Below are 144,179 nucleotides of genomic sequence, written 5' to 3' on the forward strand. Positions count from 1 at the left end.
GTGTGAGTGGCTCTATGGATCAGTGATTGGGTGTATGAGTGCTTGTATTGGTCTGTTGATGGGTATGTAAGGTGTTGTGTGGGAGTGGGTGTATGAGAGGCTGTTTGAAGGTATGACCGGGTATATGAGTGGTTCTGTGGATGATATAATCAGTGATATAATTTGAGATGTCATCAGTGATATCAGTGACCATGTAATGAATGATGTAACATGAGAGGTCATAAGCAGTGCATTGAGTGGGCGTAAGGTATAGTTAGCTGGGGTAACTATAACTGCTGAATTTCTATGGTTTGGTACCAGTGAGATCTGCGCCTATCTATAACGTGTCTACAACCTTTGTTTTTTACAGTAAATTTCCAAGGTTTTTAAAAAACCTTAATTTCCTACCCATAATGTCCCTTTAACCTTTGTTTTTTCAGTGAATTTCTATGGTTTTGTTTATTATATCTTGCAACTATTGCGTCCCTGTAGCCTTTGGGTTTTTTTCAGTGATTTTCTGAGGTTTTTAAAAATTGTTTTTCATGACTGTAATCTGTAAAAGTGGGACTGAGAGCATCTGTTTGGGTCTGTTAGTGGTGTATGAGTGTGTATGTGGGTCTATTAGCATGAATGTCTCAGTGGATGTGTGAGGTGGTCTATGAGTACTTGTGTGGGTTTGGGACTTGGGGGCACATTACCAACAAGTAGCGATAATTATCGCTAAATAGGCTTAGCGACGATTTGTTTATCGCTGCCTATAGCTGGATATGTTAGCGGAGAAAACATGCTATTAGCAACGTTTTTCTCCATTGTGCTCAAATATCCAGCGATAGCAGCGAAATGCGTGAATATCGCTGAGAATACAGCGATATTCACGCATTAGCGGCGAAATGCTCTTAGCCATGTTATCCACCTCCCATTCGATAACATGGCTAAGAACTGGTCTGAGCAGGCGTTACTTTTTGGCGATAGCTGGAATATTTCCATCGCTACGCCTGCCTTGCTAATAGGCGATAGCGACGTTGGCGACTGCTTTCAGTCGCTAACAGGTTGGGTATGCCCACTTTAAATGTAATTAGCGATAAATATCGCAGACATGCAAAGCGGGCCCCAAACCGCTCGCCATCGCCTAAAAGCTGTTGCTAACATCAGTTAGCGACAGCTTGCTAATAGAGCGATAGAATTATCGCCGCTTAGCGGCCGAAAACGGACGCTAAACCGGCGATAATTGCCTATCACCACCCTTGGTAATATGCCCCTTAGTTTTGTCAGTGCCTGTGTGTGTCTGTGGGTGGGTGTGTGTGTGAGTGGGTGCATAGGTCTGCGTATGAGTGTGTGAGTGGGTGCCTAGGTCTACACGTGGGTATGTGAGTGGTGCCATGGATCTTGGGAACTTACATACTTAGTGTATTTAAAGGGGAGGCCAATGCACTTCACTCTTACAAGGCGACATTATTAAATAATTCACTTGTCACAGTCACCAAAGTTCATATGGCACTCCAATAGATTTACGATGCATTCACTTCTATTAGGTATTTCACATAATTTTTCAATGTAGAATACTAGATGAAATGTATTTGCTTTGCATTCGCTAAGCCCAAGAAGTAAGGATCATTTCCATTTTTCTCAAGTGGAGCTTTACCTGGGGCACCTGCTATGTTTATATTTGTAAGTGATTTCTGTAGAGGTTTAATTATTCTGAAATAAGCGTCAGGGCCATTATAGAACCTCATTTTATACAAGAAAAGTCCACAGTTTTGTGAAAAATGTCTACACAACTGCATTACTTTCTACTAGCAAATGAGCACATTGTTTCTCATTGTGTAAATGTCTACTGCAAATTGCACAGTGCAGCTGCATAATGGACCACCCATTTACGTATTTCTACGTGTCACTCCTTGCCATTTGTTTCAGTGGGTAAATAACGGTGTATTTTTTTCCAAAGGTTTTTTTATAGACACAAATTCATCGCAAATCAATTGCAAAATTGTGCAGCATATATGCTCCGGTTTTGCAGAAAGTCACGAAGATTGATTCTTTTTGTAAAAGTGTAAAACACATGTACACACATAATAAAAATAATGTTTGTGAACAGTAGTTGCCAATATAGTTTTTAAACTTCTATTTATCTAATAATTTTCAATGTAAAGCACTTTTTAATTGTATTTCATGTCTTTGCGACAGCGCCGGTCTTTGTGATGACATCAGCATTCGAGAAGATCATGTGACTATGTGAAAAAGAGACTGGATTGGAGAAGACAGTTTTCATTAGTTTCAAAGTAAGTTTCCACCCATTTCTCTCATCTTGAATCTTCCAATTGGTATTTGGATAATTCTTTAGAGCTGTCCTGTTACTACTAGTGCAGAACTTAAGGCATTTTCTGCCATTTTTTAACATCTAAAATGGCAACAACAGGAAGAGAGGAGTAGGAGCTGCCACAACAATCAGAAGAGCACAACTCATACATCCAGTCACTCATTCATTTGACCACGCAAAAACACTCTCACTCGTTGACACAGTAAGTAACACACCATCTCACTTATAAAAACATCTACTACTACCTAATATTACTCACCATACATATATTCACCCACTTAGTTACTTCCTAATACAGTTACAAATATATGAACTTAGATACCTACACAGTACCTTATGTAACCAGTCAGCCATATATACAATAACAAACAGACTCAGTCCCTATCCAATGTAAGTACTGATACACCCAAACCTTCACCCATAAAGCTAGAAATGCATCCACTAACTCATGTAAAGACTGACACATATACATACTTTCTTGAGTAAACAGCTGCTAACACAGCCAGTCAGTTACTTATAGAGCTACTGCCATACATATTTAATATTAAATGCAGCCACTAAGTCGTTTCAATATCTATACAGACACTCACACAGAGAATTTGTCTTTGATTTAGACACTCATACACCCACTTATTCATCCATAAACATACTCACACACCCATTTACACACACCTGACTGTGACACACAATGCTTTATGCAGTACTACACCCAGATAGACACTGATGCAGCCACTAACATCCCTAGAAACACATGAATGCATAGTGTATGTATGAATGTGTCAGTGAGTGTAAAACACTCTACCTTGGTGGATAGTTTTACAATGTCAATTTGCTGAACTACACTGCAAGTTATAATTACTAAATGACTTAAACAACGTAGTGGCAAGCTATACCAAGTGCTCTTCATGTATAAAACCCTTTCTACAGATATGTCTAAGGAATATTTCAGTGGTAGAACAAGTCTTTGGAGACATCTAAATATGTACAACCCCAGCAACTATAGAAAAAGAGAAAGAACATAAATATATGTTAATATTTCATTTTCAGAATTGTAGAAACATAACAATACACATTGGTTATTCTGTAACACTATATCACAAAAAGTAAAATGTTTCATTTTTCCTTTTTTACTGTTCTCATCTTTCATACTTCTTCACCACAAACAAAGGTCTGGATGAAGCATCACCCTTGAACGGGAGTAAAACAATCAATAGCTTGAAAAAAACAAATGGCCAGTATTTCCCTATAAATAAGTGACACTATGCTCATTACAATTCATGAATCAGTTGTTTCATCTGGAGTTACTACACTAATCTAAAGAAACCTATGTGAGAAATAGGTTTTAAATTATTATATCTGGTACAATACCACAATTAAATTTTAACCACTCTTTAATTTTGGAGATCCTCTTGAAACATCACCCCTGGTAGACCAAATGATGTGTAAACTGCTGATGATCCATGTAGGCAAAATCCCATAGTTTTTTTCCACAAATAGTACATAGAAGTTTGGTTGAGGAAACAAAAATGTACACTTTTTTAGATTTGAAGACAGTTTTTACTTTCACCTTAACTCAACAACTTTCGGGAAGATAAAGGGACTCTTGAATTTAGAAAAACTTTTTAAAGACATAACCCCCAGTAGGCCGCCAAATAATGTCTAAAACACGGATGAACCATGTAGAAGAAACACAGTACACCACTTTTTTTTATCCAGAATTACTCATTAGAACTTCGGTTGAAAAACAAAAATATGGGGGTTTGGTAGTTTGAAAGGAAGTTTTGGCCTGAATTTTAGATTGATGTCATTACAATCCTTCCATTCAGTTTTGTTCTTTAAATACATAGTGTAGTGTCCAGAGGTTGTATTAACTCCTTCATGAAAGATGATAGCCAAAGTAGGGGGCGGAGCTAGCCGGCGAACGAGATGGCCGCCTGATCCGTTAGCTCCTCCGCACTGATCACGATCCGTTCATTTATCCTGTAATAAGCGGTGCCCTCCGCTCACTAAAGGTCCACTTTGCTGCATCGGAACTCCGGGGGAGACCTTTGGCGAAATCCTACCTGCGGACGACTGCAGGAAGCTCGCTACGGCACATCTGCTTGAGCAGCTAGGGAGACGGTGACGCTACCTTTGAGGCACCGCTTCGCACATCATAGCGGCCCCGGAGGTGTCGACCACTTGACAGCGCTCAGAGGGGTCGAGGAAGAGCAGCGAGGAGGGCGCAGTGGCGGGGAGCGCTGGCAGATCGGAAGCGGTGAGCCGAGGTGAGCGAGGAAGCGCAGAGGGAAGGTTGCGCAGCCCAGATGAGCTACGGCGGCCGCTACCCCTAAATCTAGTCCCCTGTCTCGCCTGGGCCTACTAGGCCCCAAGACACTCCCACGTGGAATTCCTCTGCGGACTAAGAGGCGCTCCAGGGCACATTTCAGCATTACTGAGGGACCTGGTTCACCCTCCCTTACCTTACGCTGTGGGGCACTAATAATACAATTCGGCTGGGGCCACCGCTAAAGTGCTTTCCAGGCTCCCGATAGTGGCACGTTGCAGAGGCCCAGAGACTGTGTCAACAGAGAGTGTGCACCCCTTAATAAGGCCGGCCTGTTCTCCTTCTCACCAATAACTTGGAGAGCTGACGAGGCCCATATCAGAACTTTGCTGGGGACTATATCTGGGGCTCTGGAGAATTTGGGAGCCTGGGAGAAGACCTGACGCACGTGGACTGCGCCTAGGAAAGTGCGCATTGGCGCGGGGCCTACTCCTCCTGACATGTGAGCCACGCACCAGAAAAGACACCATATCTAAGCGGAGCAGGAAGTAAGCGGAGCGGGAAGTGGAGAGGTGCGATTCTGCTACCCTTGAGCCCCACTCCTCACTGTAGGCATATTGACAAGGGCAGATATACGCAAAGGGGGAACAGCTCTACAGCACGAGAGAGGCCAACGATAGGCTTAAGCTCCGGATCGGAAGACATTGGCAACACAGCTCGAAGATCCTGTCACAGGCTCCTGACGAACACCGCTCTCATCCCGGCTACACAGTTTGTGGTGTCTCCACATGCCATACACGCCCCGCTTCTTGCGCTGGCGGCCCGAAGACCCACTGGATCGGCAGCTTTTACTGCGGAGTACACCGATTGCACCACAATGGACCGCCCGGATCGCTCGCAGCCCAAACTGTCATTCGATTCCAACAAGAAGACCAAAACCACTGATCCCACGCCAAGTGAATCGAACGAAGGAGTTGGAAATGCATCAGATGGAGAAGCGACGGACTCGGTCATTCGCTGTATATTGTTAGCGATAGAAAAGAACCTGCAGGGCGGAATCACCTCCTTAGACACCAAAATGGATGCACTCACATATCGTATGGACCGGATGGCGGAACGACTAGACAAACACGCCGAATGCCTAGACACGTCGGAACGCCGAATAGGAGAGGTGGAAGAGGCGCAGACAACTCTAGACTCGGAGCACAAGCAGCTGGGTAAAGTGATCCAACTCTTGCAAGACAAGGCGGAGGATTTGGAAGCGCGATCGCGCCGATGCAATATACGTATTACGGGCCTGCCGGAAAATACACAGGCGGGGAACATGGAACTTTTTCCGGAATCCCTCTTGAAGAAACTGCTGGGAGAGAATTCTTTTCGGGAATGTTCATCATTGAAAGAGCGCACTGCACCATGGGCCCAAGACCTAAGCCGGGGGCCCCTCCACGCCCCATCGTTGCCAAGCTGCTCAATTACAGGGCCCGGGACACTGCGTTGAAACTGGCCTGGGAGAAACAGCCACTGACATACGAGGGCAGCACCCTCTCTCTGTTCCTGTATTTGACAGTCAGGGTCCAGGAGGCGAGACGGCAGTTTATCCCGATGAAGCGACAGCTACGAGAACTTGGTGCGGATTACACCATGTTATATCCTGCTAAATTGAGGGTCAACAGGCAGGGGAGATCGACGATCTTCACAGACCCTAGAGCGCTGCAGAAAGCCATGAAGAACTGGTGTAGAGCCACACCGCATGAGATTGACGTAGAACGACCGGACAAGGATTCTGGAGGCTCCATGGAGGATCAGGACTGAGGGCATGATCAGCTCTTGGGTGAGGTACTACTTTTACACATCAATGTGACACTGGGATGCTCAAAGGCATGGTTTCTGGTGACGCTAATTGGGGTGGGGGATAATGCCTATGTAGAGACTTTGGACACACTATGCTCGGCTGTGATATCACGAGAAAATAGTGACTTATGTTGTGTGGTGGTTGGGGGGAATTTTCTTCTGCAGTGACTACCCTTCTTCTATTATGCCCTTAATCCTTCACCTGCTGCGAAGTAGTCCCTACGGCGACTGAAAATTTGCTGACTTTGTGCAGGGAGGTGACTCAGTTGGGTGAAATGTAAAGTTATTGATCTTCCGTGACTAAAGTGATTTATACCACATGACTGAAGATGAGGAGGGGGAATAGTAAGATTGAAAGTTGAGGCTCATTGTCCTCCATGGATATGGTAGAACTATTCACGCATAGGTGGGCACTGGTTGTTATTTGATCTTTTCTTTCAGAGGCGGGGGGGCGGGACGGTAAGGTGGGAATATTGCTCAAACATTCTAACTGACTTATTGTGAGTGGGCTACCTCCGTCCCTGTGTGTATAACACCCCCCACTTTTTCCCATCTAAAACCCATTCTCTGGAGTTACGTTCTCTATTGGTTTGTTAGATTGCTTGCAATTGCTAATGGGGTTGAGAATGACTGGAGGAGGGAGGGGGCCGAAGGGGGGGTGTAAGATTTTCAGGTGCAGCTATTTTGGGGAGGGGGTAGGACTGGGGGTGGCGGGGAACTGGGGCGTGGCCATGTTGGGGTTGGGCAAGCGTGGGTGGGGGGTTGGGTGACTGTGCGTGTTTTTCTCTTGTTGTTGTTAAAGCGAATGGCAGGATGCATAATATTCAAAGATGTGCTAGTTAATTTTGTTGGCATGGACGTTGGCAGATGTGTGCGTTGCTTCTTGACATATGGGGACACACTGGCTGACACTCATGTACATTACCTCAGTCATGACTCAACATTCGCAGGGTTGTGACGCATCCCCCATGCGCTCTACATCCCCTCACCTGACGCAACAGCCACGAGACCATGACACTATCACTCTGATGACCTGGAACGTTAGGGGATTAAATTACCATAGGAAAGTCAGACGCATACTCCAATACCTATCGCGCCATGCGGTTGACATTGCGTTGTTACAAGAGACCCATCTGAGACCAGACAGTTCGACAATACGTTACAGAGGTATTCATGGTCGAGTACATGCGGCCGGCTTTACCTCCTGCACCAGCGGGGTGCTGACTTGGGTGAACCCGCGGTCCCCTCTGACATTCACGTCAATTGCGACAGATACTGAGGGGCGATATGTCATCACTAGGTGCACTGGGAAGGGAATGACATTTCATGTGATCAACGCATATGGCCCTAACTTTGACTGCCCCTCGTTCTAATTGACCCTTGCCAATAAGGTCAGGGATTTAGGGGAAGGACATGTCCTATGGGGGGGTGACTTCAACTTGACACTACGGCCAGCACTAGATCGTTCTGACGGGCCTAGTAGAAGACCTTCGGCTGCATCTCGTGTCCTTGATGCAGAGATGACCCGATTGGGCTTACAGGATGTTTGGAGGACTAAACACCCAACACAAGTGGGGTACACACATTACTCTTCACAATATGACATACACACTCGCATTGATTACTGGCTCCTCTCCTTGCATCTCCTCTCAAGTGTACGGGCCTGCGTTACACTTCCGCGCACTTACTCTGACCATTCCCCGGTGCTGATTACCCTACGCGACCTGGCTCGTCGACCCCCCCCTTTTTCTTGGCGCCTGCCACCCTACGCGTTACTCGATGACGCTTTTCGCGAAGAACTGGCGACCGCTATAGAAGACTTTTTTAGCAGGAATGAGGGTACAGTGGAGTCCTTCTTCACGGTGTGGGAGTCCTTTAAGGCGTATATTGGAGGAGTCATTATTTCTAAACACACTGGAGTCCTCAGATCTATCCGGGATCGGTTGGCACTACTAGAAAACAGACTGAAGGGTATAGAGGCGCGGCTCTTGCGGGATCGGTGCGTGGACCTGACACAGGAGCTGGCGCAGACGCTCAGGGAATATCATGAAGAGGCGGACGCTGAGGTTAAATATCTCAGGAAGTACACCATCGCCCGATCGTATGGTGAGGGTGAGCGACCAGCTGCGGTGTTGGCAAGAATGGCTAAGCAACGCCGGCAAAACATGGCTATGCCAGCTCTGCGATCGCCACTCACTGGAGTGGAATTGACAGATGATCAGGTTGTGGACCATTTTCGTGATTATTATACCGCTCTCTATGCCTCCAGAGCAGGGGGTCTCCAAACCGGTCCTGGAGGGCCGGATCCATGCCAGATTTTTAAAATAACTACATGTATCTCAATGGGGATATCCCAAAAATCTGGCATGGATCCAGCCCTCCAGGACCGGTTTGGAGACCCCTTCTCTAGAGGGCCGGTGTCGGAGGATCATGGATTATCTCACGTATATCCAACTGCCTTGGCTCACGAACACGCACCGAGAGTTCCTTGTGAGGCCGTTTGAAAGGGAGCAGATTGTTTTGGCATTGTCATCTATGAGGGCAGGCAGCGCTCCGGGTAGTGACGGGTTCCCTGCCACGTTTTATAACACGTTTTCGGAGTTACTGATCCCTAAGTTATTGATGCTTGTTGAGCAGATGGCGGAGAGTGGAGAAATGCCCCCTACGATGCGTGAAGCTATTATCGTAACTTTATTGAAGCCGGGTAAACCTCCGGAGGACTGTGCCTCACACCGTCCGCTGTCTCTTATTAATGTGGATGCAAAGATCTTCACAAAGATTCATGCTAATTGCATTAATCCCGATGCTTGTTGCCCCCGAACAGGGGGGATTTGTCCCCAACCGCACTTTGACCTATAATTTACGCACGGTGTTCGCAGCATTCCAGCACACCAGACAGGAAGTACCAGCTGTAGCGGTCTTCCTGGATATAGAAAAGGCGTTTGATTCCGTTGAATGGCCCTTCCTCCGTGCGTTGTTGCGGCGTATGGGAGTTGGGATCCCTTTATCCAGTTGATAAACACGCTTTATGCATCTCCCACGGCTAGGGTCCGTATAGGAGCGCTTACGACTGCACCCTTCCCTACAGCATGCGGTGCTAGACAGGGCTGCCCCTCTCCCCCCTCCTCTATGCCCTTGTCGCAGAGCCCCTGGCCTGTGCATTACGGGAGTATCATGGCTATCGCGGTATCCGTTTCCCTGGGTGCAACTTAATAGTGTCTACGTATGCGGACGACACCTTGCTTTACGTGCGGAACCCGGAGGCCAACCTCTCGAGAGTGCTGAGAGAAGTGGTCCTGTTCAGCTCACTCTCTGGTATCCACGTCAACTGTGATGTTCCCACTCACCCCGGCCACGAACAGGGTTGACTCGGACTACCCCATTCAATGGACCACTGACTCGGTCCGATACCTAGGCATACGACTTCATACAGACGCGGAGGTGGTTCTTAGAGAAAATTATGGGGTGGCTGTCTCCAAACTGGAGGATGATGTGGAAAAGTGGATTGGCCTCCCCCTCTCCCGCATGGGCCGCATATCGCTGTTAAAGATGGTCGTGCTCCCCCGTTTCTTATTTTTGTTTAGTAATATTCCAATGGTATTATCTAGCGTGTTTTTTAAACAACTACATTCCCTGGTGCTCTGACTGGTTTGGGCTGGTAAGCAGCCGAGAGTGGCTTGGGATATCCTCATACGTCCTTATAAGGATGGGGGCCTACAGGCTCCTGATCTGGAATTATATTATCGTGCTGTCCAGGGCGCTCATGCAAATGGCTGGATGCACGGCCCGATTGCTGCCCCGCACATACGCATCGAACAGATAGTGGCAGATCCTACACCGTTGCCAGCACTACTGGCCGTCCCCAAAATCGACGAACGGATCTGTTGGATTCACTAAATGCTGTTACACACGCCTGGCACCATCTTATGGATGCACAAGCCTGCTCGCTGTTGTATGCCCCGGAGGCCAGGTTGGAGTGGTGTTCGTGGCTAGGTCCATGCAGGGACCGAGGGGTTCAGTTGGCCCTCGCTAAATTGGATTTACATACAATGGGAGATCTATTCCTTAATGGCACTGTTCACCAGTGGGATGACGTGGACACAGGGGACGGACCGGGTGCTCCCCCCCTAGCTCGCTTTCAATTTTCACAGGGTGAGACTCGCTCTCAGAGATTTACTGGGCGAGGACATGGCGGAACCCCCAACAGTGTCCTTGTACGACTATGTAGTAACTGCTAAATCCCCGGCACTTCTAATCTCGCGACTTTATCATGACACACTGGCGGAAAAAACAACGCATTATGCCAAACCCAGATTGGCGTGGCAGACTAATTTAGAGCTTGATCTTCCCGAGGATAAATGGAGATATTGCTACACCAACATCAAGAGGGTATCCCTTAATGGCCGGCATCGGCTCTTGCACTTTAAATTTCTCAATCGGGTGTACTATTCCCCTGAGCGTCTGTGCAGATACGGTCTGAGAGAGTCTCCTCAATGCGAAAGGTGCTCGGCGCAAACAGCAGATTTTTTACACCTCGCCTGGCTTTGCCCTCGGATCGCAGATTTCTGGCGTGAGGTGTTCGCCAAGGTGAACAGGGTCACTGATTTATCGCTATCCCCCTCCCCGCTACTTGCGTTGCTGGGGTATTCCAAGGATATTGTGCCCGACCATCGCAGGTTGGTTGACATGGCTTTTCTAGTGGCCAAACGCTGCGTAGCGCTTACTTGGATGAGAGGACCAACCCCAACACTATCCAGATGGTCTCGTGATATGTTGTACTGCTGTACGCAGACAGGACTATACAGCGAGATCTTGCCCCCTCATAATCGGCCAAAGAACTATTGGTCACTGTAGATGGAGAGGAGATCTGTGGCGGATGACAGAGACACTGGGGACGATGGGTCGGACTTGGAGACGGCACATGCACCACAGAATACTGGTGTGGAGACATAGTTTGTGTACTACTTTGAATGTTCTTCATGATGACAGTGAATGTTTTGGGTCAACCCTCATCTGCAACAATTATCCTCCGTAGTTGGGCCTCTATGTTTTTTTTGTACTTGTATAGTGCACAGCTACCCGCAGTGGGTTTCCCGGCGCTTGTACGAATACCGCAAGGGAACACTTCCTGGCTTTCCCTGTGAAGTGTCCACTCCTGGGCACCCCCATGGTGCAGACCAGGCATCCCTTGCGTTGTGGGGGACGTTGTGGAGACTAAGCAAGCTATTGCCCAGAGTTGCAGCGTGGCCGTGGGACCCATGATCAGAATAGGCACTGAGGCGAGAATATCCGGTCAGGGGAATTAATGAGCCCGAGACCGGCCGAGGCGGGAATCGAACCCTGGTCTCTGGCCAGAGCTCTGCATCGAGGTCTGCCTGCTCTAACCATTGAGCCCTATGCAGGTTACAGATTGCGTTCTTTTTTATTGGATTGATGTCTCTCTTCATGACGTGGGCAGTGGTTTGGGAGGGGCGTCTATTGATTGTGTATATGATGTTCTTGCTGCAGGGAGCCGATGCGTGGGGAAATGTAGCGACTGCCGGAAAGTTGATATTGATGTTGATGTGAGTACTGCGCACATGCTGACATGGTTTAGTACTATTCTGCTGAAGCTGATGTTAGCGTCTTTGCCATTTGATTGTAACTTTTGTTTTGATATGCCAATAAACAAAATTATAAAAAAAATAAAAAATAAAAAATTAAGCATTATATTTGTCTCCAATCCAAGCATTGAAATGTACCATCGTGCTAGTTGGCGTTTGATGGTGTGGGGCCCATGGCTGCAGCTCTTCCTGTGCTGCTGCTGTCTTTTAACCTTTGCAGCGAAATCTTTTTTTTTTAAGGTTGGAGGCCAGCGGCAGTGGCAGGGGGGCTGCGGCCGTGGGCCCCACACAATGGGACGTGATTTTGCATAATGAGCAATTTGGCTGCTTTGTAGACAAATATGGCGCTGGACCCTGGTACGCGGCTGGTGGCGGAGGGGCAGGACTATCTGAACGTAATACTAGACGAAAAATTGCCTCGAGTTGCAGGTTTGGGTGGTCTTGTTTTTCTGCGGTCGGTTGTGTGCCATTGTTCAGTGTTGTGATATACAAAGCATTCAAATAAGTGGAGTGGAGAAGTTAGCTCAGTTGATTAATGCAACCGGAAGATCACAGGGTTGGATTTCAACAGATGCACTCAGCCTTTCATCCTTACTTCTGTTATTTAAGCTTTGAGACTGGACTACTAATGTTCGCCATATAAATAGATAATTTATTGTTGCTGCTGTCGTTTCCAAGTGAGCTTCCCAAGGTGAACGTTCTCCTGGATAAGATAAAACATTGATTTATTATGGCTGCACAGGAAGAAGAAATAGCACTATATAGCTTTGGGGGCCTGTAATACTATGAATTGTCACACTTCTAAGAGTGTAATGGTTAGTAGCTGTGTTTCTACTGTCATTGGCAGGTGGGAGGGGCACTGTGTGGTGCAAGCTGCAGTGGTCTCCCAATGGGAGCCCCAGCACTTATTTTTTTACAAATTAAGCACTGAAGCCTCTGCTATATTGGATTAGACTTTGGTCCACCAGGTAATTAGTAACCTATGGGGACGGTTTGAAAGAGCTAGTGTCTCTTGATAGGGATCAAAGCACACCCTGGCTGAAGGCGGTAAAAGATATATCACAGAGAATAGGCATGGTCAAATTATGGAACACCCTAGCGCTGATTATGAAAAGTGATGCCCTGGAAGCAAAAAAACGGTTCTAGGAGGAAATTCTACTACAAATTCTACTGCAAACTTGGAAAGTATACCACGAAAACTGTACAACTGGCCAGTTCCTTAACCACAAATGCACACCTAGCCTAGAGCCTTACATAGATCGAATGTATCCACGCCGTTCTAAATGTCTATTTGTCCAATTTTGGTGTGGCATACTGCCTCTGAGAATTTACACTATGAAATGGGATGTCTCCCTGAAATTCCAAGTTCTGCCCGAACTGGCCCAACATTGTGAAATCTGTTGAACATTTTATGTTCTTCTGCCCTCAGTACAGAAATGCGTGCAAAAAAGGCTAATAGCGGCTCTAAATTTCATAGGAGTGAGACATTTTAGGGAAGCAATAAGGCAAGCAATAAGGCTCCATAAGAGCGACACCATGGAACTACTAGCCTTGGCAGTCTTGCACTACTTGCTCTGTGCTTGAAATCAGAGGAAGAAGACCATAGATAATTTGTCTTTTATAATAGCCAGCCCGCAGCGAAAGGTATAGAAGGATTATGCAGCGTCTTACCCTCCTCATGTCCTATATCTTTAACGATGAGAATAGGGAGTATGCCATTTTTATGGCTTGTTTGTTAAATTGTTTTATCTACATATGAATTTCTTTTATCCCTATGATGAACACCTCTACAATAGGCTAATCCAGTTGTTATTGGGAATAGTATAGAACTGTTTTCCTTTTGTTAACAATTAGTAATTATTCATTTTAACGATCGTTGATCTTAACTTAATTTAAAAAGAACGCTTGTTGATGCTCTTATTGAAACTGAATGTTATGTCTTTTAATTGTAACTTTTTATGGCTATTAGCCAAAATAAAAGGTTTTGATGATGATGAACATGATGTAGCATATGAGCCAAAAAAAAAAAAGATAGCCAAAGTTATACAAGTTATTCCCAATATTGATATTTATCCAGCTTTGAAGTTGTAATTTGAGTTTCCAATTTGGAACCATCTGCTGTACATCGTTGTAGCATTATTATAAGGTATTATCCAGTTGTTCCTAGAAACAACATAGACATTACATCTGATCTGCAGTTTGAACAGGTCCTATTTTGATTAGCCTTTTTCAACAATTTGTCAAAAGGCACAGTTTTTGAATATGGTAATGTTAAATACAGAAAACCTCAGAATTTATTTCAGAGTTAACTGTAAATGAGTAGTCTTCACAGTCATGGTTCCATATGTAATCAGTCCAAATAAATCATCAATATTTACTTCTTCTTGTTCTAAAACTCCAAGGATGAGCATAATAAATTAGTGTGCATCTTGTTGAATGTTGAGAGTAAAAATTAGCGATCCACTATGTATATATCTAGAAGATTTCGAATCCCTGAATCATAATATATTACAGTTTTGTCATTCAGCAAATGTTGGAGCAAATGATAGAGAGCAGGACACATTCTCTTATCTGATTTTTGTTGAATTAGGTTTACTAGATGTGGTAAATGGAACAGTACATTTAGAACAACATTTGCATAGCAGTTGACACCTGAGCTGTTTTCCAATGAGTTACCTACAATATCTCTGTCATTTTCCATTTTTCTCTTAACACCCTCTAAATTGTCCTTGTGTCCTTTATTTTCTTGAGCATCTGTAGACATTTTATTAAGCTTCACCTTTGGACAGGTCTTCCATTTCTCATAAACATGGTACAGGCTTAAATGAGGAGCGTATAGACTTCTTAACCGATTGTACTCTCTTACACAACTTACATCAGCACTAAAGTTCTTGTAATCAAAATCAATTAACAAACCGGATAATGTTCTAACTCATGACAATGCTGCATATGACGCTCCTTCTTTGGGTACAGTACTTCCAATATTAACAAAAGCTGCATCTATACTTAAACCTTGTGATTTTTGCACAGTTACAGTATATGCTAGAGAGAGTGGGAACTGCTGACTTCGCACATATGAATTTCACTAGTAAACAGCTTGGTCAATATCATTCATGCCATCAATCTGATCAAATTTTATGGGCAAATATTCGACCTCTTCTCTATTTGGAAAACTAATGAAATCAATACCTTTACCCATTGTACCATTTACTAATCCTTCATCAACATTTAAATTATGGCGTGAAAGTACTCACGTGTAAATGCTTTTCTAATCCTGCTGTTTTGGATCCAGACTACACCAAATAATCCATCTACACTTAAACCTTGTAATTTATGGATAGTTACAGCATGCACAAGAGATTTTTTCACTTGCAAAAAACATACAGCGCATTGCCCATTTTATAAATAGCTCTAATTTCCAAAATATCTTTTTTTCTCCAGTTGTAGTAATTCTTCGTTAAAGTTGGAGCACTCTCAGTGTAGGCATTAAACAAACAATAGATTTCTGTTCTGTTCTTCAATGAAATGTTACATTAGTACTGGTGCTGTAATGTTACATGGAAATAGCTTCTTGAGAAGGCAACTTTCCAAAGCCTGTTTCCCCTCTTTTGTCAGAACTACTTTTCTAATGTCCTTCAGTTTATCTCCATATTCCTCATCAGATGCTTGACACATATTTTTCAACAGTGCCTTGTATGTGAAGTTTAAGCAAAAATGTTATATTGTCAATACTCCCCATGGAATTTCTTGTTTCATTATTCACAAGTGTTTTGAAAACAGGTTGGCCTTTTACAGGAGTAAGTTACAGTAGGTCACCAAACACAATTAAATGCTTTCCTCCAAAGAGTACATCATAGTTTGTTTTTAAAATCTGCTGCATTCATAAGTGTATGAAGGAAAGCATTTGGGGCGGATGTATGACCCTTTTTAGTGGTGGCAAATGGGAAATCGTCTGGTTTGTGACTGCTTACAAGGGTTTGCGGTATGTACAAACCCTATTTTGTAAGTCAATAACTTATTAAAACTCGCAAAATAGGGTTTGCAAGTCACTATTAGCAAGTCACACTGGTATGTACAATTGATTTGCAACCGGAAAAGGAGTCACAAAATAATCACAGTTACCACCTCAATCAATCAAAACAAGCTTTATTCGTTAGTATACAACCATAAAAGCATTCTACAAAACATTAAATATAAAAACATTAAAACATCATAAATCATCACAATGGGATCAAAATAATTTATCACTGTAGAAATAATAAAAATTCATGTAAGGTTCAATTACAAGCTAGGTTATCATCATACATAAAGTGCTAAGTGCATTTTGAGGAGAAGATCATATTTATCTTTGAAGCCAAGAAAAAAGAAAAACTTCGCCTGGGAATTTAAAACACTAGTTATGCTAAAAACGTTATAATTTCCGTAGACTAAAATCATTTTGTTTCCCTGCCCGATTCAATTACTACATTCCATATCATCTCCTAATACCCAGTGCTAATTTAATGAATCTCATCATTGCAGAACAAACAGTAGAATTTAACAATAGTTGCAAACACTCATATCCCTCTAGGTTACCTCTAGGTTACTACCTACTTCAAGTAGGTGGTAAGCCAGTTGCAAACTTGAAGGGGTCCCCACCCCTTTATGAATGTATGCACAAATATTTTTTAAGAGCAGCCAGTGGTCCCACGGACCTCTGCCTGCCCTTATAAAATGAAAAGAAAACTTTTCATTTTTTTCTTTTAAACACACCTTTAACTCGTTGGCTGCTGCTGTCGGCCAAAGGCCGTTTATTTATTTATTTATTTATTGGTTTGTTACGCGCCGGCATCACACCCGAAGGTGTATCTCCGCGCGGTGCTGTGATGTGGACAGAAAGAGGAGCCTCCACCTAAAATAGTACCGTTTTTAGGCGCTTCCTGAAAGCTGGGTGACTGGGGCACTCTCTGAGGGAGAGGGGGAGGCAGTTCCATAGACGTGGACCCATGATGGAGAGGGCACGACCTCCTTGTCTGGTCTTATAATGTCTGGGAACCTGCAACAGCTGTTGGTTGGTAGACCTAAGGGTGCGAGACGGACGATGAAAGACAAATTTGTCCGCCAAGTACTGGGGTCCCAGATTGTAAAGACTTTTGTGTATCACACAGCAGATTTTAAATTCTACCCGTTTCCGGATAGGAAGCCAGTGAAGGGATTTGAGGAGGGGGAGGGAAGGCGTTCTAGGGGGGGAGTTGGTCACCAGCCGTGCTGCGGTGTTCTGCACCACTTGCAGTTTGTTAAGCACTCCCTCACTGGCCGCTAGGAGTAGGCCATTACAGTAGTCCAGGCGGCTCAAAACGAGGGCCTGGACCAAGGTCTTCCGGGTGTCATCGGGCAGAAGGGGGAACACCTTCCGAAGGAGGCTAATGACGTGGAAGCATGAACCCACAGTAGTGCCGGCATGGTGAGAAAGGGTGAGGTCCTGGTCTAGACGAACCCCCAGGTTTTTGACCACCTGTTTAGGGAGCGGGGCTTGTCCCTACCTCGGTAGTGCTGCGCACGTCCGTTGGCCGACGCGGCCCCACCCGTTTCTTAGAACACTTCACACTGGCGCGGCCAACGGGTTAAGGAAAATGGGCTGCATTTGAAAGAAAAAAGTTGCTTTATTTAAAAAGCAGTCAATAACTACCACCAAGCTAGAGGGAGAGTAAACAGGCAGAGAGCAGTCAGATTCAACAGATTACATATAGAGTGCCACAGAAAGAACCCTCAGGCACCAACAAGACAGTTGGTTGCCAATTGTCTTCATTGGGTTCTGTATTGAAAATAGTGATTGGAAATTAAAAGAAGTATGGACTACTCCCCGAAATAATTTATTAGGGGGTAGTTCTAACCTCATTAAAAGTTTTAGTGAAAATAGTAAAGGACGAGAAAGTGGTTATGTTAGTTTGAACCATCCAGTCCTAAACAAAAAACAAATATAGGTCGACATGTTTCTGCTAAAAAGAGCCTATACTCAGCTCAGCGTTTATCAGGACCATATATACCTGCAACAAGTGAGTGAAGCACGCTAAGGCTTCATCACCACTTGAAGTAGAAACATTTGTAAAAAAGAGGATTACGACCTTATGTGTAATCGAGACACTGGGACTTCCTGGTCTCCTCTCCTCCTACGAGTGAGAGGTTTATGTGTGTGTGATGATTTCACAGCACCGCATAGGCACGCGGCTGGAGGAAATCTTCACGCTCGGGTACCTGACTCCCGGCGACTCCCTGCTTCTGAACCTGCTTGTTGGCCAGGACCTGGTTCTTTCAGGCCACGGTCCTGGCCAACAAGCAGGTTCAGAAGCGGGGAGTCGCCGGGAGTCAGGTACCCGAGCGTGAAGGGAGGACCAATAAACTCTTTAGAATGTAGAGAATGGGCACTGTAGTAGGAAGAAACCCTTGATGAGTAACTACTCAGAGTACAATTGGCAGAGCGCCTTGCTCGCTCGGCGCTGGGAGAGACACACAGAGGGGCCGCAGCTCACCTTGACGAACGTATAACTATAGGGAACTACCCTTGCTCCCACCCAGTACAAGTTTAGACTTTAAATAAACTCGGTTCCTATTGGAGAGCAAGGCGCTCTACCATATGTACTCTGAGTAGTTACACTTCTTGTTTCGGTGGGGATCCACCTGTAGATCTTGTGGAGCATGCGGAGGGTGTTGAAGCAGGAGGACGAGACGGCGTTGACCTGCTTCGTCATGGAGAGAGTAGATTTGAGGATGAACCCTAGGTTGCGTGCGTGGTCGGTGGGTGTTGAAGCTGTTCCAAGTGCGGTCAGCCACCAGGAGTCGTCCCAGGCTGAGGGGGTGGAGCAGAGAATGAGGACTTCCGTCTTGTCCGAGTTTAGCTTCAGTTGGCTGTTCTTCATCCATTCGGCGATGGCTTTATTCCGTGGAGGTTGATTTTGGCATTGAGGGGGTCCTTGGTGAGGGAGAGGATCAGCTGGTTGTTGTCGGCATAGGAGATGATGTTCAGGTCGTGCATTCGGGCGACGTGGGGTGAGCGGTGCCATGTAGATGTTGAACAAAGTTGGGCTGAGGGATGAGCCCTGGGGTACGCCGTAGATGATCTTGGTGGCTTGGTAGCGGAAAGGAGGGAGGCGGAAGTTCTGGGTTCTGCCGGAGAGGAAGGAGTTGGTCCAGGTCAGAGCCTTGTCTTGGATTCCAGCGTCATGGAGGCGTGTGCGCAGGGTGCGGTGGCATACCGTGTCGAAGGTGGATGACAGGTCCAGGAGGATGAGGGCCGCGATTTCTCCGTTGTCCAGCAGGGCCCTTATGTCATCGGAGGCGGCAATGAGGGTAGTTTCGGTGCTGTGGTTGTTGCAGAACCCGGACTGAGACGGGTCCAGGATGCTGTTCTCCTTGAGGTAGTGGGTGAGTTGTCTGTTGATGGTCTTCTCAATGACTTTCGCCGGGAACGGGAGCAGGGAGATTGGCCAGAAGTTCTTGAGGTCCTTGGAGTCGGCATTGGGTTTTTTGAGTAAAGCGTTGATCTCAGCTTGCTTTCAGCTCTCTGGGAAGGTTTCTGTCTCGAAGGAGATGTTGATGGCTTTCCGGAGATGGGGTGCGATGGTTGAGATGTCTTTGTTGAAGATGGGGTGTGGGCATGGGTCTGACAGTGACCGGAGTGGATGTTGTTCATGATTTTGATGGTGTCGCCATCATTTATGTTGGTCCAGGAGAGCAGGGGGTCAGTGCGGATGGTGGCCATGGGGATGGGGGTCTCAGTGGATGTCGGGGTGGTCGTGGCGTTGAAGCTGTCATGGATGTCTGTGATCTTGCGAATGAAGAAGGTGGCAAGGGAGTCGCACAGGTCTTGCGAAGGTGAAATGTTGTTGGTGTTGGAGCTGGGGTTGGAGAGTTCTTTCACGATGTTGAAGAGCTCTTTGCTGTTGTGTGCATTGTTGTCTAGGCGGTCTTTGAAGGAGGCCCTTTGGCAGATCTGATGAGATGATGGTGTCTGCAGGAGGCGTTTTTGTGGGCTGCGTAGCTGTCCGGTGTCTGTTCACTGTGCCATTTCTTCTTTAGCTTTCGGCAGGTTTGCTTGGAGTCCTGGAGATCTTCAGTGAACCAGCTGGCTTTCTTGCTGGTGTATCTTTCGGAGGGTTTCTTGAGTGGGGCGAGGGAGTTGGTGCAGTTGTCGATACATTCTCTGAGGTTGCAGGTGGCGGAGTCAGGGTCGGTGGGTGGGCTCCGGGCGAGGGTGGTAGTTAGCTGGTCTTCGGTGACTTTGCTCCAGCAGCGGCTGGGGATCTGTTGGGTGTAGTGGTGTGTGGTGGGTTTCTGGAAGGGGAAGTGGATGCTGTGATGGTTGGTCCAGTGGAGTTCGATGGTGTGGTTGAATGAGACGAGGGGGCTTGCAGAGAAGATGGTGTCAAGCGTGTGGCCGGCGGAGTGGGTGGGTGTTGTTATAAGTTGTCTGAGTCCAAGGTTGCTGAGGTTGTCAATCAGGGTGGTGGAGTTGGTGTCGTTGTTGTTCTCGAGGTGAAAGTTCAGGTCCCCGAGAAGAATGTAGTCTGTGGAGGCGAGGGCGTGTTTGCTGACGAAGTAGGCGATGGAGTCACTGAACTGTGGTCACGGTCCGGGGGGGGTCTGTAGACAAGTGTTCCTCTGAGGGTGGTGCTGGGGTTGGTGAGGATCTGGAAGTTCAAGTGTTCGGCGGTGCTGAGGGTGTCGTCGATGTTGGTTGAGACTCTGAGAGTGTTCCTGTGGACGATGGTGATTCCTATTCCTACTCTGTTGGTGCGGTCCCTGCGGGTGATCTTGTAGCTGTCCGGGATGGCTATAGCGATGTTGGGTGCTGCAGAGGGGTTCAGCCAGGTCTCCGTCAGGAAGGCAACGACAGGAGAGTCTGAGTCGAGAAGGTCCCAGAGTTCAACGGTGTGTTTGCAGGCGGAGCAGGTGTTGAGAAGGATGCATCTGAGGTAGTTAGGTTCTGTCCTGGTCGGTGGGTTTTCGGGTCTGATGCTGGTGAGGAGAAGGGTCCTTGGGTGCGCTTTGGGGTGGCCCCACAGCATGTGTGTGTTCGTCCGGAGTTGAGTGCGTGGAGGGTGTTGGCGTCGTAGCGGCGTTGGGTCTCTCGGGGCCAGGGGTTCTGGCACTGGGGGCGATCCAGGCGCAGACGGGCTTGCCTTCGGCGCGCCTGTGGCACACCCGCTCCGCGCGTCCGCTCATTTATGAAAAATGAATTCTGAGAATCTGCCCCTTTGCGAGCGGATTTTTGTTTGATGCCTCTAGCTGTAAGTGCTGATAAAGAGTGCCAGCTGGGAGCGCTGTGTCAACAGTCCAACAGATACTCCACAAGGATGTTAATGGGGAGATAAACTGCAACAGATATCAGGCGAGAGTGCATGGACTGCTGTTCAGTGTCAGCTGCACGAAGGCATGCTGCAGTGCTCTGACCCCTCCATGGAACTTGGGTGTTTCAAGTTTGTTCTGTGGGCGTAGGTGAATTGGTGCTACATACACAGTGTACTGACCACTAATCTCAATGAACTGAATAAGTCTCCGAACTATGGAAGAAACATCAAACTCTAATGAAAAAATCACCCACGGAGTTTGACAAACCATTGCAACACCATAATAACATCAGATTGCACAATGAACACATTCCAAAAATATGGTCAATGAAGAGCTTTCAGGAAGAGCTGGAAACATCCTCCCTTTGCATTCATTTAATGGGGACTTGAGACATGCCAACTGAGCCCTCTATTTTGAAAAACAAATTAGAGATAATCAGAATCTCCTGCTTATTACTTTACATTGAGGATTTGGCCAGGTCCAATGATAAAGATTTCCCAAACTGTGTTGTAGTGGAACCTGCAAATTTTGCCCAAAGCATTTAAATGACAGCAAGCACCTCCCAATGTTTTCAAACTGCTAAGTGAACTCTGCCCATGGCCATTTTAAAGAGGGGCTGAGCCTAAACCAACTATTTCAAATGTCTTCCCAACTGGTGTTGCACAGCTCTCAAACGATCCACTAGAACGATGCTCCTGGGCATTAAAATGCTTTGATGACTTGAATCTTTCATTGAAATACATTGATTTGGAAGGTTATTGAGGCATGTTCTCATTTTCTGTGTACTATATATGAACGTTGGAAATTTAAACAGGCTGTCACGAGAGAAAGGACAGAGGGTTTTCTGCAGTCCTCGGGCTTTAATGCAAGGGTGCGCTTAGGTGGAGTCAGCTGTACTGTATCATGTTTTCATGGGTAGGACAACTATCGAAAATGCTTGTTAATGGACTGAGCGAAAATATGCTCTTTACCATTTAGGCATGGGCAGCTCCCTGTACATTTTGGTGACGGTTTCAGAAGGCCCACCCGTACCCTGTCTCAATGTAAGTGGGGAGCTGTCACCTCTCTCTCACCTGAGAGCATGTCTTCTTGCACATCCACCCTTCTTACAGCACATGTGAGCCTATGCAGACCCACAAACTGTGGGTCTCCTCTTGCTGGTTCTTTAGGTGAATTGTAAGTTTTGAAACTCACTGAAGTTAGTTTAAAAGCCCCTGCTTCCTCATCTTCTGGAAGCTCTGGCTAAAGGGGCGGGGATTTGGGCTGTGTTTACTGTCTACTGAGCTGAAGCCACCATCTTCAGGGGAGGATCTCAGAAGATGTGTGTATTTTCAATGTAACTTGATCCCTGGGTCAATTGCACAAACAGCCCCCTTAGGACTTGTTTTCTCCTGGATTGTGCAAGCTGGTCATCTGGGACTTTAACCTATAGTGCATAACTGTACATCTGTAGGTCCTGTCATGTTGAAGATGTCTACTGTATTATCCCTACCTTAGCTGGAGCTGTGCAAGCATGGTTTCCATGACCTGTTACGACATCACCTCGCACCCGTGTGCTGACAGGCAGAAACAGTGTGAGTGAGACTGAGAGCACTCGGTGAACAGGCTGCATGAAGTAGGATGTCTCTCACGGCAAACCAGACACAGCAGATCCATGCCAGCCAAAAGGACGAGCTTTACCTCGGCAGCTTACAACAGATCACACACCAGGCATTTATTTCAGGCTGTCAGACAGACATGAGTGACAGAAGGCCCCACGTTGGAGTTCGTCCTCCTCCTCCATGTCCCAGAAAAAAATGTCCACCTCTCGTGGTGGTCCCTGCAGAAGGAGGGAAAGGGAGCAGTGGACAACACAGCCTGCAAAGCAAAGTATCTTCTGCAAGCAGCTGAGCCTTCCTGCATACGTGGCATGCTGGACTTAAGGTAAGGGATAGCGCTATGCTTTACATGCATGTGAGCACTCACTGCAGCTAGCGGTACCCACAGCTCAAGGGATGCTGTGAGGGCGTAAGGTGGGGTCCTCTCTCCCAATGTTCATTGTAAACTGTGGTATCCTTGTGCGACCGCATTTTGTATATTCCACACACACCTACGCATGGCCAATTAGGGGTGGCCATACTGGTGGATCCCTTCTTCGTCTGCCTGCAGAATTTCGCGCAATTCCACAGAGTTTTCCATTGACCGTGAAGCTCCGCAAGCTCGGCCCAGGCCTAATGTATACTAAAGCATCGGTTCAAAACGTTAAAAGTGTTTTACATGCCATGTTGAGCTGGCAGTGTGAGTGCAGAGACTCACTCGTAGGCCTGACCTATGTTTAAACTAAAGGACTATTTGTCTGAATGCATGACTAGGTTGTATCAGTACTTGGCTACATAGCAGAGTGAGTGTAGCAGTGTCATGAGATGTTTAAGTAAGTGTACTAGTATAGGACTGTCTGTTTTAGTTAGTCTATGGCTCTCTAAATGTGTATGTAGCTAAACAAATATCTCAGTGCCTGTGTTGGTGACTAGAAGGGTATGTACGTGTGTCTGTAAGTGCCTTTGATACTGAATGTGTAAGTGCCTCTGGCTCTCTGACTGGGTGTGTGAGTGGCTCTATGTTTATCTTAATGGATTAATGAGTTGAAGCATGGGTTAGATATTGCATGTATAACTGCACATTAGGTCTATAACTACACATATGACCTAGTGAACTTAAAACTACATGCAAGTAGAAACCACTCTGTCCTTTACCCTACCAACGGGCTACTATTGGAATCAGTTATATGTAATTACTGCTGCATACATAAGTTCTGTATAGGTGTTTCACTGAATATCTGCATACCTCTGACTCTCTCCCACATACTACATGAGTAATAATTGTTTCATAGATATGTACCATACTTGCACTGCATGTGTTACACTGCATATTTAACTATGCCTAGAAGTCTCAAACTGCACATGTGACTCACTATTACATAAAAGGGCATATCTTACCTTCTAAACGCATACCAGTCTCTGAGTGGGTCTGTGAGTGTATGTGTCAGAGTCTGAGTTGGGGTGTGAGTGGGTATATGAGTGTCTGACTAAGTCTATGACTAGGTGCATGAGTATCTGAGTGGGTCTCTTAATGGTTGGGTAAGTGTCTGTGTGGGTCTGTCAGTGGATGTACAGTATCTGAGAAAGTCTGTGAATGACTGCCTAAGTGTCTTAGAGGATCTGTGCATGGATGCATGAGTGTCTAAGGATGTACGTGAGTGCATGAATGCCTCTTTGGGGGTATGAGTGAGTATGTTAGGGACTTACTGGATCAGTAAGTGAGTGCATAAGTGTCTGAGTGGGTATGTGAGTGGGTGAGTGAGTCTTTTAGTGTGTCTATGAGTATGTGCATGAGTGTTTCAGTTGGTGTGTGAGTGGGTGCATGAGTGTCTTGTGAGTCTGTGACAGGGTACATAGGTCTCTGAGTGGGTCCCAAAGTAGATGATGAGTGTCTGAGTGGGGTCTGTGAGTCGGTACCTGAGTGTCTCTATAGGTGTGTAAGTGGGTACATAGATGTATGAGTGAGTCTGTGACTGCCCTACCCTTTTTCTTGATCCCCACTTGACGAATCACCCTAAAACTTTCCATGCACAACAAGAATCACTGGGGCACTGTTTTGTAAAGTTTTGTGGCGATTCGTCAAACAATGCCAGACATATAGGCAAATGGTGCTTTTCCTGTGGAAACATGGTCCTAACTATAATTTCCTACTGCAACCACTTGTAGGTTTTATATAAATATATATCTATATGAAGGAAAATTGCGGTGACTAATTTTATTGAAAACGTGACATCGGTGTGAAATGCTGCACAGCGGTGGAAAAGAAGTGCCACATTCAAGGCAACCTGAACTCTTGACAGACAGCGCAATAAATATTACGGCACACCCACCTGAGGAGCTTTACAGTAATCCAAGTAAATGAGGATAACACTAAGAACTACCAAGGCTCTAGCAGAAGGGAGCATCACCGGCAGTATCCTCAGCAGTGCTCTCAGAAACTAAAAACAGGTACCCTGTGCTTTTTTTCACGTGTCTCTCCATGCTAAGTTTATTATTAAAGATAACTCCCAGATTCCAGACTAAATCAGCTGGGACAATAGTCTCGTTGGATGACATTTGCCAAAACTTTGTGTGAAGTATGACTGGAGTTTTATTTGCTCAACTGCATAAAAACTCACTCTTATCCCCCTTAAACTTCAGGGATTTAAAGTTAAGCCATTGGATAATGTCCTTCATACAATAATGAAAGGTGGAGAGCTGCTGGTTACTTGCCAGTGAACAAATAAGTTGGAAGTCATCAGCATAACTGACCAAATTCACCTTATGATATTTAATACGTGTGATCAAGGGGGCCATTTAGATATAAAACAGGATTGGGCTGATATATGAGCCCTGTACAACTACACCCTGTTTGAGGGAAGGGCAATTGCCTGACATCTGTCTGATAAATATGAGCAGAACCAATCCAAAACTGTTCCACCCACGCCAATCATCTACCAGGCCAAAAGTGTAGCATGACAGATCGTATCGAATGCTGAAGTGCTATACTCTAAAAGGAACATATATACTACTCCCAGTCCAGACTAAACCACATTGGGGAAAATGTTGGATTCTGAATGGGACACATTAGTATTCCCACTCTAAATGTAACCACATTTAGCAAATTATTGGGCTCTGGAAAGTGACATTTACTATTTACTATTTCCACAACAACTTGAACCACATTTGTGATACTGTTGGACTCTAAAGGGCTCAGATTTACTATCCACATTTGAAACTAAAATACACCGGGGGATGTGTTGGACTCTAAAGAGGACAGATGTATTTTTCCCACACCAAACATAATTCTAAAGGGGTTAGATTTACTATTCCTACTACAGACTAAGTCACATTGCATAAAGTGTTGGTCTCTAAGCGGCCCACAGTTATTATTCCCACTCCAAACATAAGTAAATTCGGGATGGGGCGCTAGAGGGCGCACTGCGGAATGGCTGGCTACTGTGTCAGCTCCGCCGGACGGGCGCGGAACTAGCGGCCTTTGACCCTCAAAAGTCACCGCCATTGACGCGAAGCGGCGGAAAACGGACGTCGGAATAAGCAGCCCGCACAGTCCTGGCAGTAAAATGCTGAAATAGAGCCCACTGTGGGATATATTGGCAAAAATCCCTGCGGAGACGAGCGGAGCTCCAAAATGGCCGCGCCCGCCGATCGAAGCTGAAGGTGTCCTGGACAGCCACAAGACCGAAGCTGTACTATCCCTGGCCAGCTGAGCGCGACGCCGAGGTACTGTCCACACACTAACGCGGCAAGACAGCAGTGATCACATGCAGGCGAGGAGAACGCCGACACACGGGATGCGTTCCAGCGGCCACAAAATGGCGGCGGCGCTGGAACGCAAGTGAATCGTAGCGGCGTCTACCCTGGGACAAGACGCTGGGAGACACAAGTGCGGGGAGTCCTGGCGCCGCGACCGGCTGGAGCGGAAGGCAAGTGGCGAGAAGAGGAACATCCTCACTCTGACAGCGGGAAACGGAGTGTAGTCCCCGGCGACTCGCTACTACACGAACGGACAGCCACGGAGGGAGGTAGGACGCGCTGCCCAGGGTGCCTGCGGTGCGGCTGTAAACGCTGCCGGCAACGGGAAACGATTACCGGCAACAAGATGTAAACTGGCGCTCCTGCCCTGAACAATAAAAAGCGTGATGTGAGCGGAGTAACAGGCTTCGGTTTCTCGGCGCTATATATCTACACCGAGGACTGTGAGGGGGCTGTATTATTGGAATGCGCAGCACGTGGAGGCCTGTGACAGTGCAACTGTAGGGGCGCCCTGGCGCCTGGACTTTATTGGGCAATCAAAAAGGGACATGCTCACCCAGAAAGCGTCAGATGAATAAAAATACTTCACAGTGGGGGTCTAGGATACAAGCACGCCGCAACCTATCTACTGCAAGCACTCCGACAGCAGTGAGCCCGGGGGCGCCGAGGCGGAGTCCACCAACGTCCACCGGTAATATGGGAAAGCTGGATAAACAACAGACAAAACTCCCATTTGAGACCAGAAAACAGGTCAAAAACAACACGCCTGTCTCGGATGCGGAGGGGGAGCAAGAGATGACTGAAGGGACTGGCATGGAGACAGTATTGCACGCAATTCAGCAAAGTCTGCAGGAGATGAATAACAAATTAGACAACGTGATGCTACGCGTGGACAATATGGCGGCGAAGATTGAAAAACATGACGAGCGAATTGTGGAAGCAGAGCAGAGAATCTCTAAAGTTGAAGACGACTCCAGGACCACATCGAAAGTGTGTGGCGGATTAGAAAAAACGGTGGAGAGTCTACGTGCAAAGGTGGAGGATCAGGAAGCGAGGTCTAGGCGAAATAATGTCCGCTTATCAGGCCTGCCGGAATCTACCAACACTGGCAAAATGGAGACTTTCATCGAGAAGTTACTGACAGAGATCTTTGGCGCTGACAAGTTGTCATCGGTATTCCTGGTTGAACAGGCGCACCGCTCACTGGCACCCGTACCAAAACCAGGTGCTGCCCCGCGCATGATCATTGCTCGCATGCTCAATTATAGGGACCGGGACACGATCCTCAGACTTGCCAGAGAGATGGGTAAAATCGCATATCAGGGAAATACCCTGGAATTCTATCCGGACCATACCATGGCAGTGCAATTGGCGCGCAAAGAATTTGCTCCGGTGAAAAAGAAACTGCGTGATCTTGGACTGGAATATGCCATGCTCTACCCGGCAAAGCTTAAAATCACAAATGCGGGTAAGCCGGTTATTCTTCCCACGGTTCCAGCAGCACAGGAATATCTCAAAAAGCTGGGTAAACGGCGGAAGGCGCAGGAACGAGACGAACCGACGAGTGATATCGACTGAACAGACATAGGAATGGGAAACCACTTTGCATTACGGGTCGACATGGAACTAGAGACATTTTGCTGCTGACACGGATTAGCGACTGAGATGGCGGAAATTGCATCGGCAGGAGTGCAAGACACTGCACACGGAATGACTTGGGATATGGCGGCGAGAGCACAATTGAGCTATGTACATGGACCGCGCTGACAATCTGGCGCAAGATGGTATCATACGCAGTGAGTAAACTGGGGATATATTGGGATCCTGGGGTGCAGGAACGTCCCTAAGGCCAGAGCTGTGTTATGCAGCGCCCAATTGAGAACTATACTCTGGACACATCAATCATGAATGTGGGAGACACATGGGCCCAGTGTGCACAAACAGGGAATTGGACCCTCCTGCACTGTCTAATTGGACTACACGGCTGTGATAGTCTTGCACAAGAGGGCTTTGTAGTATTGCACCATAATATCACGGCGGGCATATAAGATTGTGGCTGTGTCGCGTAATACTGCTGATTCTTGATGGCGGGAGGACGAGAGAGTAAAAGGAAATTGATGTGACGTTTTGAACGACGCGCATGCGTCTGTCCACGTCCACTATGTGGATGGAGATGTGTGTACCTGGCGACACCCCCGAGTGGGTGCGCCCCAATTCAGGTTCTACTATGAGGTTCATTGTTGTGAGGGGAAGGCTTTGGCAAAGTTTGGGCGCTAAAGTGGGTGGAGGGTGGGAAGGGGAACTGGGAGTTGTTCGACTTAAATCACTGTGTCTGAGAAGCATGGCGACCTCCTTATTCATAGAATGCATTGTAGCGGATGTTATATCCCATTTCAAGTTCATGACTCCTCGCCATGAGGCAGAGCAACATATAGGACTGCCGCACACAAAGGGGACACCTAGCAAGATACGACAGACTATGCGCATAATGCCGTTAGTAGACCTAGCACATTGAAATTTATTACATGGAATGTAAGAGGCCTAGGCAACCCAAGAAAAATTCGGCAGATGTTTGCCTATTTTGATCGCATGCACATTGACGTTGCCTTCCTGCAGGAAACGCACATAGCAGCCAACAACACATCTTCGTTAGGCGCCAAATGGGCGGAAACAGTCACCAGCTCGAATTACTCATCTTATTCTAGAGGTGTCAGCATTTTGGTGCGGAAGGGAGTACACTTTGCGATCTCAAGCATACACAGAGACACTGACGGTAGAAGCGTCATTGTGGTGGGTACGGTGAGACAACGACAGGTAGTATTAGTAAACACTTATGGCCCTAACATAGACGACCCTGGGTTTTTCAGGAATGTGTGGCACGACATAGCAGATATCCAGGCAGACCATATAATTTGGGGTGGTGATTTCAATGTAGCGTTGCGGTACGGGTTAGACAGGACGATACATACGTTGGAACCGCATGTTAAAGCGAGAGAAATGCTCCAAGATGCTATGGAAGACTTACGGATGGCAGATTTGTGGAGGGATCGTCACCCAGGGGAGATGATAGCGACACACATTAATGCTGCACACAACAGCTGGTCCAGACTGGACTACTGGCTAGGCACGCAAGAAGTGATATCTTGGGTTACGCATATAAAACATCTCCCACGAACGCTTTCAGATCATAGTCCTGTACTCTTGGAGGTCAATATCCCAAACTACGAGCCACCGCCTTTCGCTTGGCGTTTCAATGCGGCGGCATTGAGTGACCCATTATACGTAGACACCATTCAGAAGGCATTGGTGGATTACTTTGACCTGAACTGCCCCACGACTGACGACCCCTGTCTACTGTGGGAAGCCTTTAAAGCCACAATGCTGGGGTATGCATAAGTACGTCCACGGGTATACTGAGGGACATAAGGCAACAACTACAAATTCGTGAGAGTGCCCTACACGCCTTAGAGCAGAGGTATACACAAACAGGAGACACTAAAATATTGGGAGAAAAACAGGCCCTACTGGTAGAACATCGGCAGTTTGCAGCTGACGAACCTAAATATGTGTCCAAACGTAGAACTGCTAGGCTGTACGGGGAGGGAGGCAGACCAGGTAGAGCTCTAGCCGAAAAAATTTGCTCGGGACGTGCGCCCCAACACATAGCGTCTATACGAACCCAAACAGGAGGTGTAGCAAGGGACATCAAGGGGATAACACGAGAATTCATGGCTTCCTATAGTAAACAATATGAGGCACGTCCATCGCTGCCACGGGAGGTCCTAATGTCCTACATGGCAGATGTGGAAATTGCGTGGCTAGCTGATGGTCACAGGGAGTACCTGGCTCGTCCTATCACCGTGGAAGAAGTCACGGATACTATTAAACGGTTACCAAACGGCAAAGCGCCGGGGCCTGATGGTTTTGTGACGGAATTCTACAAACTGTTCGCAGACTTGCTAGCCCCACACTTGGTGAGACTGTATGGTGCCGCGCATGAGGCCCAGACTCTACCACTGTCTATGAGAGAGGCTATGCTTATTGCGTTATTAAAGCCGGGTAAAGAAGAGGATAAATGCGACTCATATCGCCCCCTCTCACTAATGAACGTAGATACTAAAATAATAGCAAGTTTATTGGCGGACAAGCTTAAACCACTAATGCCCTTATTGATACGGCCGGACCAGTCTGGCTTCATACCAGATAGATCTACTACACATAACACGCGTACGTTATTTGCATTAGCTCATTACCTGGCACCAGAAATAAAAGCTGTGGCAGTATTGTTGGATGCTGCTAAAGCATTTGACACGATCGACTGGTCCTTTCTTCACGCAGTTCTGATACGTATGGGGTTTCCGCCTATATTCATGGGATGGATCACGATGCTATATACAAATTTAACAGCGCGCATAAGGATAAATAAATATGTATCAGAGCCAATTCAAATCTGTCGAGGCACCAGACAGGGGTGTCCACTCTCACCGATGCTTTTTGCTCTCATACTAGAACCCCTGGCTTGCAAAATCCGACAACACCACCACTATTCGGCCATACAACTTCCGACACGCCCCATACACATCTCGCTATACGCAGATGACATGGTATTATATGTAAAAAATCCGGACCAGCACCTCAACCCCTTATTAAGAGAATACATAAAATTTGGTCAGCATTCAGGCTTACAGATAAATTGGGCTAAATCTCTTATTTTGGCACTGACAGATAGTACACACCCGATACCCTTGGACTATCCGCTAGAGTGGCAGGATGAACCGACAAAGTATTTGGGAGTGTGGTTCCATAGGGATCCTGAAATAGTCATCCGGACTAACTATGGCAGAGCAATAGCGTTCTTAGAAGATAAAGTTAAGCGATGGAATAAACCGCCATTGTCCCTGGCGGACAGAGCGGCGATAATTAAAATGGTGCTTTTGCCGAAGTTTCTTTATTTATTCAATAATATCCCAATTAAAGCCACCGGCGGAGGTATTCCGTAACATTAAGACACTGGTTGCTTAATCTGCTCTGGGCGGGAAAACAAGCAAGGTTGGAACTGCACACTATGACACTGCCGTATGCTAAAGGGGGTTTCAAGGTCCCAGACATCTATCTTTATTACTTATGCGCTCAGGCGCAATTTGCGCACTACTGGTACCACGATATACCTTTCCTGACACACGTGGCTGTGGAAACAGGAGATGCAGACCCGATCCCACTGGCCAACATATTACCACACAAACGACCTAGATTACATGACCATGACATCAATCCGGTTAACGCTACTACGGAAGCGTGGAAACTGATGGGAAAAGCAGCAGACAGCCTACCACTATATGCACCTGCACTTCCGCTAGCACATCACCCGGCACTTTCGGTCACGCAGGAAAAGGTTGGAATGGACTTGTTAAGGTGTGCAGGAATAGACAGGCTAGGCGACTTATACAAAGATTGAGTCTTCCAGACACTGGACACATTGGAGTATATTAGTAACCCAACACTCCTATTTAGGTTTAATTATTATAGGCTGCAAAGGGCGATGAAAGAACACTTTCCAACTTACCCAGAGGAGCCTAAGACATTGACACCCTTGCAGTTGGTGCTCACCACGCCCGTGGCTGCCCACTTGGTATCGAAGCTATACACAAGCATACAGCACGACATAGGAGGGAACACTGAGGGGGTGAGAGATAGGTGGAGCGCAGTATTAGAGGATCCACTTTCCGACGACGAATGGGCAACCACTTGCCTGCTCACTGGCATACTGACGCCGAATGGAAACTTAAGGATCATACACTATAAATATCTACACCAAATGTACTATACACCACAGAGGCTACACAGATACGGGCTAAGGGATGACTCCAATTGTGTCAGATGTCAACAGGAGAATGCGGACTTCATGCATTTAGCGTGGCACTGTCGCGGGGTGGCGGGTTACTGGGAGCAGGTGATACAAGTTCTGAACGATATGCTTGGGACAACACTGGAGTGTAGGGCTAAGGTTTGTCTATTGGGTATTGTACCGCAACTGAGAGCGCAAAGGCGTAAATTCTGTGTGGTGGCACTGCTACTGGCCAAATGGAGAGTGTCTCTACATTGGAATAGTAGAAGGGGACTGAGGGTCACAAACTGGCTGGAGGATTTAACATATTGCCGAGACACACTAGCCACGTATGAGGAAGAATTGCCGACCGGGTCACGTCCTAGAGATTATTGGGTGTACCTACGTACCTACTTACTGGAACATGAAACGGCACAGAATGATGCAGATTCACTGCCGGGACTTTGACAAATACATGGAATGGAGTATTGGATTGTCAAACTGTGATGGGGGGGAGGATGCTGTGACACAGTGATCTTGATTCTAGAAGTTACCTTTATTTGTTTATACTTGTTTTGCTGTTCTAATAAAAATATACAAAAAGTAAGATGACCAGCAGGATTGAATGCATGTATGGCACTGATATATGTCTCAAAAGCTACTTCCTACGACGACGACGGTCCTATGGATGTCGGCTGATGGGCCGTGTACACCGAATCATAATTTGTGGACTGTACGATTGAGTAGCCGGCCTGTTAAGGTTGTAGGCGCGAACATGTGTATTATTTCTCTACAAAGTGCATAACTCTCTTACGCCAATAAAAAAAATAAGTAAAAAAATAAGTAAATTCGGGAAAGTGTTGGGCTCTCAAGGGGTCAGATTTACTATCTGACTCCTAACTAAAGCACACTGGACTTTAAAGGGGTCAGGTCTCCGATCAGCACTTCAAACTTAACCACACTGTTCAAAGTGCTGGACTCTAAAAATGTCACATTGTCAATTTGAATGTTTAGGTACACACACTAGGTAAAGTGTTTGATTACCAAATGTTTAGTGCAGGAAATTACCATCTGTTGCGTGGTGCACCCCCAGATTTTTGCCTTAACTTTTTGATGGATGTAGAACTCTTTGTACTTTATGCCTGCTATCCAGTGGTAAAATGCATGTGCTCCTCCTGTCAATAGGATAAAATTGGTATTCACTTAACTGTATGTTCAACATACCTATAAGTCTCTAGTAACTGGTGCAAAGAGTTCCAAGAGCCGGTAAGGTAAATGTCAGTAGAGGACTGCAGCACACATTTTGCTATCTGGTACAGTGACAGTGGAAAACATGGCTTCGGGCATACCACTGCAGTCTGTCTTAAGCAGTTGTTAAACAGCAATTCTGCCTGTCAAAATAAACTCTTTTGACAGGCCTAAATCTTTATTTTAAATATTAGTAAGTCATACCTTAGTAGAGATTACTACCTATAAAGCAGGGTGCTTTTTATTTAAAAGTAGGACATGCAGAAATCCCAGAAATGCAGACAGGCTGTTCCATACAAAAGCACTGGAATATAGTATTACATTTAATCATGTTATCTCTGTCTATGAAACAGCTGGAAATGTGATTCTTGGACTTTTTGATAATATTTATTGTAAGCCCAATTCACTGGTGCAGTCAGATTTGTTATAATGTCTTGGGAAAAGTACTTTTAGAAAGTTTCCTCTTTACTGCATAAAGCCTCTAGAGGCCTATTTGCATGCACTCCAATTTTCACCCAGCAGGTAAAAAGCTTCCTTGATGAGGTGTGAAAACTGCCGCCAGCAGGACAAAGGGCTACGTATAGAAAGGTGTGATAGTTTCGATGTCAGAGTGACCATATGTCTGTGCCCAGGAACTTTATTAACTTCATAGAGGCCTACCCTGTCACAGGCAAATGTTAGCTGACATCTGAGCAGGGCCCTTCTTTATTCCCCCAGTCAAGCAGGGACAATACTAAGGGGAGTGGAGATGCTCCAAAACTGGTTTATAGTAACCACAGAGGAAGGGCTGCTTAATGTTCTGGCCACCTCCCTGGGATGGACACAGGAGCTCTGCACAGGGGGAGAAAGTACCTGTTGTGATTTTAGTTAGTGGGGGCACTGTGGGATTGTGTGCAGTAGGGCACACCGGAAATGTTGTTAACATGGGTAGGGCTTCCCCTGGGAATGTTTACCCCATTGGTTAGTGAGTGGCCAGGAGTTTGCTTACTCATTGGCTGGTACCAGGCATAAATGTGGCATCCAAAGTACCCTTCTCAGAACACTTTATGGATATGTGGAAGAACAGAAGAGCCCTAAAGACTGGACCTGCTCTCCCTCTTTTACTCAGGACAAGGAAGTATACTCCAAGGGTCATAAGACTGACTTCATGTTCAAGGTACATGGACACAACAAGTTACAAGAGTCCTTTTCTTCAACTGCCCATCGGACCAGTTCCCACTAGACTGGCCCTGGGTCCTACTATTGGTCTCTGCTGGAGTGAGTCTGGATCCCAAGGTTCTCGCCCCACATTCCTAAACATTGGCTTTTGTCAAAGTATAGTCCTCCTATCATTTCCTGAACCCTAGGACTAAGTAAAGTTTTGGCTTCAATGACTTTCAGAGCACCGGGACTAACCTGCAAAGCCTATTCAAAGAAGGGCCAAAGATTCAGGTTGCTTCCACTCATACCCACCGTGGTCACAACATTCACATGTTTCCTGCTCTGAGCTATCCTACCAAGTCAATAGATTTACTGGGACCATGTCCACTGGCTATCTGACATTGTGGAGCTCTTTCTGGCCACAGCCTGCAGCTTTGCCCTGCTGATGGTTTTTGACTTCCATTTCAGAGGCTGAGTCTGAAGGTAAAGCTTCTGATGGGGTTGAACCTAGTTTCTGTATCTGAACCACAATCCATCACATTCAGCCTTAAATAGTGCTTACTTACTGGTCCAGGCAAACCAGAATACAACAGTTGGTGCTTTTCCCTTTGTGGTGCCATTTGTATATTTAAATTTTAAAAACTTATAAATCCAGTTACCTCATTGGATTTCTGTCATTTTTATGTAATTTCATTTATTAAAATTGGCTCTTTTGGACTAAATTAATCTGAGATTCACCTTACATTGTGTGTTGACTTTATTACTGTTTTGGTACTGCATAAATACTTTGCACATTTCTTCCAAGTTAAGGTTTTCTGCGCTGTACCAAAGCTACCTGGGTTTGAGCGCAGGTTTATTTAGTGACTTTAGTGGTTCTCCCTGACAAGGGTTGCGGTTATTATTTGAGGTGGGTTCTCACATCCCTCCCTCAACTCATACCCCAGTTTCCTACAGCTTGCATCACCAAAGCCCAGCTGTTCTCATACAATTTTAGTGATAAATGAATATCATTCTTTACCAATAAAACAACACTACAGTCAAGGTAATATTGATACATACTACTAGCCTACCTCAATCAGTACTCAAAATCCCAATTTACTAATGCCTTTTGTCAGGGTTTCTTGTTTTTGGAGTTTGGCATCTGTAAGCACTTAACACACTTGAAAGAATCAGCTCCTTTCACCGACATCTATAACACCGATGTTGTAAATTTGGGGCTCCCAGCTCTAGCACTCATTATGACTAAACTCATTAATGCTTGACTTGGCACTTGTGGAATCCTTTAAAAACTAAAACACAGGTTTATAGCTCCTCAAAAACAAATCCAGAACCAGAGGTTGTGTCAAACTACTAATCAATCTCTGATCGTTTCTGTATCAGAAAAACGTATATATCTGTGGTCAAGACCTATTTCTCTTCAGATCTTGAGTTTAATTGCTTACTGAATGATTGTTAGTTTGGCTTCCAACCTGGATGTGAAGCACAGCAATTATGCTCTTTAATATCTTTTCTTTCTTTCATAAACTTTTATTCGATTACCACTTGTTTGTAATCATAAAAAGTACACATTAAATACAATAAACGTAAACAATTTCAATGTCAATGTACTAAGTAGATAATAATTATTACTACTATAAAGTGGAGGAAGTTTTAGAAGAAAGAAATTAAAAATATTAAAATATAAAAGAATTGGAAAGAAAAGATACAACAGTTTTAAAACAAAAAAAATTTGTATTCATCACAAACTTTGCCGTATTTTAATACTGGATTTTAAAAAAGTGGCTATGTTCTTCGCGACACATGGTGAGTCCAGAAGATGCAGGAAAAAAAATGCAGGATGACATAATCTATGGCCTGAGGATTGAAGAAGTGGGAGAATCCAGGTTTTTCGTAATGATTTATAATATTTACAAAAAAAAGTAATATGGATTGTAGATTGTAGCGATACTCCATCACATGGACAATTCATGAGCATGCAAGACCAGTTTTGAACTTCGGGGAAGGAAACTAAACGGAAAAAGGTGTTAAAACGGAATCTAGTCAGGAGGTATTTCTCATAGTTAGACAGATAGTAAGTCAGGTAAGGTTGGATGCCTTTGGTAATTTGAATTGCGCAGATTTGAGTGTTCGTAGTTTTTGCAATCTCCGCCTGATTGCGCAATTCTCTCAGATGGACCATGCACATCTTCTTTAGCTCTTTACTGGAGATGTCTTCGACACTGGGCGGTTCGTCAAAATAAGACCTACGACCAAGGTCATTGAAAAAGTTCCGCACGTAAACCAACCAGGGAATCTTGTGCCAGTTGGTTAAGGCTATACAGTCTGCGATCGAAAAAACGTGTCATAGAAGGGATAATCACTGCAGAGGTTAAGCATGTGTCTTGATCCTTTTAGACCTCTCTGCAGCATAGTGTTTCTTAACCGCATGCGTGCGGGCGGAATTCCGCTCGTACGCTGACTTTTCCGCAACCGCAAGTTATGTGACGAGCTGGGCTCGTCATCAGCGTAGCAGGAGGCTACCTCATGACGAGCCCAGCTCGTCATCAGTGTGCAAGGGGTTAAGGTGGTGAGTCTTTGACTCTTTCCTAAATTGGGGCAGCGTTGGGGTGATCCTGATGGATGTTGGGATATTATTCTGGGTACAAAAATGGAAAAAGCTTGTTATTTTTGTTTTCCTTTTGAAACTTCCTTTTGTGAAATCTGATGGTGTTCTGGCTGCAGGTGTGCTGAGACTAACCACAGATGATGTACTTTCTGCAAGATACATGGGGGTGCTGATTGTGATGGCTCTGTAAATAATGCAGCTGGTATTGAAGATGGTGTGGGTCGGCAAGGGAAACTAATAGAATTCCATCAGGATGGGGCAATGTGATCATATTTCTTCAGTTCCTGTATGAGACATGCTGTGGCTTGTAGAATGCTCTTAAAGGGGTCCTTGTGTGAGTATGGGAAGCCGTGGAGTAGGGCTTTACCACCATCCAGACGCATGAGTATATATCTGTGGTCAAGACCTATTTCTCTTCAGATCTTGAGTTTAATTTCTTACTGAATGATTGTTAGTTTGGCTTCCAACCTGGATGTGAAGCACAGCAATTATGCTCTTTAATATCATAGAAGGGATAATCACTACAGAGGTTAAGCATGTGTCTTGATCCTTTTAGACCTCTCTGCAGCATAGTGTTTCTTAAGGTGGTGAGTCTTTGACTCTTTCCTAAATTGGGGCAGCGTTGGGGTGATCCTGATGGATGTTGGGATATTATTCTGGGTACAAAAATGGAAAAAGCTTGTTATTTTTGTTTTCCTTTTGAAACTTCCTTTTGTGAAATCTGATGGTGTTCTGGCTGCAGGTGTGCTGAGACTAACCACAGATGGTGTACTTTCTGCAAGATACATGGGGGTGCTGATTGTGATGGCTCTGTAAATAATGCAGCTGGTATTGAAGATGGTGTGGGTCGGCAAGGGAAACTAATAGAATTCCATCAGGATGGGGCAATGTGATCATATTTCTTCAGTTCCTGTATGAGACATGCTGTGGCTTGTAGAATGCTCTTAAAGGGGTCCCTGTGTGAGTATGGGAAGCCGTGGAGTAGGGCTTTACCACCATCCGGACGCATGAGTGTTCAATGTTTGAACTCGTGTTCAGAAGTCAATTTCTAAAAGAAATGGTTTGAATTTCTTTAGAAGAGAGAGCTGGTACCAGGCTGTCTTTTATTTTGGCAATGTGTTTCTTGAGGGAGAGATTGGTGTCCAAGGTGAATCCAAGTGGTTTGGCATTTGGTGAGAGTTGGTTTCAAAGCTGTCAAGATTCATGTCATTGAGCCAGGTTTTCACTGTATCTTGTTTGGAGATTGTGGCAAATAATAGAAATTCTGTCTTGTTTGGGTTGTGCTTTAGGTAGACCCTGGAAATTCACATCTAGATTCTGTGCGCTTAGTGTTTGAGGCGTTGGATGTCTGAAGGTAAGGAGACTTTCAAGTAGAGTTGGTGGAACTCCATTGACTCCCTTTGCCAGTCAGCACCATCTTCAAAACAAGTTGCATCATTTACTGTTACAGCTAGCATCCCCACTTATTTTGCTGACAAGGTCACCATCGCGGTCTGCATATCCATCAGGAGTACTCCAATGCCACTCCAAGTTAGTCAAGAATTGAAGACTCACCTACTTAAAGAACACTACATCATTAGCCACCCTTAACCCAGCTTACTCTCCTTTAACTTGTTTAATTTATGCTTGTCTTTGAATATGCACAGTGCTTTGCTGCCTTTTGGCTACGTTTGTACTATAGAAATACTATATTCACATATATAGTAGAAAATAAGGAAGCAGAGAGGTGGAGACAAGGCAGTAATTCTGTTCTTTTAGTATGTCAAACCCTCATGCTAATGCAGTGTACAGGCTCCAGCACTCAGCTTCCTGCAGCTGCAAGGTTTAACTTCAACTGTAAAAAAAAACAAGAAAGGGGGCGTGAAGAGGTAATGCTCGTAGGAGCAATGGAGGTTGACGTGTCCTCCTCTAGTCAATATATAGAAAACATAAGGATCCACCCTCAGACAGATGTTTAACTGTATCCTCCCAGAACACGTTTGTTTCCTACAGTGGTGGAAAACACACAGTTTTGTTGAAATACCCCTCACACACCAATAGTGCCCTTGGTGTCATGCTTCATCATAGGGGTCTTCCTGCCCGCTGCGGGACGGGGTATGCTATGATCTACGACTACGTGGGAGCACTACTTTTGAAAAAACAAGACTATGGGGCCCATTAGGATGGCGGGCGGATCGTCCCCGCCAGGCTGGCGGCAGCCACCGCCGGCCTAGCGGGGCGATCCGCCCGCCATCCATGCTCTGAAAACCCCCGCCATATTAGGATGGGGGGGCCGCGGTGGACGGTAAGACCGTCCGCTGCTTTTCCGCCCCGGTTGCAAGGCGACCGAGGCTGAAAAGGTATAATATGGTGGCGGTGTCTATGAGACACCACCAGCCATATTATGATGGGCCAATTTTAATGCCTTTCCGTGGCGGCAATGCCGCCACGGAAAGGCATGCAGAGAATCCCTGCGGGGGCCCGTTGTGGGCCCCCGGGGACTCCGGGGGGATGGGGGGTGCACATGGGGGTACCTATGGTACCCCCCGCATTTCAAAGTGCCACATGGCAGGCACCGCAAGGTGCCTGTCATATTGTGCTTTGAAATGCACGACATACATTTTTACCATTGCGGCGGGCGGCGCTTTCAGCCCCTGCCCGCCGCAATGGTAAAAATACAGGATGCGCCCGCCACTGTGGCGGCCGCATCCTAATGCCACCATCGGGACCCCCGCCCTTATGGCAGGCGGTCCCTTTTTCCGATGGGATGGCAGGCGGACAAAGTCCGCCCGTCATCCTAATGGGGCCTATGTGTCATGTAGGAGTATGAGTGGAAGGGTCGGGAGCGAATGAGAGAGTGAATTAAAAAAATACTTGGCTCTTTGGACTAGAAAACTTTAATATTCCTTTGAGCTGGTATTATTAAATAGTGCTCCCACGTAGTCGTAGGTCGTAGCAGGCCCCGCCCCACAGCAGGGTGGGAAGACCCCTATGATGAAGCATGACACCAAGGGCCCGTTTGGTGTGTGAGGGGTATTTTAACTTCAACTGTTTTTTTTCCAATTCTTCACACAGTGGGATGGGGTCAGTGAGGCTCTCTGGTCCCATCTCTCCCTGACACAACTTGCAAAATGGTGGTTTCTGAAGTGGTGGCTTCCCTAATTGACATGTAGCCTAGGCACTGCAGCTCTGAAGTCTAAGGTACTCCATGCTGCCATTAAAGGCAAAGCTGAAATGTGACATGTGGGAGAGGTCTTTCACCATAGAAGGTCCTAACTTTTCCTCACTAATGTCTTCACAGGACTTAGGGCTGTAAGACCATAATTCCAGCAAATGTTGGCTAGGTGGCACATGCATATCAGCGTATGAAATGAACCTGCATTTGTGCATTGTTGTGAGTGCTGTCTGATCCGTGCTCCAAGAAAGAGTCAGGATGAATTTCATGCATTCTATAGGTTATAGGTGGGGGCTTTTTACTGATACTACTAACTAATATAAAAAAATATGGAGCAAAAATATAAGGAGGGCACAGCCATATTAACATGTTGCCACAGTGGTGGTGGTATCTGGATTCGCAGCAGCTGTTTTTTTAAAAACTTCAGTATCTCCATGACAAAGTAAATCGCCTTTATTTTTTAGATTTAAATCACATATCTTGGACAAGAGGCACATGCTGCCTGCTGTACGTTTGCTCTGCATACCTTCTCAATGTCATCTGCATAGAGAAACTAATTCAGCTATAAATTATTTAAATTTAGCAAAGTAATCATAGCTGTGATGCTTTGTTCAACAGAATCTGCTTTATAGCTACCTACAAAGCACCCTTCCATCAACTCCCAGTTCATGTTAATCAGAATTGGAGCACTCACACTCTAACTGCACCTAACTCTCCTTAGGTGTTTTTGTAAGCTGAAATAATAAATGATAATTTGATAATTGTTAGCACAATCATGCCATGGTTTTGTAACAATTCCTATTAATTGAATCAAGTAAATGTATTCATTCATTATTGAATGATAGAAAATGCTAAACCTCCCTAGTGCTACCTAACAGGCTTCTCCAACGCACTGGCCTATTTTCAGAATTAAAGGCCTTTGTCAACGGAAGGGTGTTAGACTTGGCATCTTTTGACATGTTTCCCCTCTCTTTTTGCTTTCTGACCTATAAACCAAATGCTACTAGTATGCCTGCAGCACTACTTGTGCCACCCACATGAGTAGCCCTGAAAAGTGATCTCAGACCAGTCACTGCAGAGTCTGCGGGCAGTTTGTAACTGCTTTGTCAACTTGGCAAGTGCACCCACTTTCCATGCCCTAACCTTCCCTTTTCTTACATATAAGTCACCCCTAAGGTAGGTGGTGGAAAACACACAGTACCCCTGTGGACACGGTGCTTTGTATGTTAAAGGTAGGACATGTACTGGTGTGTGTGACATACCCTGGTGGTAAATTATAGTGTGTTTCATTTTTCACCACTGCAAGCTATTTGTCCTATAGGAAATAATGGGAGTTTTACTTTAAACATCTTATAAGCATAACTTCCCATTGGGACAAGATAGGGAAATGGAGTTTAGCATGCCTGAACTCAGAATGTTAAAATTCATTTTTAGTGAGGGTGATTTTTACATTCTGCGGTTGAAAATGCCACTTTTAGAAAGTTGGTATTTTCTTACTTAGCCATCCAGTGTCCCTCTAATAGGATGTGTTTTGACTGTCTGGCTTTGGAATGACCGGGGCTGGGGATGTGCAGTGGCTCAAGAGAGTATGGATGAGTCAGGGCTGGGCTGAATAGATTTGAGCTGCATTTAGTGTAGTGGGAGGAGATTTCCTTGCACCTGAATGGGCCTGGTCTGCCTTGAACAATGCTGTCTCCACCTCCTGCCAGGAAGCTGGGCCAGAGCGGACAGAAATGGTTTGGATTAAGCACAGACACACTCTGCCTGAGAGAACAAAGGAATTTTGAGTATAAATATTGGGTCCCAGATCCCAGTTCTTTAGAACTTGCTGGAATCAAGGAACCTGCCAAGAAGAAGAGCTGGAAGAGCTACCAGGAGGAGTACTGCCCCGTTGCTGTGTTGTTGCTTTGTTGGGTTGGCCCGCAGTTGCTGCTTCTGCCTTGGGAAGTTAAAGGACTGGACTGAACTTTCTTTTGCTTGTGCTGAGTATCTTGAAGGACTTGACGTAGAGCTAGCCTCCTGTTCTGAAGTTTCAGGGGCGGCAAAGACTTCACCAACCTCTGGGTACTGCTTCTGGAACCGATGTTTCTGTTGCCACAGAGAAGGGAAACGCAACTGACTCCGTCACTGACTCAGTCGCTAGCTCTGTGTCCTGATGGCACTGCAGAAGGCACCATCCGCATCTGGCACCGCAACCCTGGTCTCACCAACAACAACGACGATGACGCCACCAAGCCGCTGCTTGCACCATGACCTGTGGGCTCGCACTCCGCTCCGCCTTGCTTCACTTCGCCATTCTGGTCTCACCGACGCTGTCACTGCTGCTGACTTCGACACCAGTGACCGCATCGTAGCTGGGGGCACCGCTCGTAAGTCTCACGATGCACTGCCTTGTCCCATACAGCAGTCTGGCCCAACCGATGCCAGCTCCCGCTAACCGAGAGAGAGAGAGATTATAGAAAACAGGGTTAAACCCACTACTGTCATTAGGACCTGGGTAATTGTCAGAATGAAGAAAAAGGGGGTCCAAGACAAATAACATGTAAACTGCAAAATATTATTCACAAAAAATTCGGACAGCAACGCTAGTAAATACAACAAAAGATTTAATCAATTCTGTATATTCCCTGTATATGGGATAATGTTCATCATATATATTTCATTGCATGTAAGACAGATTATTGATAAGCATAGGTGCCCACATTCACAACGGGGAGGGGGTGGTGAAGGTAAAGTGAGGGAAAATGATGGGATCACGTAATAGTGAGATTCATTCAGTGACACAAAATATTACAGGTTTGGGAGTCGATTCATATGGTCCCTCTGGAAACCAAAAGGGCCAAATCAAAGGCGCTCAAAAGAGTCCAACCAAAATTGTTACACCACAGATCCAAAATCCCCTGCAACCATTAATGTTCTGCTTGGGGTAGGAGATTTGGTCGTGTTTTTATAGTCGACGTTTCGACCCGTAAACAAGGTAGGTGAATATTCCTTACGCGGTGGGTCTTCTTCAGGACAATACAAGTTGTGGGTGAGCAACCTCCTATAGGGTAAAGAAATGTATTCATTATATAGTAATCACCATTCTTGTTAATTAATAAACAAAGACGGCGGATCAGTGAGAGAGCAAACTTGAACTATTAAAAACGTGTTGTCAAAGAGGTAATCCGATTGATATTCATAGATGGGTTGATAAATATAATATGTTAACTCAAAGGGCATATTCATGATTTATCGTCCAAGAGTTGAGGCAGAAATTCTACCTCCTGAATACTCCGTACGTGAGATAAGGGAAAAAAAGAAAATATTATTCCCATGGACACAACCAGGGGCTTCACCCCCTTCTATAAATAAATAAACATGATCCTGCTTACCACTGTTATATTGTGGCAGTGGGTATTCTCCAAAGTACATGAAAAACGTCTCATCCAGACTCACACTCGGATTATTCTATCTAGGTGTGGAGGTAGAGAAAGGCAGTAATTGGCAAGTGTATTACAGAATAAGATCACAGGTTGACAAATAACCAAGGGGAAGAGCTTACCAGTAGTCCTCAATAGGAAAGTGGAAAGATTGGAGACGGATGAATCATTATTGGTAGGGTCAGATTCGTGATTGAAGACAAATAGTATCTCGTATATAAAGCCTGAGGACATGTAATTTAAAGAGTCAGCGTACCCCCTAACGGGGTTCAATGCACATGTCATTAAAATCACGTTAACGGTCAGATTCTTGATTGAAGACAAATAGTATCTCGTATATTATGCCTGAAGACATGCAATTTTAAAAAAAGTCAGCGTACCCCCTAACGGGGTTCAAAGCACATGTCAATAAAGTCACGTTAACGGTCACATTATTACAAATGTGGTGTATACAGAACCATGTGGTGTGATTTGAACCCACAGACCGACACAGACCAACGTGAAAGATTATTGGAAAAAAACAAAGTTTACCAGAAGTCATCAATGTGAAGGTAGTCAGAAACGAGACCGATGGATTCATTAAATAAATTTCTTATTTGAATTGTAGACAGAGAGTATACCGTTTGTTATAGCCTGGGGACATAAAACAATAAAGGATCAGCATTCCCGCCTGATGGAGTGCATCCATAGATCAAGAGGTGGATTAAGTAGCTAAGCACGTTAGTGAGTTAAGTATCACATACCTCAGAAAAAACAAATTGAAGAGTTTGCCAAGCAGCCGCCGTCGGGCAAAACATGCACCGTTCTTAAGTCATCGTCCCACTTCCTTCAAAGAGTCAAAGGGTCGATAGAGCGATTGTAAATAGAAGCCCCTATGGAATATTAAAGCGCGTCTCAGTTCGCATAATAGCGATATATCACGTATTCCTACTATTATTATGAAAGGGAAAGGAAAAAACCAGCACGGTTTTTACCTGTGGATGAATCCAAACGGCTCGTGTTTCCCCGGTCTCAACGTAGAACAGCGCCGGTATGTTCACTTCCTAGTTTGTTAAAACAATGGGCGGAGTCACGTCCCAAGGTTCCATAGAGATAGCGAACAGACTCCCCGTGCGGTAAAAAACAATGTAGACAGCATATAAATGCTGCACATTGACAAATATATACCGCAATAACGGATAAAATCGCATTCAATAAGGAATATATTTAAATATTCACCAGGATAAGTTCCACATAGTTCTGACGTCCATCAGTGTGACAGACCATCTAGGTAAAGTCATATCGATAATTGGGTCTGTGGATGCATCACATTAAATGCATCATCACATGGGTTTAGTATTCTGAGCAACAAGAAATTGCGGGGGTGACATGTTTGGTACAAAGGTTATAGTAATATTCCCACCATTGGCCAAATTAATTATAAGCGCAGACGCTGTACATATATCAAGCTTTCCTTCTAAAGAACATTAATACATTCCTTCTTCTCAAGATATGTACCATTTTCGTACCAAGGTGATCATAGCACATCTTACATCATATAGGGTTAGTACACATGCCATTCTATACCATATAGCAGATAATGAGTGCACCTGTCTCATAGGATAGTGTAAACTCATGTGTTTAAACAGTATGAAGATCAAGATAAACACGAATCCAACATCATAAAGGGTTAGTAAACAGGCCCTTTCGTTTCATATATCATGTTGTGAGTGTACCTGTCCTGATGGCACTGCAGAAGGCACCATCCGCATCTGGCACCGCAACCCTGGTCTCACCAACAACAACGACGATGACGCCACCAAGCCGCTGCTTGCACCATGACCTGTGGGCCCGCACTCCGCTCCGCCTTGCTTCACTTCGCCATTCTGGTCTCACCGACGCTGTCACTGCTGCTGACTTCGACACCAGTGACCGCATCGTAGCTGGGGGCACCGCTCGTAAGTCTCACGATGCACTGCCTTGTCCCATACAGCAGTCTGGCCCAACCGACGCCAGCTCCCGCTAACCGGCACTGTCACTTGCACTGCAACCTGCCAGCACCGCCTCACACTCCACCGTGAGCCTTGGTCTCACCGCCGCCTTCTGGAAAATCGTCACCAAACCGTTGCCTACACTGCATCAAGAGGGCATCGCACCCTGCAAAGCTTTCATTTTGCAACGCAATCGCAACGGTTACCACAACCGGCTCGCACCAACATGCCAGCCGCAACAAGAAAGGTACTGTTACAGAGTCTGTCCATGCCTTCAATGGCTCATATTGACATGGTCGGCTTGAACTGTTAGACTCTGTTCTTTTCAGCATTGAGGCAGCACCAGACGGAGCTACAGCCTTTTACAAACTGTGTTTTGAGGTATTTCTGCAATTTTAAGGACATCTTGCAAATTACATATATATTTTAACCACTGTATGTTGGATTTTTATCGTTTTGGTCTTGTTTTGAATATATACAGATATTGGATATTTTTCTACACTGGTGTGGTGTCCTTTTATAGTGCTTTCACTGTTTTACTGTTGGTTATGTGTGAATGCTTCACACACTGCTTTTGAGATAAGCCTGACTGCTCGTGCCAAGCTACCAAGGGGATGAGAAGGGGTTATCTTAGGAGTGTACCTCCCTTACCCTGACTATGAAGAAGGCCCCCTACTTGGACAGTGGTGCAAACCCTTGTCAACTAGAGACCCCCATTTCTAGCACGGGGCCTTGGTAAACAAATTGTATGTTCTCTCTGTTTAGAAACATTATCTCAGCAAATAAATAACAAAGGTGTTAATTTCATGAAACTCTGTTTATATCTTCGTTATGTCATGAACCTATTTGCTACAAACATGAAGAAAGTTGATTATACTTTATTTAATCAAATGTTTTGTGTGGCCGATTAGTATGTAGTCATCCTGTTTTCCTTGAGCTGATCGGTACAATGCAATGTCAGAAAACATAAAAGTTTTGTATGCATGAATATTTCTTTACAGTTTCTATTAAAAATAGTATTCTACTGAGCAGAAGATGTTATCGTTCATGTACCAGACAATAAAGACTTGTGTGTAGTTATTGAAGTCTTTAAATACATACCAGCAGACATGGTTTGTTTTAACCCTCACTCCTGTTGTCTGTGTGATATACACATTAGGAAACATTCTGTCTCTTTTAACAGAGGCACATGAGAGCTGGAGTAGATCTAATGCCCTCGAGCCTCGGTAACTTTCAAAATCAAGGTACAGAAGAGCAAATTAGTAAGGAATTCCTTACAAGACAATCAGAATATTTATAGTGACAAAGTACCTCATTGTAATAAGCAAACCCTCTCTGGCAATTGTGGATCGGCTTAACTTTTGTCAGGCCAGCCTTTGCAAGCTCAATATAGGAACGTGCACCCATTTCGTAGAATAGCATGAAAATTCATTGAGGTCCATGTTATTGATTGGGTCCGGCATAGGGTGTGACTCCATCACTGAGTGAATCAGAGGTTCAGATATGTTCTCAGGATTAAATAGTAGTGCAATTTTTTCAGTTGTTTAGCTCTGGTATTTCTGGATAGTTGTGGTGAGGTATGCTTTGAATAACTATCTCGGATTTATGCACACATTATGTATTTTAGGGCTGGCTTGGCAGCACATTATTCTCACAGAATATTTGTCACTTCTCTTCTACAAAATAAACACACAGTTGCCTTCAGAGAGGTAATAATCTGTTACCTGTTTTAGCAGATGTTTGGTTGTTATTCTACTTCCTAAGGAGTGCTCTGTTGCAATGCAATAGTGGCTATTTAACATCGAAACTGACAATCAATCAATGCAATAGACTGTAATACAAAAATGCACAAGTAATATGCTCACAAACAACACAACCACATCAACATAACACCGGGGCATAAACAACACCACATCATTTCAACAGAACACAGCACCAACACAACAACTCAATAAAATTATAAGGTTCTTATCGGGCAAGTCGATTCAGTTGCTATGCCAATTGATAACATTTTTAGATGCAGCCAAAAAATGTTTAGTACTGACTGTTTGGGGTGTATTATATTTATATCCCTTGGCCTCAAGTGAATTTTTGAAAGTATTTCCTTTCATGCCCATTTGTACTGTTTGGTATTCTGAGGAACTTAGGGGCACATGCATCAACATTGCAGTTTGCGATTCCTTAATTGCGAAAAATAAGGAATCGCAATTAAGGAATTGCAAATTGCAATGCAACAAGAAATCGCTAAATAAATTGCGATTTCTTAAAATTCCTTAATTGCGATTCTCAATTTGAGAATCGCAATTAAGGAATCCCTTCCCATGAATGGGAAGGCATTCTCATTTGCGATTCGCAATTAAGGAATCGCAAAATGAGAATGCAATTTCAAGGGTGCAGGGGGGTCCAAAGGACACCCTGTTGCACCCCTGGTGCAGGGGGGTCCAAAGGACACCCTGTTGCACCCCTGAAATTTGCCAGTAAGTACATTTTTCACACACACATGCCCCAAGGGCATGAGTGTGTGTAAAATTGAACTTTGAAAAATGCACTTTTGTGCATTTTTCAAAGTTTTCGCAAATTACCATGAAGGTCAATTTCATGGTAAGTTGCACCCCTTATTTGCGAATTTGCAAATTTTAAAAGTTTGTTGCATTGCATTTAAGGAATCTCAATTTGAGATTCCTTAAATGCAATCGCAATTTAAGAAATCGCAATTTTGTGATTTCTTAAATTGCGAAAACATAAAAATGCATAATGCATCCCAAAAATGGAAATTGCATTCGCAAACGGCCGAATTTTGCGATTCCCACCGTTTGCGAATGCAATTTCCTTTGATGCATGTGCCCAATAGTGTTCATGCTGCAATGGTAATAATCAGTACTGTAATAACTGAAGTTATCCTGTTATAGAAACTACTGCTGCAGTTTATAATCAGTTTCCACAATGGAATTACTATTTATTGCACAATGGCAGTTTAATATGCAATGATCTAGCCCATGTCTGATAGATTTTTTAGTTTCTTTTTTCTGTTTCTATGATGTTCGCTGAACTTGATTGGTTTTATGATATAATTATGAATATTTTTGTAAATTGTTAATAATATCAGTGGTACAGTTTTTAAATTTTGTGCGATTGTGCAGATATTTTAATTGCAATCATTTTTGTTAATCAATCAATAAAGATATTATTATTATTATTATTATTATTATTATTATTATTATTGTCATTATTATTATTAAAAACTAAATAATAAGGAAAACACAGCACAAAGGTCCAGAGCAGCACAGTGCAACACGAGAAAAATACATCAACACATAGGAGAAAACAATACAGGACACTATTCAATTCCACAAAACAGCACAACATAATGCAAAATCAACACAACTACAAACAACAAAACAGACAATCCCACAGTAGCAAAGCTCTTGTTCTAAAAAACAGAAGGGGAACCATCTGTCACCAGTGTTGGCAGATATTTGATTTTTATCCTCATTCCTAAGGAGTGCTCCACTGCAATAAATGAGTGACTATTTCATATCTAAACAGACAATAAATCAATGCAAACCACTTTTTTACAAAAATGCACCAGCAATGCACTGTCAAACAACACAAGTAAATCAAGACAAGGCAATAACAGGGCCAAAAGAAAACCATCTCACAGCAACAGAAAACAGCACAACACATCTCCATAATAGCACAAACACAGCACAATGACCCACACCAAGACAGGGCAACAAGAGAAAAACATAGCAACACAAAGGAATAGACAGCACAACACACCATTCAATGCCAAACAACACAACAGTACACTGCAAAATCAACACAATTACTAACAATAAAACAGACAATCCCCCAGTAACAAAGCAAAACAACACGGCCACAACACACACAACACAGCAATAATAAAACACAACACATCAAAACACCACACCACAAACACTCAAGTAAGAAAATGAGTTGTTGGTTGAGGGGAGTGAAACCCTACTCAAGCAGAAACCACAATCCTTATCAGAGTGAAGTCACAAGCAAAGCCCAAATTAGCTTCTGCTCAAGCCTCTGGTAGCTTAGCATAGCGTAGTCAGACTTAATTTAGAGGCAATTTGTAAAGTATTTATGCAGCAATTCACACTAATAAAGTGACACACAACCCAAGACATAATAAATATTTAAGATCAAGACAACAAACATCCAAACAGTAGAACTGGAGATATGCAATTTTAAAAATCTTAATGAAAATAGTGCCAAAAAGCACCAAGCGCAATCTCATCACGCTGGACCAGCCTAAAGACACAAGTTCAGGCTAACCATGATGGAGCTCAGGCTGGCTACAATGACCAAGTTTGGTCAACTGAACAAGAGTACCTTAAATTCTGGTTGCGGAGCATTGCAAGGTCTGGCGTCAAGGATGCGTCAAGCAGCCAAAGCGATGTGAGGTCCTGGAGAGGAGATGTGTCACGCAGCAGCAGTTCCGGGAATCTGCAAGGCTGAGATTTAAGGTCCTGCTCTGGCATCTGTGATGCAAAGACCTGAATCAAGGGTGCATCAAGGATGCGTTATACAGAAATGGTTCCAAGGGGGCCACGGATTGCAATCTAAAGCCCTGCATCAGGGATGCATCGCACAGTGGTTCTGACACAGAGTTTGGTGAGGCAATGGGCCACACAGAAGGCTCCAATGTGGAGATTCTGGGAGGCAATGCATCAGTTCAGCTGGTACCACAGTTGAGCTGGCAGATGACCTTCAGCTCCACTTCCATGGGTCCAGGACTAGGATAACACCACTTGGGGGTAGCATTTACAGCAGGCAGAGTTCAGGTGCTTGGTTCAACGTGGTTGGAGCCTCCTGTCCCTGATGCTCTGGTCTGGAGGTCAGCCAGCTAGCCCTCGGAGTCACTGTGTGGTCCTGGGTTCAAGATGCAGTTTCAGTCATTCTTACTCAAGCAAGAAGGCAGCACAGCAGTACAGCAGAATGGCAGTTCATCTGCAGCAAAGCAGCATAGCTATTCCTCTTCTGAGTCTTCCAAAGGTACAGATGTGTACCAGCCGCGGCCGGTAGTAGGTGTAACTGCAGGGCGGTGACGTGGGGCGGGGGAGGGGCAGGGTAGGGGGTAGTAATGTATGGATTACGGACTTTAACAGGTAAGTAAACATATAAATAAATAAAACAAATTTCGTTGTGTGCACTGCATCACCAAATGCGATGCAGTGCGCGCAACAAAATTCGTTTTATTTATTTATATGTTTACTTACCTGTTAAAGTGTGTAAGCCATACTGTGTACTGAAAAAAATACCAACTTTCTAAAAGAGGCATTTTCAGAGTTTTGACTAATAATCCAACTTTTCTACTAAAGAGGGCTTTAAATTTCATTTTTATAGACACCAAACTTGAGCTCAGTATCTGCTCCCAATTGTAAGTTATTGCATATTAAATATAATAAGGTAACCCAATGTTATCCTATGGGAGAGGTAGGCCTTGCAATAGTAAAAAACAAGTGTAAGTGTTTTTCCTACCAGGACATGTAAAACTTAAATGTACACGTCCAAAATTTTAAATACACTGCACGCTGGCCTCTGGACTGTTCAGGGCCTCCCCAAAGTGACGTATATGTTGAAACGGCTTCAAGTTAGCACTTATTAAATCTAAAAAAGTTACCCAATCTCATCCAGTTCTAGATAGGGGGCTTACAGTAGTGAAACCAAATTTAGGAGTCTTTCACTACTAGGACATGTAAAACATTAAAAAACACATGTCCTACTTTTTAAATACACTGCAAGCTTCCCCTATGGATTGTTTAGGGCCTACCATAGGGGGACATATATATTAAAATGGAAGGTTTAAGCCTGGCAAAAGGTTTTTTTGCTTGGTCAAATTGGCAATTTAAAACTACACTACAAACTTCAATGATAGGTCGTCTGAAACATGTTTTACAGGGCTACTTAAGTGGGTGGCACAATCAGTGCTGCAAGCCCACTAGTAGCATTTAATTTATAGGACCTCTGTTCCCTAGTTACCACTTTGCTAGGGACTTCCAAGTAAATTGAATGTGCCAGTTGTACCATGTTTAGAGGGGAGAGTGCAAGTACTTTAGCACTGGTTAGAAGTTGTAAAGTGCACAAATCCCTAAGGCCGATAAGAACAAATCCAGCTAAAATAGGAGGTGCAAATTCAAAACATTTGGGGTGACCCTGCTGAGAGGGCCAGGTCCAAAAACTCACAACTACAATAACTCTGCAATATACACCACACAACAAAAATACAACACAGAAATTCTCAGAATTAATCTCAAATTACTTTAATAGCTTGCATCACACTAGGTACTAAATCTAGGCCTTTCCAGGTCCCTGAAAAACCAACTCTGTACATCCGGAGAGGAGAGAAACAATGGTCTTCTTTACTAGAAATCCCAAAAATAAAAATGCAATATTGTAAGATAAGCCTTCTGCTGACATTTGCCTAGACTATGAAACAACTGCTTGAAAACCTCAGACTTAATCCAAACAGCATGACATTCCAGAGATACCTAAACTAATACAAAAGAAAGACAATGCAACACTAACATATACCAACACATCAGTAACTGCATAACAATATTTTTAAAAATGACAATAATAACACAACACAAAACACTCATTAATGATCAATCGATCACTCAACACAAACATATAGCACAACAAACAAAACAACCACACAGCAACAGTACAACAGTCAAAATCAATCAATCAATCAGAGTACTTGTTAAGCGCGCTACTTACCCGTGATGGTCCCAAGGCGCTGAGGGGAGAGGGGGGTGCTGCTACTGCTCGAAGAGCCAGGTCTTGAGGAGTCTTCTGAAGGCGAGTAGGTCTTGGGTCTGCCGTATGTGGGTAGGGAGGGTGTTACAGGTCTTGGTGGCGAGGTAGGAGAAGGATCTGCTGCCGGAGGTTGTTCGTTGGATGCGGGGGACAGCAGCGAGGGCGAGGCTGGAGGAGCAGAGCTGGTGGGTGGGGGTGTGGAAGCTGAGTCTGCTGTTCAGGTAGGCTGGTCCGGTGTTGTGGAGTGCTTTGTGTGCGTGGGTGAGGAGCTTGAAGGTGACGGGGAGCCAGTGTAGGTCTCTCAGGTGGGGGTCATGTTGCTGCGGCGGGGGATGATGACGATCAGTCGGGCGGAGGCGTTTTGGATGCGTTGTAGTCGTCGTAGGTGTTTCGCTCGGACTCCTGCGTAGAATGCGTTGCCGTAGTCCAGTCTGCTGCTGACGAGGGCCTGTGTCACCGTTCTTCTTGTTTCGGTCGGGATCCACTTGTAGATCCTGCGGAGCATGCGGATGGTGTTGTAGCAGGAGGAGGAGACGGTGTTGACCTGCTTAGACATGGAGAAGGAGGAGTCGAGGATGAATCCTATATTGCGTGCATGGTCAGTAGGTGTTGGTGCTGGTCCCAGTGTGGTCGGCCACCAGGAGTCATCCCAGGCTGAGGGGGTGGGTCCGAGGATGAGGACCTCCGTCTTGTCCGAGTTCAGCTTCAGACGGCTGCTCCTCATCCAGTAGGCGACGGCCTTCATTCCCTCGTGGAGGTTGGTTTTGGCTGTGTGTTGGTCCTTGGTGAGGGAGAGGATGAGCTGGGTGTCGTCAGCGCTGGAGATGATGTTAAGGTCGTGATGGCGGGCCGCTTATGCGAGGGGGGCCACGTAGACATTGAACAGCGTTGGGCTGAGGGATGAGCCCTGGGGACGCCGCAGATGATGTCGGTGGCTTCGGATCGGAAGGGTGGGAGACGGACGCTCTGGGTTCTGCCGTAGAGGAAGGACGTGGTCCAGTCAAGAGCCTTCTCTTGGATTCCAGCTTCTAGGAGGCGTGCCTTTAGAGTCCGATGGCCGACCATGTCGAAGGTGGCTGACAGGTCCAGGAGGATGAGGGCTGATGTTTCGCCGTTGTCTAGTCACACAACATGGAAACAACATATCAACACAACATCTTGACAAAACACACTACTACAAAAGTGACACAAAAGAAAATCCATACAAACACAAGAGCGACACAACACCACCTCACTCAAACAAAAATAATCACAGCAATACAACATAATACTGTAAAACATCAACAGAACAATGCAACCACATTATAAATCGTGGTGTGTTCAACAGTTTTTGTTTTATAGTGTGTTTTATGTAGCATGTTTTTGCTTTGCATTATTGAGTTACTGTTCAGTGTTTGCGGTGCTGTCCATGGTGTGCTGATAGTGTGATGTGCTGTTGTATTGGTGTATTTTATTGTGTTGGTATTAATGTTGTGTTGTGTGGGGTTCTATTTTGGTGTATAACTGTATTGTTTTGGGCTTCATTTGGCATTTCTTGTCCATGTTGTAAGGCACAATAAATTAGGGCTTCTGCCTAAAGGAAAAATATCAGTTTCTAGGCGTTTTAGAGTGTTGTAGAAATGGCTAATTGCATGTTTAAGTTTTCTTTAGAAAGTGATACTGTGGTTGTTAGCGTCCAATGTATGTTTTCTTGAGCTACACATAATTCTTGATATTCTTCGGCAGTTGATTGTGCCAAGTAGGATGGGCTATCCATTACTGAAATAATGTGATCATCCATGTCATGATGGTGGCAAAACAAAGCATAACGCAAGCCTTGGCATAAAGATTGTAGTTTTTAGTATACCGCAGACCCCATGACTTGATTGCATCCATTGTTTTAGATAATGCTGTCAGTGCATTATGATGGACATTCTTATAAAAGGTGGTAATCATGATATACTGTAGGAGTCCATGGCATAATCATTCCCTCCATGAGCACAATGCTTTCCGAGGAATAGCTGAAGCTATTCTTTATATACTGTTGACACCCATGGCATGATGGTACCCACACTTACATAATGCCTGCACTGGCATTATGGTGGTAATTTTTAATATATCGAACGCACAGCAAAATTCAAAGTTAAACTAAAGAATCACATTAATCTTTGGATTATGAATCAACCGTAAGCCAACAAAGAAATCATTTTAAAACCATGAAGTATCAACATGTGTATTCATTGTCATTTTTGTGAATTGCATGAATAATACAATCAGCTACAAAGTCAATCTTGTGCTGCAGCGTGATTTAACAATGTAGTTATTATGAGACAATGCAATCATTGCTGACAAATTGCAAAGCTTATTTATAGTAGAAGTATTGAAGTTAATTCCACAACCAAAAAAAATTCTTTGGAAAAAGCCCAATGCATTTCGGGTAGATCCCTTCATCAGGGGCACTGTGGAGAGAAAAAACAACGAAAAAACAAATAAACAACAATGAGCAATGAACGAGAGTTCATGTTTACGTACTGTTACGAATGACACAGTCTTAATGTAATGCATACTTATTCAACATCCAGAGGGCATGCCAAAATATAAGGCATGCCTATGAAATTTTTTAACAGTGCAATATTCGAGAAGGCCCAGATTGTACATGTTACCGAAAGTACACAAATGCCTTGTCAATCCTCCGTTCCGGCCAATAGTATCTGGTTGTGAGTCAATTTTTGCACCGGCAGGACAACTTATTGATCATTTTCTTCAACAGTTTGTCCAATCATGGCGGAGCTATGTCAAAGACACCACACATTTTTTAAACTTGTTACAACAGGTACACAATGACTACAATCCGGATTGGTTGATGTGCACCATCGATGTTACATCATTATACACATCCATTCCACTAAAGGAGGGAGTTGAGGCCTGTGAATGGGCTCTATTACAACTACCAGAACTCGCAGTCTACAAGGTTTTATTATTTGAACTATTGATTTTCTGTTTGCAACACAGCTACCTGAAATGGCAAGAAGACTTCTATTTGCAATTAAGCAGTACCTCTATGGATTTTTCAGGTGCCCCATCTTACGCTAATACGTTCATGGCACAATTTGAAAATGATCATATTTTCAGTCAAGAAATATGGAGTAACAACCTTGCATTTTACGTAAGATTTATTGACGACATCTTCATTATATGGAAAAATTCGAAAGAGCTATTGGAACAGGTCATCTTGGAACTGAACAATAAACACAAGGGAATCAAATTCACACACGCCATCAGTCAACAAAGCATCAATTATCTAGATGTTCTAATTACTAAACAGGACAACATACTTGAGACGTCGGTTTACACAAAACCTACAGATAGAAACAACCTTTTATTACATTCGAGTTTCCATCCACCGACGTTAATTACAAATCTTCCTTACTCTCAGATGTTGAGAGTTAAGCGCATAACCTCCAACAATGTCACCCTGTCAGAGGCTCTACAAAATCAGCAGGCCAAATTCAGTAAGCGAGGTTATCCCCAAGAAACCTTGACCAAAGCATTGAACAAAACGCAAACGAAGGATCGGGATACTTTACTTATTTCTAAGACTAAAAGCCAGTCTCAAAGACACGTCTTTGTATCTAAGTATTCCACTAGATCACACGCGATTAAAGGTATCATCAAATCAAGATGGGAACTACTGAGACAGGAACCTGACTTTAAAGGTTTATTTGATGAGGAACCTTTGTTTGCATACACTCGCAGTAAAAACCTCAAGGAAATGTTGTCAACTAAATCGGAATCTGAACAACAATTCCATGGAATGCGCAAGTGTTTCAATTGTGTGCACTGCAATAACGTGACTATTGGAAATACCTTACACCATCCACACTCAGGAAAGGCAATTTCACTGAAATACAATGGGGATTGTAATTCCTCAAATGTCATTTATGCGATAAAATGTCTGTGTGGACTACTCTACGTAGGCAAAACCTCTAGAAAACTTAAAATTCGCATTACTGACCACAAAAGTACATTTCGTACCAAGTCAATCAAATCGTACTTTTCGTCACACTGGTTAGAACATCAGCATACCAAAGCACAAATGAGATTCACTATTTTGGAGTCTTTAACACCACATCCTGATCAGAATGGTACTACACTTCTTGCACAAAGAGAAGCGTGGTGGATAAAGCACTTGCAAACTTTGGTACCGGGTGGGCTCAATGACAGGATTGAACTTCAATGTTTCTTGTGATATTTTTATATTATGCACGTAGCGTTGTAAATGTGTGTGTCTTTTGGTCAAAATGAACACTACACAGATACTCTTTGTATTTTTTCCACACATTTTTTCTGACTATTTATTCACTAGATCTTTTCTACTTTTTGTTCTTTTTTTCCTGTTGATGTTTTCCTTCTTGTTTCATTGTCTGTCACATTCTCGTCAGATCACCACTCTTCAGTTGTTTCTTTCTATACATATACACTGTCCTACCCATGTCACACAAACACTAGCAGTTTCAATTCTACAGTTTCTTCACTCAACATTTCCACTTTTTTTATTGTTCTACTTATCTCCCTCATGCTGGTTTACATTGCGCGGCATTTCATTATCTTCACGCGGTTCTATTAACTTAGGATCTTCCATCTAGTTCAGTACAGTTTTTCACTACCAGGTATTCCAGCTTTCTCCTTTCTATACTCGTCATTTTCACCACTACAAGATGGCCGATCACGCTAGTCCTGTGTCTATGTCGACCCATGTTACGCACGGTTATTAGTCTGTGTACGTTCGGGACACGCACGACTTCGGATTTTCGGGAAGCTGAACGGTGTTCTAAGACCCCGTTTCTTAGTTACTCGGTGAGCCTGCATTACTTGTCCCCTCTCACGCTTAGTTAGACCTAGTGTCAGTTTATTTTTGTACGTGAGTAGACGCAAGTTAAAGGTTTTTCACCTTTTGTTTTGCAGCCTGCTATCGCATTGAGTCACTCGCATTTCGTCCGGCTGGACTTCATTTCTTTTCTTTACACGTTGCACGCTTACAAACACGGTGAGTTCTTTATCACCAGTCGCACTTTATTGCGACGACACCGACTTTTTTGTACACATCACACTGAACTAAGGCATGTTTGTGTTTTTTGTCTGTTTTTTCGTTATTTCAGGATCGTTGTTGAATTGGCAGGAGTTTAGAATTTGGGCACACAGCTCCTTATGTATCGAACACCACACAAGGTATTTACAGATTCATTTGTTCTCACAGTGCAGCGCACTAGCAAATATCTATTTGCGGGGTGTGCTGGTTATCGTTAGTGGCCTCGACCACTCATTACCCCCTTTTTTGTTGTACACAGAGTGACGCGATTTCACACTTTCGTTGAAGCTTCTCTTGAACATTTATTCTGAACACAGCCAAATCACACAGTGAGTTATCTTTCGTAATGATGATGTTGGTTATAGCCTTATGTTTCATTTGTCGATGTTTTAACTTTTAGCATGGCACATTGACATACAGTCTTTAAGCACTAGCGTGTATAGACATATTTGGTGGCAGCTTTTCTGTAGACACTTCCTTCAATCTTTTTGACCCTTAGACAACACATAAGGCATTTTTGTCTTATAGTTTGGCATGCCCTCTGGATGTTGAATAAGTATGCATTACATTAATACTGTGTCATTCGTAACAGTACGTAAACATGAACTCTCGTTCATTGCTCATTGCTGTTCATTTGTTTTTTCGTTGTTTTTTCTCTCCACAGTGCCCCTGATGAAGGGATCTACCGGAAATGCATTGGGCTTTTTCAAAATAATTTTTGGGGGTTGTGTAATTAACTTCAATACTTCTACTATAAATAAGCTTTGCAATTTGTCAGCAATGATTTCATTGTCTCATAATAACTACATTGTTAAATCACGCAGCAGCACAAGATTGACTTTGTAGCTGATTGTATTATTCATGCAATTCACAAAAATGACAATGAATACACATGTTGATACTTCATGGTTTTAAAGTGATTTCTTTGTTGGCTTACGGTTGATTCATAATCCAAAGATTAATGTGATTCTTTAGTTTAACTTTGAATTTTGCTGTGCGTTCGGTATACTAGTGGCTTTCCACTAGCTGTTGTTCACTGTACTGGGCCGGCCGCCCCACAACCAAACAGCACGCACACTTTGTCTAACAGAAGCAAACAGAGCTTACTACGGTATCTAATAGGGTGTGCACAGGGTAACATACTTCCAATTTTTAATATATGTCAGCATTTTTGGCATGATACTAAGGAGTGTGGTCCAATGCTGCACTGAATAATATTGGTAATCCTTGACTTTCAAACATTTAGATACTCATTCATTCAGCCGATCATTTACACACTCTCACATTCTCCCACACACCAAACACAATCTTGACAGTCGGTAAAATCACTTTTATTTATTGATTTATTTAAAGAGTTTTGTATAGCGCGAACAAGACCCTCGGGTATCAGAGCGCTTTACATTACATGAGGTACATTAGAGACAAGTCTTGTATAGTATAACTACACACAGTGATATGACGTAGGTAAGTATACATCCATAACGGTAATATCAAAATACACGGTTAACACAGTATATACAGTGACTTGAGGTTGATTTAAGCCTACTCTAGAAAAGGAGTGTCTCGCTCCTAAAACGGGACCTTGACTAATTGGGAGTTAGCAATAAAGACTTAAGGATTAAAGGTTGCAGACACTGGAGGGTTCTGAAGCCACACACTGACTAAGACAGTGGACAAGTCTACCATGGACTGGACACCAATCTCTCTCACCCCCCCCCCCACCTTTGAGCCCCCGCCCTCTAACACTCCCAGGCAACGACAATGCCTGTGCTTCACAAAGCCCTAACATACATTGTAAGTCTCCGTGTTAGATTCCTTAAGGATTTCATTGTTTTTATTCCTCATTCTGTTACCATGAGCCTTTGATCACCAGTATTATTGTTCTTAGTGCCATTTCTATGTCTTCTTCCGATGCTCTTCAACCTACACTGCGTCATGTGTGTTACATTCTGCCACCATGACTTGCAAAAGGAACGAGTGTTAATGAGTCATGTGGCTCATTGAGCCACAAAATTAAAATCAAGGACTACGATGTACCACGCAGAGGGTGAAATGCAGTCTGTAATGTCTAAAAAACGGAGCATACTGATACTCTTATCACCTGATATTAGCGTTTGTATATTTGTGCTGCTGTTTCTTGGTGTTGTTTCTAAATAAATTATGTTGCATTCATCCAATTTGGCTGTATAGCTAATTTAATCAAACTAAGCTAAGTAATATAATCCGTTATGATTATTGTGTATGCATAGCCCTTAAAAGACAAATGTGCTTTGGTTTTTGCAAATAAAAAAAGCACATCGTCCAAGACCTTCATTTTTCCATGTTGGTTGTGACATTTTAGGTATTGCATATTCAACAAAGGTCATTTCTGAGCCAGAAACAGTTTAAATAATGATGATCTGGTAGGAAATATAATCAAACAGCAAGAGCAATTTGAGGAATGTGTAATATATTTTCTGTGCACGGTATGCATTGTCAAGTGTTTGATTTGATGAACAGAGTTTCATAGATTTTTTATAAATATTTAAAGCTCTGCTTTGCTCTGAGGAAATCAAACTTATTTGATCAAACTGCCATCTGCTGGTCGCTTATTGTATCGACAGCTCTTTGTCAGTTCGAGCTATTTTATGAACACGGTGATCAAAGTACCAGGCGCACATTAAGAAGTATCGTGCATTAACAATATACTGCGGGCAATAATTGACACGATCATCTTGTTTACTTTGTTCTGGAATATACGTCCGATAGCTAGCTACTGATCTAAAACCCTTTGCACAGTTTATGCATGGTTGACTTAACAACTCATTTCCCAAATAGGAAGAGGAATCTAGCACTGAGAGTATTTCATATTTATATAACATATCCCGGGAACTGAATCGAAAAACACGACGTGTACAGGCTTTCCCCTGACTCGGGTTTTTAGGTACATCACCCTAAGGTTAAATATGTAGCATAAAGCGCACCTATGACCTATGGCCTTTGATGATTGGTAATATTAATAGAAACCCCACTATTCCCTCCAGTCATTTATTTTTTTCTCTGCAATGTATTCAAGGCGCACACACAATTGTGCAAAAGATACCCTGCATGAAATGTTCTGCCGGAAATCGGGGGTGAACACTGAAAACAAACGATAGATATCTGTTACAGTGCAGTACTTAATTTATGCCAGTTGTTGCAGATCACACAGACACTCACTTGTTGGCACCGGGTTTGCAAGCAAGCCAGAGGAAGGTAAAAAAAGAGATAAGTGATAAGGTGGGGGCGGGGGACAGTGACAATGGGATGAAAACGTTCAAGCATCGGGTATGGAAACAGGGAGTGCATAGATAGTGCTGGAAGAAAGAGGCATGAGGTGAAATTAAGTCTGTGGTCGTCATTTTACCGAGGGTGTTATTTACTGCTCCCGATCATTACCAGGCACATTAAATACCTCACCCTTTGCTAAATTTGAACAGGTCAAGCCTGCCAGTGTTAGGGAGCGGTAAACAATACGGTATTTACCACTATGCACCAACATCTTCAGTATTCCCCACAACTCTGAATAGGTGCTGTTTGTCACACAATACATTCCGAATCTCAAATTGTCGGCTTTTATCGTTTATGATAAATAGCAGCTACACCCCCAACACACTCCGAGTCATGGCCTAGGCAGCCTTGGTAATCTGCAACCCCGGCATTTACCTGCACTCGCGACGGGCTCCTAAGGAAAACACATTGGACCCCCTTGACTTATGTTTTTAAAAAAAACACAAATTAAGCACTGCTGTCTTAAACATTCACGGCAAAAGCCAGTGTAGAATGGTTTGATCCTGGGCAGCAACATTCTATAGCTCTGTGATTCTATTTTGTTAAATGTATTTAGTGAAATATTTCGGTCTATCGGCAAGCGTCTTCCTTCCACACGCGTCCGTTCAGTTGTGGGTTTGAGATTGAATGTGGCAGTTTGCGACCCCCTGGTTGGCGTTGCTCTGGTGAAAAGGGCGCATTATGCTCAGAACAATGTATGCAAAGCAAACGAGCCAGTGGCGTCGTTGCGATTACTATGGTATGGCTCACTCTAATTCGCTACTGTCGCCAGCATTTTCATGGATTGCAGTCCAGTGGTTTCAATGGTCTTACTGATGTAATGCCGCATTGACCCTGGGTTGTGTTTACCAATACTTTACAAGTGAAATGAACCGCCATTTTCTATTCTTTGTTTGCACTAACGACGTTGAACTGCTACAAAAGATTGCAGGATCATAGGGCATACCACACAGAACAATAGCACCAGTCCTGTCGAACTTGCCTAATCGGCCCAAGCTGTACTTTGTAATGTGCATGTGTTTCTTCGCTTCACTGTTAGGGTGTTTCTTTGCTAAGCAGCGTTTCCGCCAGGATACCCATTACAGAGGCTTTGAAGAGGCTGTATGACCCATCAGCATTATCAGACAATACATTTGCATGTGTCATTCGCCATTATGGCCCCAATCTGTCATCCTATTGGCCATCCCTGCCTTTCAGTCTGCTCGGCAATGTTAATACCATCTGCTCACCCATGTTTCCTGTGTTCTCAGATCAGAACAAATGATATTTTGTTCAGCTCCACTACTTAATAGTGTACTCTCTCAGCACAGTAGACACACTAATGGCTCCTTTCATATAGAAATAATGGCAGAGGGCTGCTAACAGGCTTTTCTTTCAAAGGAACAGGCTACTAACCGCTTTAATTAATTTAGAAGGGACTTGGGCAGACAAAGGCACCATCTTCTTCTAGCCTTTGTCTCTTCCGTTGCATGAGAAGTTTCTAGGGACTGGGGAAGCTCAGTTACAGGACTTCTCAAATCCCCAAATAAACGTGGATCTTATACTTAGAAATATGTCTTGACTGTTTTTTATCATTGAGCATGGGTACAAACAACAGAGCTCTAATGCACCCTAAAGAAGAGACCCTTGAACATATAAGAGAGATTTTGAATATAAATTAATAATACCGTTATTATTATTATTATTATTATTATTATTATTATTATTATTATTATTATTATTATTATTATTATTATTATCATTATCATTATTATTATTATTATTATTATTATTATTATTATTGTTATTGTCATTATTATTATTATTATTATTAGTCCTATTATTATTATTAGTATTATTATTATTATTATTATTATTATTATTATTATTATTTTTATCATCATTGTTATTATTATTATTATTATTATTATTAATATTATCATCATTATTATGGTTGATGCTGTTATTATTGATTATTATTACTATTATGATTATTGTTAGTCCGATTATTATTATTATTATTATTATTATTATTATTATTATTATCGTTATTATTATTATTATTATTACTGTTATTATTGTTGTTGTTGCTGTTGTTAATATTATTGATTATTATTTTTGAAAACATAAGAATAATAACAACTTAAAGCAGTCACGTTCAAAAAGACAACGCTAGTGGTTACATTACCTGCCCAGGTGGAAATACCGTACAATAAGGTGCTTGTTATCATCATGTTATAGTGTAACGTGCTGTTGTTTAGCTCAATTTCTTTAGCAACGGCCAGCACCGTCTTTCCCCTGTAAACAAAAGACCAGCACATATCCCTGCTGCTGCAAACCAATAAAACGGTGCTGCGAACAGTAGTGAGTGCTACAAAAAGAAACGGAGCAAACTAACACCTCCTTCCAATAAGAACAGTACCTTATGTCAAACTAGCACAAGCTGGGAAAGTGACGTAATCGTTGTTGTTGTAGTTGCTTTATTTCAAAATATTTGTCATTTCATAAAAGCGTTACAGTACAAAAACAGATACAAATAAAAACATTAAGTAGCTCAACCTTCTAAACATTATGTACAACGAACAATAAGAAACAGTCATTGGTAGAATGATAAGAAAAGGAAGCAAAACAAAGAGATACAGTCACTGATAAAATTATAAGGGTGGGGAAACAAAATATCAAATGTTGAAACAAGTTGAGTCTGTGGGGATAACCTTACTGGAGGAGAAGTTTCCTCGCAGATCTTATCCTCCATACCCAGCCCAAAAATGTTGCCAGGCAGCAAGCAAACAGAGAACGGGCATCCGATCTTAAGATCCGTAGGGCCTCCAAGTGTGACCGAGTGCCCAAGCTCAAACAAAGAGGTTTCAGCCATCTACGGCGAGGTGCTGCATACGCTGGGCATTCAAACATTAAATGGGCAATAGACTCTACCCTATTATCACAAATAAGGCAGGACGGTATAGTTTGCCAAGGTGGTTCCCAACTTGCTGTCCACTGGCCTAAGGGCAAAACTCCCACCCTAAATTTGAAATATAGTGACCGATCCATCGGGTTGGAGATCAAGTCCAGATAGGGTTCTCTAAGAGGGAGTTCTTTAATTAGCAAGAACTCCACGGCCGATCTGCATATTTTGGGATTGCTTGCTCTCTCCTTTGCCACCCAAGACCAGAAGATTTTCTTTAGCAGTTGTTTGGGTGGAGATGTTCTGTTGGCCCAAGCGTCTGCCAGGCCCAGTTCGCAAAGGAGCCGCTTTACCTCTTTAAGCCAACCGACCTTATGCCAGCCCGGGGTAGAAAGAAGTTCACGCAGCGCTTCTGCGTAACTGGAGAGTTCTGGAACATTCCATATGCGAGCCCACAGTAAAAGAGGACGTATCATTGCTTGCTCGGATATGGGACGTGTACCTGTGTCGAATAAAAGAGGGAGCGTGGGAGTGCTGTAAGGGAGCCTCATGAGATCTTTATGGAATTTATTCTCGAGGTGGGTCAGGGTATCAAATTTCTGCGTGCCCCACAGTTCAGCCCCATACAGCGACACAGTCACCACCTTTGCCCTATAAATATCTAGTATCGCCCCAATGGGTTTAAGGGGTGAGGCGCGATGCTCTTTTAACAATGCCCCTGTGACCCTCCTATGCGTCAGAATGATTTTTTGATGATGAGCCTTCCAACTCATAGAGTCACTGAGTCGAATGCCTAGGTAGTCAAATTCCCTTACCCTTTCAAGTGGGACTGAGTCTAGGGTTGGAGGGTGGACAGACTTCCTAGGTGGATTCAGGACCAGGAATTTGGTTTTACCTATATTGATGGCTAAGCCCCTGGAGACACAAAAGTCCTCAAACCTAGAAAGCAACATTTGAAGGCCTACCGGGGTTTTTGAAATCAGCAGGGTATCATCTGCAAATAGGAGAGTTGGTATCTTCCTGCCCGCCAGGGAGGGTGCGTCTGATGGTTGATTAAGAAGATGCTCCACCACTCCGTTTAGGTAGAGTGAAAACAGAGTGGGGGCTAGCACACACCCCTGGCGGACGCCCCTATCTACAGAGATGCGAGATGTTTTTTGGCCCTGATCGCCCCATCTGATTTGTGCAAAGTTGCTTTCGTGGAACTTGATAAGTAAAGCCAACAAATACGGGGGAATACCCAAACCCTCTAAGATGTCCCACAATTGGTCCCGTGGGACTAGGTCAAAGGCAGTCCGCAGATCTATAAAAGCGAGATACAGACTTCCTTTGCCCAGTACGACCACTTTCCAATAGAGCATTAATAATCGGAAGGTCTGTTCTATAGTGCCAGTTCCTGTCCGAAAACCGGCCTGGAAGTCAGACAGAACCTGGTTTTCTTCCGCCCACTGCAAAATCCTTCCTAAAACTACTTTGCCTGCTACCTTCTGGGTGGAATCGAGGAGGCTAATGGGACGATAGTTAGCAGGGTCGTCCCTACAGCCTTTCTTAAAAATCGTGACGACTTCCGCACCCCTCCAAGAGTCCGGAAGGCCTCCACCAAACATGGCCTCATTCAAAAGTAGGGCAATAAGTGCACTCCACACCTCTGGGTAGAGCCGTAGCAAATCACCCGGGACGCCATCTGGACCTGCAGCCTTGTTAACAACAAGGCACCTGATTGCTCCTTCAACTTCCATGGCCGTAAAGATGTGGCCATTATCTGAATGTGTGGCTAGCATTCTATGCCTGAGGTCCCTGTTCAGTCCTAAAGCCCCTGGTGGAATGGAATACAGGCTGGAAAAATGTGCAAACCAGGCCTCCCCTGTAATGTTACAAGTCAGTTGTGAATCAACAGGCCTATCCCTACCTCTGAGCAAATCCCAGAAACCCTTTGAGTCCTTTTTGGAACTGGCGTCCATTAGGTCTCTCCAAAAATTGGTTTCGTGTTCTTCCCTTGCCACAGCTTGGATTTTATTGTAACCTCGCCTAGCGAGTCTAATTTGGGCTGGATCTTTGATTTCAACCGCCCGGATAAGTTCACTTTTAGCAGCACGGCAAGCAGAAGAGTACCATTTGTCTCTACCCCTGGATGCCGTTCTCCCAAAAGCCCTAGCCCTACCCTGTGGAACTATAAACAAATTACTTACGGCTGAAACAGTCTCAGTAAATGCCGTAAGAACATCGTTAGAGAGATCCGAAGTGCCTAGGTGTTGCTTTACATTTGTCATTATGATCTCAACTTGAGCCATTCTCCCCTCGTCTGCAACAACCTTAGCCCATTTTAACCGCCTACCACAATAAGATGGAACAACATCGTGGGACGATTTCCAGATGTGTCGAGACAAAGATGGATTCCCAACTTCCCACGGAAGGGTAAGGGTTAGGGCCAAGGGATTATGGTCGCTATCGAATGTTTGCAGGACTTCCATATCACGGAAGTACTGCCATAGGTTATGGTTTAACAATATGTAATCGATTCTAGAGGTATGGTCCACCCTGTTAAAGGTGTGCGCTCCCCTAGAGTCTGACTTCGATCGACCATTGGTGGCTCTAAGGTCATGTTCTAAACAAAGTGAGTTGAGATCAATGACATTCTGGGTCCATATTTTAATCGGATCCAGAGCGAGCAAAGGGATGCCTCTCTTAGCGTCATCTTCCCAGATGCCCAGGATGTCCTCACTGGCCAACGGTTCAAAGCAACAGTTGAGGTCACCAGCCAAGATAACAAGGGAGTCAATGTTGCAGGCTCTGAGCTCCTCTTCTACACCAGTTGAGGATAGCAACGAATTCCCCCCCTAGCCCCCCTTAAATACAGGTTAAACACTTCCAACTTCCTGCCCCCGGGACACTGTATAGTGAGTCTCAAGAGGTCAGGAGATTGGGTGTTGATGTGCCTTATGGATAATCCTAGTGCAATACTGACCCAAATAAGAAGGCCACCCGATGGGCGGCCTTTACTGCCCTGTGGTTTGGATGCTGGTACATAGTAGGTCGTGAAACCTACCCTGTGGAGGGGCTCCAAGCACCAAGTTTCTTGTAGGAGGCAGATCCCAAACGGGTCAACAAAAGAATTCCAATCAGGCTTAACGATGTTACGTGCGAGCCCTGCCACATTCCAGCTTAAGATGTTCAACAAGAAATTATCTATGGAACTCTGACAGGTCGAAGGGGCCAGGACAGGTAGGTCAAGGTTAGAGCCGACAGGCAGGGACCGCTGGGAAGGAAGTGTGGGAGACGTCGAGACAGGGACTGTCTCGCACACAATTGCATTAATAGTATTGGTGTTGAGAGAGTGAAGCACACCCTCTACTGACAGGGCCTGTTCCCAAGGTTCGGTAGAAGTGGGAGGGTTGTCACAACATCTGTAGTCCATAAGGGAAGGAAGCAGACTTCCACATGGGGTGCAGAAATCGATATCAAAGGAGGTAATGCCGGAACAGGGGGCTTGGGCAGTCAATCCACATCCTCGAGACAGTTGAACCTGTTCGAGGTTGGTATCCCAAACCAACTTCTAGTTTGGTTGTGCTCTTTAGTATGATACCCCCTTCTGTGCTGATGGTGAACCATGGTCCAATTTCCCCCGTGGGCATGAACATCTCGAGGTGGATAGAAAAAGGACAGAGGCCTCGGGGCAACAGACAAACCCTCATCCTCAGTGACCCATGAACAGATATAATTAGCCGTGTGAGCGTCTTCAAACGTCACGACTATGCAGTCACCGGAAATACATTTTCGTGAGGAACCCACCCAGGGAACTCTACGCACCATTTTAACTCTACTTATCCGGCCATTAGGAATCGGTCTGTGCGTGTTAAGCCAATGCATGACCTTATTCCTTAAGGACCAATGATTTTCCTGGTGGCCATTCGTTGCCTCCGGCACACCTGTCAATACCACCACGTAGTCATTGGCTTCTGGAGGGAGATCAATGTACCCCCCTCGAAAGTTGCTCTTGTTATGTGAGCCCAAAATAGGACGGAAGGTAGAATTATTCTGTGGGCCCTGAGTAGGACGGTGAGAAGTGCTGCTAGTGTTCTGCTTCCTAGGGGCTATCATATTGGTACGGGTATGAGTTTGTAAGGTGGGTGCCTTTGGGTTGTTAGCTCCAGACGGGTGTACAGGGTTTTTAATATCGACTCCCTTAGTGCGCGGTTTAGGGATAGGCTGAGTGGAGTTTGACACAGTGAGGTGAGGGGTAAGGCTCTGCTGGGCTGTGGGAGAAGGGTTTAAAGTCTGGGGGACTATATTATTCTCTAACAAACCTTGGTTTTCAAGCCCTCGTAAGCCAAGAGTAGCCAAGGCTATAATACTTTTTTCCATCTCTAATAGATGGTTCTCAATTCGAGAGAGTCTTAAATCAAAGGGAGAGAGGAGTCTTTTTAAAGTTTCCCAGACTACTCCTATAAATTCCCCTTCCCTCCCCTCCTGGTCCTTTAAATATGAATCTATTTTCTCCTCGGGGGTGTTACCATTAGTGGCTGTAGGTGCTGTGCCATCTTTATCAGTGCACCAAGAAGCCTGTAACGAGGAGACATGCCCTCCTGAAGCGTCCTTCACAATGATGTTGGCAACATTAGATAGGTGTGCCCCGACATTTTTAGCCTTCTTACATGAGGAAGCCGACCATGGGGTACGCTTTCTTTTAAGCGGGTTGTCAGTAATACTATTGAGAGTGCCATAACAGGTGGACGCATCAGAGATATCTGGAGAAGGAGGAGTGGGGGCATGTTGGTGAGAGGGGCTAGCCCCAGATGGAAACGGGCTTCTGGAGAAAGGCAGGGGACACAAGGATGGTGGGGGGATGGGCAAAACCGGGGAGTCATGAACATCCGCCAGCGTTGTTACACAGTGTGGAGTATCCAAACGCTTCGGAGTAATGGCTGATGCTATGTGCCCTAGAGACGATTTCTTAGAGTTGGCAAATTCTAGCGACAATTTCCTAGCAGCCGCCAAGTCAAGGGAAACTCGAGTTTGCAATTTGGTAATCTCTTGGTCTATGGCAATATTTGTGCGTGTGATAAAATCATCCATAGGACCATTGCAAACCAACCCCCCCTTAGCAGCCCTGCTTCGAGTGGCTCGTGTACACATATTTAAGGATGTAGACATCTTGCATGAGCAATGGGATAAAACAATACAACATTGTATTAGGCAGAGCTAGGGCGAAAGAGAAGGGGCCCAGACCAGACCACTCAGACCTCGAACGGCCTCAAACGGCCCGCTCTTAGCCCGGTCTTCGCCCCGCGCTGCGGGAGGTACGTGGGAGGTATGTGGGAGAATATAGGGGCGTAGAGGGCGGGGTGCGGGCCAGCAGGGAGAGCGGACCGGAAGCTGGACGTCGGTCTCGCAGGGACTCCTGGTTCCTGGAGTCCCTGCACGCTCGCAGCCCCGCTAGCACCTTTCACCCAGTACCGCCCTGCAGCAAGTTCTTCCAAAATTGCCCCCTGAGCCTCACCTGGCGATGCGGCACCCGCGAAGCGGGTGCGGCGAGATGTGGGCGGGAAGGGAGAAGCCGCTGAAGTCCTAGACAAGGAAAGTGCCTCGGTGCGTTATACTCGTGTCCCACAGAGAAAGTGGCAAAGGACCTTTTTAAAACCACAGCAGGGCGGGGGGCGGGCCAGCAGGGAGAGCGGACTGGAAGCTGGACGTCGGTCTCGCAGGGACTCCTGGTTCCTGGAGTCCCTGCACGCTCGCAGCCCCGCTAGCACCTTTCACCCGGTACCGCCCTGCAGCAAGTTCTTCCAAAATTGCCCCCTGAGCCTCACCCGGCGATGCGGCACCCGCAAAGCGGGTGCGGCGAGATGTGGGCGGGAAGGGAGAAGCCGCTGAAGTCCTGGACCAGGAAAGTGCCTCGGTGCGTTATACTCGTGTCCCACAGAGAAAGTGGCAAAGGACCTTTTTAAAACCACAGCAGGGCGGGGGGTGGGACAGCAGGGAGAGCGGACCGGAAGCTGGACGTCGGTCTCGCAGGGACTCCTGGTTCCTGGAGTCCCTGCACGCTCGCAGCCCCGCTAGCACCTCTCACCCGGTACCGCCCTGCAGCAAGTTCTTCCAAAATTGCCCCCTGAGCCTCACCCGGCGATGCGGCACCCGCGAAGCGGGTGCGGCGAGATGTGGGCGGGAAGGGAGAAGCCGCTGAAGTCCTGGACAAGGAAAGTGCCTCGGTGCGTTATTCTCGTGTCCCACAGAGAAAGTGGCAAAGGACCTTTTTAAAACCACAGCAGGGCGGGGGGCGGGCCAGCAGGGAGAGCGGACCGGAAGCTGGACGTCGGTCTCGCAGGGACTCCTGGTTCCTGGAGTCCCTGCACGCTCGCAGCCCCGCTAGCACCTCTCACCCGGTACCGCCCTGCAGCAAGTTCTTCCAAAATTGCCCCCTGAGCCTCACCCGGCGATGCGGCACCCGCGAAGCGGGTGCGGCGAGATGTGGGCGGGAAGGGAGAAGCCGCTGAAGTCCTGGACAAGGAAAGTGCCTCGGTGCGTTATACTCGTGTCCCACAGAGAAAGTGGCAAAGGACCTTTTTAAAACCACAGCAGGGCGGGGGGCGGGCCAGCAGGGAGAGCGGACCGGAAGCTGGACGTCGGTCTCGCAGGGACTCCTGGTTCCTGGAGTCCCTGCACGCTCGCAGCCCCGCTAGCACCTCTCACCCGGTACCGCCCTGCAGCAAGTTCTTCCAAAATTGCCCCCTGAGCCTCACCCGGCGATGCGGCACCCGCGTAGCGGTTGCGGCGAGATGTGGGCGGGAAGGGAGAAGCCGCTGAAGTCCTGGACAAGGAAAGTGCCTCGGTGCGTTATACTCGTGTCCCACAGAGAAAGTGGCAAAGGACCTTTTTAAAACCACAGCAGGGCGGGGGGCGGGCCAGCAGGGAGAGCGGACCGGAAGCTGGACATCGGTCTCGCAGGGACTCCTGGTTCCTGGAGTCCCTGCACGCTCGCAGCCCCGCTAGCACCTCTCACCCGGTACCGCCCTGCAGCAAGTTCTTCCAAAATTGCCCCCTGAGCCTCACCCGGCGATGCGGCACCCGCGAAGCGGGTGCGGCGAGATGTGGGCGGGAAGGGAGAATCCGCTGAAGTCCTGGACAAGGAAAGTGCCTCGGTGCGTTATACTCGTGTCCCACATCTGGCAGTGTATGTAACCCATCCCGAGACGGGTATCCCAAGAAACACAAACTTTGCAAGTGGAAAATCTAAAGCACGTGTTGCGTTTGAGGTGGCCGTGCAGTGTATGTCTTAGAAGAGTTTTTTCGTCCCAGTTTCCCCATTTAATGTGAACACCTGGTCAGGCGCAACTTTGCATTAAAACGAAGATGCTGGTTTCATATTCCGTTTGCCTTCTTTCCTGCCCCACTGGTCAATGCAGTCAACTCCCTCACGTGACATCGGTTCAGAAAGAGCAGCATACGGTTAAGTGTCTGACAGGAGCGAGTTGACAACAGTGGGCAGCGGGAGGAGAAGTGGTGCCAGCCAAGGTCAAGGGGGGTCAAGCTCTTCATGTTTTTGAAAAGATGCAAGAAAAACAAATGCTACCAGTCGCGTGAAAATCCACCACTTGCATTGTTTGTCAACAGCTGGGGTTAATAATATCCAACTGAAGAGAGAAACAAATCACACACCATGGGTTTATTACCTTTCCAGGGAATGCTGTTAGATTTGCATTTGTCATTTAATATTACATCTCCTCTAATGTTTATATTTCACAGATGATGGCCTTCTTTTGCATTGCTTAGTTTTACAAATAGGCAAACAGCTTTTTCGCGCTGCACTTGAGGTACTTGTTACAGCTTTGTTTGTTGTTGCGCTGCTACTGTCTATTTTTCTATCTCAAGGTCAACACATTGGAAAAAAGGTCCTTTTCTTTGTTTTTCTTCTGCTGCATGGAATCAATTTTTGAGTGTAAAATGACTTATACTGCGACATCAATCTGGAGAGAAAATAATGTAATGTGAAGTTGTGCGCAAGAAAGGCACAATGCCTCAGAGTGTTCTGTGAGGAGTGTCAACTATACCTTTAAGGTGGAAATCTGTAAATCGCTTTCCAAGCTGAAATTGGGAGGGACCGAAGTTTTCTGTGTGCCCCGTCACTATATTTCCATAAAACCCATATACTGCATACTGGAGACCACACAAAACAGCTGTAACTGGCCTGAAAAAGAAAAAAAGATTTGCACTGTTGAAAATTGCATTATACTGAAATACAGGTAGAACATAGAGCTTGAATTGGATGTAAAACATAAAATGCTAAATATATGTTGCCTGTCACTTTTTCAAGAGTTTAACAAAGGAGAAAGTGTGAGAAGGATGAAGGGTTGACTAACATTTTTACTGTGAATCCTTCCCATACAGATACCACCATACACTTTTAACATTTGGTTTGGCATCTTGTCCTTCTGACCCTTAAGTATTAAGGGGCTCATTATGATGTCGGGCAGATAGCCACCGCCCGACCGGCGGAGGCGATCCTCCCAACATCTTTCCCCGCCCGCCATTTACCACCCACCATATTACAATGACAGGGGGTACAGCGGTGGACTGAAAGACCGTCCGCCGCTTTTCCACCGGTCGTATTGCCGGCGGGGCAAAAAATGCACACAATATGGTGGCGGTGCCTTGCAGACACCTCCATCCATATTATGATGCCTGCGGTATGCCTTTCCATGGCTGAGACTACACCATAGAAAGGCTTACAGTAAATGGCTATGGGGGTCCGTTGCGGGCCCCAAGGTGGTTGGGTTGCTGCACTTGGGGTACCCATGGTACCCCCTTACATTGGCATGCACAAGATGGCAGGCACCGCACGGTGCCTGTCACGTTGTGCATGCCTATGCACAACATGAAAATTTTACAATGCGGCGGTTGCTGCTTACAGCTGCATTGTAAAAGATGCAGGATGGGACCGCCAGGGTGGGGGTCACATCCTAATTGGCCCAGCGAGACCGCCGCACCTCTGGCGGTCGGTCACGTTTCCCGCCGACCATTGTAATGGGGCCCTAAGTTCTCCCATACTTTACCAGAATCCCCTACAAACAAATATTGCCATTCATTTTTAATTCACATGAATCTTGAATCCATTTAGTGCTTAACCGCATGCGTGCGGGCGGAATTCCGCTCGTACGCTGACTTTTTTAAAAGCGCACTTTACGTGACGAGCTGGGCTCGTCATGAGCGTGCGAGGAGGCTACCTCATGACGAGCCCAGCTCGTCATCAGCGTCGAAGGGGTTAAGAGACAAAGGAAAAAGGCGCAACTGAAGCAAGTAAAGCCAGAAAATTGATGGCTCTTGACTTAGGAAGAGAAAACTGGAGGTATGCAGTGCTGATCATAATCATTTTAGACTGCTTATAACATGCACATTAACCAGATCATACACCTGCTGCTGAATGTGAATAAACCCAAAGAACCGATGGAAATCCAGAGGTGGGGGCGATGTATTGGTAAGGTATGTGATTAACTTGTATTAGGTGCAAGCCTTGAGCAACCAGGATAAAAAAATGTATGTAGAGACAGAATATCAACATAGAAATATCGAATTGCCTTAATATCGAGTCAAGAATATCGATGGTGCAAAATATCGATGTAATTTTTTGTTGTTAAAAATATCGTTTTTAATGTAATGCAGAGATATCGATTTTGTCAATTTTGATGTTAAAAATATAGTTGTAAATAATATTGATATCTTTGTTGTTGTTTAACGTTGATATTTTTTTCATGAATTTTGTACTAGTTATTACATACTTAATATAAAAAGATTATGTACAAATGTTTGTTTTTACATTTTTATTAAGTTTTAGGTGCAGGATGTTGGGCTTATACAGGATAAGGGTGGGGAGTAATTTAAACATTTTGGAATAAAATGTAAACAATGTAAAAACATTTTTAATGTTTTAGGAGCGGGATGTTGGGCTTAGAAGGGATAAAGGTGGGGAGTAATTTTTTTTTTTAAATATAAAAAAAGTTTTTAAACATTTGGAAACAGGATGTTGGGTTTATAGATGATAAGGGTGGGGAATCATTTTAGCATTTTGTTTTAATATTTAAATATTTTTGAAATTTTTGTAAACTTTTAGGAGTGGGATGTTGGGTTTATAGGGGATAAAGGTGGGGAGTAATTTAAACAACGAATTTTAACATTTAAAAAAAAATGTAATCGCTGGTAAAATGTAGTAGGGGGACTTTGAATAAATAGGGGATAAGGTTGTGGAGTATCTTTGAAAAAAAATTGTAAAATGTTAAAAAATGTAAAAAAAAGATTAGGAGTGGGATGTTGGGTTTATGGGTATAAGGGTGAGGAGTAATTTAAAAATATTGTTTATACATTTTAAATATTTTGTAGAATTGTTTGGTAAAATTTAGTAGTGTTATGTTGTGTTTGTAGGGGCTAAGAATAGGGAGTACTTTTTGAATTTGGTTTAAAAATACATTTTTATTAAACTGCTTTTTGAAGTTTTGAATTATTTGTTTTAATTTATATTTTAAAATGTTTAACCAATTACAAAATTTTAGGGTTAAATTTATTTTTGGGAAATTTATTTTTATATATTTTCAAATGTATTAGGAAAAATAAAATTTAAAGAGAAATATGATTATTTAATCATTTATAACTTTATTGTAAGAATTGTGTTGGCAAATATGTATTTTTTATTATAAATTTGAGTTAGAATAGTCATTTATTATTGTTTATTATCCAGTACTTTCCCTGAGTTTTGTTAGTTTTAGAGTTGGAATAGTAATTTAATTAGGTTTATTATCCAGCACTTTCCCTGAGTTTAGTTGGTTTTGGAGTTGGAATAGTAATTTACTTTGTTTTATTATCCAGTATTTTCCTAAATTTTTGGACATTTGGAGTTGGAATAGTTATTTTTATGGTTCATTATATAGGATTTTACCTATGTTTTGTTGGCTTTGGATTTGTAATATTATTTTATTATATTTTATTATCGAGCACTTCCCCTGAGTTTAGTTAGTTTTGGATTTGGGATAGTAATTTAATTCTGTTTATTATCCAGCATTTTACCTGAGTTTAGTTGGTTTTGGAGTTGGATTGGTAATTTACTAAGTTTTATTATCCACCACTTTCCCTGATTTTAATTGGATTTGGAGTCTGAATAATTACTTATTATGGTTTATTATCCAGCACTTTCACTGAGCTGTTTTGGGTTTGAATTTAGAGTTGTAATTTAATTTGGTTTATTATCCAGCACCTTCCCTGAGTTTATTTGGTTTTGGAGTTGGAAAAGTAATTGCATTGTTTTATTACACAGCACTTTCCCTGAGTTTAGTTGGTTTTGGAGTTGGAATAGTAATTTATTAAGTTTTATTATCCAGCACTTACCCTGAGTTTAGGTCGTTTTGGAGTTGGAATAGTACTTTATTCAGTTTTATTATCCAGCACTTTGTCTGAGTTTAGTTGAAATTGGAGTAGGAATAGTTATTTATTATGGTTTACTATCCAGCACTCTCCTTGAGTTTTGTGGGGTTTTGGAGTTGGAATAGTAATTTCATTTGGTTTATGATCCAGCACTTTCCCTGAGTTTTGTTTTTGGTTTTGGAGTTAGAATAGTAATGTAATTTGGTTTATTATCCAGCACTTTCTCTTAGTTTATTTGGTTGTGGAGTTGGAATAGTAATTTAATTTGGTATATTATCCAGCACTTTCCTTGAGTTTATTTTGGTTTTGGAGTTGGAATGGTAATTTAAATTGGTTTATTATCCAGCACTTTCCTTGAGTTTCTTATGGGTTTGGAGTTAAAATAGTAATTTAATTTGGTATATTATCCAGCACTTTCCCTGAGTTTATTTGGATTGGGAATCAGAATAGTAATTTAATTTTGTTTTAATATCAAGCACTTTCCCTGAGTTTAGTTTGTTTTGGAGTTGGAATAGTAATTTATTACGTTTAATTATCCAGCACGTTCCCTGAGTTTAGTTGGTTTTGGAGTTTGAATGGTAATTTATTCAGTATTATTATCCAGCACTTTCTCTGAGCTTAGTTGGATTTGGACTTGGAATAGCTATTTATTTTGGTTTATTATCCAGCACTTTCCCTGAGTTTTTTTTGAGTTTCAAGTTCGAATAGTAATTTCATTTTGTTTATTGTCCAGCATTTTTATCTGAGTTTATTTGGTTTTAGAGTTGGAATAGTACTTTAATTTGTTTTTATTATCCAGCACTTTCACTGAGTAAAGTTGGTTTTAGAGTTGGAATAGTAATTTAATTTGGTTTATTATCCAGCACTTTCCCTGAGTTTATTTGGTTGTGGAGTTGGAGTAGTAATTTAGTTTGGTTTATTTGACAGCACTTCCCCTAAATTATTTTTGTTTTCAGAGTTAGAATAGTAATTTAATTTGGTTTATTATCCAGCACTTTCCCTGAGTTTATTTGGTTGAGGATTTGGAGTAGTGATTTAGTTTGGTTTAATATCCAGCACTTTCCATGAGTTTTTTTGGTTTTGGAATTAGAATAATACTTAAATTTGGTTTATTATCTAGCACTTTCCCTCAGTTTAGTTTATTTGGTTGTGGAGTTGAAATCGTAATTTAATTTTTTTTTTAGCCAGCACTTTCCTTGAATTTAGTTGTTTTGGGGTTGGAATAGTAATATTTTATGGTTTATTATTCAGCATTTTTACTGAGTTTACTTGGTTTGGGAGTTAGGAATAGTACATTTTTTTTGTTATTTTATTTTTATAGTTTGAATGTACAGTTAAATAAGAAATGAGATGTATGTTAGTTATTATTGTAAATACTTGTATCGGTGAATACATCTTTTTTGTTTTACACTTTAGTTGTTTTTATTTGGTTCTGTTATACATTTCACAATATTAGAAACATGAATGAGGTATTCAGGTATTTTGATGCTGTTCAAAATGTATCATAAAGTATAATATATTTTTAACCTACAATTTGAAGTATAGTCATGTAATAGTAAAGTAAATATATTTTTAGTCTATTCATTATAAACAGTTTGACTTTGATTGATTATTAATTTTAATGAAAAGAGTAAACATTTGTATTAATTTTTTTAAACAATTTTTAAATATATTTGATATAAATTTATTTTTTAATATAATTAAATATCATGTATTTTACAATTTGTGTTGGATATTATTTAGTACTCTGAATATTTTGTGTATTTAAATAATATTTAATATATTAAGGAATTTACAAATTGTATAACAAATATATATTTTCACATATATTTGTTATTTATACATTTTAATATTTTGCTACATTTACAGTACATGAAATAAACATAGATTTTATTATATATTAAATGTAATAATTTTAGTTTTTGGATAATATAATATTTAATATACATTTTACAATTCTTTAAATATTTTTGTAACAATTGTAATTTTTGGGATAGTAAATAAAAAGATATTTTATTGCGTTTTAGAAACATTTCTCCATTCTTTCCGATGGGTGGTAAGACTTTTTTTTTCATTTTTATTAAACAGCCATTATTTCCTTATTTGCTCACTTTTTTGCCTATCTGTTTAGTTTTTAGGGCATTTTCGAAGACGGTACCTCGTGGTTGGGAGCTGGTTTTCATCGCTTAAGGTAAGTTTGATTCACTTTACTTTTAAGGTAGTTTTAGGCTAGGGGTGAGGTAGTGGAATTGTAATTAGGTTTGTTAGAGCGTTATTTGTTAGTTTTTGGTGTAGTATGGTGTTGTTTTGGTAGTTTAGTGTATTATGTGTTTGAAGTAGTGTTGGATAGGAGTAGAGTGTTATGTAGTGTTAGTTATGTGTTGTTTAATTCTGTTATGTTTGTTGTTAATGTTTGTGGGTTTGTACATGTTCTTGTGGGTGGGTGTTCTTGTATTTCCTTTACAGGTTTTCCAGATTGTGGACGGATGGTTTTGTTGACTCCCTTTTTTTTTATGAAAAAGGAAAATGCATTGTTATTTTAAAACACTTTGTTTTACATTTCCTTTTATTTTTCAAGTTTGGTGGAGCATTTTTTTAAAGGTATTTTTGGGGTTTTTGAGGGTTGTGTTATTGAGAGGATTGCGTGGTTGAAACATTTTAATTTTTGCATTTTTTTAAAACTAATTTTCATGTTTTTAGGAGTTTCATTTTTTATGAGGATTACGTCATTGGAGAATTTTATCTACAGTTGTATTTTTGCATGTTTTGGGGTTTTCATTCTGAATGGATTTGTGTTTCTTTTTATCTTCTATGGATTTATTGGATTTCCAGGATTGTCTACTGCTACATAACTGTAAGTTATTTTTTTATTATTTTGGGTGGGAAATGTTTTAGTTACATTGATTTGTTTTTTATGTTTTATTTTAATAATTATATCATATATACTTGTGTTATGTTTTAAATGTTACATGACATACTTATAATTATTAATTTAAATAATAATAGAATTATGTTGTTTAAATGTTTGGAAATTTTAAAATGCTATGGTGTTTAGCATTATTTTTCTTCACAATATAGATCTAGCTATCCTGTCTAGTATAGATCTAGCTATCCTGTCTAGGTATTCTAGATCTTTGGTGTTTCCAAATAGTATAGTTTTGTGTTATTCATACTTGGTTTTAGTTTCTTTACTTAGTTTAGGGCCTATTTTAGTTAGGGATTGTTCTAGCCTTAGCTCTTGATAGCTTTGTTCTTTTTTGGTAGCTTTTTCAATAGCTTCTGTAAGTTTATTTAGGGTTGGTTGTTTTCTTCCTATCGTGGCTTTGAAGGCATTGTGTCATCCTTCTACTGCATTGTTGGTTTTAGCTTTTTGAGCTGGAGTACTGCCGTAGACGTTCCACCAGGGTATTTGGAACTTGGGTTGTCTACCCTGACCTATGTAGCCTTCCCACCCAAGTGTCTTCAAAGTAGTCTAGGAAGGGAGATAGTTTAGTTTCATTTGCTTGATAGAAGGGGCTTTCAAGAGGTAGGTTATAACGGTTGGCTACTTCAGTTGTTGGTACATAGGTCAGGGCTATTACTTTGGCAGGCAAAGTTGATGTTGGTGGCGTAATCTACACTTAAAGTAGATTTTTGTAGGTGTCTCCAGATACTTTGGTTAAAGTGGTAATAGCAACCTTTTGTTGCAGTTGTGGGTTTTTTCAAAAAATTGATTGAATCGTTGATTGTTCAAAATCAATTATGATTTTTTGCGGAAAGTAGTTGTTGGTGTATTGTTCTAATGTTGTTAGGAGCTCTATGCATGTGGTGTTTTGTTTATTAGGGAGTAGTGCGCATATGAAGGGGATGTTAGTATCTTCATATTCACCATGGGTAGTATATAGTTGATAAAAAGGCTTGGGGAAAACTTTGAATGTGCCATCCATCATCCACATTTTGCAATGTTTAAGTTTTTGTAAGTTGTTGTTTGTTGCAAAGATGATAATTTATTTTTCATTACTGTTGTCATGTAGAAGGACATTTTCATCTTTGTGGGTGATGGTGTATTCTGGTTATATTTGTATTCATGCAAAAGTTTGGGGTGATGGTATTTGATCTGTAGCTCCTTTAGTTCGGTCAATTAACCTCTTCAGAGTGGGGATAGATGGTAGTTGTCCTGTGACATGTTCAGGCACCCTGGTTTACATGTTTTTAAGTATTTGGGTACTTGTTTGTTGGGAGTTGGTACTTACTCTCTGATTGTCTCAAGAGCATCTTTCACCTCAATTTTAGTTACATTGAGGGGGTGGTTGTGTTCTTTGACATTTACTACATTAGTTTTTATTGTAATGGCTCTCCCATAGCAAGAGCTAGAGTAATATTAATTGCATTTCCAATGTGTTTTGTTTCCAGTCATTTTCTCTTATGTGTAAGTGTAGCCCATGTAGCACAGAAGTAGTTTTCCCTTTTGTAAAATAATGAATTTTGCCCCTTCTGCCATTTTTTGGTCTATCTGTGAATATATGTATATAAATATTTATTAATTATGTGATTTTAAATATTTTGTATAGTTAATATATTTGAAAATAAACATACATATATTTTGATCTGATTTTCTTGATGGATTTTTTTTCGATTGTTGATGCTTATCCACTGGTTCCTGTTGATTTAAAGGCAAAATGTTATTTTCATTTAAGTGTTACATTTTATTGTGGTATTTTAATTATTTCGTTTCCATTTGTATTTAGTTGAGGAAAAAAATACTTACTATCTTTCGTTTATGATGTTTATTTTGATTAATCTTTTGTAGATTGCAGTTTGTTGAAGCTGGCAAGAGAAAACTATTTGTTAGTTATATTTGCTTTTTAATGTGTTACATTTTCTAAAAATTAGTTTGTTGTATTTGTTGGTTAATTTATTTATTTACTTAGGGGTCGATTAGGATGGCGGACGGATTGCCCCCGCCGAGCCGGCGGGGGCAATCCGTCCGCCATCCTCACAGAAAAGACCACCCGCCACATTAGGATGGCTGGGGGGTCCGCGGCGGATGGCGAGACTGTCTGCCGCTTTTAGAAAAAGTGCTTACATATGGTGGCGGTGTCTGCGAGACACCGCCAACCACATTACGATGCCGGCGGTCCTATTCCTATCCACGGCGGCATTGCCGGCGTGGAAAGGCATACGGTCTTTGCTTTGAGGGCCCGTTGGGGGCCCCCAGGGTAAAGGGGGGGTGGGTGGTGCACATGGGGGGGTACATAGGTACCCCCCTGCATTTCTAAGTACAACATGGCAGGCATCGCACGGTGCCTGTCATGTTGTACTTTGAAACACACAACATGCATTTTTAGCATTGTGGCGGGCAGTGCTTTCAGCACCACCCGCCGCAATGTTAAAAATGCGGGATGCACCCGCCACTCTGGCGGGTGCATCCTAATTCCACGCACGGGACCTCTGCCCCTGTGGCGGATGGTCCCTTCCTACAACAGGATGGCGGACGGACTATGTCCGTCCGCCATCCTAATCGACCCTTAAGTTTTTATATTTTTCTGTAGTGTTGCTTTTGTATTTCCTTTCAAAGTTAATCCTTCTTTTGACTTTTTTAGGTAGAGTTTTATTGAGATGTAATCTGTGAAATATAAAAGAAAAGTTTATAATATTAGTATATTTGTTTATTTTGCTTTTTTAGTCTCTTTATTTAATTGAAAAAATACCTAATGAAAGTAATTGGTGAAGGTTTCATCATTGATGTTGGTTATTTTTAAGTTTGTGGAAGCTGTTAAGAGAAAAGTATTTGTTAGTAATAATTTGTTTTTTATTACATTTATTATCCTTTCATAGTTAGGTTTATTTGCTGGTTAATTTATATAGTTTCTTTGTATTATATTTTTCTCTTATGTTGATTTTGTATTTGTTTTCAAACAATATTTCTTTTGGGGTTTTTGGGTGGAGTTATTGTGAAGTATAATCTGTGAAACATAAAAGAAGATGTCATTTTAGTTACTTTGATTATTTATATTATTTAGTGTTTGTTTTGTATTTATTTGTAATTAAATAAATACGCTTACTTTTTTTAGTTGTTGGAGGGTCCTTGATAGATGTTGAGGTTTTGTTGAATTTTGTAGAAGCTGTTAAAAATAAAACATTTGTTCGCTATGTTTTGTTATGTTATAAAATGTGTTACTTTTAAATAATTTATGTAATTTTTTGGGTTAGTCATATAAGTACTTTGTGTTATTTTTTATTGTTGTTGTGTACGTAAATCTTTGTGCTGAATTTTTCAGTTGCAACTTTAGTGTAGTTGAATCTGTTATGTATGAAGTAAAACATGTCATAATGTTTTAAAAAGCTTATTTCATTTATTTAATTACAAGGCTTTGTGTTTACCTTTATTGTGGGTAGTTTGGAATAGTTTTTGGTGTAGTTGTTTTTTGTTCTCTCTTTTCTCTCTCAAAGGTTCAGTCTTCCTCTGTCATTGTCCGTGATAGAGTACTTTTAATCTTAATTATTTGATTGTTTTTATAGTGTTCATTTAATTAGCTTGAGTTCTCCATTAGTTTATGTTTTTGTGTTTTACATTTATTGGTCGAGATAGCTTTTTTGAATTTTTTAGTTGTTACAATGTAATCTGTTTAATAATTATTATGTTTATTCATTGTTTGTTTTTATTTTATTGTTGTTATTAAATTTTATATGTAGATAAATGTGTTATATATTCTTATATATTATATCTTTATGTGTTTATTTTATTTTTGTTAATTGTGATATATTTTTAATCTTGTATTGTTTGTTTATTTATTTGTTTTTGTATTTTTAATTTATTTGTTTTTCATTAATGTGATTAAATTGTAATTATTATTATTGTTTCTTTCAAATATTTGGAATATGTCATTTTATGATATTATTCTAAATAGTATTAATTTATGTTTAAATGTTATTTTTGATATAGTTGATATGTATTTTATCAATGTTTGTGTTGTCTATATTGTTGTTATGTTTCATTTTATGTTAATTGTATTCATATTTTTGTGTTCTATGTTTTTGTCATCGATATTTTTTTCTCAAGATTTTTTTAGCTGATATTTATTTATTGATGTTAGTGTCATTTCCATTGTGTGTATTATGCATCGTTGCTTTTGTTTATGATATTGTTGACTCAATAATTTTGTAGTTCGATGTTATCAGAGTCGATGTTGTATCAGTGAACAAAAAAAAAGAACAGAGGAAATCCTAATTACTTGTACACGCTGTCTTAACGAAACTTAAATGAACAACCTCTCACAACATAGTAACCATGAGAAAAACGCAGCAGATCATAACGGCCGCACCTAACCTGTGATCTGAAAATACAATTCACACAAGTACATAAAACTGGGTGCATACATTCATTATACATTAGTGTGACTTTTCTAGTCATAAAAGTGCAAAGATTAAAAAAGCAGTTTCAGTTGGTACATCAATTTCATGGATTGCGGTTATAGCTCAGCAAATTAAAATAAATTGGATGGAGACCCATAACATTCATAGTGTTTAGACAGTTAAGTTTGAAAATCCCAATTGTATATTTTCTTTCAAAAAATTAATTAATATAAAACCGTTAAGAGAGTTATTAAACATTATATTGGGATTAAAAAAGACTCCAGAATATAAGAATCATAGTATTAAACATCAGTTTCTAGAAGGCACCCTCGTTTCATCCACATTGCCTGGAGAATTTTCGAAATTGCAAAGACAAACAGTGGTTCCATTTCAGATTTTAAAATCCTTAGTGTAACCGAGTAGTCCCTTATGCCTAGGTTTCTGCACAACTGGATGATCCATTTTTTCCTAGCCTGTTTATAGGCCGGGCAAAAAAAGATCACATGGGTTTCAGTTTATTCATTCACATGACAGCCGGGGCAAAGATAACAGAACCCCTCTTTCCACTTATTTGTTGTTGCAAATAATGGGAGGGTACCGTATCTGAATTGCAGAAACAGCCTCCTTATCGACGGAGGATGTACTGCATCCAGAGCCCTTTCAAAGCAGTAGGATGATTTATAACTCAAGCTCAGACTTGTAGTGGGATAGACTTGGTTTAAAAGCAGCAAGTTATAATCTTTCAGCTGTTTAGATAAGGTTTTTTGGGGTAATTACACATGCTTCCTCAGGTGTTGCCCATAGGTCCTCTCTACCAATTGCCTTAAAAAAATCTCTTACAAAGTACAACCATGGTATTTTTCCCACCGCTCCAGGTAGCTGTAAAAGGGACCTGAGCTCCTCCCTGAAGTGGGTTAACTCCTCTGTGCTCCAGAGCCGGCGCCAATATCACAGTGGTCGGCTCGAGAAGAGATCCGCCACAGGGAGGATACCCAGGTCCATCCTGAGTGGAACCAGTGGGGTATTGGTTGGCAATAACGTGATACTTCTGAGGAATTTATTTTCAGTTATCGTTAGTGAATTCATTTTGCTATGCCCCCAAAGTTCCGCCCCGTACAAGGCCGCGGAGCGAGCTTGTACTTTGTAAATCTCCAGCTGGGGACTAATTGTCTTCAGTGAACAACCATTTTGAACTTTCCTTAAACCGCCTATTGTCTGGGTTAACGTCAGATTTGCCTTCTCAATTTGGGGGACCTAGGTCATTTTGTCATTCAGGGTCAATCCCAGGTATTCAAACACATTAACTCGTTCCAGTGGGATATCATCCATGACTGGATGAGGATAGGTGGAATGCTTGGCGCTATAAACCATATATTTTGTTTTGGTGATATTAACTTGCAATTTCCTCTTTTTGCAAAAATCTGTGAATTCCCTTAATACTCTCTGCATCCCCATAGGTGACTTTGAGAGGAGAAGGGTAGCATCCGCAAACATGAATGCAGGAAATTTACGGAAACTTATTTTTGTTGAATCAAGATCTTTTTTATTGATATAGGTCTTCCACTAAGCCATTGAGGAAAAGTGAAAAGAGGGTTGGCGCCAGTACACAACCCTGACGAACCCCCTTGTCAACCGAAAAGGGGGCTGTCAGTTGTGCATCTTTTCCATACCGCACTCTAGCATAAGTGCCCTCATGGAGTTGCAGTAGTTGTAAACAGAGGTAGGGTGAACTCCCATAGTACCCATGATATTCCACAGCTGGTCTCGATCGACCATATCAAAAGCTGACTTTAGGTCAACAAACGTGAGATATAAGCTCCCCTGTTCAAGTATAACATGCTTCCAGTGGATCAGCTGTAACCTAAACAATTGATCCACTGTAGACATCTTGGCCCTAAAGCCTGCTTGTAATGGGGTTAATATGGCCTGATCTTCCATACATTCCTGGAGTCTCCCTAACAATAGTCTCCCATATAATTTTTGAGGCACATCAATAAGGCTAATAGGCCTGTAATTCGATGGTTCCAGTGGGGATCCCTTCTTATAAATTGGAACGATCTCAGCTCCTGCCCAAGTTGGTGGCGCAGGGAGACCGTACTGAATTGCATTAAATAGTGTTAGAAGATAGGGGGCCCAAATTTGCTGCTCACTTTTGAACAAATCGCCTGGAATTTTGTCCAATCCTGGGGCTTTATTAGGCTGCAATTTCGCTAGGGCTAATGTCAATTATCCGATTACAAATGGGGGCGCATCAGACAGGGTTTGAGAATTAAAACTACAGACTGGAGTGTTAATGATGTTTGGGTCCGAAAAGGTGGAGGAATACAGTTCCTTAAAATTGGAAAACCAGGTACCCTCGTCATTATTAGGGTCAAGTGTAGTTCTTCCTTTCACTTTCCCATGGTGAAGAAGATTCCAGAAGCTTTTACTATCTTTTTGATCGAGGGCCAACTTAATTTCTTGCCACCTTGTTGTTTCCCACTCTGTTTTTGCATTAGAAATTGTACTTTTATATACCTTCCTAGCTTCCCTAATACGCAAATGATCAGACCCTTTCAGTTCTGCGAAAAGGGTCTGTTTCGCTACCCTACAGGCTTTCGTGTACCACGAGTTGTTAGAACTTCTAAGTTTAAAATTGCTTGTACCAGTCTTAAAAAAGAAAACGGCCAGGGCCTCAGTAAGTCACTATCAAAGTCAGGGTGTATTGATTTACCAGCCATATCACTAGTACTGGGATAATACTAGCATACAATTTTGACAATGAATCATCAGATTGTTTTAACTTGGTCCATCTTATCCACCTCCCCCCCTCTACAACCACCAGATTGTTTTCCAACACCTCACCGATGGTTCCATTAGTATCAGACCGCTGGCAGTCCCAAGTCATGACTATCGGGTTTTGGTCACTCTCACATCTATCTCCTACAGCAAAGTCGGCCATGCTTTGCCATAGTTCCATACTAATCATTATATAGTCAATAACTGGGGACTGTCCGGGTCTCTTAAAGGTCAGCCGGCCAGGAATATCACTAGGGAAACGGCCATTGCAGGCCCTCAATGAGAAATTGAGAGTCAGAGATGTTATCTGGAGGGCAAGTGGGGTCCATCGACTGATCGAGTACATATTAAGAGGGGGGATTGACCAGGTTGAATCCTCTCCATCAGTAATAGCGTTTATATCACCGCTTAGTGACTCAAAGTGGCAGTTAAAGTCACCGCAGATGACAAATTGTACATTTTCTTCCAGTCTGCTTAAAAGTTTTGACAGAGTGATGATTGTTGGTGCGGTGCCACTGTACTGATTCGGGCGGGAATAGACATTTACAATTGCGAGTTTTTGCTGAGTCTTAAGGGTCAGTATGATGCAGGTTATATCTAGGGAATGTGTCTCAATTCGCTTAACCTTGCATGCTAGGTGTAAAGCGATCCAAATACAGAGTCCCCCCGACGGTCGCCCCATTTTGCCCTTAACAGCCCCCTCACAATACGCTACAGAACCTGCCCTGTACTTTGGAGTTACCGGCCAGGTTTCCTGGAAAACACATATTTCATGTGAGTCAATAGATATTCCCCCCAGTCTGGCTGTTCAAGTTTTGACGCAAGACCCGCAATGTTCCAAGACAGTATGTTGGAACCAGCAGTAAATGGCTGTGTAGATACGCCTCCCAATCCCTGTTAGAGAGCTAGATAAGCCAGCACATACTGGGTTTCTATCTGCGATAGGGCTCCTAGATTGGCCAAAGGTCAATCTACGTGACTCTACAGTGCCCCCCGTGATGGTGCAATTGTACTCTTCTGGGTGCCCGTACTTAATGTCAATTCCAAATCAGGATTAATCTCAACAAGTCAATCAACTGAATCCAATGCACTAAATCGATTGTAAAGGGGAAGGGTTGTTAATCGGACGCCATTTTCCCTAATTAGGTAGGCACGATTTCCTTCAAACTGGGCCCTCCTACCTTCATTATGGTCATAATTCCCTTGGTTGACAGCATTATCTAAGGGTGTATAGAAGTACCTGAGATCCCTTGCCTGTATGGGGGTGTGCGGGTTTACCCGGGGACCTCACAGACATGCAAAGCAGCTATTGGATCATTAAAGTTTACAACAATACAATCTCCTGGTATGTTTTTCTGCTTTACCCCCACCCAAGACACTCTTCTTACAAGCAATATCCTGCACTGGACATGGGGGGGTAATGGTCTATTAGAATTTAACCAGTGTATTGTTTTGTTCTTTAGCTGCTCGTGTGTTTCTGGTTGCCCCTCCTTTAGCTCAGGAACACCCGTCAGGACTGTGACATAGGGGGTACATTCCGGGGGTAGATGTAAATGTTGACAACCATTTTCTTCCTTATTGGCTTTCCTCAAACCACCACCCTGTTGGACTGATGTCGTCAGCTTACCCTTACTACTAGGCATATTGGTGTTGTTACACGGTACTAACGGTGACGGCCCAGTACAGATATTCTCGATTGGGGTAATGCCTTCAGCCCCCGTCCCTCCTCCTTCCCTGCTGCCATCTGAACCATGGGATGCCATAGCTAAGTTGTTCTCAAAATTTTTAACAACTTTACGTAGCGAGGACTCAAGCTGCCCAAGTTTATTCTCGACTATTATCAATCTCGCTAGTATTGGTTCCAAAGATAGTTTAATTAAGGCACCGATTTTTGACCAATATTGTTCATCAACCTTCGGGAGGGAATTACTCCTCTATTCTGGGCTCTTCTCCATTTACTCTACGGATGATATTGTTATAGTCTCCAGTGCATGACCCCATTCGAGGTTTCATCTAATTTAGTTTTGCTAGCTTGGAGTTCTTCTCCTTCAGGGGAGCTCCTCCTCTTTTCCTTTTCGGTATAGCTCCCTGCTCAGGCTGAATAGGTTTATTGGGTTTATTATGCACCAGGGCAGTGCATACAACATTGTTACTTGAACCAGTTTTCAGAGTTTCACCCTGCATCAATAGAGAGGCTACGATTACTCTCTCGTCAATAGTGGTCAGGGGGTCAGTCCGATGCAGTCCAGAACTTAGAGGCTGCACGGTAGGATACAAAGGGGCCTGGGGAACATTTGGTGGTGAGAGAGCGTTCAGTATTCCCCCCAAGGACGATCTTTTGCAGAATGCAGGGTCTGATGATAGTCTGCGTTCAGTAATTGCAATTTCGTGGGCTAAAACGGAAGATGCCCTTGTAATAAACTGGTCAAGGGTCCCAGCTACATAGCCTACACCTGCATTTTTCCTTGTCCGCCCCTCACGAGTTGCCATTACTCTCCACTCTCCACTGTGCAATACGGGGCAGATGTTAATTTGAAAAATGACTCACTTACTAGGGGCGTCAGTGGGTGTCCCTGTTGGAGGACCGAGGGGGGGGCCCAGCCCAGCCTACTCCTGGCTCAGACAGGCCCACCCTTGGCCCGGGCTTCGCCCGGCATGACCCGCGCGCGATCCCGCGACGCGGGGTTGTCCTCTAGTTTACGCGCCTCCTGGCGCGGAATCTGCGATGGCGGCTTCCTGCCGCAGAGGCTGCCGGTGATTGTAGTCCCCCCCTCACTGCTGGCCGCGCTGTGCTGGCGTGGAGCAGCGGCGACGGAGGAGGGAGACTGACTGCGGGACGGCGGGACCAGTGTGCGCAGGAGAAAGCACAGGTAAATGCCCCCAAATGCCAAGATGCCGGTAACACACCCGCTCCTGCCGGGGTTGTCCTCTAGTTTATGCGCCTCCTGGCGCGGAATCTGCGGTGGCGGCTTCCTGCCGCAGAGTCTGCTGGTGACTGTAGTCCCCCCTCGCTGCTGGCCGCGCTGTGCTGGCGTCGAGTTGCGGCGGCGGAGGAGGGACACTGATTGCGGGGGACGGCGGGACCAGTGTGCGCAGGAGAAAGCACAGGTAAATGCCCCCAAATGCCAAGATGCCGGTAACACACCCTGGGTGCATACACTACAAGCACCTGCTACCCCGGGCATGTACCAACACATGTTTCAAGTAACAATATAGAGCATAGAGGTGCATCACATCAATAACGCAAAAACACATAAGGGGAGAAACCACAAATACATTTCAAGTAGTTCTTGTCTTTATTTTCTTTCCTTAAAAAGCATCACACATATGCAGTGAAGACAGCCAACATGATTCATCAATAACAATGGACTTCTTCAGGGGTACAATACAAAAAATATGTACAACATGTTAAAAAAGAAAACATGGAAAGCCAAACATAACACTCAATCATAACACATGACACAATACTAAAATTGAATAACAAAATACATTAGAAAACAAAAAAATATTGATACCAATAATAGTGCATCAACAGTGATACAAAACAATTGCCACCAAAGGGGGTGCATTGACAAATTGTTTAACACGTAACAAAGAAGAACAAATGGCACTAATGTATTCAGACATAACAAAAGATGAGGGGAGAAAAAACGACACAACAACTATTAAAGAAATTACATATGAATATATCCCATTGCGGCTTGTAGTAGAAGAATGAGCAATAAATACATATTTCAAATAATAACCATAAGAAACCTAAAAAGTGATCCATGGTTATTAGTAGTACCTATTTAGTTTACGTATTACAATCATACTGTGCTCCATAAAGAAAGTGGATAATAGGCATTCAATTACAATTAATCATGTCTAAATCAAAGGAGATGCAGAGAAAAAAGAATGAACCAACATATTGCAAATATATTGTGAATAACTCAAAGAGCGGAGAAGAAAAAATGAATAAAAGAAAGAAAGAAAGGTTAAGAAGTCATAAAAATCACTCGAAAAATTGACCTAGATTGCTCCACAATGATCCCAGTCCTAAGAGAGCAGAGAATGAATATGTGTAAATATCCCACGCAATGAAAAAAAAGAAGGTATACCCTATTAATTGCCGTACGGATGGTGCCAGACAAAGTTCGGCACAAATTTACATACCGATTATAATCTCAGACCATTCTCAGCCATATGGATTCATTGCAAAATGGAATTCAAAAAGTTCATGCCATATGTAAAGATAATCATAAGAACAGCACAGATCAGCCCCAACAGGCAGAAAAAACTATATCACATTTTCTCTTTAAAAGTTTAAAAAGACTAATTTATGATGCATGACTGTTTTCTGCAGAAGTGAACCCTAATTGTTTAACCACTGTCTGGTAAATCCTCTAAGACACAGTTACAAGCATCTACACCTTTACTCACATGCACAGACAGACACAACTCCTATGTATCTAGTACAGAGAGACAAGAAGAGCCACTAATACACCTCCTGAGACAGTGTCACAAGCATCTAAACATTCACTTACATGCAAAGCAGAACTCTTCTGTATATAGGACTAATGAAAGCAGTGGCACACTCAGTTACATTACACTATAGTGACTAACATACCCAGGAGGTAATCCATGGTGCCCTTAAATATAGATTAAAATATACATACAGTCACAAAGAGAGTCAGTGATGTACCAGGAAACATACATATAGAAACACATCCTCACATAGGCACTCAAACACTGATTCAGATATCTAGTAAAGAACTGACAAGATCAAGTCACTCATCCAGGAAAGTAGGCCTTTAAACATATCTAAGGCCTGGTTCACTTGAGACTGTGCATCCAGTTGTACTGATAGGCTGACTTCTCATTTAAAACCCCTCCAGAAGCTCAACCTACTGCTCTACCATATATAACTCACCTCTAAGGTATGTTGTAGCTAGGCCATAGGGCACAATACCATCTGCATAAAAGCTAATACATGTAGTTGTAAATTTTAGAGAGCTGCGGGCACATTGATTGCCCCATATTCTCAGTTATACATCCATTGTTCCACCCTGATTTCACTCTCAAATAAAAACATAGCAAAGTGGAGAGCCACTAATACACCCCTTAGACACTGTGAGAAGCATCTAAACAGCCATTCACATACATAGACAGAACTCTTACGTATGTAACACTAAATGAGACAGTGGCACACCCAGTTAAATAACTCAATAGTAACTAACACACCCAGGAGATAATACATACCACAACCCTTACATATAGACTTACAGTCATACAGTGACAAGCAGATCAAGAAATGTACTAACAAATTTAGTTACATATGGAAAAACACCCTCACATAGTGAGTTAGACACTCATTCACAATATCTACTAAATAATTGACACTACCAAGTCACCCATCCAGAGAAGAAGGCCTCTAAATATGTCTCAGGGCTGGTACAGTTGAGGCTGTGCTTTCAGTTCTACTGCTAGGCCGATTTGGCATTTTACCCCCCCCCCTTCAGAAGCTTTAACCTGCTGTTCTAAGACATACATCTGACCTCTGAGGTAGACTGTAGCTATGTCATAGGGTATGCTAGTCATAGAACACATTGTTTGGTAATTGTTTTAGATTGTTTAATAATAGAACATAAAGAAATGTATATTCTATTTTCTTTTTAGATATCTGTTTCATCAAACACAAAAATCTAAAATATCATTAAAGAATGGAGAAGAAAAACTAAAAAAACAGTTCTACTTTGAAAAAAATCAGAAGTAAAAAGAGGATAGTGGACAGAATGTTGTAGGAAAAAAAAATCTCCTGGTAAGGGAACTAAGCAGTTTTTAAAAAAAGTAGTTAGAAAAATTAAAAATATGAAAAGTAATGTCAAAAAAAAAGAAAAATTTACGAAGAACTGAGAGACGAAAAACAGCAATTAATTTTCAATTTGGAAACCATAGTAAAAAACAAGTCATCTAACAGTAAGGCAGAAACAGTACAAAGAGATAAGAAGAAGAATGTTTAGCAGTAGGGTAGTACAACATGTGTTAAGAAATGTAAAACACTATTAGAGAAGATAAGCGGCTCATAAGCAAAAACAACACCTAGAAACTGTAGTAGATAAAGCCTTTGCCTTGAAGCAGAAACTGTTGATATTAATATTAAACATAATGAAATCATTGGATACAGCAATGTTGAGTATGAGCAGAAAAAGTCAGGCAAAAAACTTGTGAATAAAAATAACTTTTGTAAAACCTTTAGAGGTGAATGGATGCATACATCTAGCACAGAACCTTTCTTTAACGAAGAAAGCTACTTCCAAGAAAACACATTAGTGCATGCAGTTGAAACAACTGGTTGATGGTATGTGTTGTAGGGTGGTATTTGTATAGCAAAAGAGGAGTGAGGGGCTCATTACGATGGCGGAGAGATTGCCACTGCCGGGTCGGCAGTGGCAGTCGCTCCGCCAACTGGCTCCTATTTCCCCCGCCACATTAGGATGGTGGGGTAATCGTGCCACAAGTGCGGTGGGCCCAAAGAGAGCCCGCCACGCTTCTGCCACAGGCAATCATTGCGATTGCGATATCTGACCATGGATATGGTGGCGGTGCCTAGCAGGCACTGCCCCCGATCACAATGCTGGCGTCAGCAAGCCTTACATGGCGGTTGAACAGACATGGAAAGGCTAGCAGAGGCTGGCTTTGGGGTGCCCAATCACGGGCCCCCTGGGGGGCAGTTGTGCACTGGGCATTTCCATGCACAAGATGGCAGGTCCGCACAGTTCCTGCCACGTTGAGCAGGGAAATGCACAACATGGCAATTTAAGATTGAGACGGGTGCTGCAGCCAGCAGCTCCCGCCGCAATGTAAATTGCCAGATGCGACTGCCTCGGTGGCGGGCACATCATCATTAGGGGTGCGGGAAGGCCGCATGACAGGCGGGCGGTCCCAATCCCGCTCCCGATATGATGGCGGGCGAACTCAAGTCCGCCCACCATTGTATTCGGCACCTTAGTTCCTATAAATGTTGAGGAAGTGATTGCTGAAGGGGCACAGGCCTCTGAATACAAATGGAACTGTAGTTCAATTTGCAGTGTGTGACAGGAAGCAATTGACATATTGAGAACTTTCCTACGTATCTTTGCATGGAAAACTGGGAAACAGAAGTAAGGGATTTTGCAAGGATTGGATCCATGCAAAGTAAGAAAGAATACAAATTTACAGGGACATTCGCTAGCATGCCTATCAATTAAAGTGTGCAAAAGCACCTTTCATCACTTCAGAATGGTAGCTGTTCACCACTCTGTAATGCGAAAGTTTGTTAGAAGGCAATATTATCTGAAATCTCCTGACCTATGTTTCAGAGAAATGAATAGAGCACTTTTGCGTGGTACAGTAGTAGACATAGAAAAAGTTTGTGATGATGTTTTATTTTGTTCCTTTGGTCCTGAAGAGGAGTGTAGGTAAAATGAGGATTTGCCATCTGCAGATATAGCGGAACATGAGGCAGGGATTAGTATTAACAAACTTGTAGAAGAGATTATACAGTTTAAGACAGTTTCATCTATGAAACCAAATTAAAGGGGTCATTACGATGGCGGTCGGACTTTCGTGCAACCACCATCGCTGTGGTAGTGGGGACAGCTGCCTATAAGGTGGCCTACCCACCTACCGCATTGCGATACGACCGCCACCGCGGCGGTCGCAGCAGCCATACTTTACATTGCCGTGGTTGCTGCTGGCCGCAGCACCCACCGCAATGTAAATAGGGCACTGTTTCCATTTCCTTACACTACGTGGCAAGCACCATGCGGTGCCTGCCACATGGTGCATGGAAATGTGGGAGGGCCAACCTCCAAGAGAAAGTGCCCAGGCAGAAGGTGGACCCGTTACTCTCTGACCCCCTATGTTTGTATTTGTTGACTACACAAGTCAAGCTAGAAATGTTGATTTGTATTTAAAAAGTAAGGAACAAAACAATGATAAGTGGAACAGTTTGCTGTTTATTTATTTGTAGAGGAGCGGTTTGACTTGTCCATTCATCAATTTATATATAAGTACCTTTACACCAAGTTAAAAGAAAACAAAATGCCAGCTAGAGTAGTACATAACAACTTAGAGTTGGTGTCTATTTCTCAAGAACTAGCAGATTTAAATGTGTATGAGTCTGTTCTAATCTAATGTGTACACCCATTCCAGACCAAAGTTCATATAGAGCCTAGGACTGAAGCTGCCACCAACAGACCTACTAAAAGGGCTTAAAGGAAGAGTTGTGTACTTACCTTTAGATTTTAAACAGAATATTAAAACTGTTGATGTAGGCAGAGAGGATCATGAGCCACTTGTCAATCTAGTAAACGGCGATACTACAGAGAATAAAAATAATTGGCAAAGAGTTGTTAGATATTAGTAAAGTTAAAAAAAGCAGCATTATATCTTTTACAAAATAATGTTTATTATAAGAACGTTGATGTTGTTGAAGATATATATACACGATGAAATATTATCATCAAAGTGGATTTATGACCACTACAGCATCCATTCTGTGATGCCGTTGAATTCTTTGAAGCAAGCAAAAGAAGCTCTCATGAGTATATGGGAGAAAAGTTTAGAAGATTGCTGTTTTCCACAACTGTTCCCCCCTGGAGAAGGTGGACTGTTTGATGACCGCTCTGTAGAGCTACCCGCATCTAAATACTTGGTGATCTGATTACCAGTCAGCAAGATTATACTCAGAAGATCCAAGATTTTGGCAGTGTATTCCCCACATATTTCATCTTCTGTTTGAAAGCCACTGGTCTGGACTATCATATGCTGTTAAGCATATATTGAAGACAGGACTTCATCTACAAACTCTCTCTGTAAGAGAATTATTTGACAAAGTTCATTGAAGGGATGAAAACTTGGAAAATAGCTTAATTAATTTGATATTGTACCAACGTGGCACCAACGAGTATTGGTATCATTGTCACAGTGAACTCAAATACGATGTAGGGAAACCTAGGAGCAACTACTTGGTTTCTAACACTGAGTCATGCTGACTATTCATTGGATGACCTGCTTGCGTTCCTGTGAGAATCTAATTCAATCATAAAGAATATCAAATTGAAGACAGCTTGCGAACTTTGTTCCTTGGATCCCGCCAATGTTTGCAGGCATTTTAACCACTGGTTTCAAGCTATGATGTCTTTCATCTGCAGCAAAATAAATCCTCCTCTTGGAGAAGAGTTGATTTCTTTAGGTGAAAAAAGTACCAAGCCAGAGGTTCTCCTCAAATACACATGCTATTATGCATGAAGAATGCAACACAATTTGGGACACATAGTGATGAGACTGTCCTGTCTTTCATCGAACAGTATGTCACATGTGCCATCCCAAAAGATGGTAGTGAAAGGACCTTGAAACAACAAGTTTTATGCTTTCAAAGTCCTTGATCTGGAACAAACAGCCATCAAAAATACAGATGCAAAGGTACATTTTATATGCAATGCTGTTTTAGATTTTCACGACCTGTCTTTTCACAAGGAAGAGCAAACAGCTTCTTGTCAGCAGTAAGACATACGGTAACTAGGACATCAGCAAAAAACACAAACAACATAAGGAGAACAGAAGCTTTAAAGTATATCAATGACTATAATCCTGTCATTCTGAAAATGTAGAATGCAAACAGGGATATTCAGTTTGCTGTAGACAATTTACTGCTGTTGCTCGTTTTTTCACATCATACATTACAAAATCAGAGAAGTCAGAGAAGAAAGAGATGTGGGAGTAGATTTCTGTGGAAAAGAGTCTCAGCAAGAATTTGTATAGCTTCAGTTTGAAGCTGCTTTCCCATAATATAAAAAGGGTCCTATGAGTTCTCGGATTGGTTGAGCTCGGCCAGTTTGTCCTCAAAGTAAAGAGGAATCATTTGGGTAAGCATAGGCCTAGCCAGTACATGGAACAGAGTGTTGAAGTCTTTTCTAGAAATCCAATACTTAGCAGAGTTTGAGCCAAAAAGTACTGATATTGTTAAAACAAATATGTTGGATACACACAATCCAAGAAGGAGTACACTTCTGGAACACTTGTGCCTCTATTAAGTACTTCTTGTAAAGAAAAACAGGAGTGTGACCCATAAACCAATCGGGATTGGGGTTCAAAGGTATAAAGGAAAAACAGTATCCCAACAGGTATGAATGGAAAGGCAATTTATATTGCATGCACAATGCATTACATAGGTCAGAAAAAGGAGACACTTATTCACAAAAATTTAAAGTCAAAAAGTTGATCTTTAGTATCTTGATATTTAAGTCATGGAAGGACAAATTCATGAGACAGGAAATATATACAGCACACAGTTCAAAGATTCAATTGACAACCGATAAGACTTGGTGCTCAATATATACAAGTGATATGTGGCAGCACAAGTGAGGAAGTGAACAGCGATAAACGGCGCAGGGTGAGCAAAGTGAAATATATACAATTCGCAATTTTAATTGGAGTCACAACAGGATGCGCTGTGGAGTCGACGGCGTTTCGGTCCTTAACCAATGTGGACCATCTTCAGGACTAGGTTGTCTCGTTTGGGGTGCTGTGGGCGGGTGGATAATCAGCCCTGATCCGAAGGATCCGGCGGGAGTCGTCTTTTCATCTAGGTACTGAGTCTTCTAGATGGATGGGTGAAGCGTCACTTCGTGATCGCGGAAATTTTTATATTGAAGGCCAGGGACCTGGAACAATTCAGGAGCTGATCGCGTAGTAAATATGGGTCGGCGTACCAGCCAGAGGTCAGGAAGCCTAGTCCTGAAGATGGTCCACATTGGTTAAGGACCGAAACGCCGTCGACTCTACAGCGCAAATTATAGGCGCATCCTGTTGTGACTCCAATTAAAATTGCGAATTGTGCAACATAAAGTCACTGATTCCTTGTCACATGTTGAGCTAGTCACTGTATATATTTCACTTTGCTCACCCTGCGCCGTTTATCGCTGTTCACTTCCTCACTTGTGCTGCCACATATCACTTGTATATATTGAGCACCAAGTCTTATCAGTTGTCAATTGAATCTTTGAACTGTGCGCTATATATATTTCCTGTCTCATTAATTTGTCCTTCCATGACTTAAATATCAAGACACTAAAGATCAACTTTTTGACTTTAAATTTTTGTGAATAAGTGTCTCCTTTTTCTGACCTATGTAATGCAATGTGCATGCAATATAAATTGCCTTTCCATTCAGACCTGTTGGGATACTGTTTTTCCTTTATATCTATTAAGTACTTCAATGCTACAGATATTCAAAATGAAGCAGCATTAGCCATTAATGAGAAAGAAACTGCAATGGAAAAGCTAGTTAGGACACTACTGATTTTGAATAGTTACAAGACAACTAAACACTAAACAGAAACAAGTCTATGTAGAAATAAACGACAAAATAGAGCATGGATTCCTTCACGAGAACAAACAATGTGAATGAGATGAGCATGGTCTCAAACTTAATGCTTGCCTTTGTACAGTTGAGAATGCAAAAGATTTTTAAAACAGAGTACAACGTGCTGTTTGGAGGAAAACATTTAATTGTCTTTGGTGACCTACTACAACTTTCCCAAGTAAAAGCCCAGCCTATTTTTTAGACACTTCTACATAAGGAAACAAGGAATTCTTTGGGAAGCATTGTCAATGTAAATATTTGGCTACACATGGGATATCTGTCAAGCATCTGATCAGGGATATGGAGATATTCTAAAGGAAACTCGAATAAGAGGTTTTTTTTAATAAATTTTTTTAGTCCTCATATTAGACAAAGGCGGGGAGAGAGATCTAGCCAAAGGTCTGAGAAACTGGGTGCTACACACCTTCCAAGATCTGTACAACTGGAAGCCAGTCTTTTTTTACTCGCAGTTCATGAGAGGTCTAATAACAACCAACACTAATCTCATCAACTAATTGAGTGTTGTGTTAATCCTCGGAGTAGGCAAAAAAAAGGGCTGGGAATGACGATATCAGGGATCAAATAATATAAAGGGGGCACACATTTTTTCTTTCTTGTACAAGCTCATCTGGAGGTCTAATCTAGCTATATGCCTTCATAAGCTTAGCCAGCCCTCCCTAGTAGGAAGGAGTTCAGAGACCCACCTCAAACAAAGTTCCCTGTGTGCAGTGGCTAATAAAGTAAAAAGCCCCAGGCTATTTTATCTGCCTCCCATACCAAAGGAAGGCTTACCTCAATGTCATGACCCAAGATTCTTTTTAATACTTTTCCCAGATCTCGTCAGAAGGGTTGGATAGCTGAACCCTGCCAAAACAGATGCACATCATCTGCATTTTCCAGTTGACATTTCAGGCAGCATCTTCTTTTACTTCATCCCATTTTAGCGAGTTTTTCGGGAGACCAATAGGCCCTGTTAATGGTAAACAAATGATTCTTCCTGAGTGATGCCGAGGTCACTGAAGCCCATAGTGTAGCAACAGATACTTCCCATATATTTTGGGTTTCGCAACTTGGCATGTCCAGCTTCAAGATTTTTTCGGCTAGGGTTCTCCCGCTATCATCTCCTTGTACTAATGCCCAGTACCGCTTTGCAACTTCCCTCCTGTAAGTTTGTATCTTCACTAAGTCCTTCTCGACTCCGCCCCGAAGTTTAGTTTGGAATGTGACCAACTGGCCAACTGGTAATATTTGAATCTGGATATGTTGGAGTCTGTACTCTGGCTAAGAGCATCCCATGATAATAGCGTGCCTTCCTCAGCGAGTTGACCCCCATCTTAGTATACCAGCATTTACTAGTGGGGAGGTTAGGCTGTCCTTCAAACATAGAGGGGTCCCAGGGGAGTTTCATATTTGTGCTATGTAGCTATAGTATGGAATCTCTAGAATCTTTTTAACCTGTATCCACATTCTGATTGTTGCCTTTAGGGTCTTTAATTAAAAAAATATATATATTTAGTGTGTGTAGGTTTAAATAAAAAAACATTGTATTCTTATCCCAAGTTACTTATTAGAGCCATATATCTCAGCTGCATGTCATGGGGGTCTAACAGCTATCACCTAGAATTTTTCAGAAAAAAAGCCTAATAATACAATTGAAAATCCGAAAGTGCTATTCCTCGCTGCAGCTTTTTGTTCCTAAGTTTTTTCCAGGAGATTCTCCCACTCTTATCCCCTCATATAAAACTACTAAATTGCCCCTGAAGTTTTTAAACTAAGCAGGCTAAAATAACAAAGGGAGAGTGTTGAAAATAAAAGTAAACTTAGGAAGAATTGTCATTTTACCTAGGTTCTTTCTTCCAAGAATGGAAAGCAGAAGGGAAGCCCAGCATCGCAGAAGTTTTTTAGACCCTTGCACAAGTTGAATGAAGTTAATTTCCGCCATTTTGGCCAGGTCTTTTGTCACTCGCACTTCTAGGTATTTAAGCTATGTCTTGTCCAAATGTTTAAGGTGGTTGGGAACGGGGTGGTTACATGATATAGTTTCAATCTTGTCTTCGTTGACAAGACAGCCCACTAATTCCAAGACTACTGGTGAAGAGGTCTCCAAATTAGCTGTATATACTACCAAATCATCTGCATATAGAACCTCTTTCCTACACCAATCCCCGTGCTGGAAAGGGGAGATTCTTTGGTCTGCTCTAATTCTCCTTGCAAGAGGCTCTAAATAGAGATTAAACCACAATGGAGAAAGTGGTCAGCTTTGATGGGTTCCTCTGTTTATCTGAAGGCTAGTGGTTAGAGAATTATTGATCAGTATCTTTGCTGTGGGGGTAGCATATATACCTTGGATCACGTGAAAGAAGTTACCACCAAGACCATTTTGTTCTGCCACTTCGTACAGATAAGGCCAACTAACTCTGTTGAAAGCCTTGGCGGCATCAACCAAAATTAAAGATAAAGGGGACCCCATCACAGAGGCTACATCTATCGCGCACACAAGGTTGTGTCAAATCAGAGAGCTGCCTCCCATTCATGAAACCCTTCTGTTTTGTACCTATTAGGTCACCTAGAACCTTACCCTGTATTTTTTCCAAAACTTGTGAATAGATTTTGTAGATTGCATTTAGCAGAGAAATCGGCTTGTAAGATTCACATTTTTTCGGGTCCTTATCTGGTTTAATTATTAAATCAATCACTGATTCACTTCATGTACTGTTCTGTACAAAAGAGCCCTTGTGCTGATAATAAGTTTGTCATTAAAAGGGGATAAACCATTGTCTTTCTTCTGGTTTTTAGCCGATTCATTGGGCGCAGAACCAAGTTGATTCTGGATATCGATTACTGATTTGACCACAATCTATGGATGCGTAGTATCCAATTTGGATTTTGTTTCCAGTAAGTGCAATTGCCATTTTGATTAGAACATAAAGTTCGATATCCCAGTAGAACTTTGATTAATTTCAACCCTCTGGTTTATATATTTTATTTAGAGTTGGAATTGAATTGACAACCATTGATCATTGGTTAGTCCGCTAATTTTAATCCTAAGGTGACTCTAATATATTTTTTATATAACTTTTTTTGTTAGGTGTGGATATCACTTTTGGTGTGGTGGTAGTTCCTTCCTATTTTTCAGCCTTCTTGTCACTTGGTGATTGTTCAAAGTTTTTTCTTCGTAAAGTTTTTTCTTCGCAAAGCTTTTCTTTGTACTGTTCTAAGTCTTTTCCTTTGAAGAAGCCTACATTTATTAATGTAATCATTATTGTCTCTGTACAGCTATGTAACGCTCAAGCAAATTCAAGTCCTGATGATGCACGTACATTAATACAGCGGTCGAAACGCCGTCGACGCTTTTTGTGGCCATAATTTGTTTGAAGGGCACATTATATTTGTTTGTGCTGTTTCTGTTTATATGTAATGTTTTTCTGTTAAGCCACTGGTTTGGTTTATGATATGTTTGTTTTTTGTATGCCAACCTTCTGTCTTGAGCGTAATTGTTCTTCTGTTTTTTCTAATATGTAATAAATTATAATGATTTTCTGAAATTTGTATAAATTTATTTTGAATATACGATTTTACAGGCTTCTTCTCTTCTCCTTCTTTCTTTTTTCCTTTCTTCCTTTCTTTTACTTCTGTAATTTTACGCAATAAGTTGCAAAATTCCTGTGACTTTTCTACCTGAACCTTTTGTTGGGTATATCACTTCATGTAGGGGGAGGGGTGCTTGCTGCATATATATAGTGTTAAGCATCCTTACCAGGAAAGGGCTGATTTCCTCTTTTAGAGTTTTGTATATTTCATTGGGAAGATTATCGGTGACCGGGGCTTTCGTATTCTTAAGATTCTTGATGATACTATCTGTTACTGCCATGGAAATCTCTTGGTTGAGAGCTATCCGGTGAGTGATATTTAAGCAAGTGAGTTTATCCTGTTTTAGCCAGTCTCTTATCTCCAAATGTGTCATTTCCATGTCATCTGTATATAAGTCCTGAAAGAAACTCACAAAAGTTCCCTCTCTTCCATACACATACTTCCTGCTTTATAATTTATTACTTCCTTAACATCGTTTCTAGTCAGGTCTTGTCTTGCTTTCCATGCTAGCATCTTTCCACATCCTTCCCCGCATTCATGATTAACCAACCTACTAGCTTCTCATCTCTGTTTCACTAATCCCTCCGGATAATCAGACAATATTCCCTTAGCTTTCATCAATTTGGTTTGTAGCTCCTCTTTTGTTTTGGCTTGAGTAGCCTCGGTTTTTCCCTTTTTTTCCTGGATATCTTCAATGGTCTGTTCATACTCCTCTACTTTGTTCTTCCTCACCTTTTTCTTATAAGCAGCTATATTTATTAATTTCCCTTGGTGATACGCTTTAAAGTGTCCCAGACAATATGTGGTAGAGCGGAATCAGCATTTTGTTTAAAAAATAAACTGTTTCCTCTTCCAATGATCTTACTACTTCAGTGTCCCCTAATAGGGTTCTATCTAGAGTCCGCCTTGTCTGTACTAGCGGAGCTTTAATGAAAATCTCTAATTTAGTCGCCATATGGTCTGACGTGTGACAGTGATTAGTTACCTTAAGGATGCTAATATTTAGATTCTGGTCACTCAATAAAAAGTCGATTCCGGACGAGTGGGCCAGTTTTTTATTTTGAAAAGTTTGCCCTCTCTCATGTCCAGCTTTCATTCTCCAAATATCCACCAAGGCTAGATTTATTATCAAATGGTGCACAAAATCCCTTATTTTGGGAGAGTTTACTGCTGGCCTGGGAGTAGATTTGTCCAAAACTGGATTCAGCAATGTATTAAAGTCTCCTCCAAAAATGAATTGATATTTTGTACCGAGAAGCTGTTGATAGAGTAGCCTAAGTGGGGAGGGTTCATCAATATTTGGGCCGTAATAAGTCACAAAAGCATATCCTATGTTATAGATCTTAACCTAACTTATTTCCCATCTACCCCTAGTATCAGTCATGGAGCCCTCCAGCCTAGCCTGAGCTGAGTTTTTGTAAAGGACTGCCACTCCCTTCACATTACAGGACTGATTTGTGCAGACAAGGTGAGAGAGCCATCTATTCCTCTTTCTCAGACTTCCAACCACTCTTCATGACACAAATGAGTCTCCTGTAATAGGATAATATCGCTATCAGTGTGTCTCTTTGCATCAATGAGGAACATCTTTATTTTCCTGTGCTCCCCACCCTGTGCTCAAATATATATAAAAAAAATTGAAAGTATCTGAGTCTCATCCACCCTCCCACCCAAGGGAACCCTCCCTGTATCGTGCCTGGGTACTCAAAAATACCCTGTTTGAGCTCCGTACCTCCACTCTACAGAATAACTTCAAGTTGTTAAGGTTCTTTATGCAACTTAATTTCAACAATTACGTTTTCCACCTCGGATACCTCTCTCATGTTAAGCATTCTGTTGTTCCACATTATTCTAAGGGTCTCCGGAAATTTCAGCTGTGCCGTAGCCCCTAAAGCCTTCAAGTCCTAAATATATTTTCCTAGTTCCCACTGGCGAGTTTGAGTAGCCTTGGAAACGTCTGAACTAATCAGGAAGGACCAGTCATGTTTCTTAAGCTGTTAGCCTCTAAGAGCAGCTGAGAGGATTAGTTCCTTAATTATATAAGTACGGACATTTATCAGGATTTTCCTAGGCTTACCTTAGTCCGGGTATTTCCCAAAAGGATCACGATGTACCATCTGGATGTCGTTCTCTAGATCACATTTCCTGCTTCTGGGAAGAATTCTGTGAGCAGATCCACTATAAAGCTCTTTACATTTTCTCCCTCTCTGCCTTCCGGAATGTCTAGGACCCTTAGGTTGTTCCTTTTTGAGTTATTTTCCAATACTTCCAGCTTACCCCTCAGCTCCTTCTTTCCTGCCTTCAGGGCCGTTATGTTCTTTCTGATTGGTCTTTACCTCCTTTTGTAACGACCCTAGAGAGGCTTCCATAATAAGAAGTCTCTCCATGAAGTCAACCAATTTCTCCTCTAAACCCTCACATGCTGTTTGAATTTTAGCTTGATTCTGCTCTGAGACAACACATTTTTCCTTAATATTATTTGATAGGGAGAGGAGAATCCGAGTAACATCCATGACGTGCGGTTCTTGTTCCTTCCCTGATATACCTAGACTCTCTGTACTCTTACCCTTCCCTGCATTCCCCTCCAGATTCTTACTATTCGTAAGAGCATGACTTGATCCTACTCCTAGCTGCGGGGCCTGGGGGGTCGTTGCCAAAGTATCCACAGAGGGGCTATTACGCAGCTCATCATTCAGTAGGGGAGAGAAACAGTTTTCCGAAAGTAACAGCAGGTCCACTTCGGGTGCAGGTAGGAGGCTCCATTAGGCAGATACCGGTCTGGTTAGACTGATTAGACTGAGCCTGAGCCCCTTCGATATTTATAATCTTAAAAATATCTCAGTGAAGGGGTCATTTCTCTCCTGAACTGCTGATAGATGGTATCATAGGCTTGGTGCCCTCTTTAGTATTTTGGGTTTCGCTCCTCCAAAACTGCCCTCTGAAGCTGTTGTTGTACTGCATGAAGTCCGGGTCACTCTGCTACCCTGCGATTCTCCCCCCACAAACTTTGCATTTCTCAGAGCATACCTGTTTTTACCTTACACTGTTGAAGGTGGCAAGCACAAAGGGATCCCGTAAACAACCCTCCATATCTGCTAATGACTCCCCCATTCTCAATAGTTAAGGTATTTGTTAAATAGCCTTTTTGGGACCTGTGGACTTTATTTTCCTGTTGGCATGAGGATTCAGGCTTTTTTTAGGGGTCATAGGTAAAGTAACTGACCTCGCTTCTGCCACTTCTTTCTCCTGAGCGTCTGGAGCCTGGGGCATCCACTACTGGGGAACTGCTGGGAGACTCTTCCCCCTATGCCCTGGAAGCAAATCCGAGCTACCGCGTATCTATCACATCAGGGCTCTGCAGCAGCGTGGAAGCACTGTGAGTCAGTGTCTGGAGCTCGTTCCTCCCCCCGCAGTGCTGCCGGGGGATAACTTTGGTATGAAAACTGTCCCGCTTTGAAAGTGGAAAAGAAACAGTTACATGGTGTCAGTCATCGGGCATCAGAATCCGAGAAGGACTGTGTTCACCTGTGTGGTAAGGAAATGCAGTGGAGGTACTGGAGCTCGCAGCCGGCGTGTTAGCAGGCTGCAATGTTCCCTCCCCCTCAAATAGGAGTTTTGACAAAAAACGGTAAACGAGGTTTGGAAAGACCACTATTCAAGAAACTGTTTTTACCTCAAAACACACCAGTACATCTACTGTATGATTTCATTGCAGAAGACGAATCTCTATTTTGTTTAATTTAATGAAGAACTATTGAAATTGGAAAAACAGCATATTTTGGAGATTACATCTATCGATAAATATGAACACCAGTGAGTAACAATAATAATAACTGAAAAACTACAAACAAAATTGGATACTTTAGAGAAGTCTGTATCAAAGACTGCTGATTTAGGAAAGTGTTTTTGGATGTGTAAAAACTGTCGAGTTATTTTGCAGGGTAATTTGAATGTAGACAAAGGGTTAGTTTAATGGTGCAATGGATACAATTATTGATTTTATTCATTTTCCAAACAAGGATCAGATAGAATTCTTGGCTGTAAAATTTGATCAGACAGATGGCGTAAAGCAGATTGAGTGATGTGCTGTACATTTTTTGCTTATAAAGGACTTGTATGACCAATGACAGCAGATCCCAATATCCTTAACGCACGCTGTAATTATCCACAAATCTCAAGGTTTAAGTGTAGACTGAGCTTTTGTGAACATCCAGATTAGTGTGTTTAAAGGAGGAGTGGCATATGTTGCATTGTCTCAAGTAAGATCATTGTCAGGTTTGTATTTTTGGAATTTGATAGCAAAATAGTTAGTGCCAATAGAAGTGTAAGAGAGTAGAAATTGGTTAAGAAGTCCATGCACTCTTCATTTAGGTCAATACCCTATTTAAAAGAAACTGATAATGTGTCAAAAACAGAAGCATACAAAAGACTCTACTGATGTTCAAGAAAAAAAAAGAACCAGGAAAAGCTAGAAGCCAGTAAGAAGAAAAGGGTAGGAACAGTGGGAGATATTGTAGGACACTAGTTGGAAAACAGTTCAGGTATCAACTGCTATGCAAATGTGGTTCTCAATGTAGTCATTTACTGCAGCGTTTAGTCAGTGACAGAAGTTTAATACATTCTGCTTCAGACATTCGAGATCTTTTGGATACAGGTAGCAGATCAGTAATGTTTAGTCTCAACATTCAACAAGATGCATAAGAATTTATAATGGTTATAGGTGTAGTTTTAGAAGAACAAGAAGTAAATATTGATGAATTATTTAGGCTAACTTAAAAATGGGACCATGACTGTGAAGATTGCTCATTTGCGACTAGCACTGCAAAAAATGGTGAGCGATTCCTATACTTACCAGTACCAGATTGCAAAACAGTGCCTTTTAACAGATTGATTAAAACAATAAACCAAAATATGGCCTGCCCACATTATAGATCAGAGGTTATGTCTACGTTACAAATACAAAGAAGTGAAAAACACGTAATTAATGCTGCAACAGTGTAGAGCAGATGGATCTTAATTGGAAACCAAAATTACAAACATCTAAGCTGGTCAAATATCAATTTCTGGAAGAACTTACACAATAATGGCTATCAGCTTTCATGAAGGTGTTAATATAACATCTGGACACAACACTGTTTATTTAAAGAACACTGTTTATTTAAAGAGTGACAGTGGATGGACGGATTGCAATGCTAGCAACCTTAAATCCAAAGCTAAACTGCCATTCAACCTAAGAAATTCTTATCTCTTGTTTCTTTAACCAAAGTTCTAAGGACTTTATTCTGCCTATTGGGGGTGATGTCCTTAAAAAGTAGCCTACAATACAACAGACGTTTTATCTTCTGCAAAGAAGCTCCTATAACATATATATACAACACTGGAAGAACACAATGAAATTATAGCAACCTTCATTTGAACACAAAAATAGCTTTGTAAGTAAAAACATTTTCTGTTTTCTTCCTTCAAAGAAGGTGCTATGTGCCAGTTCTACAAAATAAAAGAAATGTATTGTATTTCATCAGCTTGGACCATCAGTATTTTAAACATCCATCAGCCTAGTAGGAGTGATGTTTTGAAAAGGATCTTCAAAATTTAAGTGCAGTATACATTTATTTGTAGTACTGTACCAGTTATAATAATGAAAAATGTTTTCAGGAACATTTGTTTACATTAGTAGAATAAGTATAGCTAAAACAACTGATTAGGATATTGTAGTGAGTGCAAAGCATAGTAACACATTCACAATGATATACTGTGCAGTTCTGTTTTTTTGTACATTCCATATGCTTTTTTTTACCCACTGTTCGAGGATTATGCTGCACACAGACCACTGTGTATGGTGAAGTAGTATGAAAGCTGAGAACAATAAAAAAAGGAAAGTTATATTTTTATCACATTGTAATACAGTGTTATAGTCTAGGAAATCTTTATTGTTATTATGCTGTAATATTCAACTTCATATAATAATGTATTTTTCTGTCCTTTCCTTTTTAATAGTGGCTACCTTTCAACAGTCTGGATGTCACAAAATATGCTTTCTACCTTGGACATATTGATTGCAGATATCCATGCATGAAGAGTGTTTTTATACATAAAGTGGTCTTGTGGTAGCTTCTCATCACTTTCTTTCACCTATTTTGGAAGTAAACGTTTTAGTATGAAATTACAGAATTATAGTCACTCACACATCTCATTAAAAGAATTATCCTTACAATCACATACCCACTACTTCATTCATACAGTGTATCACACATAACTTCTTTACTGAAATATACAGATTACTCATTCATATTGTGCATACACACACTCTAACATACCTATTCAGGGTTAAGAAATAGAGATATATCATATGTATGTAGCTCTGCAGAGAGTCACTAATAGAGTGAGCCACTCACTTATATTAGCATCTAAGCACCCACTCAGACATACTGATACATCATATGTATCTAGGCATACCCCAATACTCACTAACACAGCCTGAAAATATGTGACGCTGCTACTTATATACACAGTTAGACAGTCATAGAGGCACTAAGAGTAATTGTCGCACTGCAAAATACTTCTTTAAATATGTAAAGAAAGAATGAAATAGGGACTGAGATAGTCATTCTGATATCTACAAAATCATCAACACTAACAAGTGAACCATATAGGCAACTTCTACTTTACCCATGTCTCCGGCCTGCTTCTGCAGAATCTGGGTATGTAGTTTCAATAGTAGGGCAAATTAACTTTAAAAATCAGTTGCCAAGCCTTATACTCCTCTTCTATTACATATAACTCACCCTCAAGGTACACAGTTGGCCGGCCATAGGCAGCGATCTATCTGCTCAAAAACTAACATATATGATTTCACATTTGAGTTACTGACAACTGTACTTACAGACCCCTGTGGCCAATTATAGATCCATTCTCATAAGCGTATTGGATCTCCTATTCTTACCTGCAAAAGGATACAGTCACTAATACACCCAGTCAAACAATCACAGTACCCCCTAAACTTTCACTCAGATATAGAGATGCATCAGATGTAGCTTGGCCTACTGGAGACAGTTCTACACACACAGTTACATACCCCAATATTCTCTAACACAGTTAGCAAGCAATCCATTAAGTCGCTTAGAGACACATTTACACAGCCGTAGAGACACTAAGAGAGGTAGTGATTTAGCAACATGCTTCATTCAGTATCCATACACACCCAAATAGAGTATAACACACTGATTCAGATATCTACTAAAAAACAAACACTAACAACTCAACGATTTAGACAACTGTCGCTTCAAACATGTATCAGGCCTGCATCAGCAGAGCCTGGCTCTGCAGTTTCAATCGTAGGCCAAATTGACTTTAGAAAGTGGTTGCCAAGCCTTAAACTCATCTTCTATTTCTTATAACTCACCCCCAAGGTAGGTAATAGGTAGGCCATACACAACGATCAAGCTACTCAAAAACCAACACCTATATTTTCATATTTCAGTCACTGAGAACTGTAGTTAGAGACACCTATACTTAGGTACACATCCAGTATGATAGTCACATTATAAATTACATTTCTATTTGCAAAACAATAGACCGGCTATTAAACCCAGTCACATGCTCTAAATACCCCCTAAACATTCACTCAGATATACAGATACATCATATGTAACGTGACCTACTGGAGACAATTTTGCATACATAATTGTGTACCCTAATATTCACTAACACAGTCAGGAAGCAAACTATGCTGTCACTTATATGCACATTTACAGACAAAGAGACATTAACAGAGGTAGTAAAATATCAACATAGTTCCTTAAATTTGCAAAGTCACATCCAAGACACTCATCAGATATTTACTGAGTCACTAAATAAAGGAGCCATATAGACAACTGCCACTTGAAACATGTGCCATGCCTGGATCTATAAAACCTGTGCCTGCAGCTTTAGCAGTAGGCCAAATTGATTTTCAACAACGCTTCTAAAGCCTTAAACCCTTCTCCTATTACATATTACTCACCTGTAAGATAAGCAGTAGGTTCAAAACATAAACCACAAAGTTTCTAAATTGAGTCACTGACAGCTACAGTTAGACAGTCCTTGCAACATGTCAGATCTCGTTTTTCAGAACCTGTGTCTACAAGTTTACCAATAAACTAAATTGAATTTTGAGAGTGCTTTTCAAGCTTAAAACTCTTCTTGTGTTTCATATAATTGACTCATAAGCTTGGCAGTAAGTAGGTCATAAGCAGTATTCAAAGTCCGCAAAGATAACACATATACTTTTAGGTTTTACTGAAGGACATCTCCACTTACATACCCCTATGCTCACTTATATATGCAGTCTGACAGTCACATTGGAAATGACATACTTATATAGAAAAGGATAGAGCCACTAATAAACCTAGTCACACACGCTCAATACCACTAAAGTATTCACTCAAATATAGAGATATAGCATATGCTGCAAGGCCTACTGAAGACAGTCGGCATACAGAGTTGAATACAGCCACCAAGCAATGTATGCTGCCCCTTAGATACTCAGAGAGCCACACTAAGATAGACAGTCATATAGCAATATGCATCCTCAAATATGCAAACACAACCAAATACAGACTGAGACAATAATTCAGATAATGTGTAAGGCAGTAACACTAAGGAGTCATCCATGTACACAAGTGCCCCTTCTAACATGTCTGCGGACTGCTTCTGCAGAACCTGTGTCGGCAGGTTTAGAGGTAGCTAAAATTTACTTCAAAGAATGCTTTGCAACTTTTACAGTCCTCTTCTCTTACAAATAACTGACCCCTAAAATAGATAATTGATAGACCATCGACAGTGAGCTAGCTGCTCAATTCTGACACATGTAGTTTGAACTTTGAGTCACTGACAACTACACTTGCAGACCCATATGCCCAGTTATACATCTAGTCTGACACTCACATTGCAACTCATATAACTATCTGCAAAAAGATAGAGCCTCGAATATACCCACTAAAACATTATGAATAGCTCTTAAGCATCTACTCAAATATAGAGCTACATTGTGTGTTGGTATCAATACTAAAAACAAACTAGCACACATAGTTGCATACCCCATTACTCACTAACATAAGTAGTAACCAATGCATGCTGCCCGTTACATACAAATTTTAAAAGCCATAGAGACAGTAATAGAGATAGTCATATACAAACTCACATATGCGAAAAGATTCTCAAATAGGTACCAGAACACTCATTCAGATATCAAAAAAGTCACCAACACTAAGAAATCAAGCATATAGACAAGAGGTACTTTAAACAGCCATTCACTCATCAATACACACACCTATGCACCCACTTACTCACACATATAGTTACTAATGCACATACTCACTCACTCATGCAGTCACGTACACACACAGTCAACCACAGATACAGGCCCTAATATACCCATTTAGCTACCTATATACTCACTCATACAGTTACTCACTCACTCTTCCATACAGCTACTTATACAACCACTTTATCACTCATACCACCACTCACACAGCCAGTCACTCACACGGTCAGTTACTCACAGAGCACTCACATACATACAGCCACCACACACCCACTCACTAAGTCATATAGCCAGTCACACAGCCACTCACTCACATATTTAGTTACTCACATCCCATCTCCCTCACACATATACCAACTGATTCCCCATCTTACCTACCAATACAATTATATTTGCACCCTTTCACACAGTTGTTCAGTTACTCACACACCCACTCCACTATCTATTGAAGCAGTCAAGTACCCTCTGAGTCACACAATTACCCGATCATGCATCCAATTACTCATCTTTACAGCCAATCACACACCTTTTCATTCACTTTTATAGTGATTCATATACCATTTCCCTCCCTCATTCAGTTACTCATACACTCATTAACTTCCCCATTTGCCAATTGCACACTCTCTCCTCACCCATATAGCCACAAATGCACCCACTCACCGACTTATACAATTACATACACAACCAATCATTCACCCATTGAATTACTCTAATACTCACTCATGCACCTACTCACACACTCTAGTATTCACCTATACAACCACTGATGTACTATTCACTCATCCATATACCCACTTAGCCACTTAGGCATTTATAACTCAGTCACACACCCAAGCATTCACTCATACAGGAATTCAACATTCATTCACTCCTAAAATCATATACAGATGCACCCTTTCAATAATTTACATACTCAGTCTCACAGTCTGTCACTTACCCATAAAGCATAGCATATACTATTTCAACATCCATACAACCACTCACACACTCAATCACAAATGCACTTACTAACATATACACTCAATTATGTACACACTAACTTACATATTAAAAATTAGAACAAGACGTATTCACATTATTACAAACATACATATAACAAAAAATGCATCTTTCTTAAATCAGAATAGGTGGTTCTAGAGGAACCCTTTTTTAAACAGTTTTTGTATTTTTTTGTATTTTCCAACTGTTTTGTGTTTTTTGGGTGTTTTTTTCAATTTCACAAAAAAGCTTCAAATCATGCTGCCTTGCAGGAAAACAGTAAACTTGCAGCAGGTACTAATAAAAAAACTAACACTTGTGAGTCTTGATAAGGTTTATGATGGCAGCGATGGCTTGTTCTCCCACAGACAAATTTGCCATTTACAACAATGCAACTCAGAAAAAATCAACGGCTGCTCTGAAGTGAGTACTTGTCCAGACAAAGTACTTGGCTGCACTATTTTCACTCTGAGGCTCTTCATAAAAATGTTTTACAGAGAGAGCAAGTGACCTTCCTCACATTCACCTTCTTTTCACCTTCAGGAATAGTAAAGAAGGCCCAGACAATGCTCTCTCTTCTTGCCTTCACTGGCTCTTCCTCTTCATGAAGACTCTCCATCTCTACTTGGGTTTCACAAACTCAAAATACTAAAGGTGTCAAGCTGAAAAGACACACTAAAACGAAGAAAAAAAAGGGTGGGATTTTCCTTCTGGGATAGAAAGTTCATTAACCAATGAAATGCTTTGTTTCTATGTCACATGGGGTCACAATGGTGTCGCATTAAAAAACATTTCCATTCTATACTTACATATTTCATCTTGCTAAAAAACTATCCGTAGTCTATGCCTCAGTACGGAGCCAGAAATACGTGCTGGTAAGGTGTGCAACACCTTACGTATCGTAAAAACTAGTAAAAAGGGGGGGGGCGTAACCAAGCGGTCCAACATGGCGGACGCGCATTAGACCAGCTCCGCCAGCCTGAAGCACAATCGTACATAATCCTGCCTGATCACTGCTACCCAAATTGATCATAGCCCAGGACATATCCTGGACAGTGGTTGGAGCACACGACGTTGTCAGATTGACAAACCTGCAATACAGAGCGCACCCAGACCAAGGTGACTGCTGGGCCTGTGCGGCAAGGTTTCCAGGGCCTGATATGTGGTGCCGTTGTGCTGGGAGCTGTGGATCGCAGACCGGGTGATCCTAGAGCTGACATGCCGGGGCTGCTGCAGGATTGCTGTCAGAACCCAGATCTCTTGCGGAGAGGAGTTGTGTAGGTGTTGATTCAGAGCAAGCAACCATCCCCTCGACTCCTGAGGCAGCAACTGCAGCCTTGATGCAGACCTGGGTGGCGAGCTAGGTGGGAGGTGCCCACTGGCAGGTGGAAGAGGCGGCGCAGCTGATCTCTGGCTGCCTGCCGTAAAAGAACACATTGGTGGCTTGCTTTCCAGTGGGCAGCCTTGTCCTCTTGTGGCCTCCTGACTGCACACAATGGGACTCTGTGCCTCGGGGAGAACATCGGTCACTGGCCTGGACCAAACTGAGTCAGCAGTGCTACCAGAGGTGAGGCACCCGTTGGGGGGAGGGGTCTTCTTCCAACCGCGGAGGCAGCCAGTCTTGGTCCCAGCGCGGCTTGTGGCTGGGGGAATCTTCCCCGGCCTACTCCTGGGGAGCCTGCTCCTGGGACATTACCTGATCAGCAACATCATTCCAATTGGGAGTGCTGGGCAGCTTGAGCTGTCCCATAGAGTTGGTCGCAATGAAGTACCACATAATAAGGCAGACTGGTGGACATTAACTAACATCATGACCAAAGATAAGCCAATTGGCAATGCGGTCCAACAAAGTACAATGGACCATTTTACAGGAGCCAGGAGCCCATGGAATGGACATGGAGGGAGGCTCCGATACCCCACCAGATAATGCCACCTTACTGGCTGCAATTACCCAATCAAGAGATACTCTGGAGGCAAAAATTGGTGCAGTGGGTTCAGAGGTGACATTGCTGTGCCAGGACCTCCGTAGGGCTGTTGAGCGACTCACTGAAGTGGAGGACTGCAGAAACAGCCTTCGCTTCATGGGCTTTCTGGGAATCTGTGAAGGAAACAGCATGGACAAATTCCTTACAGAATGGCTCACCTCATGGATCTCAGTGGACACTCTCTATGCATGTTTCATAATAAAGCGCACGGACCGGGCCCTACTTCAGTGGTCACTCCCGGGGGCTAGACCAGGGCCCATTATTGCATGAATCCTAAATTATCATGACCATGATATCATCCACAAACAAGCCAGAACGAAGGGCAAGCTCCTTTTTGAAGCACATGGAATCATGATATTCCCAGACTATATCAAAATGGTCAAGCAGCAGCATCAATCCTTCCAGATGGCCAAGGCTTGTATCCGAGACTTGAAGATCACATACAAGCTTTCGGTCCCAGCACTATGAGTAGTGTATAACTCCAGCACCATGTTCTTCGATACCACGGAAGAAGTTTTCAACTGGACAGATGAATTAAGATGTTTGAGGCCTCATACTCTACCACGTCATGACTCTAGTAAGTAAATTCTTTATTGTTTAGTTAATTAAAACCATTACAATATATAAAACGCCACTGTGTTTAAAAAGCAAGACATTGACACTACAATACAAAAGATAAAATCTATAAAATCAGATGTCAAACGTGCTTAAGGATTAGCTTGTGGAGGGCCCTGGTTCAGCTACAATAAAAGGAGTTCTTGTATCAAGATCAGGTCTTTGCCAAAAGGCCTCGCTTTTTCTCGAAATTGTTGATGAATTTGACTGTTATGCAGATCGATTGTGGATTCACTGAGCATAGGATTTGAACAATCGCAGACTGACAGGTGCATACTCCGTATTCATTAAGCTTGTCTTTTAGCCAGCACCGACGGGCTTGGTTCATGGCTGAACAAATGCAAATCAAATGGATGAAGTCATGTTTACCTGCACCACAAAGTTCACATTCTTTACTTTCTAGGGGCCTCCATTTCGGTTGATCTGCACTTGTTGGAAGGTTGCCCAACCTTAAATTGAGGTATTTGCGCTTAATGAATGGCGAGAAGGCAAGATCTAAATAGGCTGCTGGTACAGGCTTTTTATATGATTTAATGGTCATCCAGGCGTGGGTTCGGTGACTAAAAGTTAACTTATCGTTAAGGAGCGAGTGCCTTTTGGCAGTCTTCTTAACCACCTGTTTGAATGATAGTACTGGAAGCTTAGATTCCCAGAGAGTTGCCAACTCAGTTGTTTCTAGCGATAGTCTTAAGTACTTTGTGTACTCGGAGTTCGGACTCTTTTGGATTGCTTCCAACATGGCGCGGTAGACTTCATTTTCCTGATTCCTCCAAACATCATACCAAAATTTGATGGTCTCATACTTTTTCAAGAGCACTTGCGATTGCAAACCAAATTCAAGTCTTACTTGTGCTGGTGATGTGTTGTTTGGTAAGACGAATACACGCTTGTAGACTTTGGTTTGTATTTTGTTAATGAGTGTTGCACTTTTGCCATGATGTAATACACTCCCGTATGCTATTGTAGGCAGTAACTTTGCTTTCATTGCAGTTAGCAAGGGGGAGACCACTGGGCCTTTAAGCTCGATCGCTAAGTTGGTGAAGGCATGTAATAGAGTTGAACCCTTTTTTTCAATGTCTTTAAAGTGTGAAGAGAAGTTAAGGTGCTTGTCTAGTTGAATCCCCAGATACTTGTAGCTATCCACCACTTCCAGCTTGACGTTGTCTATTAGGAAGGTTGGTGGGGCTTTGTGGCGTCGTGTTATAACCATGATCTTGGTTTTCTTGCTGTTTATTTCTAGCAAATTCTTTTTCGTGTCATGACTCAGACCATCAGTAGAGCCTCGCTGAATGCAAAAACCACAGAAGGACAAACTAAGTCACCAGTCCAGATTGACATGGCGCTCCAGGGCCTGTGACGGGGAGCATGGGAAGGCTCCCACTGCGGAGGCCCCTAACCCTTACAAATGGTCAGTTAGGGGAGTAGACTGTGAGATTCTATCTATGTCCTAGGGATACAGAATCTTGGTGTTATTTGGTGGCTAGTAATCAGGGTGGTATACCCGACCCTCCACATAGACACTGCGATGCAGGGGTGCTTGGGGATCCATTGGATAGGTTCCGTGTTGATCTCCCATTGGGGTTGCACAGTTCCCCATCCACAACAGATGTTTCAACTGTTATGAGGTATTCGGTGGGATGTGGGGGTGAGGGGCTGTATGGGGGTTAAGGTTGTTGTTGTAACTCGCTGCACAGTCTGTATTATCCCAGGAAGGTGCTCCACTGTCTTGATGAGCCACTACCTATGGTTGCTTAATACTGATGCCAGCACAAATTGGTGAGGACCTACCAGGTCAGACACAGGTAGTAAGCTGGAATGTCAAGGGCATGCAAGATAAAGTTAAGCTAGACTCGATACCCCGCAAAGTGTATTAAGGCAGATGTACTATCACTGCAAGAGACGCACCACTTGTGTACCAAAAGTCCCTGTCTGGCCCGTTATGGCTATACACATATTTTCCATGCGGTATGTACCAGGGGCTCTAGGGGGTGGCAGAATACCATTTACATTTACTCTTTTGTGGGTGGATCCACAGGGCAGGTACATCCTGGTCTATGGGACTATATCAGGGGAGCAAGTGGTGATCCGCAGCCACTACGTCCCCTCTTCTTAGCCAAAACCTCATTGATTGTCTAGTAGATGTTTGGGGGCTTTTACCAGAGTGGCCAGCAGTTATGAGTGGTGATTGAAATGAAGTAATGAGCATGTCCTGGGACCGATGGTGAATTTCTAGGGCTGTAGAGAGCACACAGGATCGCAACTGAAATCCCTGATTGACCTGGTGGGCTGGGTTGATAATTGGAGGGTTCATCATCCTCATGATGCAGGATACACCTATTATTTCCCAGTCCATGAATCCCTCTCCAGGATAGATAACATTTTTGTTCCAGAACACTATGCCCATAGAGTTTTGGATGCCATAATATTGCCTCATGGCCTGTCAGACCTTTCTCCGATTGTGGTGTGGCTCTTAATGGGCCCAGGCCGGGCCCCATTTCAGTGGAGACTCTCTCCATTGTACCTACAGGACTAGTACTGTAGAACCCAAATTCATAAACCACTGACAGAATACACTATTTTTAACACTGAGATGGCCTCTTCCCCAGAAATATTGCGGGAAGCGATGAAATTCACCATTCTCATGGTAGACATCAGCTAATGAGGCGCAAACATAGACTATTACAATTGGAGGTCCGTATCATAATATTGGAAAGGCAGGGACAGGGTGATGGAGCAAAAAAGACACCGAGTCAGCTCGGCTTAACCCAACAACAGTACCAAGGGGTGCTGAAGTAGGAGTCGCAATTGCAGACAAGCCACAGTGCCGGTCCACCCCTCTGCAGTATGCGATATACAAGGAACAGTACCTAAGTACCCGGCTGAGGTAGCGCACAGCTTTGCTAATTTCTATGAGGCCCCATACACACCCAAAGAGGCTATCAGTGCCTTTTTAGTTGAGGGTTTCCTCAAGGATATACCTACGAGGACCGCGTCGAAAGACACATAAAAGGCCTTGGAAGCACCTATCACATTAGAAGAACGAACAATGTCAGTGTCGTAGATGCGGACTGGCACAGCGCCTTGCCCCAATAGGTAATCGTATGAATTTTACAAGCCACATATGTCCCAGTTTGGACCCCACTTCCTCAATGTCATTAAAGAAGCAGACAAGATTGCTCAACTGCCCCCAGTCTGGATACACACAGTGATAGTTGTCTACTTCAAACTGGGCCGACCCCCAGAATAGCATGCCTCTTACCGCCCGATATCCCTCCTGAATACAGATGCAAAATTACTGGCCAAAATCCTTGCAACATTACATATGCCTGATCTTATCTAGCCAGACCAGGTGGGCTTCATGCCCCATCGAGCCACCCCCATTGGTTTTCCTACGTTCACCCTAAGTTGGCAGGGTATGCCCAGATGTGGGTCCCTTGCTTACTTTGCCACTGGGCTTGGCATTTAGGGCTGTACTGTTCCCATGAGGCACAGGGTCAGACTGATTTGCATGTGGCCATGTCTGAACTGGGGTGGCGAAGTGCGCTAAAGAATGATGATGGATTAAACCCAGATCAGTTGACTGGGGGTGAGTGCTTGCAATGTCCATCATACCCTTTGGTTTTGCCCCATCGAGCCACCGGCCATAACATTAGGAGGGCCCACAATGCGATAGCAGCAGTTGACTAATTAGGTAGGTGCAGTTGCCTTGTTACTTGCGGACATGGACAAAGCATTTGACTCAGTCAGCTGGACATATCTCTTCGCACTTCTGAAATGGCTGAACCTTGGCCCATGCTTCCTGACATATATTTGGCTACTATACACAGACACGACCGCATCCGTGCAGGTGGTCGGCAGTGTCTCGCCATCCTTTCCAGATAGGCGCAGCACTAGTCAAGGGTGTCCCTTATCTCCCCTGCTATTTGCGCTGGAAATTGAACTCCTGGCAGTCTGGGTCCGAAAAGAAGCTCTGGTTAGGGGCTTCGAATGGACAACCAAAAGCTCAGATCACTTTGTGTTACAGGCGGACGATATCCTATTCTTTCTTGGAGACCCACATAAATCAGGTCCCACAATCCTGCAGATGATGCATGTCTTTGGTGAAACATCAGGCCTCTATATGAATATTCATAAATTGAATATAAGGCCATAGCAGGGGATGTTCGGAATAGTGGATGGGCAGCGGACCAACCTCTGACCAAAGAGGGACTGCGATATCTGGAGGTCTCTCTGTGAGATGATCAGAAGATATCATGGGACAGCAGCCTAGGCATTGTGACTGAAAAGGTAAGGACAGATATAGGATCCTGGACTGGATTGCCTTTATCCTTATACAGGAGATCTGCCATATTTAAGAAGATTTCTCTCCTGTAACTACTTTATCATCTACAGAACCACCCTTATCCAGTCCTGCTATCCTGGTTCTGTCAAATTAATACCATACTTGGACAGTTCCTGTGGGGTGGTGGGGCATCTCAGGTGGCTCATGCTTCCAATCCAAATATTTTGGTGGTATCACGGCTGCGGACGGTGAGCTGGTGGGATTGTATTACGTGCGAGATGCCACTGTGGCAATACCTACTACTGCCGCACCTGGCAGTACTCCAGGTCTTTCATGGGTGGGACCAGATAGAGATTTTTAATGTGGGGGACATAATGCACGGCGTCATGCTCAAATCATTCCAAGAGCTTAGAGAAGAATATTTAATGCCTCATTCCCACAATGTCACCACACCATAACACCATACATCAACATTATCAAGTTGCTATCAGACTTTAATCCATTGGAGGGCAAGCTTTTATTGGGTGAACTGAGAGAACACAAGATATTGAAAATATATCGATCTCTCATTACACAGAGCAACGCCATGCTTCGAATCCTAAAGACGGCATGGCAGACAGATATAGGCCCACTTGATACTGACGATTGAACAAAAGCCCTGTAATCTCCCCGAGGGTCAGCCATCTCATCACATCTAAGGCTGGCTCAATTCAAGTACTTACACAGGGCCTAATACACATGATAAAGGCTGTGGAGAGCTCGATTGATAGAATCCCTTGTATGCTTATGCTGCCAGAGGGGTGAGGGCACTTTCAAACACACAGTGAGGACCTGTACAGCTTTGGATAGATTCTGGAAGGGGTTGATTGCATCCCCATGGTTAACCCTGCCTCATATCACTGATGAGATTGGAAGTAATAGGTATAAGCGCCATGGCTAGGCCTGACTCTCGCTAAACAGGACATAGCCAGATTTTGGAGGTCTAATGCACCACCCTTGGTGAGTGCATGGAAAAAGGGATGGATTTCTGTATGTTGTTGGAAGCAATGGCCTGACTCCCAAGGCCTTATCCTAGAACGATCAATATTGATTGCCAATGCCATAGATATAGAAGTGCTGACATACAATCCAGTAGGGTGATATATGTTAAGAGACGCCATCATAGTATCATGGACATTGCCTGGGGCAAACTTAGTGAGACACAGACAAGTAATATCGCAGCGGATTGTAATGTTATTTTCTTTTATTCTTAATATGCAATGCAATGGTTTTCTTTGCAAGAATACATCTATGCATATGTAGCCCATTGGGCTGTTTGAAGGGAAGAAATGCAATAAAATGTGTTATAAAAAAACCGAGTAAAAGGTCCTTTAAAATACTTGTACTGTATAATTCCATTTATTTTCGTATTTTCTTGCTAAACTACTTCCCTTTAATTGAACATTAGAAAAGTCTATATATGTATTTTACACTATTACATCTATGCCCGGCCATGTCCCCATCGTGGATCCAAACACAAGTGACGGCACAGCGCACGACGGATCACAACTCTGCAAAGCAACTAAGAACATTTAAAAAATGCTTATCTTTGTAGCAACATTACTTTTACAAGTTTATTAATAAACCACTCCTCTAAAACTGCACATTTAAAGTGTCTATTTATGTATTTTGCAGTGCTAAAAGAATATTGAGACTGTTTCCCCAGCACAACTGATCGTGACCGGTACATGACTTCTAATTTTTTTTTTTTGTCCTCATCTCACCTTTAAGCAAATTGCAGAATGTTACAACCGTTTTATGGACCTAGGCTCCCTCCGACCAACTGCACATGCTTAGGTCTCCCGACCAACTCCTTACACTGGAGTATTAAAGGTGTAATCATAGGACTGGGAGCTTTCACACTTCATTCTCTGCACAGTTTAAAATCCTTGCCCATGATGATAAGAGGTTGCCAGAGGCTATTAGAGATGTTACCAGCACTGGCAACATCGAGACGAGCCATCGCAAATGCAGAGTTCAACCATTGTTCTGCTCTTGGGGGGTTGGGGTCTTTCCATTTCAGGCAGATTTCCCTGCGCGCTAGTAAAATGAGACACAGTAAAAGTCCTCTGTCTCTCGCTTCCAGGTTCTTTGTTAAAGAGCAGTCATTGGCAAAAAAGACTAGAGTCCCTTTGACCGTGATATTTATACCAAAAATCTTGCGCAGGTAGCTCCCAATCCCTTCCCAAAATGTTACAAGCATTACACATTAAAAAAAAACATGGATGTCATTTGCTTTAGGGGTCATGCATCTATGACATTTCGGCTCGGGGGTAGGGGCAAATTCTGCTATTTTTGCTGGGGTATAGTAGATACGATTGGTAACAAAGAAATGGTTTTTCTTTAGGCTGGCAGATTTTGTATATTTGTAGAGAAGATTTAAGGAGGGCTCTAATAACTCCTCTATAAGAGATTCAAAGGGAGATTGTCTCCACACCAAAGCCTGAGATGGAATATCTTTGTCGTCTGCTTCAACCAATTTCCTGTACCAAATTGATACCTCTCTCTTTAGCTGATTGTCTGACATAAAGAGAAGCTCAGTTTCCCAGTCTCCCATTATACCCCCGCTCTCTGCCTCAAACCAGGACTTCAGTTGTAAAAACTTAAATTTGGAGAGTCCAGGGCCTATCTTAGCTTTCAATATTTCCCACGGATACACCCCATCAGTATCCCCCAGATCAGACCAAATGGAAAATCCAGCCTCCTTAATAGGAGCAGCCAACCTATCTTTAAGGCAAAGAGGAGTCCCTGGGGAATCCCAAATAGGGTCGTGGTCCGAGTAGTACCCTATCTCACACCTGGTCCTAACTTTGCACCAGAATTCTAGTGCATTTTTCAGGACCTTCAGGCGCACCTTCTTAAAAAATGTTGGTGCTCCAAATTTATAAAGGAACCCTTCTGTTCTGCCCCCTTCAACGCTGCTTGTCAATTCACTGAGCAGGAACCCCCAAGCTGAAAGTATTGGTTTTGTTAAAAGCATCCGGATGGCTTTATATTGAAATGCTACCAGATACGAACTAATATCCGGAAGAGCTAACCCACCTTTGAGCAACCTCCGCCTCAATTTCTTCCAGGACAGGCTCACTCCTTTGTCCCCCCATATGAAACTCCCAATCTTTCCCTGTAGACCGCTACCAGATAGACCTAGCGGAAGTGTGGTAATTGTCAGACCTGTCCGCCCTCCGCTCTACGGCACTAATTGCCGAGTCGGACCGGGGCGGGCAGGCTACAGCATCGAGCGCCGACTTTGCAGTGCAAGTGAGTTTTAAATCACCCCCAATACGCTGAACAGCGTATAAACAGATTCTTACAATGTGAGGCAAAAACGAGTGTTTTTAAAATTAAACAAGTAACGTGATTAAAAGTATCAGTTTCCTGATTTCAGAAACAATTAAAAGCTCATTCCTTTATACTTTATATAAGGGTCCAAGAGGACATTAAAATCTCCCCCTACAATTATAGGGGGATTCTCCAGAATTAACTTGGAATACAGTTTGGAAATATATGTAGGATCATCCACATTAGGGCCATAAAGAGACGCACAGACCAAATACATACCCTCTAGATCCAAATGTGCAATGACCCACCAAGTTTGGTCTGTCTGAAAAGATTTTATAGGACATACTAACCCCCGTTTTATTAAGATTGCAACTCCGTGAGTATTTGTTGTTTGACCAGAGGAGCAGAAGCTCTCAACCCAAGAAGTATTTGTGAACGATTTTCTAGATACCTCAGCAGTCAGATGCGTTTCTTGCAGGATACATATCTGTGCCTCGGAAAGTTCTAGATACTTCATTACTAGTCTCTGTCTCCTAGGACATCTCATTCCATTGACATTCCATGAGACAACGCTTTTCTTACTACGCTGAGTCTCTACTCCCACCATATCTTCAGAATTCTTTGACCCGAACCAGCAGCACATAACCTGAAATCCTTAAGTGAGATGAGTATTTTTCCATTTTTTCCCCATGCCCCCACCGAGTGCCCCCCACCCCTCCCACTCTTCCCCCTGTGCCCTTTCATTCCCTTGAGGAACCCTCCCTTCCAGATAGGCTAAGCCTATTTAGTCCCACCCACCTCAACTAGCAATAAGAAAACTTACTAAGAAAAACCAAAAAAGATGAATGGACGATCTTAGCTCCCTCAGTTAATTCCCGGGCTTCCCACCTCTGATCTTTTCTATGAAGTCATCGACCTCTTCAGTGGTACATAACTCATACATTTTATTATTGAACATAGCTCGTAACTGAGCTGGGAACTTCAGTTGGGCCTTGAATCCTAGTCCTTTTAGCTCTTCTAATCTGCTCCCAAGTTCCCATTGCCTGGTAGCTGTAGTATGGGATATATCCGATTTTATTTGGAAAATAATTGGTTCATGCCCAGTAAGAGAGAAGGAGACAGAGCCCTCCTTGAGACCTGCAGACAATATTTGTTCTTTGACAGCATAAGAGAGAAAGTTAACCAAAATCTTCCGGGGCTTAAGTTGGCCTTGCTTCTTCCTAAAAGAGTCCCAATGGACCCTTTGAATCTCTTGGGCTAAATGTATATCCGGAGAGCTTTTAAGTACCGTCCCCTGTAACAGCGAAATGATAAATCCCTTCAAATCAGCCCCTTCGATGGTCTCCGGGACATTCAAAAGTCTCAAATTGTTCTTCTGGGAATGGTTCTCCAATCTTTCTAGAACCTCCCTCAACATTTTATTCTGGGCTGCCAACCCATAGAGTTGATCACACAGCCACTTACTCACTTAAACAATTATACACACACCCACTCACCTATTCAACAGATACTAACACATACTCACTCACCTATGCAGTCACTGATACACGCACACACTCATCCATACAGCCACTCTCACAATCACTCACTCATACATGCAGTCACTCAAATACTCTAACAATCACCTATACTGCCTTTCACATGCACAGTTATTCACCCATTTGCCACTGACACATCCATTCACTCACTTACACAGCCATACACATACCAAGTCACCTATATAGCCCTCACAGACACACTCACTAACCCATACAGTCGCTGACTTACCCATACACTCATCTATGCAGGCAGTCATACACCTCTCCCCTACTGAGACAATGAATCAATCACCCATACAGCCACTCACATACCCACTCACCAACCCATACAGCCACTTAGACATCAACTGACAGACAGATATAGACATTCACACAACCTTGTCACTCACCCGTACACTCACTGAGACACCTAATTACTCACGTATAAGGTCAGTCACACACCAACTAAATCATCCATACAGCCATTCATACACCCACCGACTCACCAAAATACCTTGGTAAAAATATTTAACACTCATAAATATTTTAAAAACAATTCCAGTCACCGGATTATGTAATCAGTGTTGTCATCAGTGATGTCATTTGAGATATCATCAGTGATGTCATGAGTGGTGTCACTGAACATGTTAGGAGTGATGTAATATATGAGGTCATAAGCAGAGCACTGCGGGCGCGAGTTATAGTTAGCTCCGCTATTTATAACTGCTGAATTTCTCTGGTTTTGTGCGAGTAAATCCTGAACGTAATTATAATGTCTCAGTAACCTTTCAGTGAATTTTAAGGTTATTAATAATTCCACTTCCTAACTATAACTTCCCTGTAACCTTTGTTTTTTGCAGTGACTATATATCAAATTGATAGTGCTTATTGTCACCAAGGTATTTTTTTACATTGGAAACATTACAGTACAGGAGATATGTCATGGAGATTTGCCAGACATGCTCAAGACCCTAGAGAAATTCCATGTTCCCATACTCCCAAATCAGACAAACTGTATGACTCATCAAACACACTTTAATATAGATGTCCAATTACTCTAACATCTCCCTAGCATGCCAACCTTCTGCACATGCCTGCATCTGTAAACACCCCCAACTAGTGTCCAACACCTTACAGCCTCTACCATATATAGTGGACTTTAGCCCCTTCTCAAAAGACCTCACCCAATTCCTGAATGCTCTCCCACTTCACTAAGACCTTGCCCTTGGACCAGGACCAACTCTGCACTTTTTATTTTGCAGGTGTCCCCAGACCAAAATAGCTGACCTCCAAATGGCACCCAGCTTCCTGGCCCAAAGCCACAGCTCATGTGCACTTACACACAGCAGTCTTGTCCTATTACTGGGTGAGACGTTGTGTTTTTCAAGCACCACTGTAGTGTAGTTCCTATTTTCCCAATAGGCTCTGCGCATTGGAATAGTACCTACAGCAGTAAAGGCCTAGGCCAGACGTTAACTAGGTCTACTACTGTCGATACTAGACTTAATTTTTGGGTTTGCCAGCTAAGCTCAGAGTTCGCTAGAAACTTTCTCGAATGTTCAAGGAAGGATTAACTCCCCTGATTAGACAAGAAGGGATTTAGTTTCTGACAACCATAGAACATGACAACTTTGCTCTCCCCTAATCAAGAGTCAATCTCAAGAGTCGTGTGAGCACAAGGCAATTATTTTACTCAGTCAGTACGTGCATTCTTAGTCTCATCAGAATGTAGAGAAAAGGAGGAGACGGGCGTGTTCAATAAAAGATGTTATTTATTGATCAGTCTCTTTTCTCGTACAAGAGAAATGGATCGATATTATTGCAATACTTATAGTTAAGTAAAGTGCATACATTAAAAGCAATAGTATAAAATAATACTGTAAAAACATTGATATGGTTTCTGAGCCATATGATGTTTTAAAATGATTAAAATATATTTACATACACATATACATTTGACTAAACGTACTCAACTGGTGTTTCTAAATACGCCTACCCCGTGTACCTGACCTAAGTCTAATACGTGGGCGGGAATAGAAAGTTACAGTTTAAGTTAAGTTTGTTTTTGCCAAGTGAATAACTAAAGAATTCTCTAGGAGGGGTTATTCAGTTCTGTACCTGGAATTTAGGATGAATGAGGAATGGTATCTCTTTCTCTGCTCTCGATATTCCAGGCTGCCTGCGAGGGCTGCCCAGAAGCGCCGGTGCTGGGTCTCTCGGCTTGAGATAGCAGCGCGTCTCTCAGCGCGTCAGGAAGGCGGGGCTGTTGCCTGCGGGGTCTGCTTCTGCTCTCGGCTTCGGCAAGTATGGCTGCTCCGTCTTGTCACCACGCGTGTGTTTGCATAGGGCAAGGTCGGCAATATTTATACCTTAAAGGTGCCGGGATTGACGTAAGGATGGACATAGGTACGTCAATAAAGATGTCATACGACTTGCTCGTTAGCACATTCTTTACTAAAGTTCTCTGTGAAATCAAAACAATGGCCGCACGGATTATCCAGGTTGTCATAGGTTTGATTTGTTATGAGAACGTCGTATGCCTTATCAGGGGCTGGAGGAATGTCGCTTGTCTAATTAGATCTCAAGCGTTATGACCTAATCAGATAACACGTTCCTGTGCCGTAGTGTGACTGCGTCAGATAACGGTATCTGCATCATGGGGGATTTCTTGCCTCATGGGCTGACTGTTAGTTAACTAGCTAGGTAGTTTAACCAGAATAGGGTCAGGAATAGGGGGATCGATTCAGAACCTATAGAAATACACGACACCCACTCCACGCTAACTATGGTCATATCTACTAATCTATGCATAGTATAACATAGTACAACATACTATAGAGTATAGTGTATACCTTACCACCCCAAAATACATAAATGCATTTTGAAATTTTCAAATATACTGAAAAATTGCAGTCATATATATTGTATGCACTTAAGCTATGAATTAAATGCAAAAGTAAACACGCATTGTTATGCATTATTGCTTGTTGGTATATGAGAAATACACATGAAATGGCTCTTAATATGGCTATACAGAAAAAAAGTCGAAACCATTTCATCACATAAAATATATTGTGAACATACCAGCGGGCAGCTAAAGTCTATATAAAGTCTATAAAGTATCTAAAAAAATAGAAATCTTAGTTCTCTAGGAACAGTTTCTTACTTTAAGCAGAAGGTCAGTGTCCCGGGGAAAAATATATTGAAAAATATTTTAAGGGCTTGCTGAAAAAAGTTGCTGTCCGTGAACTGGATTGTAATTGTTCATGTGACTTTATTTTTTAAGTTGAAGGCCGAATTCAGGGAACGCCGTGTGCGAGTTTACTCAAAAGTCTCCATTTCTGTTCCGGAGAGAACATCATATCATTCAGGCTTTCGAAAAAACTGTCAACAGCTTCATGGGAAAGTTCCACTAAGTCGGAAATAGGGGTAACCATGCATTCATGCGCATGATTGTCTGCATTGACATTCTGATTTGCATTGCTGACAGAAGGTCGTACCTGTTCGATGCTGCTTTCATCTCGTACTTCACTACTCTTCAATCGCAGTGGTGAAGATTCCAGGAATGCCGTCATCAGAATTGGCAGCCTTTGAGGGCAGCACAGTGCGTGAACCTTGGTAGGAACCAACAGTGTATCTGCATCCACCGGCGCATCCGATTGTAGCGTCAGACAGGTGTCTAACACGCATTCTTCTCCGCATAGCAGACACCTTAGTACAGGTAAAACACACCTTTGCCACATTGGTCGAAATGATAGAAACCAAGTCATGTTCAGGTCTCTAAGCCGGGAGAGTCCCAGGATTTTTGATATCCGGTCCCGGTATCCAATGGCTAGGATCGTATCTTCTACAATAAGAATGTAACTCCCATTATAGAGTCTTTGAAAGAATGGTTCTATTTCAGTTGCAGGTGCGCCTTGCTGGTGACATGAAAGGTTGTATGAATTCCCTTCACAGGCTCCGTGCAAACTAATACCGTTACACAGAAGCGTGCCGCTTAGTGACATAGCACAATTGTTGCCACTAAGAAACACTTTCTGTCCTTTGTTACTGACACATGCATGTGAATAGGGCAGGTTCCAAGTTGTTTTAAGGTACCCCTTTCCCAATTTCTCGTACATGCCAGCCTGTATATATTTTTGGCAGTATTGAAACCTGAAGGTTGAGATTGGAATATTTATGATTCCGTGGATTATCCATTCACTGACAGGTCGTTCTGACATTGTCAACGGTAATCTTTCTAGTTTTTCAATGCTCAAGATTGTATAATCAGCACCCTTCTGCGCCATACCGATTTGTCTATCAGTAAGGTTAAAGATTTGGAATAGTGACGTAGTGTTGATTAAACGCCAAGGCACATAGCCTGAACGCAGATTTTGTAACGTCCAGCCAAGCTGTACGATAGAACGCAATTGTGACTGACCATGTTGTAATAACAGTAAGTCTTGCGATAATATATCGATTGCTGAAGACACAATGCTGTCCAATGAAAAAATTCTGGAGGACAGAGTCATTAACCCATTGTCCACTACAGAAAGTGATTTTTCCAAATTAATACGGTCAATTTCCCGTATTCTTTCTGCTGTCTCAATTTGAGTAACCTTCCAGGCCTCATTGTATGCTGCATATACAGAGGCTGCTATGAAACGCTTTTGACGCTGTTTGCGTGGTCCCATTATGAAATCACGCAAGTCAGCACCATCAGTAAGTAAAGTTAGGTGTTGCTTAATTTCAGGCAGTGTGGAAGTTTGTAGCCATTGAAGGCATAATTTGCCCACACTGTAGGTTGTTATTATCCCTGGGTGATGTCTTTGGGGATATCTAGGGTCTGGCCTGGTCATTTTGAAACCCTGTGTTTTATTCAGGAATCTATCTTGACAGTTATTTGTATCTGTGGGCCAGATCAACCATTGTTTCCAATCAGGATGTGTTCTGTTTTGGTTAAGTATATGGTTTATGTCTATTTCTTCATCTGTATCAGAGTTATTGCTAAACATTGTTGGCTTTGAAATAGACGGGTTATTTAAATCTTTGATTTTGGCTAAGCCAAGACAGGTGGTTTGTTGAACAGTGTCATTTAAAAATATCATTTGTTCTGGGATCATGCAGGCTCTAAACAAAGCTTCTAAACCCTGTACTTGCCATTCTTTTGTGCCCCAAACACTTTTCAAATCAACATTTTTGTCCCAATAATCGAATCCAAAAGTATTCATTTTTTCAAAGAATGAATCAGAATAAATCAATTTTGTGTTGGTTATCATGGTTTTGGTCCCTGTCTTGTTTGACAATTTATAATAAAATGTTTCAGCATTACTAGTGTTAAAACCTTGAAAGTATGAATATTTGTCATAAACGGTTCTAGAGCTCCCTTTTGGAGGTGTAGCACAATGTTCCCATTGATTATAATTTAAAACATTTCTAGGTTGTGCAGATTTATGCAAGAAATGGTTACCATAGTGGTTATAGCAATACATACTATCATAATTTGTAGAACCTTGCAAATAATCATGTTTTGTAAATTTAGCAGACATTACTAAATCAGACATCATATTGTTTATACTTTCAAAGTCCCAATCATCAGCAAATGAGTTTGGTTTTGCAAAGTCACTCAAAGAGATCTTAATTTGGTGTGGATATTTCAGGATCTCGACCGGACCATAAATTTCATAGTCAGTGTTGTCCCAGGCTACCCCACCAGGTATTGGAATTGCTGTGAAGTTGGCTGAAGAAAGTTCTGAAGAAAGTTCTCGTTTCTCGACGTGTGAAGATGTGTGTGGTTTGAGGACCAAGTTGATGTTCTGACTTGCTGTGTCCATTTTAGCATATTTTCCCTCAATGAAGCGTCCCAAAGTAAATACCATGATGAGCCAAAGTATGAGGATAAATGCACCAAAACCCACCCAAAATTCAATCCATGGAGAAATCAGATATGTTTCTTTTAGTTGTTTCAAAAGTTCCTTCGCTTTGTCTTTAAAGGATTTTGATGATGGCTGTGTCTTTTGTTCGCTGAAGCCTTCAGAGGAATCATCGAAGTTGATGAAGTAACCGGATGCAGTTCTGTCAATTGTTCCAATTGGTTCAGGATTTTTGTTTTTTGCATTTTCACTTGGTACTTCAGTATAGATTGGTGTGTCTCTGCTAAATGTCTTTATTTGGGTTTTCAGAGGTCTAAGTTCTATTGCATTGTTGCATAGTCCTTGTTGTTCTTCTGTAGGCGTTTCGAATGTGATGAGCCTCTTTGTTAGGACCTCTGTACTGGTAGCAAACCTTGGTGTTCTGCTACTTATTGGGAGTCCACTTGGCCTACTGTTTGTTATTGGCCACATGTTGTGGTTTTACCAGGTCGATGGATACAACTCGGTTCTCCTTTTTTCCAGCAAGTGGCGGTAGTACAACTGATCTTGTCCCCTTGACAGACAAGACAGGAACTGCTTTTCTGTAAGAAGGCCCAAATTCCTTCTTTACCGCGATCTTCTCCCTGACTAGATCCCCGACTTTTGGAATCCAGACAGGTCTTGCTGGGACAGGTGGTGATTCTTCAGTGGTTGTTGGCTGTTGTTTCAACTGTATGTTGCTCAGGTCTTTTCTTGTTTTGTTTAAGTCCTGCAAAATAGCCAAACGGTCTTTGACATCAAAGCTTTTTTCTATTACCACTGAAGTCTGACTATCAAGGTCAGAGATCAACATCCTAGTTCCGAATAATAATTTGTACGGACTGAATCCCTTCAGAGAATTTCTTGGCAAGTTATTTAGACTACGTTGGACACTTATTAGATGTTTGACCCACCCAGCTCCCGAACCTAATACCTTTGCCGTTATAGATTGCTTTATGTCACGGTTTTTTCTTTCAACAATTCCGTTCCCCTCAGGGTGAAATGGACAAGAGTACCGCAATTGCACGCCCATGCTGACCATGGCCTCCTTATAAGCCCGAGAGCTAAAAGCAGGACCATTGTCCGAATGCAGAATGCCAATTGCGTATATGCCGATAAAGACCCGCAAATCTTTTATAACAGTTCTGGCGTCAGCCGTTCGCTGGGGCCACATCCATATGAATCTCGTGCTTGAGTCCACTGCGACCAAGATATATTTATAGTTACCATCCCTTTGTAAGGGACCGCAGTGGTCTAGATAAACACAGGCTAATGGTTTATCCGAGATTAGAAGGCGCGTCTGTGCTGGACGTCTCACAGTTGATACTTTCATTTTTTGACATATTTCACATGCTAGAACATAGTTCCTTGTTTGTCTTCTCATTTGTGGCCACCAGTATCTCTGTTTTAATAATGATACTGTGGCTGAGACGCCAGCATGGGTAGAAGCAAGCCCTTCGTGTGCCGCTATTATTAGTCCTAACCTATGTTCCATGTTTGGAATTGCCCTATCCCCCACTCCAGGGATTTGAGCAAAAGGAACATTGTTTGCATCAGTTATGTATGAGTATTTTACTGGAAAACCTTTAGGGAGTGGTTCTATCGAATCCTTTTCTGAAGCGCTGACAGCTTGTAATATTTCACTGTCTATTTTTGTTTTTGACCGGGTGACGGCAGCTACGGAAGCCGTTTGCACAGCTGCCTTCGCGGCCTCATCAGCCAATGAATTCCCTGCAACGTGAACGCCATCACGTTGATGACTCAGTGTATGTATCACGTGAGTCTTTGGTAGTTCTTTTTGTAAAAGAGCTACTTGTTCCCAGAGCATTTTGTGCTTGATTGTGCCACCTTTCGCATCCTTGAAACCATTTTGAAGCCAGATCTGCAAGTATTCATTGTAAGATTGAACGCAATAATACGAATCGCACACTATGAGTGTGGGGAATTCTCGATCCGTATTTTCAAGCGCCATTTTGAATGCTAGTAGTTCAGCTCGCTGAGCTGTACAATCTCCTAAAGATTGTGTTTTAGTTAGGGTTGGTTTAAATTTCCCTTCGTGCCAACGACCTTTAACAATCGCGCACGCAGCACTGTAAGCTTGTTTACCCCCTACTGCGGGTTGTGCTGATCCGTCTGTATATATTATACAGCCGTATTGGTCTAGAGGCAGAATTTCGGTTGGCAGAGGACATTCGAATTCATATTGTAGAAATTCTTGTGTTTTTAAGTAAGGATCAAATTCGTACACCACGTCTGTTGCAGCAAGAGAGTTAGCCCATTGTATCCATCTCGGATGGAGTGCTTTCGCATTTGGAATGCTTGCCTTTGTTACCGCCTCTAAGGCTGGTATTGGTGTCACGATTATTATTCGTTTACCTTGTGCCAGGGCTCGTTCTTTTGCTATAGCTGTCTGTGTTGCTGTAAGAATTTTTTCCGTTGGGCTAAATTTCATTTCAGCCTTAGTGTACAAGTGTGATTTGAATGCAATTGGTACCTTTTCTCCCTCATTAGAGGTCAGGTATGTGAATCCGCATCTCCCTGGGATGACTCGGATCACAAGGTTGCGTGTATTATCACGTGTTTCTAATTTTGTTTTAATTAGCATGTCTGTTTGTAAGGATCTCAAAATTTCTGTGTGTGTTTGAGTCCAACTGGATCTTTTAAAGTCTGGTTTAATTAGATCGTAAAGGGGTTTGACCCTTTCTGCGTAATTTGCAATGTAAGTTCTTCCGAAATTTAGGAAGCCTAGAATTGACTGTAGGTTTTTAGTGTTTTAGGAGCTTGGATTACGGCACATTTCTCTAGGAAATTGTCTGCCAGGCTTTTGCCTTCACTTGATAACTCATATCCTAAGAATAGGACTGTCAGATGGGCAATTCTGGATTTTTTGAAGTTGAATTTGTAACCCTCTGCAGCGAAACCAAGTATTATGGTGTTCACTCTTTTCAAGTGAGTTTCCAAGTCATCATCTGTTAAGTAAATGTCATCGACATAAGATAATGCTTCATCATCATATTGTTGTAGTAATTCTGTTACTCTCGCTGAGAATACCCCCGGGCTATTCTTGTACCCCTGGGCTAACCGACAGAATTGTTTTTGAGTGCCATTTACTGAGAAAGCTGTTAAATATCTGCTCTCTGGTGCTATGTTTTGACAAAAGAATCCGTTGGAGATGTCCAAGGTAGTTTTGTATTTTTTGCGCACTATGTTATTCATTAGTGCAGCACTGTGTGAGTTTTGCACTGCAAAAGTTTTGCAACATGTGTTAAGGTGTCGGTAATCCAAAACTAGACGGTATGAATTGTCTGGTTTGGAGACCGGAAACAAAGGATTGTTCATTTGTGAGGTGCAAGTTTCAATTACCCCCTGGTATTCTAGCTGATCTAGTATTTCATTTACTTGTTTTTTAGCTTCTTGCTTAATTGGGTACTGCCTTTGTGCAGTTGGTTGTGATTTTAACTGGATTTTGTGAGGAGGAGAATCCTCATCCCATCCTACATGATTTTTATATAAAGCAGGTGCTAAGGCCACTGCCCACTTTCTAGCAAGTGTGTATTTTTTATGAATCGGGATTTGATTCGAGAAGGCAGGCATAATTACTTCTTCGCCATGAGGGCACTCCCTGACAAACTCTGGTGGCCAGTCTTTTTCAGCTAGAAGTATGTCATAACCCTTTGAGAGGTTATCCCAAAATAGTCCCCTTATTTTCCTAGTCTTATCTCCCTCTATACGTAATGTTATCTCGTATATTTTGTGGGGCTTGCTAACTCTGGTATCTGCAGTTTCCACTTGAAGGTATTCATTCGTGTCCACTGTCTCCAGATGATCCATAAGGACTTTGCGAGCTATGCTCACCTCTGCTGCGCTGTCTAGCATTGTCTGAGCCCACTCTCCGTTTTTCAGTTGTGTCCTCAGTATTCTCGGCATTGTTAACTACCTTGATACTGGCTACCTTCTTTTTTGGAAATTGTGATTTCTTTTTCAGTTGAGCAGGTTCCTTGTCTTTGGACTTGGCGTGCTCTTCTGATCGTCCTCTTCTTTCCGATTTCTGCGAGGAATTCTGAAAAGATTGAGAGGGACGTGTATCAATGTCTTGATATCTATCAGGTTTTTTAATATTATCCCTATTTCTAAGGTTATATCTATTCCCAGAGGGGTCACTCTGGGGTGACCTTTGTCTCGGGTTTGGAGATTTCTCTCTTCGCCTAGGAGACCTTCCTCTGGACTGGAATTTCTTTTCTTTAGGATTGGATTGTTTGTTCCCATCCCAGTTCTTTTTTGGTGAATTATTATTATTATTAAAAAACATTTTTTCTGGACTTGTAGTCAGTTGCGGTTTTACTGGTATTTCACCTAGACTATCTCTGCCTAGTTCTTCATAGGATTTTTCTATGATTCTGGCAATTTCAGCTGGTTGGTCTGCTATATCTGTCTCTTTTAACCTCTGGCGGATCGCCACGTTTGCTGCTTCACCCTTTATGTTGGCTAGTAATATAGCCGATACCTGTTTGAAGTCTTTTAGTAATTTCATACCAAGAGTTAAAGCAGGTTCTGGACCGTATTCATCTTGAATTTGTTTAAGCACATCTGGTATTACCGAAATGGATGGAACACCGTGCGTTTTTGTATAGATGGAAGCAAAGACTGTACCCCAAGTGTCACAGTCCTCAATGTGTGGTGCGATTCCCATTGGGAGACATATAGTCAGAATCCTGTGTTTTTCTAATGGGGTGGTGTCAGGAAACACCGCCTCTATTTGGGTAATTTTCTGTGCCAACCAGAATGGTATTTGTTCCCGTTTAGCTGGAACTTTACCTAGGCAGGATTGGATGTTCTGTGGTGTAATTTTATTTGTGTTCCCCTGGTGAGGGGTCAGCTGTGGAAGTTTAATCGCTGGCTGAATTGTTGAAGTCCGCATTACATACTGAACTAATTGTCTGTGAATTTTTAGTAGTTGTTTTAGCTGTATTAGCAGCTCTGCTGCAGGCATTCTTTCGATGTCTGGATATGGTGTGTATCCGGCTAAGACCGGCCACGTTGCTCCTGGTCTTCCTAAAGGACCGAGCCTTGTAATGTGATTATTATGTTTTAGGGCGCCATCAAATAAGAGCAAATGCTCTTGGAATTTGAGTGGTACTTCCACCTCCTCGAAAGGAGTGTACTCATTAGGAGGTTCCTCTACTTTGTAATAGTGGAAGTACTTTGTTATAGTATTAGCTGCTGGAAAATGTATCCATGTATAGTATACCTCTGTCTGCCGATATTCGTGTGCCTCGATTACGAATATGACTGTGCCACCTCTAGGTGTCAGTCCATTTTCTATAAGTTTTAAGGTTATAGATCTCCTTTTGGCGACCTGAATGAGTATTATATCCGCGTCTGCTGCTTGCATGGTAGCATCAGCATCTGCTATTTCAGTAGCTAATCTAGTAACCTCTCGTTCTTCATCGCTGTCCATTTTGCTGACAGGATGGTATTATGTTTATTTGCAGATCAGGTTTCTTTATGGAAACAGAGATTAGATGCACAATATTTTGGAACACTGTTTATCCTTCAACGTTGACTTAGACCAAGAACCATACATAGGAGTTCCCTCCTGCGAGGTTTTGGAGGATATTATAACCTTTCACCCACTCCAGACGTCTTTGGAGTATTTGGGAAAAGGGGTCTGAGTGAGAAAGCACGACTGAGTTACTCTAAATGTCTTACGTTAGTTTTATCGCCCTTTCCAAACGCGTTGGGCGCCATGTAGTGTAGTTCCTATTTTCCCAATAGGCTCTGCGCCTTGGAATAGTACCTACAGCAGTAAAGGCCTAGGCCAGACGTTAACTAGGTCTACTACTGTCGATACTAGACTTAATTTTTGGGTTTGCCAGCTAAGCTCAGAGTTCGCTAGAAACTTTCTCGAATGTTCAAGGAAGGATTAACTCCCCTGATTAGACAAGAAGGGATTTAGTTTCTGACAACCATAGAACATGACAACTTTGCTCTCCCCTAATCAAGAGTCAATCTCAAGAGTCGTGTGAGCACAAGGCAATTATTTTACTCAGTCAGTACGTGCATTCTTAGTCTCATCAGAATGTAGAGAAAAGGAGGAGACGGGCGTGTTCAATAAAAGATGTTATTTATTGATCAGTCTCTTTTCTCGTACAAGAGAAATGGATCGATATTATTGCAATACTTATAGTTAAGTAAAGTGCATACATTAAAAGCAATAGTATAAAATAATACTGTAAAAACATTGATATGGTTTCTGAGCCATATGATGTTTTAAAATGATTAAAATATATTTACATACACATATACATTTGACTAAACGTACTCAACTGGTGTTTCTAAATACGCCTACCCCGTGTACCTGACCTAAGTCTAATACGTGGGCGGGAATAGAAAGTTACAGTTTAAGTTAAGTTTGTTTTTGCCAAGTGAATAACTAAAGAATTCTCTAGGAGGGGTTATTCAGTTCTGTACCTGGAATTTAGGATGAATGAGGAATGGTATCTCTTTCTCTGCTCTCGATATTCCAGGCTGCCTGCCAGGGCTGCCCAGAAGCGCCGGTGCTGGGTCTCTCGGCTTGAGATAGCAGCGCGTCTCTCAGCGCGTCAGGAAGGCGGGGCTGTTGCCTGCGGGGTCTGCTTCTGCTCTCGGCTTCGGCAAGTATGGCTGCTCCGTCTTGTCACCACGCGTGTGTTTGCATAGGGCAAGGTCGGCAATATTTATACCTTAAAGGTGCCGGGATTGACGTAAGGATGGACATAGGTACGTCAATAAAGATGTCATACGACTTGCTCGTTAGCACATTCTTTACTAAAGTTCTCTGTGAAATCAAAACAATGGCCGCACGGATTATCCAGGTTGTCATAGGTTTGATTTGTTATGAGAACGTCGTATGCCTTATCAGGGGCTGGAGGAATGTCGCTTGTCTAATTAGATCTCAAGCGTTATGACCTAATCAGATAACACGTTCCTGTGCCGTAGTGTGACTGCGTCAGATAACGGTATCTGCATCATGGGGGATTTCTTGCCTCATGGGCTGACTGTTAGTTAACTAGCTAGGTAGTTTAACCAGAATAGGGTCAGGAATAGGGGGATCGATTCAGAACCTATAGAAATACACGACACCACCAAGAGTAGGAAGGTGGTGTGGATGCATTCTGAGGGGACGGAACACAGAGAACACTGCTTACAATTACCAAGATGCATATTTTGACACAAAGTTAGTACTAACTCTTTTAGGAGTGAACCTCCTTCATCTTGTTGTGTTTGCTATGTTTGCCCTAAGTCTTCAGCCATCCCTTTGACTCTGTTTGATTTAATTGAAGTACTACTGATTGCTCCTGTTATGAGATGGAGCCCAGCCCATACGTTCATGATTTTACAAATAAATAACCTACATGCTCTTGCTTTTAAGCTCCTATTTCCCAGGGCCTTCCCATTTTCTATTCCCGATTCTGTGCTAAACTCTTTCAAAGTTGCTCAGTCTGTAATTGGTCCACCATCTGTGTGTTTGCTCTAGTATTTAAGCCAAGGGAGTCAAACCCTGAATGCCCAATGTAAACAGATGCAGTTTGTGCTTCATGTCATGTATGCCATACTAGCGGTTCCGGCATGTGTAACAACCAGGGGGCCCATTATGATTGCGGATAATCCAGCCAGGCATATTAGAATGGCGCGGTCCTATGCCTTTCCACTGTGGCATTTCCGCCGTGGAAAAGGCATACGGTCTTTTGTTTGGGGGCCCGTTGCGGGCCCCCAGGGTTGAAGGGGGGTGGAGGTTGCACATGGGGGGTACCTATGGTACCCCTACTGCCTTTGCATGCACGAAGTGGTAGACACTACGCGGCGTCTGCCGATTCGTGCATGCAAAGGTAAACATGCATTTTTTAACCTTGCGGCGGGTGCTGCTTGAAGCAGCATCCGCCGCAATGTTAAAGGTAGGGGTTGTGACCGCCAGGGTGGCGGTCATATCCTAATTGCCATGGAGGGACCACCGCTGCCCATGCGGACGGTCCCTCTTCCTCTGGGGTGGTGGACGGACGCAAGTCCGTCCGCCATCATAATAGGGCCCCGGGCTAGGTATACTCAGATCCCAAGCACCAGAGCTGAAAAATAAGTGCTTAAGGAAATGCCTCAAAATTGTATTAAAACTGGCATTCTAATGAACACTTCTAGGAATGGTGTCAGTGATTGAAGAAAATCATACAGGATTACTCTGACAGATTGATAAGCTCTGTTAATGTGGTAAAAACCAAGGGCATACAACCTCAAACTGCACTATGGAAGAGAATGGCAAAGAGAGGCTACCTTCCATCATTGTATGCTATGTATATATAAAGGCCGGGGCATGATACTAAATAGTACTGTAAACCAAATCGTATGGATTCATTTGTTACATTACTTTTCTACCTTTGCTTATATTCATTATTAGCAGGGCCAGTACTGGAATTATGCAGTAGAGTAGGACCAAATTATGGGGTATGGTATACTAAATTATGCACCAAGAAATGGCAAATTATGCAGTATAATGCGGCACATTTTGTGATAGTATTACTTCATTATTGCACCATTTTTACACCTAGTAATAGTGCCTGATAAATGGGTTGACCTGAATTAGAACCAATATAATATCCCAATACAGCAATGAGCAATTGAAATATGTCAACCTTTGCAAAAACTCTTCCTTTTTTTTGTTTTTTAATATTTTATTGGTTTTTCTTTCCCCCCCCCCCATTTTCTTTATAACATTAACAGGGCACATTAATTACAATCCATTTGCAGCAAAGAATTAAACATAATATTACAGACAGAGAACAAAATCAAATAGTAAACAAACTATTCCATCCCCCCCTGAGGACCTAGGCCTACCTTCCATCGAATGAAGGGTTCCCAAATTTGTATTCCCATTTTCTTACCATTTTTCCCCCTTCTGGCATATATAGCTGTTTCTAACTTTTATATAGACATTACTTTGCCTAACCATTGATGATATGTTGGAGGGTTAGGATCTAGCCAAGCCGTTGCCACAATCAACCTCAAAATCGCAATTGCAACAAACAGAAAATACTTACAAGTCGGTTGCTCACCAATACTTAGCCCCAATAACATAAGAGCTGGTGTTAATTCTATATTCGAGGTCATAGCAATCTGAAAGAAATTCGCAATATCTTGTTTCAATTTATCCAAGTGGGGGCAACTTACAAAAATATGTAACAGGTCTGCATCTACGTTTCCACATCTAAAACAAGCATTTCCAGTTATACCACCCCACTGAGCAATCTTAGCGGGCGTGTAATACAAATGATATAGTATCTTATAATGCTGAGCTTGGAGGGACGATGAACACAGCGCTGTCCTACCTATTTCCATTGATTCAGTAAAGATGTCCCTGCCCACGTCTATATCCAAATTTAAATCCATAGACCATTTGTCTCCCCATTTCTCTAAATCATCCTTCTTTATTTTCGTCATCTCTAAATAAAATCTTTTAATCGTGCAGTCTATACCTTTTTCCATAAGATCCATTATTGCATTTCTTTCGAAGCCCGATGCGCCCCCTTGCTTATTTATGAGACAGCTTCTTATTTGAAGATATTTAAAAAAATGTTTAGTATCCAAGTTAAACCTCTTTTGCAGTTCTGTGAATTGTAATATGCCATAGGAACCCATCACATCTCCGACTTTTCTTATCCCCCGCCTGTCCCATTCTTGAAATACGTTATCCGAGAAGACCTCACTAGAAAGCGAGGGGTTATTTTTTAATCTGGTGTAAAAACTATACTTCCCAATTCCCACCTTTTTAGATATTCCTTTCCAAATATTATGTGCAGCTATTACAGTCTTGAAACGTGTTCTTTTAAAATAACTGCCCTCAGAGAATCTCAAAAAGACATTTTCAGCATTCATACCGAGAGCCAGACCATAAATGACCAGCGATCCAAAATCATGCCAGCCCTCCTCTTCTGCGCCTCCAATCAAACCCACCATACATTGTAATGCCGCTGCCCAATAACAGAGTTTTAAATCAGGTAGTGACCAACCCCCTCTTTCCCGCGGGAGCGACATAAACCTCAAGGCCCTCCGCGTCTTGCCTCTTGCCCAGACGAAGCGGTTAATCATTTGCTCGCAGATTTTGAACCACTTGTTATCAAATAATAGTGGAATTGCTCTAAAGATATATAAAAATTTAGGCAATACCAGCATTTTAATGATATTCACACGTCCTACTAATGATAAGTGTAGATTTTCGTAACGGTCTAGATCTTTCTTTACTTTGCCTATGATTGGAGCTTTGTTTTTTTCCACCAAATTATCTAGATCCGCTGAGATGTTAATTCCTAAATAGAGCCCTTCATGTACAACACGGTTATCATTACAAATAGCCATAGAGTTCTTGATAATCTGGGTCTTTAAGGTATTCAATGCATAGCCGGATACCTGACCAAACTTGCGGGCCTCCCCCTCTATCATAACAATTGCCTCAGTGGGGTTTGGTGTTATCACCGCCACATCATCGGCATACGCGAGTATCTTGCAGGATCCCAACATTGTATTTAATGGAGTAATGTCTGGGCATAGCTCTATCCTGCGGATTAAAGGATCCATATACATGGCAAACAGAAGGGGCGAGCAAGGGCACCCCTGCCGTGTGCCTCTCTTAATTGAAAATTGATCCGTAGTGCCCCCGTTAACTCTTAGAGCTGCGACCGGATCCCTATACAGAATTTTTAGGGCTTTGACAAATCCCTCCTTCATCCCAGCTCTTATTAAGATATGCCACAAGAAGTCCCAGGAGACCCGATCAAATGCCTTTTCAGCATCAAGCAACATTACAGTCATCGGGTCCCCTGTAACTTCTGCGGTATCAAACATGGTTATAACTTTCCGGGTATGATGTGTCGTCCCTCTACCAGGAATAAAACCATGTTGATTACTACTAACCAAAAGAGGTATAATAGCTGCAAATCTTGTTGCCAATGCTTTTGAGTATATTTTAGTGTCGCTATTCATCAGCGTGATTGGTCTATAGGACCCTGGCTCAGTTTCTATCTTCCCTTTTTTTAATATTAAAATAATGTCTGCACCACTCCAGGATTTAGGGATAGATTCACCAGATTGTGCAGTTTGTATAGTCCTAATTAGATCTTGCCCTAAACTCTCCCAAAAGATCTTATAGAACTCTAGAGGCAATTGATCCGGGCCAGCTGCCTTTCCAGAGGGCAAGTTAACCATGGCTTCTTTAACTTCATTAGGCTCCAACACTTTCTCAAGGTCTTCTGCATCCTCACTAGGTACCCTGACCACGGGGACGCCCTGAAGATATTCCCTTATCTCTACAATATTACTAGGATATTGCTCATCGTACAGTGTCTGATAATATTTCCTGAATACCTGCCTGATTTCCTGTGAATCTGAGTGTAATTTCCCGAGTTCATCCCTAATCTCCCTGACTGTCCCCGTTGCTGCTATCTGTCTGGTGCGCATGGCAAGTACGTGTCCAACTTTTTCGCTAAACTTGTAGCATCTCTCCCTTTTAGTAGTGAAATTCTGAGCTGCCTTGTTCGCCATGTCTTCTTCCGCTTCACTTTTTGCTTTCATTAATTCTTTACTAGCCTCTTCAATCAATTCACCCCTTATTAAAGATTCGTAGAGGTGTTCCTCCGCCTCTAAAACAGCCCTCTCTATTTCACTATCCCTAATTCGTGCTACTTTCCTTTTATGAGCGCTAAAGCTGCATGTCTCACCCCGTGCTCCAGCCTTAAAGGCATCCCAAACTACTCCTACTGGGGCACTGCCTCTGTTGTTCTCAAAAAACTCGCAAATCCATTTGGACATATGCTGTATGTAATTATTATCCAGGAGGAGTCCTCTCTCAAAAGTCCAAATCCTACTTACTCTACTTCTCCCTCCCAACTTCATTGTTAATATTATAGGGTTGTGGTCACTTAAAATACGGGGAAGCCTATCAATTTCTAATCTATTCAATAGATCTGTTGAAACCAAAATGTAATCTAGTCGAACACAAAGATGATGAGGTGCTGAATAATATGTGAACCCTGTTTGACCTGCTTTAATACTACCCCAAACATCTTGCAGAAGGTTATTCTCTAAAAGATTGATAAGGGCTTTGTATACTCTTTTCTTCCTCCCTTTATAGGGCCCTGTTGACCCTACCCCCAACCCGTCTGCCCCATTAATATTTAGATCTCCTCCTATAATTATTTGAGATGGCCAGCCCACTAATTCTGTATCCAGGAATTGCAAGATTTCTGGGTCGTCCTGAGTTGAGCCATATACTGCTACTAAGGTTGTCCATATGCCGTCTATTAACGTCTCAGCCATGGCCCATCTGCCCCATTGATCCTCTAATTTTCTACCGATCACCACATTTTTACTCCGTGAGAGGATAGCTACCCCTCTATTTTTAGCCCCTAGCTTAGATCTTGCTATCAAGTGAAATCCTAATTGATTAAGACAGAACTCCTGAGTATTCATTACATGTGTCTCCTGTAAAAATACATAATCTACATTCATCTGCCGGAGACGGACTGCTATCTTTTGTCTCTTTTTTGAGTCATTCAAGCCGCAAACGTTCCATGTTACAAATCTAACTGTCATATCTAAATGTTAAAAGAACAGCCTACTGACTGCACACTGCTAACGCTCAAGTTAGGTGGTCTATTCTTTCCAACTTTTATCTCAAAATCTATCCCAACACGTTTATACCTTTCATTGCATAGTCTATAGTGATAGATCCTGTCTGATTCATATTCTTCCTCTTCAATGCTCTTGTGCCCTGCCCCTTCCCCATCCCTCCCCCTCCCCTGACCACCCTCCCACAGGTTCCCACCCCCCCTACAGGCAAATAGGTCAGCGAGACCTATATCTGACCTACGGTGCCGACGGGATGTCACTCCCTCACCCCCCCCGATGCTCATATTAAACTCAAGAAGTGACACCCCCCCTGATGTTGTCACTCGCTCTCACCTCAGCTACCCCTCAAACTTCCCCAACCCCAAAAGAAAAATACGAAAACCCCCTAAACCAGTGTATATCCACCCCTATTCCCTAATCTTTAGTTATACAGTAAATCCTATTCATAATCTCGAGATTATAGTGAGATATTGAAGTGAAAATAAGATAGGGTAAACATCACATCTAACATTACATTTCTGCCTCTATGCTCTGTACATTTTTACTATTATTGACTTTTTATTTCTACTTCTTCCGAGAAAAGTCTCTAACAGCTACCAGCTGTGATCCACGCTCTTCAAGTTCCCTTTGTTGAACCTTCTGTTTGCCTCTAGATTCACGTAAAAAACTTACGTACTCTTGTGCCATAATTTCAGAGTGGAAGATCTTAAAGTTCCCATTTAACCCAACTTTCAGTCTTGCTGGGAAAAGAAGATAAACTTCGCAACCAATGTTCTGGAAAGGGGTGATCATCTGCCGCATCCGCCAACGCCTCTCCACGGTGACGTGGCAAAAGTCAGGGCGAGCAAAAAATACTACGTCCTTATAAGTACACTTTGCATGTGGCTTTGCCTTGCTAATTATTTCTTCGCGCAATAGAAAATTGCCTACGTAGATCAATATTGCGCGGGGTTTGCCCTGAGTCTCTTTCCTCATCATCGGGAATCGGTGTGCCTGTTGAATCTCATGTTCCCAAACCCATGATGTCATTTCCGGAAAGGCGTCCTTTAAAAGTTCGATCACAAATCCTCGTACATCCCCCCCCTCCTTTCCTTCCTGTACTCCAAGTAGTCTAACGTTGTTGCGTCTTTGCCTATTTTCTGTCTCTTCCAGTTTCCAAAGCATATCATTTGTGGTCTTCTCCTGATCCCTCTTAGTGTCCTGCAATTTCACCACGTCCTCCTCCAATTTGCCTGTTCTTTCCTCCACCTCAGTGATTCTCCCGACCACCTCTTCATACATTTTACTAATTTTGTGGAGTGAAGATTGCATTTTTTTATTGGCGTGCCTAGCTCTTCTCTTAGCGTTTTGACTCTCAGTGCGAGCTTCATCCTGTGTTTGCTTTAAAGTGGATAGTAAAACTTCAAAATTGGAAGGGTTCCCATCCACATCCACATCCTGAGGGTTAGCTTGCGGGGTAACAGTGCTTATATTATCAGGGTCCCCTGTGGACATCACCCGACTTTCCAAAGTGTTCTCCCACTCAAGTCTTTTAGCAACTGATTTCACTGGAGTCTCATGATGTTCTCTAACCGGGATCTTATGTCTAGAGCTGCGTCTTTTGCTCTTACTCTTACTCTTACTCTTACTCTTACTTTTACACTTCGCTTTGCTTTTTAGTGCAGATTTGCTCTTTTCTGTGGGGGCGGGATTTAACACTGTCTTGGGGCCTTTCTGTACTGTATCATGCTGTATGACAATAAGCTCTGCCTCGCTATCAATAGAGGTTGAGGTGCTGTCATATTCCAACTCTTTATCGTTGTCTGATCCAGTATCCGATACCGACCCAACAGAAGTTTCCAGCTCTGATTCCGACAGTGGGTCTGGGTCCGGGTCACTGTCCTCACTCTCGTCCTCATCATCTGCCTCATCGTTTCCGGTAAAGAAGACATCCTCACTGGGTGAGGCTGGGACTGATACAAGCGTAGCCAAAACATCTCTATTAGCCACTTTCTCAGAGACTATCTTGCATGCCACTGTATTCACCGCCCCCAAAGCCACAACCTTACCCTCACTCCCTTGGGGTAAGTCCAGGAGTGTTGTGTCTGCACCATCTGATATATATATCTCCTTATGGGCTCCGTCCTGGGGTTGCGAAGTGCCAGCTGCATTATCTGCAATATCTACTGTTAGCGCTGACTCTGCGCCTTTAACTGCAGACTTACTCCGGCTGTTCTCATTGCTTTCAGCCGTAGAATCCACCTTTGTGTTAGCTCCGCCCCCTGCTCCGCCTCCTGCTGGATCCAATGATAAACCCAGCTGTCGTGCTGGCTCTGTAACTTCAGCACATTCATTCACCAGGTCTGCTCGGTAAGTCGCGCCCTTAATTGCTCCCATCGCGCTCCTCTCCTGCTGCTCCGCCATGCATCTCTCCCGCTTCTCTGCCGCCGTGCTGCACAGAGTTCTGAGCGGCGGAACGATGAAACCTCGAGCAAGCTGCTGTACTTTTTGGGCGCATGGTATGGGGGAAAACGTCTCCACAATTGTAGTTTGCCGCAATGAGGTCTCTCTTACTGTTGTCTCACCATCAGCGATCTGCACATCGTTACGCTTTATTGCCAGCATCTTTTTCTTTGCCTCGATCTCCTTCTCACGAACCTTGCGCAGCTTGCATTCTTTGGCTGCCTCTCGTCTCTGTTGTGCTTTCACTCGTGCTTTCCCTCTCAAGTTGGAGGCAGGGACCCCGAGACCATCCGAGTACACATCATCATTGTCACCTTCGTCACCCCATCTGCCTTGTGGCTCCCTATTCTTTTTGGGCGATCTCATTATCTTGGGTGCCATCCTACTTAGCAGACTCCTCCAATGAATCCGCCCAGAGTCCGTCAGGCGTGCCAAAAAGGAAAAACCGGCTGTAGAAGGGATTTTTGATTTGACCTGTAAGATAACATCAAGTCGTAAAGGCCAAAAGAAAGGGGCTCCCAGCATCGCCTCCGTCAGCTACACCCTTGCGTTCTATCCAATGATAATTGCTTTCACTGCCATATAGAGCAATAGAGCAGTAGAGCAGTAGATAGAGTGAGAAGCAA

This window comes from Lissotriton helveticus, chromosome 12 (assembly GCF_964261635.1).
Source record: "Lissotriton helveticus chromosome 12, aLisHel1.1, whole genome shotgun sequence".
NCBI lineage: Eukaryota > Metazoa > Chordata > Amphibia > Caudata > Salamandridae > Lissotriton > Lissotriton helveticus.